This window comes from Ambystoma mexicanum, chromosome 5p (assembly GCF_040938575.1).
Source record: "Ambystoma mexicanum isolate Mex_15411 chromosome 5p, UKY_AmexF1_1, whole genome shotgun sequence".
NCBI classification, from domain to species: Eukaryota; Metazoa; Chordata; class Amphibia; order Caudata; family Ambystomatidae; genus Ambystoma; species Ambystoma mexicanum.
In genome coordinates this window covers 1,036,343,890-1,036,488,068 of record NC_090930.1, presented here as the reverse complement: position 1 = coordinate 1,036,488,068, position 144,179 = coordinate 1,036,343,890, and the positions used below count along the sequence as shown (strand labels likewise).

General features: G+C 46.6%; 1 protein-coding gene across 1 annotated transcript; it reads right to left on the bottom strand.

Annotated features, from left to right (window-relative positions):
• Nucleotides 1-31,461: 31,461 nt before the first annotated feature.
• FOXQ1 (forkhead box Q1) lies at nucleotides 31,462-34,250 on the bottom strand. Its single transcript, XM_069613521.1, has one exon. It carries the CDS (start codon nucleotides 33,596-33,598, stop codon nucleotides 32,543-32,545), a length of 1,056 nt encoding a protein of 351 aa, XP_069469622.1. The 5' UTR covers nucleotides 33,599-34,250; the 3' UTR covers nucleotides 31,462-32,542.
• Between the last annotated feature and the right edge of the window lie 109,929 nt (nucleotides 34,251-144,179).

The window sequence follows — 144,179 nt, the reverse complement described above, 5'->3', positions numbered from 1 at the left end:
GATATACCAGGATTAAGATTGATCTCATCGGTCGACAGTAAACTGGTCAATTTTATCCATCCGACAAGATGTGATTATGTTAGACTTGTCATACCATCCATACTGGTGCGATCCACCTAACTCAATGCAACTGGGAGCCTACAAAAATATGGCTATGATATCACTAGCTTTATTGCCCCTGGTCCACAGCCTAAAGCTTTACATATGCGTGATACCTCTGTACAAAGGGGGTCAAGATACGAAGGAAATGTAGGTGGAGATGAGGATTGTTCAATCGATGAAGTACATAGCTGGCGTTGTCTGGCGCTATCTCTGAAAGACTCCATAGCACAACTAAAAACAATGAGTCAGCCACTTTAGACAGCATGGGATGTCAGTTTTGTCGCATGGAACACCAGAGGGCACTCCAATTTAATATTTAACGCTGAGTCAATTCAGGTTTTTCAGTCTTGTGATTTGCTATTCTTACAAGAAACATGGGCTCTGGGCAATCTAATTAGGGATGGCTATGAGATCACCTGTATGTTGGCCAAAAAAGGTGTTAGGGGTCGTCCAGAAGGTGGTTTGTCTATTGCTTTTAAGGAGGCTCTTAACATAACCAAAACGGGAGAATGGAGGATCTTAGATACCATCTTGCTCATCAAGATTCATGTTCCCCATGCCTCAGGTTTTAGTGACATGTTACTTATAAATGTTTATTGGAATTCTCTGTCTAAGGAAATAAATGATCTGGAAAGTACACTTGAGGGGTTGGATTTTTTGATAGATGAGTGGTGCCTGTCGTGTACCTGGTGGTGTGATCCTTATGGCAGGGGACATGAATGAAAACTGTAAGGAGGTATCTGATAATGTGCAGGAACTTCTGTCTTCTACTACCAAGCCTAACTCTCTACAAGCAAGGACAATTAGTCAGGGAGCCCAGTGGCTCAATTTTGCAGATGGATGGGGGTTGGTTCTGGTTAAGGACGCCCGTCTACATGGGAGGCTAGGGTTTGAGCTCTATCCTCGACTACATGTTCCTATCCAAGGCACTATTTAGTATAATACACAATTTTAAGATATGTCATTCTCAGTTTAGTGACCACACATTGCTAAGTGTAACCCAGCGAGGGATTTTTAAGGTACCTCTCCCTTCGCCAGCATGGACTAATATTGAAGTTAATGTACGAGGGAATTGATTAAAGTGGCCGCTAGTTAAGACTGTGTTGGGTGATTTCAGTTCTTCCACTCTTGATGATAAGGCAATGAATTATTCATTGGTGCACTTTCCATGTTATCTGGAAAAACAAATGTTATCACTCCATTCACAGATTCATCTTACTAGAGTCATAGCAGTAAAGCACAAGCACGCTTATGATCCTGAGGTGAAAGATTGTAAAGCCACTCTTCAAAGAGCAGTTAGAAAGATACAGAAAACAGGGGGGGGTCTACCATGACTCTAAAGTTACAGCTAGCAAAATTCAGACAAAGTTACAAGAACTGGATGAAACAGCATTGTGTTGCCCATTACCAAAGGGACAACGAAGCTATGTTGGCATCTCTTCAGGATAACAGTTCTCATCCATTTTGGGAGCTAGTAAATCGCACAGAAACAAAGCAAGTGCAGTTGACTATTCATCCAATCGATGAAAAAGTATGGCTGAAATATTCAGAGAATATGTACAAGCCCCCTGAGTCTACTGTCGATACCACTACAGTGGACGATTACGAGTGGTTCTTGGCTATTTTTATTGAAAGTATAGCTAGGATTATTGGTAAATTAAAAACATCTAAAGTCACAGGTCCAAATAATCTGACCTATGTGATTCTGAAACAAAATGTTGACCTATGGGCAAAAGTCCTTCACATCTACTATTGGGACATAGTGTTAAGGAGGAGTATCCCCTTATCCTGGCAAGTCTCACATGTCATTCCAATTTTCAACAAAGGTTGCTGGCTGTGCCCCTTGAACTACAGGCACATTGCCTTAATGGATGTGGAATCTAAAGTCTTTGCCTCAATATTACTGAATCATATACAGACCTGGTGTGAATCTAATAATATACTAGACTATAGACAATTGGGATTTTGCAAAAATATGGGAACCAATTTTGGGGGACTCTTGCTTGCCTGTATTCAAAGATGTGCATGGTGTTTACTGTAGCGCCTGTTTCCGTGGCTTCCTTGGACTTGTCCATGGGCTTCGACATGGTAAATAGAGCACTTCTATGGACCAAGCTGTCAAACTTTGGGATGCCCAAGGGTATGTTAAGTATCCTTATTCATCTACACAGAAATTCTCAGAGGAGAGTATGTCTGAATTCAGAGGGATTGATGTGGGCCAATATAACAACACATAAGGGGCTTCAGCATGGTTGTATGCTGGCACCGACATTGTTCAATCTTTATCTGGCATACGCCGGAAAGGTGTTAGACCAAAGCAGTCTGGTATCACCCAAAATTGGGATTCTGAGAGTTCAGTGGGAGGCACACTGTTCTTTCTGTGACCCTTTTGTTCCCACTTCACCCCTTGCTTCCACACTCTCCTCACCTGAGCTGCTTGAGTCGAAGCCTTCGGAGGACAGGTTTCGTCTGGCGAGGTAGTCCTTCTCCTTTATTGGTGGTAATTGCCTGTCACGGAGGGAAGCCACAGTGAACGCTGATGGAACAGAAAGCCTGTGGCTCCCTCCCCGGGAACAAGCCGATACACAAGGGAAAAAGCCCAGCGGCAGAAAAAACCCTTGTCAGGCGCCGAAATGCACTCTGTCCGACTCCAAGTAGGAACTTCTGAAGTGGTGTTGCAGACAGGAATGAAGGATGTAGCTGGAAACACATACACCGATGATTTTGTTATGATGGACTGCACACCCATTGGGCTGCAGAGGCTGATCAATGCCTTTGGTTTACATATGGAGGAGTTAGAGCTGAAAATTAATCCTTCTTAGACGGTAATCATGCGTTTTGGTAAGGGGGCACGCGGTATTACGAATTTCTGCTGGCAATGGGATAAAAGGATACTACTGACTAAAGGTATCATGCAATATTTAGGGTATTCCATTTCTGCAATCCACTCAAAATAATTGTACTGCAATTGCCTGAAAATAAAAGCAGCCGCATTGGCTAAGCAGATAATGTTAATCCATGGGAAATATGGGAAATTCTCCATAGCTCCCTGTAGGGAATATTACAAAATGAAAGTTTTACCAAAATTGTGCTATGGCATAGAATCTTTCCCATCATGGATTCTTCCGTATTTGGAAGTAGTGGAGGGTTATGTGTGGAGAGGGGTCCTTGCACATCTACCAAAATGCGTCCCTATTCAGCAAATAAGATACGAAATGGGATTACAGTCTATAGCAAGTATTATGCAATGGAAAAGACTCTCACTGTTAAGAAAATGTGAACTGTCTCCTAATGAGAGCCTTTATGGTCTGCTGGGGAAACAAGAAACTGGAGGCTTTATTGAAGAGATACGTACTGAAGACACCGCCATTCTATGCAACTTGGGCTCACTCATGCAAACTCTAATAGATAATCCCAGGAAATAGAAAATCTGATCATAGGCAACGATTGGCATATAAACAGTCTGGAAGCTATGGGGTTTAAATTTTACAAATGGCACCCTGATATGGAACAATACTTGAAGAAGTATCTGAACAGAGGCGTGCGCAATAATGTAATGCGCTTTTGTTTCAATGTACTCAGTATAAGGAGATCTTATCCAGTAGGAATATGCTGGTAAATAAGAATGTACTTGTAGATTATGTCAGAATCCAGAAGAAGTGGAATCATTATTTCACCTGCTACTTGTATACCCAACTTTGTTATCGGCCAGATTGCAATATTTCACTACGTTTGTGTGTGATATCGAAAGGGCGTTTCGAGAGCAGCTATGGATGTCCATGTTGTATGGTGATTCTTTGCCATTAAAGATAAGAGTTCTGTCGTTCATTATGAATTAATGTAATCTTGAGTAGGATAGGTGAGCCATAAAAGATTAAGTTCCCTGATTCAATCATGTCAACCTTCTTAAGTATGTCGAGGAGACTTTTTTTTAAATAATTTGATGTTTTGGCAACCTGATTGGTTAGTCATAGACATTTCTGTTTTTTTAATGAATTGGTTGAATGTATATATTATCATCAGCCAAGTGTAAATCTTGCATTTTATATAATGTTATGAATTGAGTTTATTTAGGCCCCTATTAATTTTGATACTATTTTGCTGATGTTGAGTTTTGTTATATTTGTTGTTTTAAATAAACTAAATACATTTGAATAATTCAGAAATAAAAAAATTAAAAAACCTTCTATGTAGTGAACCTATTTCAATAAGGAATTATTTTGACAAAATGGATGCCTCACATGTTGGATTAGGTGCAGTGCTTTCACAAAAGCATGATAGAATAGAACATCCTATCCTCTATATAAGTGGAAAGTTGTTCCCTCGAGAGAAAATGATGCCAATCTTGGGCTTGAAGCTTTCCCATTAAATAGACAGTGACCTACCCTAAGTATTATCTAACTGGTAGGAAGTTTGACTGGTTACCGACCATTACATTTCAGAATGGTTAAGCCTTCGCAAGGACCAAAGCAAGAGTCATGCACTGGTTTCTTGATTTACAGCCTTATTGTTGCTTAGTGGAACATAGGAAAGGAAAATAACAGGGACATTTATATTTCCTTTCCAGGATCCCAATACAGGCTGTGAAAACCAGTGACATTAGGGGAAGTGTATATGATGAATCCTGCAGTCATCACTAACTCCCTGGTGTCGGTCTCCTACTGCATGGCCAGGGAAAGGCAGCCGCTACCTGATCCTGACCCTGGGTTTGATGTTAGGAGGGAGGATCAAGGGGGAGGAGATGAGAACCGAGAGGAGGGCTGACTTCGACAGGGAAGACACTGTATACTCCCCCTTCTTGTAAGGAGGAAACTTTAATACCATAGTTCTTTATGGCATATTGTTGGAAAACATCTGATAATCTTGGTGATTGTATTTTAACAACTGTTCAACAATGTGATCCACAATTATTTGAAACTTATGGGAACTCTAAAGTCCCAGACATCTCATATTACTGTGACGAGGAGGAGTCCCAAGGAGTTGGTGTGGAGGAAATGTTACTGTGAAAACAACATGCAATCTAGTTGTTGTCAGCTCAGTCAATTACGCAGGACATTTAAAAGCCCCAATCAGCTCTGGAAAGAGAGACGACAAGGAGAACGTCAAGACCGGAGAGAGAGAGAGAGAGAGAAGGAAGACTGCAGATTGCTCAAAGCTCGAAGCGTGACTGGTGGCAGTGGAAGACCTACGGAGGACAGTGGGGAAAGAGACACCCAGCAGAAGCTGTTGAGCATCGCCAAGAACCTGGGGAAGTCTGGGAGAGGTGGAGCAGGTGAAGCACAGGGGGACCATAAGAGATACGATCCTGCGAGGCTGCATGGGGATGTGTGGGTCTTGGCAGCGAAAGCCAGGGGAGCTGACGCGGAGACCAGAGGGACTCTGGCTACACGGGGAAGCTTGCACGCATGTCTCAGACATTGCACAGTGAATCAGTGAGTCAAAATGGTAGTGAAGGGGACCATGGAACGTGCACACATGGCAAGAAGCATTGTGAAAGTACTTTTGAAAACCGAGCAAATATAAATGAACAAAGAAGGCAAGAATGGTGCAGTTCTCCTGACATGAGATGTCAGTTGGGGGAAACCAGCGACCAGCATTGTCTAAGCCAGATGACATTGTTTAAAGACCAACTGGGGCAAAGATGGTGCAATTCTGGAGCCAACATTGCCAAGAGCCAGAAGAGAATCAAAGAGAAATAAAGAGGCACAATGTGTGTGATCCTCCTGACATGTGATGTCAGTTGGGGGAAACCTGGCACACGCATTGCTAAGAGTCAAGAGACTGTAAAAGAGAGACTGGCAGAAGGAGCTTGAATACACCCTTGTATAAGGGGTGCCTCTTTGAGGGAGATTGTTGCAAGTACTAATTGAAGTTAAAGAGGGTTGTGCAAGTGGAGAGGTACAACTATAAAGAGGAGAGTGAATGCTGCAGAGAGTCCTGGTAAGGATATCAGGTAGCAAAACCCCTTTTTAAAGGAGATACCTGGCAGGAGTGTACACCAGGGGATCTAAGTGAACCAAAAGGGGGATATTCCTGGCAAGCGAGTAAACCAGGGTAGCAAGAGTTTATTGCAGTGGAAGTTGAAAGGTTTCCTGGGAGAGTGTACTGGGATACATATTTTGAGTTGCTGTTTTAAAGAGAGACATGGTCATCTTACGTTCTTGATTCAATTGAACATTGTGTCTACCAGAAGCCTTGAAATTACATGCCTTTTACCATACCTGAATCACTGCTCTGAGAAGGACATTTGCTTTGCAATTCTGACAAGTAGTAAAGACTTTTCCTTGCTTTATCTGAAGTGGTTTTGTCAGAGTTATATGTTTGAGTTGTTGCACTTTTCTATTAAATTGAACTCTGAAACATTTACCTTGCACTGTTTGCTTGTATATGTTAGTGTGAGGGTCAGATTTAGTTTAGACACTAAGTCATCCTGCTTTAGTTTTATTTGAGAGGAAGGGACATTTACCTAAGGATAGGAAAGGTTAGGCATTCATTCAACCCCTTTTAATGTTAGTAAAATGTCTGAACTTGAGAAGAAGTATCCCTTTGTGCCCGCCTCTCACTGTTGAACCCTCACAGCAGCTAAAGACAACTTTTCTTCTGCTACTAGTAAAGCAGAGTGAGCTGGCTGGGAATACATTCTGGTGAAATGGTGGGTAGGTTTGGCTGTAAGGTTTAAAAGAATAATTCTATATCCTATATAATGCCCTGAAGGAAGCCAAGATAACATGCACAACACATCATTGAGGAAACAATCCAAACATTGCATGCAAAGCTTCAGAAAGGGTACATCCTTGGAAGGAACGACCAATTGCCTTAGTTTCACTTCAATCTCTTTAACACACACACACACTGGTAGGTATTATTTCTACACACTGCTGGGTTTCTCAGTCAATGAGGATTGTATTAAGGAAACGGTCTCCACATGGGTAGAGCCATCTCTTGTGTGTATTTTGAACGATGCAGCACCTTCTTGATAATTGAAGGAAACGAGCTGCTTTTTGAGGGCATCCGTTAGCAAGATAATTTATTTTCAGGATTCAACAGACTTGCAATTTCTTGAAAGACTCAATCTCAACCAAACTCATCCGACTGCTCTTATTCCTAGTGATAGCACGATGGCTTGTGAGTTGAACACTCAGTTATGCCTCCAATCATTACCAAGATTGTCTCCTCTCTAGTCACAGACAACACATTTGAAGTGTTTGTGTGTCATCAGGGTTCGAAATTGAGGAGATCTGGGAGTTATTTAGCTCCTGCTTGTAGCCATGAAGAGCCTGGTTAGCTTGACACCAGCAGCTACAAGGAGCTACTTTTGGCTCCCCAAGGCCAACTGATGTCGAATAAATACACCTTAGTATTCTGCTGGTCAAAATGCATGGTGGTCAGAATGTTTGGTGGAAATATTGCATGGGTGGAATGTTTGGTGTGCCTGGTTCTGGGTGTTCTACTTATTGGTAGTTGGAAGGAGCTGGTTGGGGCTGTTGGATGCCAGTGATATGTTTCCCCATACTACTACTCTTGAGGTCATACCTTGTAAACCAGAATAAAGGTTCTTACCATACTCAGGAATGTCCTGGTACTTACTTGGTGGAAGAACCCTGATACTGCATACACCTATGTAATTGTGACTCTGTGCATTTGGAACAATCGATAAATAAACATTAAGACACATCTATACAACATTTAAAGCATGAGGGACCATAAACAATGCACAAAATAATAGGTTTGCATCTTATGTGCAAGTTAGATTTGAGGACTGCTATGTACTAGCTCGTCTTTCCTCGGGGGTAGCTCCTGGTCCTGGGTAATGCTGAATACCCAGGAGCTGCTTTCAGCTCCTGACTATCCAATCTTAATTTCTACACCCGAAGGACTCTCCTCCCCATAACTAGTCACAAAAGGAAAATGTCATAAATGTTGTACACTCTGTTACAGTCCAAGAATTGCAATCTCCTGCGTCAAACCAACTCTAGGACTGTATTGTTCATTGTTGCCGCTAAAAACAAATGTCTCCTGTGTATGTCACCCCAGGTCAACACTGAGATTCTCTCATCCCTGGTAGTGGTCAGAAAAATGGGACATAGTTACAGCAATGGAATTGTAATCCCCTGCCTTCCTCCAACAAATTCTGGGATTATAAAAATAAAGGAAGGTATCCTATTTCAATGTTTTACCTCGCCCAAAAAACGTCAGCGTTCAACTGTTCCCTCAACTAAATCCCATTTCACTTGTCTACCTCAACTACCCAAACCACTTCCTGCTTCGGCTTACAAGACTGATCACAAGTTCCAACCCTGCATGCCCTATGTAACCCCTGTAAAACATGAGTCTGAACTAAGCCTATCCCCTCAGCTGGACCACCAATCAAATTGTTGAACATTTCATTTGGGTAATTCGGAGTGCATTGGAATACGTTCACTTTCTTTCGGGTGGATTTGCACAACTGTCCAAAAATGGGTGCAGGGGAGCATTTTACTGTGGATAAAATGTGATGGGGCAGTGACCCATTTGTCTTTGATCTATGCAAGGGGTGGGCAAGACTTAAAGTGCAACACTCAAACGCTGGTTTGAACCTTTGTAGAACATGGTTTGAATTGGCTCAAGCCATTTGAACCTTCATAGAGATGGGTCGCGAGTCAAGTCGAGCTCAGTCGATGAATGCGCGTATTCAGCTCGAATCAATTCTACCCAATTCGAGCCACAGGTCCCTATGGCTCAAGATGGGTTAAAAAAAGTTTAAAATTCTTGTGGATTTTAGGAAAGGATGAGTGAGATTCTCCAATGTTTTCCTGGCTCAGGTGATGAGATGCGCTTCGGGATCTGATCATGTTACACCGCTCCCCGCACGAGCTGCGACTCTTCCTACAAAGACACGCCCCCCCACGTCTCTAGCCTCTTCCCATCCAGCACCCAAACACACACGTCCCGACAGGGGTACCTCATTACCTTATCTGGTGTCACGCTATGGGGCACGACGTGGCATGCTTGGCAGGACTGGGGTTTATCGCCCTTCATGTGTGTGGCAAACGAACTGGCGACTCCATCACAGATACGCACGAAGAACTGCGCGACCCAGCGCAGCCCGGAACACGTGACTCGTTGCCTAGCAACTCTCAACGCTTGGGTATACGTGTCACGTGATAATGGTCACGTGTTTCCTTTCCATGGTTAAAAGGAGCCCGGTTACGGAAAACGTTGCTTCACAGCTGTTCTCTCTGGATCACGTGTTGCTTGCGCTTCGTTTTCAAGTCTCCTTGCTTCGCCAGGCCCCTGCTCTGTCTAACGGACTGCTCAGTGCCTAACCCTTGTCTGCTTTGTCTACCTTGGAACTGTGGATTACTGGTTGATGAACTATTTTGCCCAAGGATTGCTCGTGTCTCACCCCTTTCTGCCTTGGAACTTGGAACCATCAACGCCGACCTACGCTTTGCCTACGGACTGCCTCGTGTCTCACCCCTTTCTGCCTTGGAATTTGGATCCATCAACGCCGACCTACGCTTTGCCTACGGACTGCCTTGTGTCTATCCCCTTGGACACACTTCTGCTACTCGCTACCTTTCTTGTTACGAAGACCCCGTCCTGGGTGGTCACCTGCCTGTCTCTGCCGCCACGTCTGTCCCCCCCTGGTAACGCTTGCCTCCGACTCCCTGGGACTACGTTCCAGCATACACAACGCTCCAGCATACACAGGTATATCGTGTCTTGGTTGTATTCACGAGATTTTGCATATTGAACAGTTACATAACCTTATACCTTCCTTTACAGCGCTCCAGGGGTTTTTCCGGTTGTTCCTGAGTCCTGGCTCCACGGACTACCTTCTTTGGTCCTAAGCATCACTCTGGCGGTATTCTTGTGGTTGTCAGTCTGATACTTGGGAACAGAGGGATAGCCCATACTCTGCACGACCAACAGCTGCGTAACAGACTGTGAATCCTTTTGGTCATCCAGAGTATGAATCCCTCCACCGGGGACCCAGTGACCGCTTTGATGCAAGCAGTAGCGGCCCTCAGGACCGACATGGCAGCCGCTACAACAGCCATACATGACCGTCTTGATGCCTTACAGAGCACGCGTTACCCATTACCCCCAGACACCGAATTCGGGGACTCCGGCCCCTCGGAACAGCCAGCACCTATCCCGGCCTCTGCACCCACTCCTTTGTTGTTTCCGACACCCGTTCCTCTTGCTGCCCCAGAACGCTACCAGGGAGACCCCCGGAAATACCGAACCTTCATTAATCAATGTAAACTCCACTTTTTGTGCAGACCCTTGGCTTTCCCTGATTCAGTCACAAAGGCCGCATTCCTTCTTTCACATCTATCTGGGGTGGCGGCCACCTGGGCAAATCCAATGCTGGAAAACGACCATCCCGCTCTGTATGATTTCGACCTCCTCACAACGGAAATGGCCAAGGTCTTTAATACACATCATAAAGCCCAATCACGGGACCTTGAACTCCTAGACCTAACACAGGGTAAGCTATCGTTAATAGAATACATAGCTCGGTATAACCAGCTCGCCGCCGAGACTTCCTGGCCGGAGGAGAAAAAGGCGATTGTGTTCTACCGTGGCTTATGCAACACCATGAAAGATGCGCTTTCAGTGGTTCCTGCCCTGCCCTCGGTATTTCCAGACCTGGTGGATCTCGCTTTACAGATAGATGCAAGGAGGTCCGAGAGAAGGACAGAAACAACATTCGTTAGCCAGTCCGGTCAGGTCTCTACTACCACCCCTTCCGAACCCATGCAAATAGGAGGCATCCGAAGCCCGATAACACCGTCAGAACGCGAACGCCGGAGGGCGGATAACGCCTGCTTTTATTGCGGGTTAAACGGGCACTATGTAAGGGAATGCCCCCGACGCCCTAAGAACAAAAACCCGGGTTTTCAGAAGGCTCGCCCATGATACAGGGGGCACCGGCGAGCCTGTCTTCAAGCACCTCTGAACCCGCCTTCGGCCCTGTCAGACCAGTGATAGTCCAGGCCCTCATGAAGCCCACTAGGGATGTCACACATATGGTCCATATAGTGATTGACTCTGGGGCCACTGGTTGTTTTATCGATATCGCCTTGGCCCATCGTCTCAACCTACCCCTGGTCAGAAAAGAACACCCAGAACCCATACATGCTGTTGACGGCAAGTCCTTATCGTCCGGCCCCATTCAGTTTCAGACCGCACCCTTGGAAGTATTGATCCAGAGCACCCACAGGGAAACCTTGTCGTTTGATCTTATTACCACGCCACAATTCGGTGTCATTTTGGGAATCCCCTGGTTGCGACAACACAACCCGTTGATTAACTGGGGGACAGGACAGGTCACGTTCGAGTCAGAGGTGTGTCAGCAGTTTTGTCTTGTGGAGGGCGATACGCCCTCCTCTCCTGCCAATATTCTGGGCGTCATGACCGCTACTCGCATTACTGACGCAACCTCCGAGACTGGGCCTTCACATACTGTGGGGGCCTTCCTGGCTTACATCCCCATCGAATACCACGAATACCACATGGTATTTGATAAAGCCACGGCGGAGGGTCTCCCTCCACATAGACCATACGACTGCCCGATTGATTTGGTTACGGATGCGCCTATACCCAGGGGGAGGATCTACTCATTGTCCCAATCAGAGGAGCAGGCCCTCAATGAATACATCCAGCAGGCATTGCAATTGGGTCACATTCGTCCATCAAGTTCCCCTGCTGCCAGCCCGATATTTTTTGTGCCGAAAAAGGAAGGCGATTTGCATCCATGTGTGGACTACAGGAAGCTGAATGCCGTTACCATAAAAAACAGGTACCCTCTCCCCCTCATCTCCACACTGCTGGACAGGTTAACCAGGGCTACCATTTTTACCAAATTGGACCTAAGAGGGGCCTACAACCTGATCCGTATGCGACGTGGGGATGAGTGGAAGACGGCCTTCTGCTCTCGGCAAGGGTTATTTGAGTACACCGTAATGCCCTTTGGGCTTTGCAACGCTCCCGCAACTTTCCAGCGGTTTATCAATGACGTGTTCTCCGACGTCTTGGATACCTACGTAGTGGTATACCTGGACGATATATTGGTTTTTTCTCCCTCCTTAGAGGAACACATCGTTCATGTCAGAGAGGTCCTCTCTCGTCTTAAAGCGAACGCTCTGTTCGCCAAACCGGAGAAATGCATTTTTCATTCAAAGGAAGTGGAGTTCCTAGGCTTCCACATCTCCCCCGGAGGCTTGTCCATGAACCAGTCCAAGGTTCGTGCTGTCATGGAATGGCCGACTCCGACTAATGTTAAACAACTTCAATCCTTTCTTGGTTTCGCTAATTTCTACCGGCGGTTCATCGCCGGCTTCTCTTCCATCGTTTCTCCGCTGACCGCTCTGACCAGTCCTCTTGCCCCGTACTCTTGGACTCCCACGCAGCAAAGGGCGTTCGAGGCACTCAAATCCAGGTTTACTTCTGCCCCGGTCCTACAACACCCCGATCCCGACCTCCCCTACGTTCTGGAAGCGGATGCCTCTACGTTTGCACTAGGTGCGGTGTTGTCCCAGCCATGTCCAGCCACGGGCCGGTTACATCCGGTGGCCTACCATTCTCGGAAGTTCTCAACAGCCGAAACTCACTACACGGTAACCGAGAAAGAGCTGCTGGCCATCAAGGACGCCCTCCAGACATGGAGACACCACCTCATGGGGGCAAAACACCAAACGGTGGTCTATACAGACCACAAAAACCTGCAAGACCTGGCCTCCCTGAAGTGTGTAAATAGTCGGCAGGTACGCTGGCACTTGTTTTTTGCTGCCTTCGATTTTGTTGTGAAACACAGACCAGGCCTCACCAATGGCAAGGCTGACGCTTTGTCCCGATCTCCCGGTGGTGAGTCCTTAGTTTCGTTCCCAGACACTTTATTAGGGAAAGGCCATGTTGTCTGCTTATGTACGCCCTCGCCACTCATGCTCACTGACATTAGAGAATGGGTTTCTCAACATCCCCATACGCTCACGGAATGGGACATCACTCTCCAGGATGGGCTCCCTTTCATTCAGGGCAAGCTATTCCTTCCTACATGCGATGCACGCAACCAGGCGCTGGCATGGTCGCATGATGCGGCCATTAACGGCCATCCCGGGCAACAACGCACCCTTGAATTGTTACAATGCTGGTGCTGGTGGCCATCCATGAGGAAGGACATAGAAAGTTATGTAAATACGTGTTCCATATGCGCACAATGTAAAACACGTAGAGGACGACCATTGGGGTTGCTCCTGCCATTACCCATACCTCCCAGGCCGTGGCACACCATTTCGATGGACCTCATTACTGATCTACCTCGCAGACAGGGTTACGATACCATATGGGTTGTCGTTGACTCATACACCAAAATGGCCCGTTTTGTTCCCTGCACAGGCATTCCATCGGCCCCAACACTAGCTCGCCTGTTTTTCAAAACGGTTTTCTGTCTTTTCGGTTTACCACATGTCATCATATCAGACCGGGGATCCCAGTTCACGTCCTGCTTCTGGCGCGCTCTTACCAGGCTTCTGAAGATCGATGCACACTTCTCTTCGGCGTACCACCCTGAAAGCGATGGGCAGACGGAGAGGGTTAACCAAGCCCTAGAACAGTACCTGCGCTGTCTGTCCCTCCAGTACCAGGACTCTTGGTTCAAGCTGCTCTATCTGGCTGAGTTCGCATACAATAATTCCCGTCATTCGGCCACTGGATTCTCCCCTTTCTACTCTCTGTACGGGCAGCATCCTCGCGCCCTACCGCTCCCTGACTTCTCCTCGGCCACTCCCGCTGCTAACGCCTGCGTGCGTGATTTAGCGGGGGTCCATGCACATACTTTGGTCCACCTCCGCGAGGCTCAGGCGGTGATGAAGGCCAAAGCGGACCGTAGGCGGGCTGAGGCGCCGGTGTATCATGTGGGCGATCGGGTATGGTTGTCAACCAGACACCTGCGAATCCCTGGTTGTCGCAAGTTGTTGCCCCGCTTTGTGGGCCCCTATCGGATCGCCGGTATACTTAATCCCGTGGCCCTACGCCTGACTGTACCGCGTGCTTGGCGGATCCACCCGGTTTTCCATATCTCCCTCCTCAAACCGTTCCTTGCTTCCACTCGCATCCTTGTTCCTCCCGCCCCAGTTTCTGTGTCTTCCCAGGACGTTTTTGAGGTCAGTGCCATCCTCGGATCCCGCTTCCATAGAGGCCGTCTACAGTACCTGGTGGACTGGCTGGGTTATGGTCCCGAAGACCGGTCCTGGGTTCCCTCCCATGACGTCCAGGCCCCTCTTCTGGTGGCGCAGTTCCATAAGGATAACCCGGCTTGCCCACGGGGTCGTGGGTCGTTGCGGGGGGAGTCTGTTACACCGCTCCCCGCACGAGCTGCGACTCTTCCTACAAAGACACGCCCCCCCACGTCTCTAGCCTCTTCCCATCCAGCACCCAAACACACACGTCCCGACAGGGGTACCTCATTACCTTATCTGGTGTCACGCTATGGGGCACGACGTGGCATGCTTGGCAGGACTGGGGTTTATCGCCCTTCATGTGTGTGGCAAACGAACTGGCGACTCCATCACAGATACGCACGAAGAACTGCGCGACCCAGCGCAGCCCGGAACACGTGACACGTTGCCTAGCAACTCTCAACGCTTGGGTATACGTGTCACGTGATAATGGTCACGTGTTTCCTTTCCATGGTTAAAAGGAGCCCGGTTACGGAAAACGTTGCTTCACAGCTGTTCTCTCTGGATCACGTGTTGCTTGCGCTTCGTTTTCAAGTCTCCTTGCTTCGCCAGGCCCCTGATCTGTCTAACGGACTGCTCAGTGCCTAACCCTTGTCTGCTTTGTCTACCTTGGAACTGTGGATTACTGGTTGATGAACTATTTTGCCCAAGGATTGCTCGTGTCTCACCCCTTTCTGCCTTGGAACTTGGAACCATCAACGCCGACCTACGCTTTGCCTACGGACTGCCTCGTGTCTCACCCCTTTCTGCCTTGGAATTTGGATCCATCAACGCCGACCTACGGTTTGCCTACGGACTGCCTTGTGTCTATCCCCTTGGACACACTTCTGCTACTCGCTACCTTTCTTGTTACGAAGACCCCGTCCTGGGTGGTCACCTGCCTGTCTCTGCCGCCACGTCTGTCCCCCCCTGGTAACGCTTGCCTCCGACTCCCTGGGACTACGTTCCAGCATACACAACGCTCCAGCATACACAGGTATATCGTGTCTTGGTTGTATTCACGAGATTTTGTATATTGAACAGTTACATAACCTTATACCTTCCTTTTCAGCGCTCCAGGGGTTTTTCCGGTTGTTCCTGAGTCCTGGCTCCACGGACTACCTTCTTTGGTCCTAAGCATCACTCTGGCGGTATTCTTGTGGTTGTCAGTCTGATACTTGGGAACAGAGGGATAGCCCATACTCTGCACGACCAACAGCTGCGTAACAGATCACTTGTGTCAATCTATCATGCATTATATTCTCAAAGGGCATCTGAATGAGCACATTGCAGGTGCTATTTTTCACCCCCCCTTTCAAATTCGCACAAGTCAAGGTGCATTTCTGTGCATTTCAAAGCACATTCCAGACCCACAAGTGGAATCCTATTCGAAAAGTCCCGAAAACACACAATTTCCACTGCACATATTTGAAACACGTGCAAGGGATGCACAATGCACGACATGGTCAGAGCCAACCGAATGATGAATTTTCTTTCAAATGGACCAACAGCGGTATGAACTGCTGCTGTCCCACTTTCATTTCTACCCATCAAACAGAGATAGAAATGCTTTCTCTCAATGTTTAACATTTCACAATGACAAGCTCTTTAAGGGCATACCACTGTGAAATGCACTCTGGCACCAACAGAGGTGCTGGGAGCCTGGCATTCATTAGTGCCAGGAGTGTGCAAGTGATGAAATGCCCCTGAACATCTCATCAGTTGTGCCCAAAAAGAGCACTCTCCCTTTTCTCAAAGGGTCGGTGAATGAGCGCATCACAGATGCGTACATTTCGATGCCCTTTTTCACTCCCTTTGCAATTTTTCACAAATAAGGGCGGGTTTGTGTGCAATTCAAATCCCATCCCGAATCCACAAATGGAATGCTCTTTGAAATGCCCAGAAAATAATCACACCCAGCTGCACTGGTTTGGAAATGGTGCAGGGGGAACCACAATGCAGTAAATGGTCATTTCCAATTCTATCATGTGTTTTAATGGCCCTGCATCTCTACAAACCTCTGCTGTCCCACTTGCATTTCCATCCCTTTGAGGTACTGGGAGCCTGTGTACAAAGGGGCTGGCCAGCACATCATTGCACTGACACACAGCTCCCCTGAAAGGTGCAAGGCCTCCTTTGTGGATAAGGTGACCTGCGCTTTCCTAAAAAGAACACAGAGGAAAAAAGTGCATTCTGTATTTTTTTAGTTTTGGTTATTGCACCCTTTATAAGACAAAACTCTTAAATGAAGTACAGCTAGAAGGAGGGTGACGTGTGAGGAGGAACACATAGCATATGGCTGTTTGGTTATTTATCCCCCCCTTGAAAGCCCATGGTCGTGGTAATCCATATCGCCATTCCAGCCCTCTAAAAACACATCCTCCTGTGATCTCTTTGAGCTAGCGCTAATAAGCAGTAACATCAAACTTTGGTCTGCCAGTTTTATTTCTAAGCAGTCTGCTGAAAGTGAATGGCTTAATTTTAGTCGTTAATACACAACTGGAGTAATGACATATTCTTAACCACGTGTGCCTGACTTTGAACAGTTCCTTGCACTGACGTCATGTTAAAAACAAACATTGACTATGCCAAAATATGTGCCTTGTGTATAAAGACACTGCTATCATATACTCTGGTAATTGCCCATCTTCCAGATGTTGCCATCTTATTGCCCTGTCATGCCATTATGGCAGTGCCCGGAAAATAAATGCCTGTCCCATGCCTACACAAAGCGACAACTGTTCGGTTTGCACTGCTTGTTTTAATCGTGTTCATTTTTATGTCCGTATTTTTGTATTTATTTGTGCAATATAGTAACACATTTTTCCCACACCATATAAAAATATGTCAAAAAAGGTAGCAGGTGCTCCTCTCCAGAAAGAACATGGCATGATAACCTGTTCGGAGACGAGAGTTTGCAGCACACGCTTTTTGCTCACTGTACCTTTCACAGATAGGAAATATCCATTTGCATATCAGTCTTTGTCCCGCCCACATGGGCAGTCCAGCACCGAAATGCTATGGCAATTCCTCTCGGAACAGGAGTACCACCAGCAACTCCATACACGTGTTTCAGCCTTGTTGGGCCTCATCAGTGAGGTGAAGCTGTGCCTCTCTGAGCACAGTGAGCAGGGAGTCCACGTCTGGTTGTCCCCAGGTAACTTATGGTGACCAACCCCAAGTTCCTTGCAAATATGTCAAAGAAGGTAGCAGGCGCTCCTCTCCAGAAAGAACATGGCATGATAACCTGTTCTGAGATGAGAGTTTGCAGCACACGCTTTTTGCTCACTGTACCTTTCACAGATGGGAAATATCCATTTGCATATCAGTCTTTGTCCTGCCCACATGGGCCGTCCAGCACCGAAATGCTATCTATTTTGCCATATAAAAATATAACATTATCACGTGTAATATAATAAAATAAATCAATGCATTATTATCAGCAGTCATATTTCAATTTAATGTATAGATTAAGTTTTAAAAGCTTAATTTGCTGATTAATAAAATGTCATAGTTGATGCTTCTTAAATATGTACCCTCAATTTCTTGTCTTGCCATAGTGTTATCAAGGTGGTAAGAGATATGTTATGACTACTTAGACACTGTATCCAAAGGGAATTTGATGTAATTGGGCCTCATTACGAGTCTGGCGGTAACCGTGCCTGAAATTCCGGCAGGTTCCCACCAGACTCGTATTACCAATCCGCCTCTGTGATTCCTGGAATTACCAGGGCATTACGACCCCGGTGACCCGGGAAATCCGGAGGCGGAATTTGGTAAATCCCCATTCCCATTGAGTCCCATAGGATTCAATGGGAATGGGGAAGTGGAAACACCGGCACCATCTCATGAGCCAGGTCAGATCTGGCGGGAATGACACCTCCCGCCTGCAGAACTTGAGATCACCCGGTCCGGAAACAACGGGGGCGGCGGGTTTACCACCACCATTATTTCCAGACCGGGTGACTCGTAATGATTGTCTCTAGTAATGGCACACACGTAAGAGGTGTCTGCAATACGGGTCTGTCAGAGCATCACGTGATATTAGAAGATGTCTTATGGACTCTGCTGAGGCTCTATCTTTATGTCCCTATTGTGGAATTTCTTTAGCCAATAGTAATACTGAGTTCTAGGATGCTGATCAAGTATCCTAGAGTCCAGCAACAACAAAGAGCTTTAATCGAGCCGAGTTGAACCATCAAATAATCACATCTTTACAAGCAGCTCCAATTCTGGCATAAAAGTTTCAAACCTCCAATTGGTTTCAATCTTTCGAGAAGGATTACATTTGCATTGTCTAGATAAGATTGAATCTTTTTGAGCCACTTCTCCTATCCCTCACCTTATGCCGTTTCACATGATGGAGGTAGATGGAAGATGACAGGCTGGCAAAGTGGAGTATTCACGGGTGACAATCAAGTACTTACTGTTAGTGTCAAAATGATTGATGTAGAGTCGTGCATGTCATTGGGACTGTCAAGCCACATGTTGTGGCCATGGCAGCAGCCAATTTGCACATAGCATGGTCTACAGTCATGTTTAGGGATCCCCCAAGTCACCCACTGTGCCCAAGACGGGTGTTCCCTTGGCACCCTCTGGCTCTGTGGCCATGCCCATACCTTCTGGCTCTGTGGTCATGCCCAATCGCTACTTAGACCAAGAATGGCTTTTGACCATGCCATGGTCATCTTGTTAGTGGTGATGTTTTTTTGGGGGGAGCATAACTAACCGTTGATGTGTGTATTGTGACACTGGACCTACTGTAGATAATTAATAACTTAGTTTTATCTGCAATGTGCATGTTTTGGTGACTTTCCACCTATTGCATATCGTTTTCATCCACAACTCCTGTGTATTGGTGTCGCTGGACGTACTGTTGATTACTTTATAAAATCATTTTTCAAACGCAACGTGTATGCTGTTGACTGAACCTACTGCCCGCGGACAAATAGCTCACTCATTTAGATACGTCATTTGGGGATTGCCAGGGTTCGCAACTGGGCCTCAGTTTCAACCCCTGGGGACTCCCTTGCAATCCCAATTTTCTAAAACAAAAAAACAATGGGTTTCTTTTGGAGAAAAAAACTGAACTTCCTGGTTTAGCGGGTGGTGCAGGGGACACTGCCAAACCAGGTCTGGTGCGTCCCCGGCCTAGCCCTCACCCATCAGGTTGAAGACTGTGCTGGGGAGGTGCTCAGTAGGGGTTGGCTTTGGAGCTCGCCATGACTTGTGGCACCTGTCACATGCCACGTTCAGCTCCAGCCCAGTGGTCGAAGTGAGCGGGAGCGGTTGGGAGTGGTGTGGCACTACTTTTATTAGTTGCTTTTAACTGCTCCATTACATTTTGCAACCATTTTTACCATTCTGGAACTTTGTGAAATGAAAGCACACTTCTCCACTTTACCACCGGATATCAGTTACAGCTAAAGAGAAATCTGTTTCAACTCAATTGGCTGTCAACCGGCATGACTGCAACCCTTGAAAAATGTGTGGCAAGTTCCTTCCTATGCTCTCCCCCACCGGAGTCACAGTTCCACTACTATTCTGGTTCACTTCTATCACTGCTCCAACCCCTTCTCCCTCGGCTTCCTTGCAGCTTACATACAGGAACCAGGAAGCTCTCGCAGCTTCCTGGTTCGTGAGCAGCACGGAGGAGCTGAGGGTGGTCTCGAAGGGCCGAGCGAAGCTGCAAGAAAAAAGTAACAAGGCTTTTTTGTAGGTGAATGAGAAGTAATGTGATGTAATGTGTGTTTTGGAATGTTCTGGGTGGATGGGCGTGTGCCTGTGTACAGAATGCAATGAGTGGATGTAAGAGATGGTGTGAGTGACTGGCGGGTGAATGAGTATGAATGTGATGGTGCGTTTTTGAATGTTCTGAGTGGTTCAGTGTTGCCTGTGTAGAGAATGCAATGAGTGGATATAAGAGACTATGTGAGTGAGTGACCCGTGGATGAATGAGTATGAATATGATAGTGTGTTTTTGAATGTTCTGGATGGGTGGGTTGGTGTGTGCACGTATACAGAATGCAATGGGCGGAGGTAAGAAAAGGTGTGAGTGAGTGACTGGCGGGTGAATGAGTATGAATGTGATGCTGTGTTTTGGGTGGGTGTGTGTGTGGCTGTGTAGAGAATGCAATGGGTGGAGGTAGGAAAAGGTGTGAGTGAGTGACTGGCGGGTGAATGAGTATGAATGTGATGGTGTGTTTTTGAATGTTCTGGATGGGTGTGTGTGTGGCTGTGTAGAGGATGCAATGAGTGGATGTAAGAGAAGGTGTGAGTGACTGGCGGGTGAATGAGTATGAATGTGATAGTGTGTTTTTGAATGTTCTGGATGGGTGGGTTTGTGTGTGCACGTATACAGAATGCAATGGGCAGAGGTAAGAAAAGGTGTGAGTGAGTGACTGGCGGGTGAATGAGTATGAATGTGATGCTGTGTTTTTTAATGTTCTGGATGGGTGGGTGTGTGTGTGGCTGTGTAGAGAATGCAATGAGTGGATGTAAGAGAAGGTGTGAGTCACTGGCGGGTGAATGAGTATGACTGTGATGGTGTGTTTTTGAATGTTCTGGATGGGTGTGTGTGTGGCTGTGTAGAGAATGCAATGAGTGGATGTAAGAGAAGGTGTGAGTGAGTGACTGGTGGATGAATGAGTATGAATGTGATAGTGTGTTTTTGAATGTTCTGGATGGGTGGATTGGTGTGTGCACGTATACAGAATGCAATGGGTGGAGGTAGGAAAAGGTGTGAGTGAGTGACTGGCGGGTGAATGAGTATGAATGTGATGCTGTGTTTTTGAATGTTCTGGATGGGTGTGTGTGTGGCTGTGTAGAGAATGCAATGAGTGGATGTAAGAGAAGGTGCGAGTGACTGGCGGGTGAATGAGTATGAATGTGATGCTGTGTTTTTGAAGGTTCTGGGTGGGGGGTGGGTGTGTGCCAGTGTGGTGAATGCAGTGTGAATGAATGTGAGAGGGAATGTATGGGTGAGGGACAGTTGGGTGAAAGGGGGTGCGTATGTGCATGCGAGTGTAAGGCCCTGTGAGACAGGGGATCACTGGAGCGGTTTTGCCACATCCTTTATTGGCTTTGCATGTTTTACTGGCATTTTCGAGCAGAGCCAAGTTCTTGTGTGCCATTACCCGGCTAGGGTGGCATTTTGGTGCAGTCATTTTGACCATTGCTTACTGTGGCATGACATTTATTACTCAGCATATTTTTTTAAATGCACGATAAGGAGTGCAACCTCGCTAGACTGATATTTTGGTGTAGTGGCCTGTATATTCTTCACTGTTGCATGACTTTTTATTAACTGAGCATCTATGATGAATCAAGCAAGATAAGTGTTCTTATGGGTCTAGACTGGCTTACATTGGAACCAGTTTGGGCATTCATATTGGGACATGTCACTTTTAATGGCCAAACCAACAGGAGTATGTTCTTACATAGGAATACTGGCAAATATCGGCAGAGCCAGTTGTGGGCTCAGTGCCAGTAATGATACTATAAAAAACATCTTAAAGTGAACATGAGCTTGGTGGTGCCAAGCATGGAAATGTATGGGCACAGCCAGCATGAAAATGTTTTTATACTGGCATATATTGCAGGGACCGACATGATAATGCATTGGGAAATGCCCTGTGCACTTTGGTGCCTTGCCTCTATGGTACATTTTTCATGATTTACCCTACACCCTACAAAAATGATTGTTAGCCGTGTACCCAAATTGTTGGCCTGTTGGCCTTTTACCCACATTTTCACAGTATGTGTTCTGTGTAATGCACCATTTTAACTCGTGATTCAAAACATTTTCTCAGGGTAGGGAGAAGAATCTTCCCTGAGCCCGCCGCAACCCATTTTTGTTAGTTCAGGCGTTGGTTTGATTAAAAATCCTATTTACTTCTTTCACTTGCAGTAGTTCACACCCCTTCTGCAGCATAATCATCATGGACATTGCGCACACGTGGTGGTCCGGCCTGGCCTTGGGTGCGGCGTGCCCTGTGCTTTGTTAAGGAGCGTTGGGGGGGGGGTCCCACAGCAGGGCTCTCAGGGGGGCTGCCAAATGTTGTGCTAAGCCATTGGGCACCACTGGGTCTGACAAAGGGGTAGTGTGCAGTGCGCGCCTTGAAGTCTGCCAGCGAGTCCCCGGGAGAGAAGCAACTTGTGGGTGGTTTCAATTTAAAATAACGCTGTTGTGCCACGGATTTATGTGTGCATCCAAGGATATTACATGAAATGGTGGGAGCTTTTTAAGTCCTCTGGCACCCAGTTTTACGCTTAGATAATAAAATCTATGGTGGGTCTTGGGTATATTGAAAGAACTTTTTCCAGGTACTATACTCCAGCAAAGATAACATTATAAGGTGCACTCCCCTGTGTGCACACAGACCAGTCTAATAGGTTTTTTCTATCATAGTGGTAGCTGACTCAGAGATACATTTATAACCAGGGAATTTTTGTTAATCCAAAATCCTGATCAATTATTTTACTTTCAGGCCTTGCTCGTGCAGCATTTTACTCCTGGGTATCCAGCAGCGCACACCTTCCCAGGTCACTGCTCTTTTGGCTTGCTTAACAAAGCAACTCCACAGATAATGAGTACTTCTGTGTCCATTGATTTATATATGTTTCATACACTAGCTGTAGCCTGCGTTAGAGATTTTGGTTACCCTGGTACAAGTAATGCCTTCTGTATGTTTTACATATTAACCCTACGTCGAATCTGGAAAATCCCATTCCCCAAATGTGTGATCATGGAAAAATCACGCCTCCCTCTGTGCCTCAGTTCTTATATCTGGCTGAAATGAGAGCGCCTGGAAACGAGGGTGCTAGATGCATCTGAAAAATCTGAAGGTCGTTTGCCATAATTTCCTGCGATGTCACTTGGGGGTGGTGTCGAATGGTATCACTTCCTGAGATGTCATTAGGGGGTTAAGAGTCGTGTGATGTTACTTCCGCTACCCCAGGCATTTTGGTGAAATGACGTCCCTTTACTCTAAAGTGCCTTTCTGGAAATATGAATATCATGTGGGTGTGGAATGGGTGTAAATGCATTCATTCTACTTGAGCCCTGCTTACATATCGTTGACTGCAGTATTCTGCACATATGGTTAGATCCACAGAGCGTGTTATTGGTTAAAGCGTCTATTTCTGTGGATATGCCCCATCCCCCCAGGCTCATATTGATGACCAGTGGCACACTGCGTACATACAAACATATTCATACATTGTTTTCTTAAAAATGTATTATCTCGAGTTTAGCTGAACCAATTTTCTGAATTCAGCTGTGTGCACTGGTTCTTTGTGTGTGCTGAAACCTCACCCATTTGAAGTGGACAGTTCTGAGATACGAGTCACAAAAGCGTGGTTTATGCCCCTCTCAGCATTATTTTTCTACATGAAATTGTTCATGAAACTTCACCAAGTTGACATTAAGTGATTGGACATGGCCAGATCAGTTACTTGTCAGAGATGATGAATACTTTAATGACGATGTTCTCAAAGTTACAGGGAAAACTATTTCCGATTTTACCATTTTAAATTATTATTATTCTTTTTTTTATTTTCTTTATTTGAAGCGCCCCATAGCCCGCAGGCATCGGGGCACGAGTTGTGCAGAGGACACTTACAATACAACAACAGGGCGAGGGTCCAAACACTTAGTTAAACAACACTGTTTTAAGCTTCCTTCTAAATTGGACATTTTCTTCCTTGCGGTGGGGCTTGGGCAGGGCGTTCCACGCCATGGGTGCTTCAACAGAGAAGGAGATACCTCTACTTCTTGCTCTTTCTACCCGTGGGACCGCGAGCAGATTTACTGTACGCAGTGCTCTAGTCAGCACATGTCTGGTTAGCATTTGTGTAAGGTATGCAGGCGCCTTACCAAACAGGCATTTATGAGCTAAAGCAAGGATCTGGAACCGGATCCTCTCTGCAACCGGCAGTCAGTGGAGAGCTCTCCTCTAGCACGAGATATGCTCCTTCCTGAGCACATCACAGACTATTCTCACCGCATTCTTTTGAATGATCTGGAGTCTGGGTATACTCTCCTTGCTTGCACCTCCAAGGAGGGCATTGCAGTAATCCAGCCATGGCATGATGATTGCTTGGACAGGGGTTTCGCAAATTTTGCAGGAAAGTAGTGGGTTTATTTGTCGCAGGATTCTTAGGTGGTACTGGGCATTTTTACCGTTATTTACATGCGCATCAGCACTCATAGAAGAATGTACCACTGTACCTAGGGTTTTCACTTTTTTTACTACTGGGATATGGGTGCCATCAATCAGAAACTCATTATATGCTTTTCGTTTCTTGCTAGGTTTGTACCAAAGATCATAAGTTCAGTTTTTGAAACGTTTAGGAACATCCCATTTTTTACCATCCACTGCTGGATAGATGAGTAGATGGCCGCTAGATTCACTGAGTCAGGCTCGTAGTCCCCGCTAGGATCCCCAAGAACCTGAAAATCATCTACATAAGTAGCCAATTGCAAGCCCCTAGATTCAAGCTGGTCACACAAAGGCTCAATGTAAAGACTGAAAAGAGCTGGGGAGATACATGTGCCCTGTGGAACTCCAAATTTGATCGGGACTGTCTTGGAGCACGCAGTACCCCAACAGATTTTAGACTGTCTCTCACTAAGGAACAAGCTGATCCATGTGACAGCGTCACTGGAGCAATTCCCTACAGTACAATTCCTTGAGGAAGGAAGAGTGATCCAGCAGATCGATCGTTTGTTTATTTTATTTTATATGGCGCGCCTGACCCAGGGGAAAGATCAGCAAACCAGTTTTGCTCCCCTATAATATCTCCAGCATTTGTGCTTGTAGATTTAGCTGGGCACTTTCAGTCCGGTAATGACTCCTAAAGTCTGATTGACTGGGATATAGGATGGCAGAAGCTTCCAGATGGGTCTGAAGTTGATTGGTAGCAATCTTATCCAAGATTTTTAGTGGGAATGGTGTGTTGCCGATGGGTCTCAGATTGATGAGGTCTTTAGGGTGTAAACCAGGTTTCTTAACTAGGGGGGTGACAACTCCATTATGGAGTTAGGTACTTTCTTGCGTTTAATGGAGGCATTGAAAAATCTTGTCAGCAAAGGGCCGAACAGCGTATAATTCACTAGTATACCTTTTGATGGTAATAATTCTCCAGGGCATGACATGGGTCTCATTTTGTTAAGGGTGTTTTCCATTTCAAGAGTGGGTATATTTTTGAAAGAGAAACCTAGGTCTAAGCTTTCTTTCCTGGGCCCTAATTCTGATGTCTGATCCGAAGGTATGTTGAGTGATCGCGGCAGGCGTGGATTTTATTTTGTGCCAATAGGACTTTGGCTTCCAATGCTTTCTGGACCTGTTCACAGTCAGTAGCGTTGGGGGAGAAAGATAGGCACTAGGGCTGCTGGTATGTCCCAGTTCCTATACAATTCAAATGGTGTGTGAGTACCATTTCCTGCATTCTTAATTTGCTTGTCACAGAAAAGTCTTTTTGTTTCCAGGATTTTAATTTTATAGCCTCTTTCTGGGTATTTCCATTTCTCTCTATTTTCCAGTGATCTATCTTTGGCCCACGTTCGCTCTGCCTGCCCTTTTTCCTTCCTTGGGAGATTGAGTTCAGGGGAGAACCAGTTCTAAAGAAGCAAGTCACCTTAATTAAAGTGTCAGTAGTGAAAAACTGCACTATATCCTACAGGATTTTAGTCGTTTTGGATAATGTGGACTCCTTGTAGGAGGATCTTTTTTTGGGTAGCTCAAAAGTTTGGCAAAGTTTGATGAATCTTTGTGAAACTTTCCAAACAAATAGGAACCTAAGTTGACTGATAGGAAGGCTCCCAAAATGTACGATGTCCCATTTGTCCTCTGGGGGTGATTTTTTTTTTTAACTCTCTCGTACAGCCTGAACTGCTGGACCGTGCTGTTCCAGACCTTCACGAGGACCTTGGTGTAGTCTGGTTCAGATCAATGCAGAGGTTTAATTTAATATTTGTAAAATTGGCTCAACATGTATTAGTGATATCTGGATTCACCTGGTACAACAGACTGACCCATACACTACTTTTTGGTCACTTTACTAGCTACTTAGGTGTGAGTTTTCCAGGCCTTCTTCGGGGAACACCGGACCTGGGTCTGTAGGCCCAGTATGGACAACATCTGGTTGGTGGCCAGGGGGGAAAAAGTTCTGATGGCTTTCATTGTAGCCCTCATGCATTTAGTGGCTCCAGCTGCGACCCGGAGTGCAAATATCTTTGAAATTGACATATTGCAAAGCAGCCCTCTCTGGGTTGCCGCCACCCGAGTGAAGTTCCCCTCCCCCCTTTGCAATGAGGGGCAGGAAGTCAGGCACTGGGCACATGTCCCATGCAGAGACTGTGAGCAGCATCCCTTTGTGAGGCCGTCCGTTCTCATACTCTCTTGTCACCTGAAGTCTGGGCTGCAGGAGGACTGTTCCACCGGAGGCCGTCCTGGTTTCATGTGTGTTTGTGCTTTCTTTTGGTATCTAATGTGCTATAGTTGCCCGGGCACACCAAAGAGTAGGGTTTCTCTATTTAGTGTGGGGAGACTGGGTGCCTCAATCCCAGAGTTTCTTATCTGGAGCCAATTTGAGTGTTTTATGAATCTTTCCCCTAGCATGCTGTGCATGCCAAAATACTCCACACTGTGATGTTACTGTGGCCTACATTCCCCCTATCCAGTTATACTAGTTGACATTATACCTCATTTTTATGTATAGCGCCTCATGCCTGATGCCTCCCACTTCTAAGTGCTGTAAAAGGTGATAATACTACTGAACGTAATGGCTCTTAATGTACTAACCTAGGAAGGATGAAAGGCTGGAATTTGCACTTGTCAGAGGCGAGTGTTTAACTCACTGCACTACCCGCCCAGACTACGGTAGGTCACTCGATCATTAGAAAGAAACAATTATTTACAACATCTACCCACTAAAACATCCCTTGTCTCATGCAGCCCTTTTCAACACAAAATGTAATATTAATGTTAGTGAGTTTATAAAACGTGTGATGACCTGCTCCGGTTTCTCAGCACCGTAATAATTAATAAGAACCGTAACCCCCAGAGTCAAGTCATTGCTAAAAGCTGCTGGATGCACATAACTGAGAGCATGCGTAAGTCTTTGGAAGGGCGCAAAGGCTCAAAATGTCCTTGGCCCTCATTACGGGTGAGCCGGTCCGGAACCAAATGGCAGGAATGATGACATTTTTCCAGACCGGCTCACTCCGAGTCTGCCGGTAGGGGCAGTGAACTACCGGCAGGCCTGAGCTGCCAGGAGTTCAGGCCTCTACCGGCAGAGAATTACCCGATCACTGGCAAGGGTGCTAGCGGTGCCGGTAATAGGGCTAACCCATTCCATGGAGTTCTTTTGGGACTCCATGGAATGGGAACATACCGCTGTTGCCGGGACCTGTCATTTCCCTGTAACACCGGATTATCGAGCGCTAGTAACGGTAAGGCGAGTTTACAGGGTTACCAGCAAACTCGTTGCTTTAAGTTTGACTGCTGCAAATAGTATTCAATTCCAGATACCGCTTCATAAAAATCGGATCCCAGCCAGTTTCTTTGCTTCCATTATTTGTTTATGAATCTTATTTTCTTCTGCCCTGGCTGAAGTAAATAGCATTCCTAGAAATGCCACTGCTATGTCGGTGAAGCAGGCGGTTTTAGGTTTGGTGGGGATGAGGGGGGCTGAGAGAGGTTGGGGCATTTGACTGGGTTGTGCACATGGTAAAAGTCTACACCTCTGGGGATATTTACTACAGGTACAAAAATGGTCCAATGTGTTTAGAGAGGATGGGGTTTAGATAGGTGTGGATTGCGGCATATCAACATTGCCAGATTTAACAAGGTCACATAAACTGGACCTGGGAGTGGAGGCGCCGGGAGTGCCCACAGTAAGGGAAGCCCTGCAATAATGATCAGTGGTCTCACAAGTCACGCATGGGTGCGGGATGCTATGCGTGAGGTGGCATAACACCCATAAAATACACTGGATTTAAATTAATAAAAAAACCTAAGGTTAAACATTCCATTCCACAGTATACTCACAACACCTTCAGGAATCGTGTCACAACAATCAGCATTAAGCCTTCAAAAATGCCCTTTCTAAAGGAATGTGCAACAGTCTCAAATGTTGCTCAACATCTTTCAGGGCGAGTGTGTCATCTTCGAGTGCCTGTGGCTTCAGCATCGCTCTTCATCACAACAGGACTGCAGTGATCCCAGGTTGCCCGGGATCACACGTGTTGTTGAGAGTGGAGGGCTGGCCGTGGAACTGAGGTGTCATTGAGCCACATCCTCTAGTCTAAGGTAAACTAGAGCGCATCTCCACACAATTGCTATAAAGATGCCCCCCCCCCATCTTTTTATGAACAGAAATTCTGGGCTGCTCCTTTACAGGTTTGAGTGCAAGTGCCGGAGAGCCAGCAGTGTTGGTGGGTGAGCTGTGCATTTTAGAAGCACAGCCTCTAGGTTTTTATGTATTCAGAAAACATCATGCATTCATCCCTATAACTATGTGTTATGGCACTGGATGGGTAGGTGGGAGCACATGGTCAGTTTGCAGAGGCCGGAGCTTGGGCTTTGGGGGACAGCGGTTTGGCACAATCAGGACTTGCATGGGGCCCTGTTTGTAGCTGACAAGAAGGTTCTGGGGGCTATGGGGCTAATCAGACCCAGGTTGCCCAACACGGGTGGGTAAACCACAGTGTGTGTGGGTGGCACTAGGCCAACAATATTGAGAGGAAATCTTGGCCCTGTGGATAACCTGCTCAATCTGTGCGAGTACAAACAGGTGAACTCGAAATCAGTCGTTTTCCCCTTTCCAAATTGGATCTCCCTCCAATTTAAAAATGTTAGCAGAAAGTTATTGAGGCCAATTTGAAACCCAAGATATGAAGTGGTATCCCCCTTTTTTTCAATGTCCAGCTTATTGTGCATACCAGGTTTCTGTGTGGGCATGCTTTGTGTGGCTTCCAACAGGTAACTGAGCTGGGCAGGTCCGGCATGGGCACGGCTGACTTTTCAGACTACAATAAACCAGGGGAGCAGGCACCTGGCCCATGAGACCTTTGTGAAGTAAAGAAAGGGGGGCAGGCTGTTTCAGTCCACCCCCACAGCTGGTAGGCACAATGCTATCAAGGGGCATTGCGTGTTGATATGATTCATTGCACTGCGCCATATACGGGACACTCTACTTGGTGGTCAGGCTTTATTGTGGTGCGGTGGGAAGGCCAAACCTCCCATGCCCACCGCCACACAGGCCTCTTTAAGCATGAATGATGATATGCAGTGGCTTTTCTTTCTTGGCACCAGGGTGAGCGGGAGGCAGTACGAGTTGAGGGTCACCAGGTATCACCAACAAAACTGGCATTCTGAGTGGGGCCTAGTGTACTGCCTTTGACAAGAGGAGACCGGAGTCACCACAGTCCAACCTACACTAGGGGGCAGATGGGGCATGAAGGTGCAGGTCCGCTGATGGTAGGTGGTGCACCAGTGATCAAAGTGAGCCGCAGCGGTGTTCCGGTGCTTTTATTTGTATCGGTTTACCATTCCTCTACTTTTTACGACCATATTCACCATTCTATACAGAGGATTTGTCCATTCATGTCCCTGTGCAAGTGTAATAGGAGTCTTAGGGCCCGATTCATGGATTATTTGCCCGGTTCAAAGTAAATTTGCACTGCTGAAAAGTGACTTTGCACTGCCAACACAAACCCTGATTCATGGAACTGTGCAAGGTCTATTTTTGTCGATTAAAGTCAGGGCAAAGTTATTTTGTAATGCAAAAATGACTATGCGCCGACTTTGACTGGACTTTGCACTGCAGAAATACACTCTGCACGGTTCCATTAATCAGGGTTTGTGTGGACAGTGTAAAGTCACTTTTCAGCAGTGCAAATTCACTTTGAATCAGGCAAATATTCCATGAATCGGGGTCAAAGGCTATTGCAATGACTGGGCTGCAATACTTTTGTTGCACTATGCTTCCGCCTACCCTCTCCTGCCAAGACCACAGTTCCACTACTTTGTTCGTTACACTTCTACCACTGCTTGTTACTCGCCAGTAACTATCACTGGCGTTTTCTGGCCTTTCTCGCACCTTTGCCTAGTCGTATTGTACATCTATGCCGCCATCATGCGCAATGGTTTTCTGCATCATTTCGTGTTGCGAGATAGGTTAAACTTTGCAACAGCAGCCTATTTTTATTCTTTCTCAAAGTCTACACTGCCTTCACACGCGTTATCCAACTCTCTGTTCTACACAGGTCATTATGCCCCAAGTCCTGTCACAGCAGAGGTTTTTCGATGCTACGTACACACGCGCGCGCACGTTGAGGGAGGACGAGACCGCCGTCTCTAATGACAGTCGAGTGAAGTAAAAGACTGCATTGCAATGGACATCTGACTGGGTGTGATGTCGACCCAAGAGTACAAATCACCTGCTTTATCTGGAGACGGGGGCCTCGTTGAGTGGGTAAATGGGGAGAGGTTGTCTGCTGGCACTGGGCGTCTGAGAGCAGTGGTTCGGGCTATGTGGGGGCTTCGCAGGAGAGTTCCCAAAGAAGCCCGATTTATTCTACAGCAGTGAGACCCCCTAACCCCCTCCCCCGCCTGTCGCGCCTTGAAACACTTGTGTATAGGCGCGTTATAAATGCCATATCATATCAATAGTGAGGCGTACGTTTTTTAATACGCTTACATGGATGATAAGAAGAGTAATTTTATGACTAGAATGGTTACGGTTTTATAGCGTGACTTTTACAGTATGAAGGCATTGGTGTTAATCTGTCTGTGAAATGGAAATAATGGGTTAAAAAAAGTTCATGGAATGCAGTTGTATACCATAAATAAATAAATAAGTGCGAGGCGTTGCTAGCTCATGTTCTCCAGGGGAGAGGGCTTGTGGAGTGACAGGAGCTGAACCCCGCCACCCCGCCCCCAGCGGGCCGCCAGGGAGCGTGCCCCGCCTGGCGCAGGTGAGCGGGGATCGCCCTCCAGTGGCTGTAACCCGATCCCCTCCTCCCTGCGCCGCCTTTGTGATTTCGCACGCAAATCGCATACCTGCCCTGCCCCCGACACCTCCCGCCGTCACAACAACACAGGCAGGCAAAGAGCTGAGTCACCACACGCACAAGGAGCCGGCATTCCTTCGAGGCACTTGATTTGCTTTTATTTCGAGAACCAGTCGCGTCTCACGCCTGAGCGGAGCCGCCGCCTGTACATTAGGGCACAGCAGCGTCCGCCGCGGGCTGTGCAGTGGCAGTAGTGTGCTGTGCAGTAACAGCGTGGCCTCGAGATACGTCAACGTACAAATATATAGCCAGTCGCTGCCTCACGCATTTGGTCATAAACATATTTAACATTTGTCAAAAATATACATATTTATAAATAGGATAAGTAGAAAACAAAATGGCACGTGTCGAGCTCTGCAGTAGTTTGGCACAGTGGTTGTTTCATGTTGCTTGACAGTAGTAGAACTCCCTCCCAGAAACAGCCCTTTGCATTCAATTCATCGGAAACATCCCTGAAAACGTGGGTCTACCAGGACCCCTCCCCCCACCCCCCAGAAATAGAAAGACACAGAGGAAATGGTGAACGAACATTGAAGGTTTGCAGAGATTTCGCGATACCCCCCATCTCCCCTGTAAGGAGACCACGATCTGCTACTTCTCTTTACATGTGTTTGGCTCTTGTACTCTTGGGTGTCACGGTGTAAACGCAGGACTACAAGTCCCAGCATGCAGTGGCAATGCAGGCGCGCTTGTGGTTTTCGCACTGACACAGAGTCAACATGAGCTCTCCTCGTTTTAAGGCACGTCCCCCTCACATGTTTAAAGAAAGTCAAACAATCACAATGACAGCTCCAGAAACTGTCCGAGTCTACTCTGCAACAGGGACCACAAATTGCCATACATCATCTCCCAATTTGCATTCTGGGTATTGTAGTTGCGAATTATACACGAGTGTCTACAAGTCCTAAGATACAAATGAATAGAGACTGGCTGGGTATGGGGCAACTTGGGATGCGCGTTATAACAGAGCAGACAGCCCAATTGGACCAAAAACTAAACACCCATGGTTGAGGCCTCCCCATCCCCGTCGCCTTTGAGAAATGCAAATCACAACATTCAGAAGGCACAGTAAACACGTTTTCAGTCACGCCCCCGTGTTCAGAAAGTGCAGAATGGCACCAAGTGTCCCAGCAGTCCCTGGAAGCCCCTCGGGTCACTGGGCCAGCAGGTGCTCTACCCTAAAGGACGAGGAGTGCTGCTCCTGCCGCTGGTAAGTGCAGAGGCCCCGGTAGGGCTCGGGACTAGCCCGGGGCTGCTGGAGGCTCTTAGGGCAGAGATAGTGCTGCTGCTGAGGTCCGTAGTGCTGTCCCAGGGGCGGCCTGAAGCAGTCCTGCCCGCCACGGGGCTCCAGTAGGAGAGTTCTCTCGGGCCCGCAGTACCGGTACAGCTCCCCGAAGGAGGCCGGGTAGAGCCCCGGGGGGTACGCGGGCAGCAGTGGGTAGTGTGAGGCCTGCGGAGGCAGGAGGGCCGCGGGGCCCCACAGAGCGGCGGGCTCCGCGCTCTGGCGCCGTTCCCGGCTCCGGAAGGGCCGGCTCAGGATGCTCTCGATGGCGAAGGAGCTGGAGAACTTGGCCGGCTCCTGCTTGGTGGTGGGCGGCGTTGGCGGCTGCGCGGGGCTGCGTGTGGGCGCCGCCGGTAGCGGCGCAGGCAGCTCCCCCTCGGGCGGCGGCCCTCGGCCCCCGCGGCTCAGGCGCTTGCGGCGTCGCCGGAAGACGCCGTCGGCGAAGGTGTACTCGCTGTTGGGGTTCAGCATCCAGTAGTTGTCCTTGCCCCAGGGCCGCGACGGGTCGCGCAGCACCTTCACGAAGCAGTCGTTGAGGGACAGGTTGTGGCGCACCGAGTTGCGCCAGCCGGTGTAGCCGCCGCGGAAGAAGGGGAACTTGCGCATCAGGTAGTCGTTGATCTCGGCCAGGGTGAGGCGGCCGCCCCCAGAGTCCCGGATGGCCATGGCGATGAGAGCGATATAAGAATAGGGTGGCTTCGGGCGCCGGGTGTAGGGCTTGCCTTTGCTCGCCTCTCCTGCCCCGGGGGCGCCCTCTCCGGTAGCCGCCCCCTCCTCCTCCGCCGGTCCAGTGGGGCTGTTGGCTGCGCAGTCACCGTCCGAGCACAGCTCGTCCTCCCCGGAGAGCGGGGACGGGAGGCTGCTGCCATCGTCGCTGGGCGCCTTCTCTTCGTAGATACCCGGCCTGGGGAACCCCTGCAGCTCCATCACCGCCGGGCCAGCCCTGGCACAGCTGTCTGCGTTAAGTGGCCGCAGGTGTCTCTTAGAGAAGAGTTGGCACAGCCCTGCCACTGTGCTGGAAAGGGCACACCCCTGCCAATGGATAGATGTGTCTCCCAGTGACGAATGGGCACTCTTCTGCCACCAGTTTCCTGACGGGTGCTGCCTTGACTCTGGATGGTAGACTGGCACAGCTCTGCCACTGTACCCAGGCTGTCCGTGTCTGGTAAATGCAGCTCTCACTGTGCGCGATGTGTGATGGGTGGGCACAACTTTGCCAGTCTCGTTTCCTCTTCCGTACCCAAGCACATCACACCGGTGGATGCAGACAGCCGAGCAGCAGCTGTCTTGCTCTGCGCTCGTCCGTGTGTAAGTAACAATTTTACTGCCCACGTGCAAAGAAAGTCACTGCACGCCGGGCATAGGTGCCCGGCAGGTATTTCCTTGGATGCTCCTTACCACCTGCATGAGGGGGGCCCTGGATTACCCGAATCGGGGCGAGGTGGAAGTGGACAGTCCTGGTTGCAGCCCCTTCCAGTGGAGGTTTGTGAGGTGGGCACCCTGTCTCCCTCGGTCCCGGTCGCTGTTAGAGTTACTTGACCGGCTCTGCGCCGCTCGCAACGACTCACCTTCCACGGGCTCCTTTTAAGGGACGGTCGTAGGGGGTGGAGCCGGGAGCCGCTCACCTACTGATCTGCAGCGAATCACCGGTGCCCGGGGAAACCGGGGGCGGGGACGGGGCCAGGTGGGCGCGGGTAGTCACAGTGACACCTGCCGGAGGAGGGATGTCCTGCCGCCTGCAGGAAGGACATTCCACCGGGGCAGGTGAGACACGCCCTGCGTACCAGCCACACGCGAGTGCCCGGAATGCTCTCCAGGGACCTGGAGTTAGGGCCTGAATTCCGAGTGAGCTCGGCGAGGTCCCTTCTATCCGCAGGAGTGGGAGCAATACACGCCCAAGAGGGCGTGTGGAAAAAGGTGCGCACACTGTGGAAGTCAAGTGTTAGTGCCGTGCAAAGGGGCTTCTGCTGCCGAAGGGGTCACACTCAGAGTGAACGCGTTCAAACTATGCGCACGAGTGATGAATTGGTGTACACAAAACTAAGGCCACAAAGGAACACTCTTCCCTGAGTGACCACAGCATAAAAGCGCGTTCAAACTGCACGCAGAAACCTTCAATGTATGCGCAATCGTGTTCAGCGGCGCCCAACGATATGCCCACTGCGACAAAAAGCTATGGCGGGATCCCAATATGTCGTGGGTTTTTCAAATTTGCGCAAGAAAGCCAAAGAACCGCTGAGGCCGTGCGCAAATACCATGCAACAAACTAATCAGATCTGCCAACAAATTACCACATGATGAAACGTCGCAAACACGTACACAAGTGTATGCACGTCTCCAGAACCGCACGCACTACAGGAAGCGGTGCACGAAATAATCAAACATTTCGAAAATGCTAAATCGCGTTCAAATGATTGAAATGATCAAAGAAAGGAGACCGCCCCCATCTTCGCACACAACGTATTCTCTGCTCGCCAAAAGTGTTCAAACTATAACAGAAGGTTTTAAAACACTCCACGAGTGTGCACTCGTTCCCGGGACATTATAATTGTGTACCACCTGTGCCATATGGACATTGGTATGGTATTGTATTGTTTATTAATATAGCCCCTATACACGGGCAAGTGTTTCAAAGCGCTCAAGAACATCGTGCTTAAACTGCCCCAACAAGGGGCAGGTTACAGAAACTTTGCACCAGTGAAGTGTAAAGGTGCACAGTATAAGCACTAGAGCAAAGTTTTCCCTTTTTCTAAAAACACTGAGGCATATTAGAAAACCATTGCACCCTGACAAGTGCAGTTTGGCGCGGTATGAGCACCGGGCCAAAAATTGCCCTTGTGCAAAAAGGGTGCAACTTCAGTGCATTTTTTCACCAGGGAAAGTTCTCCCTATTGCTGATGGGGAGCGGTATTCGCACTAGAGCAATCTGGCCCTTATATAATAATTTTTCCAAAATGCATCTCTTTCTGCACTAGGGCAATGTTTGCCTTGGTGCGTACACCATGTCAAACTGCACTTCTCACAGTGCAACGTGTTTCTAATATGTCAGTGTTTTTTTTTAGAAATGGGGCAAACTTTGCCCTAGTGCTAATACCGTGCAATGCAATCGGGTCCCAAGGACCAGATTACAGAAACTTTGCACCGGTGCAAATGCAAGGTTTGCATGCTATTAACACTAGGGCAATGTTTGCACTATTTTTAAAAACACTGGGACACATTAAAAAACCATTGCACCCCGACAAGTGCAGTTTGGCAAAATGAAAGCACCAGGGCTAAAATTGACATAGTGCTAAAAAGATATATTTTTGATGCATTTTTGCACCAGGGCAAAACGTTGACCTAGTGCTAATACCATTCGTGCAAAAATGTAGTGAAATTGCATCTTTTTTGCACTTGGGACATTTTTGCCTAGGTGCTTTTAATATGCCAAACTGCACTTGTCGGGGTGCAATGGTTTTTTAATGTGTCCCAGTGTTTTTTTTATAAATAGGGCAAACTTTGCCCTAGTGATAATACCGTGCAAACTTTGCACTTGCAAAGTTTCTGTAATCTGGCCCCTGGTGTTCAAACTATGCCAAACGTCTTTACATCACTCCAGGAATAGTGCCTAGCCGACAACCATACACCATGCACACCATGCACCTTGCGTTAAAAAGCGTGCGCCCCCCACACTGCCTTGGGTCCTCGTTCCCAAACTCCCCCCCGCCGACCCCTCCTCCGCCCGGTGACAGGTTTATCCAATGTACCCATCAAGGCGGTGCTAATGATGTTGATTAGTGGCTGAGCTGACATTATTCGCAGCGGGATTTCCTTAAGGCGCACAGGTGACTGGAGAGCCTGGCCGGCGAGAGTGTGACATTAAACACGCCTAAAAGGCTCGCGCTGGGGGGTGGAGGGGAGGTAGGAGGGAGATAAAGACCCCCCCCCCTGCCCCTCACACTGATTGTGGTTTGCAATATCTTACAAGGGACAGCTGCGCACCTGGAAAGCTTCACCACGCCGCCCGCCTGTCAGTGCACACACGCGGCCGGCGGTGCGAGCTCAGCTCCCGGGCCGCGGTGTCTCCTGCACTCCTGGGTCTGCTTTGGCGACAGGTGCGGTGCACGGCCCACTTCCGGGGGTGTGCAGCCCCCCCCCCCAAGAACCCTGAAGAACAGCAGCTCTTGTTTCACCTGTTTCAAGAGACGCCACCGTTTCACTGGTGCAACGCTTTCAAGCAAACGGCCCACGTCACCTGCCAATTTCTATTTGCCAAGCTTTAGGTGGTTCTGGTGTTTGTAATGGTGTTTTCCTGTTTCAAAATGCTTACTTCCTAATAAATAATAAAATCCCCCCCGTGACGTGGCCTACTCGGCAATGCTGCTGATGCTTCAATATTAGCACTTTAACAGTCTGTAATATTTCTTAATGTTTAATAAAAAAAATACAAATAATTCATGATCAGTTAATTATATAATATTTCATTCACATCTTTATTTTCTAAACGAATCTCCGAGCGCGGCACAGGCCTGACATTGCGAAGAGTAAAAAAAAAAAAGCCCCAGAATATCCAAGAGTGGAAACATGGGGGAAGCAGCCAAACAATATGCGGAATCTATAGCGCCGAAGAGGCTTCGAGGAGCTGCAGAGCTCAATTCACATCAACGGCAGGATGTGTGTGGAGGTGCTGCCCGGTTACATGGGTAGTAAATTGATTACATCGATATTATGTTACACTCTACCCAGTTGGTTGTTGCATTTTGGGGGACAGCTTGATTCCCAAAGCTAGTGCAGGCATGCGACATACACCCGCTGCTGTAAGGTGCAAAGCGGACTATTATAATACACACATACAAAATAACGTTGTTGGGAGTTGAATGAACAGGTCCGAAATAGCCGCTGTTGATATGAAGAATATCGGGCTGGGGGTGAAGCGGCTCCATGTCAGATCACGGCGGGCCGCTTTGTTTGGGGCCGTGTCTGCACCACACGCCTTTTCTTTGAAAGCCGAGGGCTCTGATTGTTCGCTGATGGTTATTTGGGTTACGGCCCTGGGAAACGTGTGCTGTTCCCTGCTCTCGTGTCAGTGCCCCCTGTGAGGCCTGAGCCCGGGGGTAGGTTTCCTCCGCTTCCTGCCTTTGTTGCGCGGGGCCACTGATCGGCCGCTTGATCCACCTTTGATGTTTATTTTATTACCTTTCCAGCGTTTGTGCAGAAACGGCGCGCTTTGTCTCTTATCTCCACTCCGGACGCATTCAAGTGACTGACGTAAACATGCCAGAGGTTTAAAGAAAACCCTCTTCAGAGGCCGGGCAGGGCTACAAGTGACAGGTCTGTGTCAAGGGGGAGGGGCTGAAGGGGGTACTCTTGTACAAGCCATTACACCAAGGCAGCCTTGGGGAAGGAGGAGGGTAAACCACCATCCAACAAAGGCCCAAGCTACATAGGCTGAGTAGTGTGGGTTCCCCTTCGCTCAGATTCCCTAACCCTGGACCCCAAACAGAGTTTTTTGCTGATGGAAAAATGATGGCCGTAGGCTTATTTTATTTTTTACAAAACAATATTACCAATAATATCATGACATGTAATAAATGACACCACTCGCTTTTGGGCCCATCGTGTCCCGGATGTGTAGATGCCCCTCCCACTTCTTGGCTGGTTTTATTTACCCGGGGCATCCGCTCCTGGACACGTGCCGCCACACCTGAGTGGGTGAAGCCACGGCCGCTCAGGTCCCCCCAAAAAGCGTCCCTACCTACAGCCTCGTTCCGCTAAAGCTCTAAAAATGTTATCCGTAAAAATTCCCATCCCTTTGTTAGATAAATGAATCCCATCCTGGTGGAACAGGTCTGGATTGTTCTGAGACAAACCATGCTTTATAAACTGTAGCCCCATGCTTTTGCAGTACTTTTCTACAGCTTTGTTGAGCTTTTTCCTTGCAACTTCGATTGCGTGTCTCCTGTGCGCGCCGTACCAAATTCTGCGTGTGATGATCTCTGACATGAAAATTTCAGTTTTCCATCAGCAATGCGCTATCGCCCTTAGGGACTCGCACATGTTGTGCAGGAGTTCCCCTTTATTTGTTTTGACTAGATCATTTCCGCCCAGGTGGATTACCAAGTACTCGGGTGGATCCCTGAAACCGATCAAATCTGACAACCGGTCGTGGATGTCCTCCCAATGCATCCCAGGAAGGCCCCACCAGGAAGTTATCGTCTTTTTAAACTGTAGACCCTCTCTGAAATCTTCGATCCACCTGCCTGCCCGGGATACGAATGAATGGCCGACTATCCATGCCGACTTGTATGGGCTCGTATCTGCATGGGGTGGATAGGAAAGAAATCATATCAAATGTTCTCTTACATATCTTTTAAAGCATTGAGACCTCAACCCCCCAATTTTTTTCACTCCTTTCTCTCCCAAACCTCCTGCCCATGCTGATGTGGCTGCCCCTATTCTAAAGGAATGGGTCCCAAATTCCGCCGCATCCCATCCTGCTGCGGCTATGGTTTTCTTTAGCACTGCCTGGAATTGATATCTGCTGAGGGCCCTGCCGTCCCTATGGATTAGTAGTTGGCCCCCTACGTCGGGCCGTACCTTGATGAATTCTTGTGTAATGCACCTGGGGCAGTGCCCCCTATCCTTAATACAATTCAGCTCTATTGTTCTTCCTTTTCCCATTTGGTCTGTCTTTGATTTCCTAAGTAGAATTGACATGCCCTTGGACCCCACACTGATGTCTCCTCTTGCCAAGCCGTCCCCTGCCACCGTGTTGCGTGCTACTAGTTCCCCAATCCTGAACGCCCCGTAATATGCTAGCGCAAATGCCGCCCTGAACAGCTTTGTCTCATAACTATCGCTGCACGTGCTTTCCAACAACTGCAAGAGTTTGATAATTTTGCAAAAATTAAGGGGTCTCCTCCCATCCGGCTTCTTCCCTTCCAATTTTGCCCATCCCTTCATTGCATATTTTATCCAAGGGCTGCAAGTTGGGTCTGCAACCCCCGCCACCTTAGCTGTGTATGCGACGGCGGCCAAATGTGCTGCCGCCCAGCTTTTTCTTTTCCCTTGCGCAAATGCTTTCTCCAGAAATGTACACATTTTGGAGATTGTGATCTCCCCCACATTTTGTAAACCAGTTTCTTTTAACACATTTTTTACATTCTTCTTGTATTGCTTACCGGTCTTGTATGTTATGGCGTTCCTGGCCAATCTTTCTATCACCTGGCCCTGTACCTCCTCTTCTGAGTCAACCTGGTAGCTGACCGTTTTTTCTCCATTGCTTCTAATGGGACCCATGCCTTTAGCGGCGTGGGCGTTTTTTTCCTGTTTGCGTCCGGCCGTAGTTCCCGAAATTTGTCCCACTGGAAACGAGACAATGCGTCAGCGACCACATTTGCTTCCCCGGCGATATGCCTCGCTTTTAGTGCTACATTATTATTCAGACACTCCAATGTAATTGCCCTCATCAATTCCAATACCAGCGGGCATGATGCGCTTCCATTGTTTACCACATGTACTACCGCCATATTGTCTGACCACACATTCAGTTCCTTGCTATTCAGCTCTGCCTCCCAAGCACATAGGGCTACCCAGATAGGGAACAACTCCAATAATGTGATATCATTCATCCAAGATGCCTCCCGCCATGCATTTGGCCACTCTTCTGCGCACCAGTTTGTCCCCAAGATTGCCCCAAAACAAAAACCCCCGGCTGCGTCTCTAAATAGTACCCTATTGCTTTCTTCGTTTAGTGGTGAGCGCCAGATTACCGCTCCGTTGAATGCTTTCAGGAATACCTCCCACATTTCCAAATCCTTCTTGATACCTCCACCAATTCTGACTCTGTGGTGACCCTCTTTTGCCCCTCTTGTTCGCTGTTCGATCGTTCTCTGAAATATCCTGCCTTGCGGTATAACCCGTCCAGCAAAATTTAGTTTTCCCGCCAGTGATTGGAGTTCCTTAACCTTGGCCTTGTTTTTTCCCCTTAGGCTTTTGATTGTACTCAAAAGGTCTGTTACTTTTTCCTCCGGGATCCTGCACGCTCCTTTTCATGAGTCTATTGCTATACCCAGAGATTGTATTCTCTGAGTAGGACCCATTGTTTTTTCTTCTGCCAGCGGAAAACCCCACTCCTCCGTTAATGACATGAATTTATTTAAGGTTGCCCCAAATAACTCGGAACCCTGCAGCCCCACGAATAAAAAATCTAAAAAATCGTCTAAGTAGTGGACAACTTGTGCCTCCTCTAGCTCTTTTCTGAGTGACCATTGTAAGAACGAACTCACTTTCACAAAATATGCACATGAGATAGCGCAACCCATTGGCAGGCATTTGTCAACATAATATTCATCCTCCCAGTGCATGCATAGCCACCTTTGAGATTCCCAGTTGACTGGTAGTAAGCGAAAAGCTGATGTTATATCTACCTTCGCCATCCATGCCCCTTTCCCTGCTTTCCTGACCACCTGCACTGCATCCTGAAAATCTGCATATGTCACTGATGCTGCCTCTTGTGATATGCCGTCGTTTACTGATGCCCCAGGGGGGTATGACAAGTGATGTATCAGTCTGAACTCGCCCGGTTCCTTCTTTGGGGCCAGTCCCAATGGTGAGCATATATATTCATCAAATGGGGGAGACCTGTATGGTCCCCCTATCCTTCCCAGTTCTACTTCTTTCCTGATCTTCTGGCCCACTAACACTCTGTTTTCTAAGGCATATTTCACGTTTTTTGGGATATTCTGGGAACCCTGACCCTCAAAAGGTATCGTGAAGCCCTCCTGGAAGCCTCTTCTGATTGTTTTTGCGATTTCTTTGTCCGGGAAAACCTGTAGCCACTTTTCCATTCTTTCAACTTTAACTGGTGTGGCCCCCTTTTCCATGTTTTTTTCAACTCCGTTTCTCCAGAGCCCTGTGTGTGCTGGACGTTGTTCTGGTACATTTTGCTGTGCTATGCTTGTAACGCTCACCTGATTCCCGCAGAGGCGCCGGTCTTGACTGGGTGAATGCCGTATCTTCAAAGGTGATGTGTAACACACGGTTGGCTCTTTGGGCTGGACCTCTGTGCACTGTATGTCTGACTCGAAGAGTAAGATGTCTGCAGATAGAAAATATGGGATTAATGAACTGGGTTTATTGGGTGCCTCTCTCCTCTTCCCTTTCTCTTCTCCTGTAGAACCCCAAAGGTTAACGCCCTCACCTTAGGTAAGTGAACGCCAAGCTCTCCATCTGCCTCGGGGCAGGGTGCCGTAACCAGTTTCTTCACTGGATAAGGGTGCAGGCCTCTTGACCTCAGAGGACTGCTGTCCGTCGTTAACTGCACGAACGGTAAGTTCTGGGCACTTCAAATGTCTTAAAAGTCTTTTGTAATGATATCTCTTGTTTTGCAGGGTTCCGGCGATGGCGGATGGCGGGCTGATGAGAGTTGAGGATCGAACCCGCGTGAGGAATAGAAGCGCCTGGAAGCACGTAAGTAAGCGCTTGTAGCCTGCTTCACGATGCGCACTAACTGTCCCTTTTATCTTGCAGGTACAAGTTCGGAGCTTTAGAGAAGCTGAAGGGTGCTGGAATACCCACTGGATTCGGCGTGGGAAGGAGTAATGGCACGTGAGTAATAAAGTTGCCCAATGTCTTTAAACGCACCTTCTTTTGTCTTTCAGATGCGGGATGCAGCGCCGAAGACCTCCGGAGCGTGCGAAGAGCTGGTAAGCTTTTGTCTTTCAGATGCCGGAATGCAGTGCGAAGACCTCCGGAGCATGCGAAGAGTAGGTAAGCCTTTGTCTTTCAGATGCCGGAATGCAGCGCAAGGCGTTGGTGACAGCCGATGGACCAGGTAAGAGATGCGCTGCCACTGAAGACCGTAGTGCTAACCTGTTCTTTCTTTGTCTTTACAGGTGCTGCTGAAGACTGGATTCCAGGATGGTAAGCCTTTGTTCCCTTAGGCCCAGGATCAGAAGCAGAAGACACGATGAGCGTTCTGCTGCAGAGAATGCAGAATAACGCAAAGCAAGATTCATCCATCGGGGGTGGTTTAAATAGCCTCCTGTAGTGCTTAGGTGTCTCCTTCCACAGCCACGCCTAGGTAAGAAAAGAGTTCCTGCTTTCCAAAAGAGTTCCAGTGTTCTGAACCTAGGGAGTGGCTCCTGCCCCACCCAACAGGAAAAGTAGTCCCAAACAGAAGAGGATCAGGGGTTCAACTGGCAGGTAAGTAAGCAGCATGGTCTGCTGCAGGTAAGTCCACCCAAGCATTATGAGCCCGGCGCTTCCAGCGCTGGGACTGGGCTTCTTTATGAGCCTGGTGCCAATGGCGCCAGGACAGGGTCCAAAAGGTCCCAATTGGGACTGGCTGGCACTCGGAACCGGGGTTATGGGTCTGCTTCCAAGGGAGTCGGGCAAGTCCTGATCTTTTGGAAGCAGGGATCATGACAATGCTCGCCCCTACAATTTTCGCATCTGTGGCTGAATTTGCATTTCTTGCCCCAGCTGCATGGTACCCCGTTTTCAAAATTTCTACATTGTGCAGCCTCTGTCCTACTCAGCCCATTGTTAGTTCTCCCACCCCCTTGTGCTGTTGGCAATATATTGCTCTGCCAACTTCTCTGCGTGTTGTATTGCCTGCTCCGAAAACTCTGCTCTCTCGGTCTGTCATAATTGCTCTCATATCTTCTGTTCCCATATCTATAATCGTTTCTGGAATCGTACTGCCAATATTGCCTCCTTTGATAGCCCCCCGAACTGCTCTGCTCCCTAGCGTCCCATTTTTCTTTTAGCACATTAAATATGTATAGATTGAAATTCTCTTCATCCCAACCTATGTCTGGGAAGCAATCCATTTCTTTTCTAAATTCATGGTCGTATTCTTTCCATGCATCCCCCCCCAAACGCTTTGTAAACTTTTAACACCCTCTGCTGGTATGTTACCAGTGACAGCCCATCCTCTGGATATTTCTGCAGGATAATGGTGGACATAATTTGGAAAGCCGCTGTCCAATTATCAAAATTCCTAGCTACTGGTGCCCTCTTCAGTAATCCTTTCTCATCTTCTTTTATATCCTCCAGTGCTACATTCTGGCCTCTCTTCTGTACATCTAGCAATGAGAAGATATCTATAAATTCTTTCCTCCATATCTTCTCCTTCACTTTCTCGTTAATGTACCATGCTTGGGCCTTCATTGAACGCCCCTGTGCATCTTTCCCAACCGTGGCCCTGCCATATTTCGTCATTACTGTGGCAGGTTCTTGTACTGTTATGCTAGTGAGCCCGGTTGGTGCCACCGGTATGCCGGGGTGTGCCCCATGAGGGGTAGCTCTTGGTAGCACCCCCTGTCCATCCCCCTGCGTGATGGGTACCCCGCTGCCTGTCGTGCGTGATCCATCAGCTCCCTGACCACCTCCAGCCCCTTCTGCCCTGGTCTTCTGCTTATCTTTGAGTATTACCCCCTTCCATCTCACCCAAGCCTTTAAATGTTCTCTTTCCTCATCTTCACTACTCTCCTCCTCGTCGGATGTTACTGCCGTTTGCTCGGCCCTGTGGTTTTTGCGTCTTTTCTCTTTACCCTCTTGAGCTCTGGGCGACTTACCCTGAACCGTTATGCATTCTTTTAACATTTTGACAATTTTTTCCCCAATATTATTATCAATTTTTTCTTTACCTTTTTTGTTGTTCTTCTTTTGCTTTTTCTTGGGCTCCTCCGGCTGTTCCTGCGGCCCCACCACCACTTCTCTCGCCCGTTTCTGGCCTTGTGGTATTATTGCCTCATCTTCGCTGCTGCTGGACTCCTCTAGTAGCAAAGGCGACATTGCCCTTGCCTTCTCCTCCTTCTGCATTAGCTCCAGTACCCATTGTGCTCCATATTCCTTTTCTGCTTTTTTAGCCCATGCGCTAAATTCCTGCGCTCTTCTTGCCCTAGCTTCAGCCATTGCTTCCCACGCTTTTTCTCCGGGATCTTCCTCTCTATGTTGCTCTTCTTTTGAATGCTCTTCTGTGTGGAGGGCTGTTCCAACTGAGCTTTTTCGAGTCCTTGTGCCTCGCACACAGTAATCCTGTTTTTTGTAACTTTAAAGCTGATGAGTGTCAATTCAGCATCAATCTCCTGCTTCTGCCGAAATATTACCCAAAGTGCGAAAAAGTGGCCAAAACTAAAACGACACACCTATCGTGGGACCAGAACTCGGGTCTCCTGTGTTGCGAGTTCACAGACTTATTGCCTGCGCCACCGGTCTCTTACTGCCTGCGCCACTGAGACCGGCGCCTGACTTCCTGCACACACGTCAGAGCAGAACTCGGGTCGCCTGTAATGCACTGACGCGGCGCCTGACTTCCTTCCCTCCGACGCCTGACTTCCTTCAGACGCGGGATTAGAACTCAGGTCCCCGGCGTCCTAAGACAACGCACTTAGCAGTTGAGCCACCGGTTAGTGCTAGCAGCAGTTGAGCAAAAATGCTGCTGGCACTTATTTGCTTCGCTTCCTGTGACTGAACCTCCTTCCTTCCGACGCGGCTCGCTCCCGCTGGCTGCTGCTTCCGCTGGGGGAATCTCGACGTCTTCACGTCGCTGCTCCCGTTCTTCCGTCAGCGATTTCCGCCCTCTCAGTCCAGCCCGCGGCTCCTTGACACACCCGCGGCTCCCGATGCCTTCCCAGGGCTCGAAAAGGACTCACAGCTGGGCTCCGGTCCCGACGTCAGTCTTCTCCCATGGCACCTCTCCCGACAACAATCTTCTCAACGCGGCTCCAGCGTTGCGCTGCTGCCCGCTCGTGGTCCTCTTCTCCACTCGGCTCCAGCTCCCGCTACAATTCTTCTCAGTATCGCTGCAGAGGGGGAGAAAAACGAAGGCAACGAAATCCCGAAAAGCCCGTAGAGGCAAAACGAAAAAACTTTCTTATCTCCCCCTGATCCAGGCCCTGGGAGCCTACCCGTATTAGGTGAGCTCCTTACCTGAATGTAGCTCTCCTTCTTTCTCTGGGGTATTTATACCCCCTTGGCCCATTGTTGCTGGCTGGGGGCAGGACTTCCTCCTGCCCCCATGTTGCTAAATCTCACACCTTTCCCCTAAGAACATGGGTTGCCTAGGCTACGCTGCGGGCGGGGGCGCCGCCTGGCTGCCCCTCCCTTTATCATTCGCGCCGTTTGGGTTCCCCCCACCCTGCGCCTAACTCCCCAGGCCCTCCATCGTGCCGCTCTTTTTGCCGCACGGGGCCTGGGGCACACGTCCACGAGCACTGCTCAAGAAGGCAATCAGACAAGAAAGTCATAGCCAGAAACGACACTCTCCTGAGAGATGCTAAGTATTGTGACCTTGCACCTGGCAGGATGAGCTGTGTGTGTGTGAGTGGAGCTTGGAATGTGGTGAGTGGATTTGAGCCTACGTGACAGCTAGGTCCCAGGAATGAGGGTTGTGAGAAAGAGATAGCCAAAGGGAGTAGAAGCTTGTTACTTGCTCTCCTTACTTACCTTCCTCCCTGCAACTGGAACAATAAAGCAAGATTACCTTTTATACATATCTGGCTCTGGAATAGCTCTTGTGCTCTGCCTGATGATTCATGCCACCCAAGATACACTAAGCTACTTATCCGGGTGCGCAAAGGAAAAACGCACCTTCTTCCTCAGGAGTGCCATGGAGCCGCTCTCGGCTTCATATAAAGGATCTCTGTAAATAAACTTTGCATCCAAGATGTGCGTTAATCGCCAGCAAATATTAATCATCATTACGTGCTGCCTCCTGAAAACCAAGTGCCTCAATCGGCGCAGCTGGCTCAAAACCCACTCTGCTTGCTTCTCTCAAGGAAACCTTCCTTGCAATCACTACTTTTCTGTACTCGGGCTCAGCCAAGTCCAACTGCTTCCCTAACCTCATCTCTTACCCCCGCATAGCACCGAAACCCACACCTGCCTGCCGCATCTTAGTACAGTGGAAGCAAAGATGGCCACCCTCAACCCCTGGCCAGCCCACAACCTACCTTGGCCGACGCCCCCAACTAACCTCCCCATGCCCTTCAAGCCTGGTTGCCTTGAAATACGGTGACAGCGACAACGTGGTGTGTGGCAGGAAAATGCCAGTGGTATACTTTTTTAGGCAGGGGGTATCGCAGGTGCTCTGTCAAATTACATCTCTGTCTCAGGGTTGTACTCTGGACTGGTGTCCTGGCTTTACCCGGGAGGAAAATCTATCAATCCACCCGAGGCCACCTGGGTGCAGAGGTGTAGCCAGGATTGTCTAACAAGTGGGGCCTGAAGCTAATGTAGTTGGGCCCACCGCAGTGACATTAACATCTGTAAATGCCCACACAGTGCTGCTCAGTGCATATTTACATATTTTGGGTTGGCCTTGCTCGTTCAGGCCATATCCTATCTACGCCTCTTCCTGGATGTAGCCATAGGTACGGCTGAACGAGCACTCCATTCTTAGGAGGGAAGTTCCCCAAGTGTGCCACTGACTGCACTCATCCTTGACTAAAATCTCTCTCTAGTCAACCTTTCAGTCCTGCCACAAGCCCTTCATTCCTTTCCCAAGTTTCTTACTTGTATTTTGGTTTCTTTTTTGGCCTTGCGGCCGGTCTTGTTACTTTCTTTTTCCCTTCCTTTCAATCTTTGTGTCTCTTTGACCCCAACCCTCTACCCACACTCATGTACTCATGGCCTCCCGAAGGTCGCAGTGCTTTGGATCCTGGCTGGGCAATACCCCTGAGGTCCCTGCCAGTACTTTTTATGTAGATGTACCCTGCAACTCTGTTGCAGGATTCTGGGTGAAAGCCAACACACATTAGTGACACAAGAATTAGAAAACACAAAGCACAATTCACCTTAGAGGGAGGGTGCGTGGTCTTGAAGTCTGAAAGAGCACCTAAAGGAGTCTAACTTGCAGCTCACAGTTAGAAACATGAAGAGGCCTCGACCCCTCCCTCTCCAACCACAACCCACCCACACAAGCCTCCCTTCAAGCCCCCACCCAGCTGCCAAGGCCATCCATAGTGATACTCCCCTTTCCCCCTTTTTTATCCTACCTGCCCTAAACCGCTTTCCAAGCCTACCTCAATCCCTTATCTGTCCTTGGAGTAATGTCACAAGTAAATGCTGACACAGTTGGATGTCACCACTAAGGGCAGTGACCACCAATGCACCCTGGATAGTCTGCGTGGGTACCGGCATGTTATCCATGCCTGCCACCCAACTCTGCTCTTTCCTGTCCTCCGTCTCAGCGGATGGCCTTTCAAGCTATTGCTCCAAATTCATTCAGTGTTTCCCTCTAACTCTTTCCTTCTCTCCAGTGGTGGCTGATGATTATTTTAATTGGAGGGGTGTCAATATTTCCCACTCATGAAAAAATCGAACAGATGCAAGTTACCAACAGTGCACAGGAGCATTTCCCAACACATTTTCATGATATGTTTGCACCCAATAAATACCAGTTTTAAATCATTTTTGCATCAATATATGCAAATATTCCCATGTAAGAAATTACTTCTGTTAGCTTTGTGCATAATGCCAGGAATGATACTGCAAGAAAACGGGTCCAAGCTGGCCCTGCCAATCTATGTCAGTATCCCCATGTAAGAACATATTCCTCTTGGATTTGCCATTAAAAATGTCATACCACAATAAGAAAACATGCTCGAACTGGCTGCACATATATAGGGCTGTCTAGACATGTAGTAACACTTGTCATGTTTACTTTACTCGTGATGCCCAATAAAAATGCCATGCCATAGTAAGAAATTACAGCTATACTAGCTGCACAAAAATATGCAAGTCTACCCACATCATTTATCCCCAGTAAAAAATGCAATGCCACACTAAGAAATTAAAGGTAGACTAACAGGAACAACATATTCCCATCTAGCAATGTAATAACCCTTATCATGTTTGCTTTATCATAGATGCCCAGTAACAAAATGCCAAGTCACAGTAACCAAGTATAGCTAGATTGACTGCTCCAACATTTTCCAGCCAGCAACTTAATAACAGTTATCATGCTTGTTTTATCATATAAATCCAGTATAAAACATCCAGAACACTGTAAGAAATTCTAGCCAAACTAACTGCACCAGAACATGCCAAACCAGCAACAAAATAACACTAATCATGTTTGTTTTATTATAGACGCCCAGTAAAAAGTGCTGTGCTTCAGTAAAAATCATAGCTAGACTGGCTTCTCCAAAATAGGCCAGTTTAGCAACTTAATAACAGTTATCATACTTGCTTTATTGTAGAAGCCCAGTAAAAAATGCCATTTCAAAAGAAAACAAAACTCTCAATTAGCCACTTATCAAAAAAGTATGTAAAGGGTATTAGTGTAGATTATGTAAAGTTTTATTATGCAGAAACCTAAAAGTGTATCACATGTAATGGGACAAAACAGATTGACCAGTCATACAAAAATCATCATGACTACACCATTGTCAATACATTGTTGAGCCCTAAATCCATTATGATGGCATTTGACACCTAAATATTTAAATGAAACAAACATGAATGCTTGTCACGTGAAACCTAAATAACATAACCGGTATCTGCAAAGAGGATATCCTTGATGCTCTTCATCACCTGTAAGCAGACGGGTGTTTCAACGTTTATGGGAGTAAGTGAAACCACACTAGTTGATTCGAGTGGTCTTGCCAAGCATTAGTAACAAATGTGTCACACCCTCCCACGTCTTCATCAGTGCTTCGATGTCAATGAATAGGTGTGTATGTCGTGGAGACGGGAAACCAAAACTTTACCCGTCTTCAGATGTTTGTGATTCTGTACGATCACGTCCATGTTCAGGTATTTATTTCTGCGTGATTAAATCAAAGTAATGGGCTTCTCAACACAGCAACCAGTCTATTGATCCTGAATTTTCAGTTCTCCAACCACCGCTCAACCAGTGTAAATCCATACTCTGGGAGCCACTGCCTGCTTCACTGCCACTAAAAAATGTCCGGCACATTAAGACATTGAGCTAGACTGGCTGCACTAAACTATGCTGGACTAGCCATGTAATAATGCTTATCATGTTTGCTTTATCAAAGATGCCCAGTTGAAAATGCCATGCCACAGTAAGACAATAAAGCTAGACTGCTTACATCAAAATATGCAATTTTCGGAATTTAATAATGCTTATCATGCTTGATTTAGCAAAGAGGTGACATGCCACAGAGTAGTATTCCCCCCCCCCCCCCATCCCTGCCAGAATGAAAGCCTCAGGCCGGCACAAGTGCTCATTTACACAACATTCACTCACTCATTCACATGCGCACCCATACACCATTTCATTCACACATGAACATACCATACATTAAAACTATAACCTTCATCCCCGGACTCTGCTCCTCACAGCTGGCACCTCCCACACAATCCCTCTAGCTCCCACACAGAATGAACAGGAACCAGGAACCAAAGAGAGTTTCCTGGTTCCTGTACATGCTTGTCTGAATGTGTGAGGAGGTGCATGAGTGCCCCCTACACAAATACAGAGGTGTGGATCCCCAGCCTGCATCCTCAATGGGCCATGCATGGCTTGGGAAGCAAAATGCTCCCAGCCTTGCATGGTGCATTATACATGCATGCTGGGGAGCAGAATCTGTCAAATGGAAGAGAGTTTAAGCCAGCCTAGGAGTGATCCCTCAGCTGCACAAAGCAGCTGAGGGAGCACTCAGTGCTTATGCTGGGCTAGCACGGTTCCTTCATAATGGGTGGCATAACTGGTGGGTCGGCAACCCATCATCCATTATGTCGAGCTGCACGGCTTCTCTCCACCACCCACCTTCATCCTCTTCTCATTATTGTATTTCCCACCAAGCTCCTGAAGTGAGCTGGCTCATATTATATGTTCAGTTTCTGCTGACACATTCACATTACAAGCAGTTGAGATGACCTGCTCCTACCTCACGCCTCCCTTCAACCTTTCACCTTTTCTCAGATCTTCTTGACTGGTTTTAAAAGGACCACCAATAAAACCATCTTAAACAAACACACTGCTGTCTCCTAACACCACTGGCAAATTTGGACAACTCTCCATCCTTCATTACTATTACTGATTTCTTGAATATGTAGTCTTCAAATGCTTCACTGTCTCCTTGGAGGTCAACGTACACAGTGACCGTCTCGGAATCCCTCAAAAGAGCTCATCGCTGCCCTATTGTTATCCACCCTCATTGATTTTGCTTCTCTCTTCAACATTGTTGATCGTCCAACCTACCTTAAGACTCTTTCTCATTCTGGTATACAGGGTATTGTCCTTGCTTGGGTTGTCTCCTACCTGGCAGATGGCTCCATTCCAGTTCCCTGGCAGACAGGAACATCTTCCACCCCCCACACCTCCTTTCCAGTATGGGTGTCCTTGGGCCCGTTCTCTTCACACTCCACCCATCCTCTCTCAGCAAATTCATCTTTTCATTTGGATTCATGTACCATCTATTTAGAGATGATACCCCAACCTTCATCTCCTCCCCCCTTCACCACTGAGCTTTCCTCTTGCATTCCTAAGTGCCTATCTGCTATCCATTACTGGATGGTGCTGCATTCCCTGATGCTCAACTCCTGTTAAACTGAAATGATCTTTCTCCCGGCATCCAATACTACAGATCCATTATCCTCTCTCTCATATCCTTTATCCCGGACCGCCTTATCCCATTCCACAAAGCTTGCAGTCCGGCAATTCTATTTTATAATTACCTGAAACTTTATCTCTTCATCCCCTCCATTGCTTCAGCTGCCAGCTTAAATTAACCAAAGAGCATTCAAATCTCCTCTTTCACTCCACCAAACATTCGCCACCAAGCTGACCCTGTGCAGGCTGCATTGCCATGCTAGCCTCTGCATGATACCCCCTTCAGCTACTTTGCTCATCCCAACAAGTCACCGCACTTTGCTACCTGCACTTTTTACAACCACAGTCAATCCTCGCCCACCTCCTCACATCTCCACCCCTCTTGGTGGCTCTCCATGCAAAATGACTCGCTTTTCAAAATCCTTGTTTCTGTGTTTAAATTCACACACGCGTTAGCCCCCTTCACTCTGGTTAAATCTATCTCCTGAAACTCACCCCCTTGCTCTCTATGTTCTCACACTCCCATCAACCTAACAATTCCCTGTCCATACTGTGCGCCTTACAGTGCTATTACCCCCAAAATAATTTATTTCAAAAGGCAGATGCCAGCACCAATAGTAATGAAAACAGGCTTCCTGATGAACCGCATAAACTCCTTCATAGATGAATGTGGCAGATCTCTCCAAAACATAATAGCGAGCCAAAGGACATCTGCGCCTCTGCTGAAGGAGTTTATGTGGTCCATCAGTAGACCTGTATTCATTACTTTTGGTGCTGGCATTTGCCTTTTGGGGTCCATTATGCACGTTAGGGGATCTAACACATGTTAATGTGCAGTTTTGCCACTGAACTGGTTTTGTGCGCAGGAATTGATTGTAGAAAATGCAGACTGACACAAGTCATCACCACTATACTATGATATGAGTCAATTCTATACTTATGATTCAGCCTTGATAAAGCCCACGGGGCGAAACTCGTGGCAATGGAGTCGGCTGTGCAATTATGCCCATGTAGGCTCAACATTGTGTAATATGCTCTGGACACCATGGGCTGTGCAATTCTGCCTATGTAGGCTATAATCTGTGTAATATGCTATAGGCACCTTGAATTCAAGTCAATGTACTGTGATATTTGATTAATGGCCATGTCTTATTAGATATTGTGCATATAGCACTATATTATTAGTTCACCAAAAAATGTGACTTCTCTTTCGTTTGAGTCTTGTGCACTCTACTAACATCATCAACGCATACGTAAATGCCCATGATATTACTGTGTTCATATCATTGTTGATTTCATTAAAATGAGACACCCATCTAATGATCCGAGGCAGCGCCTCAGCTCCTACACCGCTCTTATAATTACAGTTAGTTCTTACCTGCCTCGTCCTATTTTCATGATCAGTTGGTCTCAATGCTGGAATACCACAGAGAGCACTACCAAGGGTTCAGGCTCATTGCATCATGATACCTCCGAGGCATTGCTTGAGCCCCGGAAGAAAAAAAAACTAGCACTGTGTAATAAGCCCCATTTATGAAATGAAATCTTGTTTGTTTGAGCAGCACTCCGATTCCATCTTCACTCCTCTCTCCTGGAGTGATCACTTTCTCCTTTCTTCCCACCTCACCCTCCCCACCCCTCAGGCGAAGCCACCTCCATCACTGCCACCCGCCTTCTCGATCATCTGACCCATGAAGCTCGTGTCAGTTGAGGCTTTCGCTGCCACTTTCTCTCCCCCTCCTCCACCTTTGGCTGGCTCTCACCCTGACATATCCCTCTGCACGCTCCACTCTGCTATATCTGATACCCTTGATAAACTTGCCCTTGTCATGAGAATCCGCCTGAAGCCCAAGGCCAAGTGCAACTCCTGGTACGACTCAGACCTTGTCACCCTAAAACGCAAGTGCAAGGTGGCCGAGAGGAAATGGCTCACTTCATGTACACCCTCTGACAAACTGGCCTGCCGCCTGCTCCAAAGGCAACACCGGCTCTCTGGCCTAACCAAGAAGAGAGACCATATCCAAGCCCGGATCTCTGCGGCATCCAACAACTCGACTGAGCTCTTTAAAATCTGCAAGGAACTGGCCAATCCTGCCGCAGTCTCTACCTCTCATGTCCCTTCCCAGGCCCTCTGCACGGGACTGCCTTCTCAGTTCATTTCTAAAACTCAGGACATCCTGTCCTCACTCTCAACCTTTCGCCCCCCTCCCTCCATTACCTGCTCTTCCTCTGGCCCTTCTGCCGCCACCCCTGCCCCTCCTTCTCTGCCTTTCCCCATTTCCCTGCAGATGAGGTTTCTAGACAAGTCCGATCTATGAAAGTCTCGTCGAAACAGGTTCACCCCTGTTCCTCCAAAACTATCAAGGACCACATCGACTCGCTGGCGCCTGCCCTGGCTGATTTCTGCAATCACTCCTTCACTACTGGAGTCTTCCCATCCCCCTGAAGCACTCCCTTGTGCACCCTCTTCTTAAGAAACCCTCTGCCGACCCCTCCTGCCCTGCTAACTATCACCCAATCTCCATCACTCCCTTCCAGGGTAAGCTCCTGGAGAAACTTGCGATCTCCCAGCTTAATCTCCACACTGAATCTGTTGGCTGTCTTCAAGACCATCAATATGGCTTCAGAGCTGCCAGAAGCATGGAAACTGCTCTCCTGAACATCCGTGAAGACCTGCTCTCCAACCTTGATTACAACACCCCTTGCGTTCTCATCTTGCTTGATCTCTCTTCTGCCTTTGACACTGTCAAGCATGCCATCCTGCTCAACAGTCTCTGTGATAACCTGGGTATCACTGGTCAGGCTCTGGTGTGGCTGACTTCTTTCCTCTCCGACCGACCCTCCCAGGTCCAACTTGGATCCTTCCTCTCCGATATCTTTTTCTCTACCTGTGGTGTCCCCCCAGGGGTCTAACCTCTCTCCCTGGCTGTTCAACCAATACCTGGCACTCCTTTCCCACCACATCGCCGCTCTCTGCCCGAACTTTCAGTGCTATGCGGATGATACCCAGCTAATTTTCAAGCTGCCCTCAGCCTCCTCCTCTCCTCCCCTCATCTCTGACTGTCTGTCTGCCATCCAGGAGTGGTGTGCCGACAATGACCTCTGCCTTAATGCCAGAAAGACTGAGATTCTACTTATCGGCACACCTACTCCCTCCTTCCCTGCAGCTCTATGGCCGGCCTCTCTTGGCCCTCTTCCTGCTCCCACCTGCAAGGCCAAAAACCTTGGGGTCATCTTCGACTCCACACTCTCCTTCTCTCCTCAGATCTCTGACGTCTCTAAGAAGCCACACTACCAGCTGCATCTCCTCAAAGGTATTCTTCCTTTCCTCTCCTTCCCCCAGAAGCTCACTGTCTCCAGAGCCCTGGTTCTCTCTAGGCTAGACTATTGTAACAGCCTCTATCTAAATCTGCCTGCCTCTACTCTCAGCCCTCTGCAACCTATCCAGAACAGGTTTGCAAGACTTGTCCTTGTCCTTAAGCCCAGGGATCGTATCTCTCCAGGACTGAAATCTCTGCACGGGCTCCCAGTGGCTGCTAGGATTAAGTTCAAAACCCTCTGCATTGTCCACAAGGCCTTCTGGGGCCGCAATAACTTCAACTCTCTCTTCCTAAATATCTTCCCTCTCAAGCTCTTTGCTCATCCGCCTCCAACTCCCTCAGGGTCAGTCGCTTCTCCAAGCAACGAGTTGGTGATAGATCTCTCGCTTCGGCAGGGGCCTCCCTCTGGAACAGCCTTCCTGCCTCCCTGAAACTTGAGGAGAACCATCTCTGGTTCCGGAAGCACCTCACCTCAAAACCTTCCTCTGCTTTCTCTCCCCCGCTCTCCTTCTGAATTCCTGACAGAACCTGGCAACCCCTGCACTTGGGGACTGTTTTTCTGTATCCCTGCAGTCCTCCTACCTGCACCTATGTCTGCACTTACCTTGCACTTGCCACCTGCTGGCCGTTTTCTTATTTATCCTACGTTCCCATGTACTGCACTTTCCCCTCGCCCTTTCCCCTCGCACTTTTCCCTTTCCCCCCTCCCATGCACTTGCACGATCTGAATGACAACTGGCCTAGTAGGATCGTTGTCTGTTTTCCCTTGTTCCCCCTCCCTTGCCTCATTGTGCCTTGAAACACTTGTGTATAGGTGCGTTATAAATGCCATATCATATCATATCATTTATATAACTTCTCCAGTGGTCAAGGGTATGCTGATAGAGGCAGCAGAAAACCTACTAATGCTGGGCTTTGACCATACACAGGTAAAGTTGCCAACAGAGGCGGAAGCGCTGCCTGCAGTGCTGCCGCAAAATCTGGGATCCAGTAGAGAGACAGGACCATCAGGAATACATAAATTGCCAACCCGCTCAAGGAAATCATGAGCTAAGATCTAGACCAAACTACCAGGATCTTCTATAGATGGGCCGAGTTCCAGAGGGACTAGCCTGAGTGTCCTTTAAACCGAATTTGCACTTGCGAAAAAGTTAGGAACGTCAGAACCACTACCCAGGCCCTGCTAGAGAGCGGAAGTCCATCAGACTGGTCTTGGCTTCCATCTGCTTTAGCTCTACATGAACAACCGTAGCCATCCAAGAAGCCTCAGAACCCCTCACGACTCAAAATGGCCTCACTGAACACCAGTGACTTTTCACATCTTACCAAAAGCAGTGATGTAAACTTGGGAGACTATGACCTAATGTGCTTCCAAGAAACCTGTCTATGCCAAAAAACAGTACTTGATGGATACAAACTTGCTTTGAGCCCGGCATTTAAAAGCAAAAAAGGTAGACCAACATCCAGCTTATCAACAGCCGTTAAATCAGGGAGCACACTCAATCTTATTCAAACCATCTCAATAAGTCCTTTTGCTCAAGAACTCCTTATTGGGTGGCAGGCACCTGCAACATCTCAAGTCCTAAACAATCCAACTAAATTGGTTATAATTAACCTATATTGGAATCCACAATCCACTATGTGCGAGTCCATTATAAAAATGACAGCAAATTTGATCAATGATGCATACATCAACCAGCAGACTCCCTACATCATTTTATGTGGCAACCTAAATGCTAAATGCATAAAAGACGGAAATCCGTCGACAGGATTAACCCCTGGGAACACACAAGCCTCAAGAGACATTTCGTGGACATCACTAATGAGCTCAAAAGATATGCATTTTCTAAATGGCTGCATTAACGAAGAGATACATGGGAGAGAGAAGACCGATCTTCAATAATAGATTATATCATCACATCAAGAAAACTTCCCCCTTTTGTTTCAACATTTAGGGTGGTAAAGACGACGAATAGCGACCACCATTTGTATGCATGGACTTGACAGTCCCATCCCTTGGTGACAGACAGATCATGCTGGTGATTGTGTGTGAATGGAATGTAGGAAAGAGACTAAAATTGGTAATTGGTAAAGTGCAAAATCAAACATTTTACAACTGATTTTGTACGTGAAGACACAAAGGTGGAGTATACCCCCCTTCTTGAACAATATTGCACAAAAAACAGAGTCGCCAGCAATTACCCCCAAACAACCTAAACACCTTCAATGCCAAACTCATGGAAAAAAGAAAAATGATGAAAAAGGCCACACCACTGGCAAATAATTATAAGGCCAAGGCAACGAGGTCACGCAATATCCGCAGAAAGGAAGTACAGACAATGCTACGCTCTCAAACCATGTACCAACATGATGCTGAGATCATGCTCAGAGTTGTTTGCGGATGAAAGACCAGTGACATCTGGGCCCTAGTCAAATCTGCAAGATCTACTCTCACCATCTCACAGGTGAATCCCATAAGTGAACAACAGTGGACTTAACACTTTGCACAACTTTACCTGGCAAAGGAGGGCCCTGTTGCAACACAAGACTATATTAACAGGACAGGAACTTGGAATATTCCACAGGAAGTTCAAGACATTAAAGATTTAATCACAAAGTTAGACAGTTCATGTTAAAACAACATCAAGAGGAATGGGTGTTACTTCTACACAAACATTTTGCCCAGATTGACAAAACACAAAAGATACCAAGCTCCTGGAAGAAGGCGATAGTGGTTCCTATCTTTAAAAACGCAGTCCTAGAAAACCCTAAAAACTATCAGCCTATCGCCCTCCTGGACATAATCGGGAAAATCGTTAATTCTACAGCAATTTCAAAACTGGTGCCTGACGTCAGGTTATAACAATCCCTTTCAAATGGGTTTCGTTAAAGACATCGGTACTGCTTTGAACTTCTCAATATGCTTAAAGGACGTGTTCGGGAAGGTAAACCGAAAATCTTCATGGCTTTTGTGGACCTGACCCAGGCTTTCGACCAAGTAAACCATCACAGGCTGTGGGGAAAGCTAGCTGTACAATACTGTCCATATACATTAATGGGTCCTCTTATCACCCTACACCCTGTTACATCCATGAGAGTCTGCCTGAACCAAGCTGGTCTCCTATCAGGGGAAATCCCCACAAGAAAAGGAGTGAAACAAGGCTGCCCAACGGCACTGGCTTTGTTTAACATCTACTTGGCCGATAAAAAGAAACCTCAGACCCCAATCAGGTGTTTTCCACCAACAGTAGGAGGGGTCCAGCTGCTGCGCTTACTCTAGGCTTATGACATGGTCTTGACAGACTAAAACCCAGTAGGGCTGAAATGGCACTTGGACACTCTCCAAGGTTAAATCATGACAAATGGGTTAGAAATACATATGGAAAAAACTAAGATCCTAAGTTTTGGAACTCTAACAGAGGGAGAAACTGATACTGGACAACACAATAATTGAACAAGTCTCATGGATTAAATATCTAGGTGTGTGGCTTAGCGATACCCAAAATGGACCATCTAATAGGAAAATCTAAATCCCTGACCAGTCAAGCCTTAGCCTTAAATAAGAAATGTGGTAGTTTTACCATACTACCAGTGTTAAACTATTACAATTCCAAGGTGATGCCATCTTATGAAGCCAAAGAAATGTTTAACATCCCGTAGACAGTATGGCCTCAGCTAGAAGGCTTGTCTTGGAAAAGGGTACTTGGTCTTCCATTGTCCACAACAATCTAGATAATTTGCCGGGAGCTAGGTCTTCCATCCTTAAAAGCTAAAACAGAGTGGAACAGTTAGGCACTGTATAGGAAATGTATTATATCTCCTCGCCCCTTGATCCTGGATATAATCAACAAGGAACTAACATCTCAGAGAAGCTCAATGTTAAACAATTGGGTGAGAAACAACATTGAGAAATTTAAAGAAATTGAATGTACAATGGAAGTTTTATTGTCTAACCCGACAAGGGCAGGGTAAAGAAAAAATGAAAAGAGCTCGACTGGATAGTAACAGGTTACCACTCCATAGCTCATCTGGGGAGGGAAACGTGGACTAAACGCTCTACCCACTTATTTGTAAAAGTTTCCAAAGAGAAGGTTTTGAGATCAATTCCTCAGAGCTCGATTAAACCTCCTCCACACACACAAAGTTCTGGCTACATGATCTAAATCTTTGCAGAATAACTATTGTTTCTGCAAAAAGGACTCAACCATGGACCCATTGAAACGTCTCCTGCTAGTTTGTCCTGCCCTAAAAGATGAGAGAAGGAAGCAACTTGGACACTTGATGTCTAAGTACCTTGCACGTGAGATAGAAGAGTGGTGGACTATTTTGATGAACGGTGGCCAGACTTCATACGTGATAGCAGTCATCACTTTTGTAAACACAGTTTTTAAGGACATCTAGTTGAGATTTTAAACATAACATGGGGTGAAATAAAACTGATTTTTCTTTCTCTTTGCTAAAAAAGTGTACTCAATTAAAGCAAATAAAAATAATTAAAAAAAATGTTGTATGGCCCCAATTCCATGGCCTCTCCCAACCAAACAGATGCAGAGCTATTCTACAGTAGGCTTTCAAGCACTATTAGCGGCCACCTCAGGCAAACAACAACATAGCAGGATTGTCTCCATCACCTCAGGATCACTGGATGGTGGTGAAAGGGGCTCCTTTCACCACGATTAGGAACTTCCAAAGACGGAGACCTAAAATTTTGTTTGAACTCAGTTAGGATTAAGGTACGCATACTGCCACAAAGGTGCATTCTGGGACATGTGGGCCTCAGTTGAGATTGGAACTGAGTTTAGAAAGCAGGTATATTATAGGATGTGGGATCCAGTACTGAAACTGCTAATGCTTGGGGCACTGTAAGGACCACAGAGGGTAAAACCAAGAGTACAGTGTCTAGATAATAATTAATGAAAAAAGATTGATTGTGGATACCATATGCCCTGTGCCCTATTGGTCTGGGCAATATTGTACACCTCAAAAACGAGAAATGAGTGAAGCAGCCACACTCCCTAACCCCAGAAATCAACCAAAGGCTCGCAACAAATTGTAATTCCCTTAATGGACCACCTACGCTCTCTTAATCAATAAGATGTCAATGGCCTCTGGCGTTTCAACTCATGTAATTAATTCAATTGTGATTCCCAGGGAACATAGGCAAGAACCTGGCCAACCAATCCCAGCCTTGTTTATCATCAATTAAATGCTGGTTAGTTGTCTCGTTCTGTTTACAGAGCTTTGAATGCTTTTTGATGACCCTCAGATCAGTAGTAAATTTTCTTTGATCAATCGGCTCATATTGATCATTGGTCACCTCAAACCCTATTTTTAGAAAACCAGGAGTATGAACCTTTATTAGATCAGCCACCACAGCATTAATACAGTGCACCCGAGTCATATTAGTGCCCCTGCCCCCAATGATCTCAACAAACTCCAAATCAGTTTAGCTAAAAACTCTAAAAGCTGGAAATTGTTGCATCAAATTAAGAAATACAGTGCAGTCAATCAGCTAGTCCCTGCTATTCGAATACAAACTGGTTATGGTTAGGAGTTTAGGGTCCGTCTGAGGTCTCCTTTTAAAGTGTTGCTTGGCCAATGTTAGCTTCACCTCCCCTCCCCTGCAGGCCAAGCCCTGGGATTCAGCAGGGAGGTCAGAGGTTGAACATCTGTCGGCTCTCGATCCCTCGCTAGAGTCCATATCATAGTCTGCAGAACAGGATTCCTCAACTGGCTCAGGGATCCTACGAATAACCTTATCTTGATCCTTAACCAACCAGCTAGTGAGTGTTCCAGCCTTTTTCACTGCTCTCAGATTCCTTCTATTAGCTTTTTTCCTAACCCACTTACTGGGGGGCTACACCACAACACTCGTCTCATCGTTGATCACTTCAATATTACAGTCCATCAAGTTTAGCTTGACTTGGTTACCCTAAATCATCTGTCATGTTTCTGTTTATGACTGGGGTTAGAGGAAGTAGATTCATTTATTTCTACCTCCAATGCTTCTTCCAGCACTTTACCATCCCCCTTGACAGGATTGTTCCCTGTCACCCCTGCCAAAAGGCCAGGGACCACCAGGTCAGCCAAGCCTCCATTAATAAAAGGGCCCAGAGTATTATCTTTGGGAGGCATTAGTCATTCCTCTATGCACCTTAACAGTGTGCCATGTGCACGAAGTTCCCCATTCATCCTCCCACTAAATATCAGCAGAATTTTGCTGGCAAACTGCAGCGTGGAGATTGTCATCTCCAAATCAAAGTAGTTAGTACTGTAAGTGACTTCAATCAAGCACTCCAACTAAGTCAATGCCTAGTCTGGGATGCCCAATGGAAGCCCTTATTCATATATTTTTATGTCAAGTTCTTAAATCTGGATGATGAACCCTTATATAACGCCCCTCTCTTTGAATCCCCCTGACCTCACTGAGCCAAGAAGTAGGTTTGTTTTGCTAATTAAAAGGTTTATAGGAAAAATTAAACAATATATATATATCGCACTTTTATGAATAAATTAATATTTGATAGCACACTTATGAGTATGAACAGTAATCAACAATGGATAATATTACAGTAGCACAATTCTTTAATTACTTAGGAGTTGGTATAGAAAGGATAAGGTAGCAGAGAATACTTTGTGTGGTTTCAAGGAAAAGCAATGATGGAAAGAATGCAGCACAGAAATAAACTGGATATGGTTTCAACAAGAGATAATCTGATCACTTTTTCCTTTATGACAACTCACTCCCCCCTATGCAATATGAAGAGATGGAAATGAGGGCACACAGGGTTTCAGGAATACAATCAGAAGCAGTTCAGTTCCCGTTCCCCCAGAAAGCTTAGAGAAACAGGGATGATTTTAAAACACAGGCCAAATACTTTTAAATGTGGTTTCAATGAAGTGAAAAATATGCTAAAAATGATTTTAATTCCCTATAGGAGATTCAGGGTAGGTGATAGCTACTTTGAATTAGTTCAGGTCAACACTAGCAAGGATTCAGAAATGATTATCAGAGTGAAAACGAATTTCAGCAGTGGAAAGCAAGAAGCAGCTATACTTACAAGTGGTGAAATTGAGTCAAATTGCAATTCGCAGCACTTTTTCCGAGTGTGTCGATTGCGATTACGGAAAAACTATAAGGACAGTTAAATCTCGCTTCTAAGACATACGGTTCAAAAGATACAGACGTTTTTGTGGAGGTAGATTTTCAGAAATGAAGTCAAGATTTCAGAATGACAGATGACACTTTTGCAGCTTTGAAATCACAGAATGGACACACGATTTCTATGTAGTTCTGGACAGGTTGAAATGGGTTGAATAAGATTACTTTAAACTAAGAGATGGGTTCTGTACAGTTCTGACTCGATACTCACTCCTAGTTTTGGAAGGGAATGGACCTGGGACTGCACTCCCGCCACCGGACGGTCTCTGGCACTGGTTCTGCTCACAGTGGGGCCTCTGGTCTGCTATCGGCACTGCACAGCAGTCTGGTCTGGTTCTGGCACAGGGTTCTAGCCAGAATCAAACAGCTCGCCCGGCTGTTGAATAGTTTGGTTAGGTTGCTGGATTCTGAGGCCTGCTGAGAAGGATTCAGCTTTTGGTTCAGGCCTCTCTGCTTCAGGTTCTGGAGGTGGGTTCTAGCGTCTGGACTCTGGATCTATCTTGAATCTGGAGTCTAAGTTAAGGAGCCTGTGGTCCTTCTGGATATTGTCTGATCCGACAAAGTGCTGCGCAAGAAAGTGGAAAGATCAGTCCTTATCTGGGTTTCAGTGGTTCTGTTTATGTCTTTTGAAAGTGGGTGGGAAGGCTGACTTTCTATGCCCAACCCACTAAGGATTTGATAGGTTAAAGGATTTTCTGTGCCCTGACTGGAGAAAGGGTAGTGAGTCAGAGTGAGGCTACTATTTTACAAACTAATGAAGAAACGCCCCTTTGCTTTTACTTAGAACCCAATTTCTCATAATCAAACATGTTTCCAAGGTACACAAGTTGTTGAGAATACATGTACACATCCCAAATTAATTTAATACAGTTCTCTGTTCAACCCTGACCTTTCTAAGAGCTTGTGTTCAGAAATGACCACTTACTCACAATTTCCGTGGGTTTCGCAATATTGGTTTTGCATCAAATCTTACACGGATGTACCCACCCTCCCTGGGCACATTACAGTAAGTTTTCATTTTTCTGATATAAACACAATGTCTGCAATAATAATAAATCGCGGGGTTTGGCCTCAGAGCATCACACAAAGTCCAGCTTAGTCTCAAATTGTGAGTGAAATTGTCATTTTAAGAATCTCCAAATTGTACATTTTTGTCCGCTTGGTATGATTAGTTATCAGTATTCTCACAAAACATATATTTGCTGGACTCTCTGAATCCACAGTCGTTTGTCTCCGCCCCTAGAAACTTGGCTTGACTCAGAGATCAGATGTCTTGTCTTCCCCCAGAGCAGTGTTGACAGTTCACACCCAAAATCAGCATACCCTATTCAGCTGAAGGAATCCTTTGTCTGGTTTTTCCTGCTAGCAGAGCATCAGTCCAGGGTGCCACTCTCCATTTGATTAACAGAAACATGTGATTTCCTGCCTTCTTGCTGAGAAGACTAGGTGTAAAGACTTCCCGGGGACAGCCAGCCTTTTGAAGTCTCAGCTAACTCTAGCTTCAGAAATACAGGTCTCCTGTCAGAGTTTAGATCGCTAGCGCCGGTCAGTGTCAAGCACCGGTACTGCACCCATTATTGGCAGCTGTCTTGAATTAATACATTTCAAAAAGGGGATTTTACTTGATAGCATATGATCCTTGCTAACATTGTATTGATGTGGATTCTGCTGTAGAGTAATGTAGAACACCCAACCAGAAGTTGGATTTTTTTGTTTGGTGGTTTTGTGCCCATGATTTTAGCAATTTGTGACATTAATTAAAATGGATTTTGAACAGCACCATATTCCGTTGCACTGATTTCGCTCTGTTTGCAGCCAAAGGATAGGGTCTGGCAATGGTCTCCTGGATTAACACTGACAGAGGGAAAAGAAGATGGTGGCCTATCTGTCAGGTTTTCACTGTGCATTTTTGGATGATTTCTAGCAAGCAGCATGCTTTCCGGTGGCCATTATGAGGTTTCCACTGTCAGTAATGCACAATGATATTGTAGGGCTTGGATGCATGGTTTGAAACATCCCACAGTACTGCTAGGAGCCAAAACATCTCCTGCCGAACTGTCCACATAGAGCACAGGTGTAGTGCCCAACCTTGCTCCAGAGGCAGGAATGGCGACTGTTTCAGGGGGGCACAAGCACCGGCGCTGCCACAAGCACAACCCTAGTCACTTCCAGCGATGCAAACCTTACTGGGATTGTTTCACGTTCCAGTCAACCCACCTGGGACACAATCTCAGCTGTGTTGCTCCATGTCATCTTGATTCCAAGGTGAGCACTTTGCCCCTGCGCTATCCTCACTCGCGAAGGGACGTGCCCTAGGCTGGAGGCTTTAACCTTCATTCCAGTCAACCTTCCATCTCCTCCTCCAAGGATTTCAGTGCCATGTGCCACTTCTTCTCTCTCAGTATTCTCCAACCTGTCCCTTCTCACACTAAATGATCTTGACTTGATACTGTGCTCACCCATGACATCTCCAGCAGTCCTAATGCCATCCTGCCCACTAATAATTCTGATCTGGCCATGGGCCTTGTGTCATCTCCCTGCCTCCTGTTATTCAGATGACTCCCTCTTCAAAGGAATCCTTCCACTTCAACACAAAATAATGTCTTCAGCTGTTTTCAAAGACCAGCTTTCTCTAAGCTTCAAACTCCTGTTCCTGAAATCACCTCTCAACGGATGCCCTCCTCAGTCCCTTTTCCCTCTATCGTTGCTGTGGTGGGTACACTCAGTGTTCCCTTCAAAGAAGCAATGCCAGACCTTCCAACAAAATCCTGTCTACCAATGCTCACAATACCACAAAAAACACTTTCAAAATGGAATCAGTCTGGGACAAATCCAAAAGCCCTTCTGCCTAAACTGATTTAAAACGAGCGTGTACATGGTAAAACTAAGCTATCTTCACTACACAAAAGGAGTACTGTTCTTTTCATCAGATTCATAAATGCCGTGGCAATGCCTTCAAAATAGTGCATCCATTCCTCTTTTCAAATTGCGCTACAGCCATCAATGTGCAGCCACAACAGTTCTGCACTGCCCTCTCCACCTTCTCCATCAATGAAGTTGCGCAAAAGAGATTAGACCAATACGTTTCATCTACCCCCTCGACCATCCATCCAGATCATCTACTTTTAAGAAGATCTATAAAGCCCTGTTACCTTTCAATGTGACGTCCCCAGAGCAGAAGCAGGAACCATGTTCCTGTTGATTCATTGCCTTAAACCATCCAAAGATGCTGGCAACTCTTGCACACTGCCTTCAACCAAATCCCTTGCTGTCACCCATGCCATCCCATGACGTCCATCATCAAAAGCTCACTGGGAGGAGGCGGAGTCCCAGCTCTGCTTAAAGATTATATTATGATGTCCTTCCTAAGAAAGCCAAACTTGAACCTTGGCTAGCCCAGCAATTACCATCCGATTCCATAATTTCAACACCACATTGAAAGCCATGTCATCCTTGATCAATATCAATCTATGTTCTGTCCTCTTCACGGTGGAGAATCAATCTGTGTTATTGTATTAGAAAGACTTGCTTAAAGTTAATGAGAAGGGTTCCCTATCCTGGCGCATAATGCTTGACTTCTCCACTGCACTTGACTCAGTGGACCACAGTATTTTGCTTCACTGCCTGCAATTTGTTGTGGGTGTTTCTGACTATGCCTAAACATGGTTTTCATTGCTCTCAGACCACCCAAAGTGTTGGATATAGAGATTTGACTTCACCTCTATCTCCTTTTCTGCTGATGCTCAACATCTACACGAAACCACGGATGATCCACTTTTTCACCAATATGTGGAGAGCATGCAGATCTACCTGTGCATTAAAAGAGCGGGTGCTCAATTCACTGTAGTGTCCCATGCACTCAATGAAAACGAAGCCACATCACCACCAGGATAAAAGCAAAGAACCGCAAGAGGGGAACACACAGGAAACAGGACTTGTCCACCCAGTCTTTGAGTTCTAAGGACTAGTACAGTGAAATAGTAAAAGAAGAAAAGCAATTCTGTCCCTGTCTGGGGGATAGAAGTGCTAGTGGAACATCGACAGTTCCTGCTGGTGCTGTTTCACTTACAAAACAATGCACGACAGGGTCAGAAATGATCCTGCCATACAATCTGCACCGCCTGAGACTTCAAACAGGCATAGGGGAATGTCTTTAATTTCTGCACATTTCAAAGAGAATCCCATTTACTAATTTGTGATGTGCAATGAAATGCACAGAAACACTTCCTTACTTGCACAAATGCATAAAGGATATGAGAAAGGACATCTGAATATATACATGTCTGTGATGCGCACATTCAGATGACCATTTAGAGTAGGACACAACTTTTTTTTTTGCATCTCACACTAGCGCCAAAATAATTAGTGTGAATGTGCCCCATAATCTCTTCTATAGGAATTCTTCTAAGTCTGCTAACATTCTGTGCTTTCTATCTCCAGTCCTGTTAAACTGCGTACTGATGTACCGTAGACTTGAACTCTGTGGACTTCTCCCCACCACATTTCAGCTGATATTCAAAATGTCATTTACCAACTAGGAGAGACTAAGCGTCTCCCACCCCCATTTGGAAGAAGGGAAGGAACAAGCACCTCTTTATCATGCTCCTGGATGCCATTTTCCCACGATATCATTCTCTTGTATTCTGTACAAATGAACAAAAAAAAATGTATTCTTGAAAAAGTCTTCCTTGCTTTCATCAGATCCCCCCATGACAACATTTCTCGACCACCCTGTCCCAGTTCAAATAACTGCAAGGGATTGTTCAGAGGTGCAACAGACCTGATGCGCAGTGCCAGGGATGGGACACAATATGGGTGGAGTGCATCACCTAAGGGGAATTGTGGTGAGCGGCTTATTATGAGCAATAGGGGTGAACTTGACGAGAGACAGGTACTGGGAAGGGGGTCATGGCAGGCAAGTGACAGCCTATGCTATAATAAGGTGGATGCAAGTTGGCGAAGCACAACCCGAAGCCAGAAAAATAATGACAATTATGTGTCCGTGTTTGTGCAACAGTGCCGTCTTTTCTGCCTAGTCCTTCTCTGTGAGTGAAACAGCAAGCCTACCTCTCTTTCTGGTTGTCTCAGAAGCACTGCTTATCTCTTAATTACCACAGATTTACCACCTCGTCTTTAGTGAGTACAGCTCTATCTGCTCCCTCTCTGAAGTAACCCCCAATGACATCTCTTCAATATTAAGAATCAAAGTGCTACCGCCTGGTGCTTGATGTAGTGTCCAGAGCCTTTGTCCACAACTTGTGCTGTACTAAGTAGAATTTGTAATTCTATTCTCTTGACACCAAACCTGCTCCCTAACCAACACACGCTAAACTAAACTCTACAATGACACCCCAACCAACCCCCATCTCAAAACAACAAGCGTCACACAAATGATGCACTTGTTCAACTTTCCAACCCGAGCACCACCCCTTGCAGCCTGGCATACCTAGAACAACCCAAACAAAGGCATGGGGCCTTGTCAGTCTTGCTGAACACCTACACCCAACACAATACAAACACATGCAGCACACAAATGAAGCACTTGTTCAACTTTCCAACCCGAGCACCACCCCTTGCAGCCTGGCATACCTAGAACAACCCAAACAAAGGCATGGGGCCTTGTCAGTCTTGCTGAACACCTACACCCAACACAATACAAACACATGCAGCACACAAATGAAGCACTTGTTCAACTTTCCAACCCGAGCACCACCCCTTGCAGCCTGGCATACCTAGAACAACCCAAACAAAGGCATGGGGCCTTGTCAGTCTTGCTGAACACCTACACCCAACACTATACAAACACATGCAGCACACAAATGAAGCACTTGTTCAACTTTCCAACCCGAGCACCACCCCTTGCAGCCTGGCATACCTAGAACAACCCAAACAAAGGCATGGGGCCTTGTCAGTCTTGCTGAACACCTACACCCAACACAATACAAACACATGCAGCACACAAATGAAGCACTTGTTCAACTTTCCAACCCGAGCACCACCCCTTGCAGCCTGGCATACCTAGAACAACCCAAACAAAGGCATGGGGCCTTCTCAGTCTTGCTGAACACCTACACCCAACACAATACAAACACATGCAGCACACAAATGAAGCACTTGTTCAACTTTCCAACCCGAGCACCACCCCTTGCAGCCTGGCATACCTTGAACAACCCAAACAAAGGCATGGGGCCTTGTCAGTCTTGCTGAACACCTACACCCAACACAATACAAACACATGCAGCACACAAATAAAGCACTTGTTCAACTTTCCAACCCGAGCACCACCCCTTGCAGCCTGGCATACCTAGAACAACCCAAACAAAGGCATGGGGCCTTGTCAGTCTTGCTGAACACCTACACCCAACACAATACAAACACATGCAGCACACAAATGAAGCACTTGTTCAACTTTCCAACCCAAGCACCACCCCTTGCAGCCTGGCATACCTAGAACAACCCAAACAAAGGCATGGGGCCTTGTCAGTCTTGCTGAACACCTACACCCAACACAATACAAACACATGCAGCACACAAATGAAGCACTTGTTCAACTTTCCAACCCGAGCACCACCCCTTGCAGCCTGGCATACCTAGAACAACCCAAACAAAGGCATGGGGCCTTGTCAATCTTGCTGAACACCTACACCCAACACAATACAAACACATGCAGCACACAAATGAAGCACTTGTTCAACTTTCCAACCCGAGCACCATTCTAGGTAGGCGAGGCCGCAAGGCCTTGTCTGTCTTGCTGATCACCTACACCCAACACAATACAAACACATGCAGCACACAAATGTAGCACTTGTTCAACTTTCCAACCCGAGCACCATTCTAGGTAGGCGAGGCCGCAAGGCCTTGTCTGTCTTGCTGATCACCTACACCCAACACAATACAAAAACATGCAGCACACAAATGAAGCACTTGTTCAACTTTCCAACCCGAGCACCATTCTAGGTAGGCGAGGCCGCAAGGCCTTGTCTGTCTTGCTGATCACCTACACCCAACACAATACAAATGCATGCAGCACACAAATGTAGCACTTGTTCAACTTTCCAACCCGAGCACCATTCTAGGTAGGCGAGGCTGCAAGGCCTTGTCTGTCTTGCTGATCACCTACACCCAACACAATACAAACACATGCAGCAGACACTGATAATACATGACCAGCCTCAGGCAGATGTCATGGGATCTTAAATATTTCATATGCCACCAAATCACCACCCCAGTGGTTTAATAGCACTGAGGTTTGTCCGTGTGTTGGTGAGCTGGGTTCATGCCAGGGCTGGTCTGACTGTGGTATGTGGAGAAAAGGGAAAAGGGAAGGGGAGTGTAAACTTGGAGCAGGATTTTAGCACCGAAGAGAGCTGACTAGAAATTAAAGCAGTGAAAGGGGGAAGGGGAGTGTAAACTTGGAGCAAGATTTTAACACTGAAGAGACCTGACTAAAAATTAAAACAGGGAAAAGGGGAAGGGGGTGTAAACATTGAGCAGGATTTTAGCACAGAAGAGAGCCGACTAGACATTAAAGCAGGGAATAGGTGAGGGGTAGTGTAAACCGGGAGCAGGATTTTAGCACAGAAGAGAGCTGACTAGACATTAAAGCAGGGAAAAGGGGAAGGGGAGTGTAAACACCGAGCAGGATTTTAGCACAGAAGAGAGCTGACTAGACATTAAAGCAGGGAATAGGTGAGGGGTAGTGTAAACTGGGAGCAGGATTTTAGCACCGAAGAGAGCTGACTAGAAATTAAAACAGGGATGAAACCTGTGTACTGTATCAAACGCTGTGATATATTTGGTAAAATGTAAAACATAAAAGAAATAAAGGTGAAATGTTTGGAACGTTGCACGCATGTTGATCCAATAGGAAGATAAAAGGATTGAGTGCCGAATTAGGAACGTACATTACATTTTGTCTGCACTAGGGATTTTTCTTGAAGGGAGTTTCCGAGTGATAATTAGGTCACCTAGAATATTTTGTGCACTGTTGTTGGCAAGTAGTACCTTGCCACAACATGTCAAGATATCACTCAAAGAATATGGTGTGAAACATTTTTTGCACACAGGTGGGCAGCAGCCTACCCCATCCTTTCTCTATCTTTAATGTTTCTTCCACATCCTCATTTTACACAGTCTACTCTTGACTCTGCTTCAATTTGCAGCCAATCTGGACAGTCCTTGAAACACTATTCTAGTATGGCTGGGGTCAGTAATTGCAAATCCAAGCAGATTAGCCTCCATGATAAAAGTGGCTGCTTGAGCACACCTTAGCCTCTCACACAACCACACCATACCGACTAAATGCCCCCTCCGCTCCAAAATGTACCCCCCCTCCCCCAGGTCAGCCTATTACTGCTAAACCGGCTGCACCTGCAGTAGGTGTCCAGCCAGATACTATCAGGTGAAGCCCAGTTGCTGATATAATTCTGAAGAGAGATGTGAACCATGGGACGAGGAAAGAGGCAAAATCAAATTCAAATATGTCCATCGATAGTAAGCACATAGGAGGTTAGACATGTGAAGAGGGGCATAATCAGGAGCTGTCAGTCAATAGTGTGTATAATATGGGAGAACACGTTTGCCCAACATTTGGAGCTTAACTGGAGTAGGGCCTCTGACCTTAATATGATAGCAGACAGGAGTATGGTCAGGCAAGTAAAAATGTATCGGTACATTTAGGACCTCTGACCTGATGACGGGTTGAGAGAGAGCATTTAAGAGAAGAGGACACAACTACTCCATTATTTAACCCCCTGAAGAGGACTGCAGAATACAGTGGTGTGGGCTGGGTGTGGCCTGAGTGCCAATGACCTCTCTCACCGCTCCAGGGCTCAACGTGCCACTCTGGCCACAGCTCAGCTCTATCCACTCCTGACAGCAAATGAGGGTACACTTCCAAAGCACAACACATCTTTTCAAACCCACTTGGGTACTGCAATTGTTATACAAGTTATTCACAACAAAAACTGAAAGAAAAGGGGCACAAGCAGGAACCTCCATCCCACAAGCTCGCCTGTACTCTTTCCAAGTCCTGAAAGCTGTGCAATGCATAAGGTAGGATCCCAAGCTCTTTAACGAAAGGTGTGAAACAGTCAGAACAGTCCCTGCCCCTAGGCTCACACCACTGCATTCTGGTACCATCAGTACTACACCCATAATCTGAACAGGAATGGAAAATGGCACGCACGTATGAGTAAAGAAATAAAGAAAATGCCCCGAGAGATCCATTTCAGCATATCTCTTAGTGGTTAGTGAAAGTCCCCTGCCTAGCCTTGGAGCCCAACTGGGAGGTAGTCAAAGGGGCTGGGAAGAGCCCAAGCTAGAGGATACTGGACCTAGGGGAGGTCTATGGAAGATCCCCAGAGCATCCCATCGAGGCCCCTGCACTAAGGAATGGGACAGTCACCAGAGCACTCAAGCCCAGCCACTTGACAAACAACCATGATTTTATTTTATTTTAATTGTATTTATAGTTCTTATATAGCACCCATGACCCTGGGGTATCAAGGCGCTTTTGCTTAAGGATATGGTTACAGACAGTGTAAAGTTACAAGGCAAGCAGACATAATACCTGGAGTAGTGCATCACATACATACTTAGGAAAGTTTGCCTCTTGTTACGGGGAACTGCATCAAAGTACATATAAGGATATTTCGAGTGGATGTGGTACATACTTAGGAAAGCTCGCCTCTTGTTATGGGGAGCTGCATCAGAGTACATATGATGACATTTCGAATGGATGTGGTACATATTTAGGAAAGCTCGCCTCTTGTTGTGGGGAGCTGCATCAGAGTACATATGATGACATTTCGAGTGGATGTGGTACATACATAGGAAAGTTCACCTCTTGTTAGGGGTAGCTGCATCAGAGTACATATGAAGACATTTCAAGTGCAAGGAATACATACATAGGAGAGCTTGCCTAGAGTTATGGGGAGCTGCTTCAGAGTACATAGAGGACATTTCGAGTAGATGTGGTACATACTTAGGAAAGCTCACCTCTTGTTGTGGGGAGCTGCATCAGAGTACATATGATGACATTTCGAATGGATGTGGTACATATTTAGGAAAGCTCGCCTCTTGTTGTGGGGAGCTGCATCAGAGTACATATGATGACATTTCGAGTGGATGTGGTACATACATAGGAAAGTTCACCTCTTGTTAGGGGTAGCTGCATCAGAGTACATATGAAGACATTTCAAGTGCAAGGAATACATACATAGGAGAGCTTGCCGAGAGTTATGGGGAGCTGCATCAGAGTACCTTTAATGACATTTCGACTGGATGTGGTACATACTTAGGAAAGCGCTCCTCTTGTTATGGGGAGCTGCATCAGAGTACAAAAGAAAGACATTTCAAGTCCAAGGAATACATACACAGGAGAGCTCGCCTCTAGTTATGTGGAGCTGCTTCAGAGTACATATAAAGACATTTCGAGTGGTTGTGGTACATACTGGCAGGGGTTATGAGAATGATGATCTATGCCTAGTAGGGCAGGCAGAAAGCAATCTAGTTTACAGGTAGTCAGAGGCAGTAGACTAAATACTTTAATACTGTATAGCATGCAGAGATAGGCAAATGAAGAAACAAGGGAAAATATGACATAGGCATTGAAAGATCGAATGGCAACGCATTGTGAGTGGCAAAGCAGGATAAGAGTGGGGGCATTATGGTAAGTCGAAGTTTGGCCAAGGGTCCACAACTAGGTTAACTGGGGTGTGCAGCTACCCTTGGTAGACCCAGTACGGATGGAGATAGCAGGTGGTACAGGTCCGACAGTAGCGGGGTACTGCAAGCATCTGGATAGACATGGTAGCTGTGTTAAACCAGAAAGGCAGAATAAGTCAAATAACATCATGTCGGACGGTGATGTTTGAAAGAGTGAGCAGTGGTCTGTGCTCCTGAAGTTACCGAAGTGGTCCGGAGGGACTGTAGGGTGAGGAGATAGCAGGTGGCTCTGTAGTCGCGTAATGGTACACAGGGCAATCAGTGTAGTCAGGAATCATATAGAGTGATCACTTTCACAGATAGGCAGATAGTGAGTAAAGAAAGAAACGTAAGGTTCAGGGTGTAGAGCTGGCTGAGAGGGTGCGCAGCTCTTATCATAGGAGGCAGCATGTGCGTCAGGCGGGGTACGCAGGATGTGGATTGCGGCTGTCAGCGGGTTGGATGACACAAGACCATGCAAGCCCAGGTAAGGACAGGGAAAGACAGGGCCCTTACTCACGGCCCTTAGCCAGAGGCCTGGCTTTGCCTCCCGGCTCCGTCGGGGAAGGGGATTCGTCCAGATGACTAGCCAATCAGCAGACTGTGTAGCAGAGGGTGCCTTTCCAGGAAATTTGGTGGGGACAGGCGAGGTCGCAACCCAGGTGGCCATGTTTAGCATGGTGATAATGCCATTAGAGCCTATGGTGGCAATGACTGCAGCGGTGTCTGTACCCCGATGGTGGGGGGCACAACCTCCCGCCTCGAGCTGCAGTAGGGAAATATTACCAAGGAGACAGGAGCACCGACTTGCTGGCCCTCCCAACAAAAGTCCCTTGGAACATATAGGGACTCTTACACAGGTGACCTTTCCCAGTTGGCAGATGGCCTTTCTTGAGGGAGGTGGGGGCCCCGGAGTACCTGCTCACTTGGCCCCCCTGCAATGAGAAAGGGTGAGTCAGAACCCCTTAAAGAGGCTCCTTATCATAAAGCTAATCCCCTGCGAGAACCATAATAGCTCCTTTGCCAGTTCAAAAAATCTTGTATAGGAGATAAAGCCTTGCCCTTTAAAGAAACCAAGTTACAACATTTCAAAGTCACCGGCGAGCATGGAAATAGATTTCTTTCTTCAGCACCAGTAACAAGGGAAATATTTCAGATTATGAGTTTTAATCATGCAGCACGGAGACGTTCCATATAAAGATGTGCATGAAAAATGGCAAATTGACTCAAGTTGACTGCATGAGTAAGACTATAAACACATGCTATTCTCATGCTCCTGCTAGTGATACAAGGGTTACAAAGTTGCATGTTCTCCCTGAACGAGGGAATTATGAGTACCATGATCATGATTACCAGTGGGTTTTCAGATTTGCACACTGAGAGAGCGGAGCAACCCACGTTGAAGCAGACAATGGCAGAAGCGGATCAAGGGGGAGGGAAGAAGACCTCACACATGTTTTGGACCGCTCTGAGATCCAAGATAGTGGCAGGCCAAACACCAACCACACTATTCATGTGCAATCTGTGTCTCTTACCAAAGGGGAGATGAGAATGTAATAGTCTACCAGCTCAGTCTGGCCGTGCGGCCATATAAAAAGGAGTGTAGGAAAATGTTTGAGGAGGTTGGCAAGGCAGAGGTCTTTTGAGAGGAGAGAGCTGGAAGTTTGGAAGCATATCAAGGATCATTAGGGAGAAGATATGATATGATATTATGTATAGCACACGTAATACCCTGAGGTTTCTAAGCGCATTTCTAAGATATACCTTCTTGAGGGGGGAGTTGGATATTAGAGGGTGAGAACTGAGAAGGTTGGAGGAGGAGTTGATAACATCTGGAAAGAGCAACATTGAGGATGTTGGAGTAGAAGGATCATCTGGTGTAAAGGAAGTGGGACAAAAGATACAGGGAGAAATTATCCAGCACGACCCTAGAAGGTGGGTGAAGAACCCGTTTCTCCCATAGCTATTAGGAGCAGATAGGTTCTGGTGGACTAGGTCGGTCCAGGACAGATGTCAGAGATGGTGGGAGGTATACTAAGCTGCATTGTCACCCAGGATCTGCAGGGTTATTTTAAGCAAAATTAGAAGGGCTTTATCCTGGGCACTAGAAGCCTAGAGCGGGGTTGTGGTGAGCTGAAAGCAGTGTCCCTAATCATGTTCCTCAGGCGCTGGGAGAGTGAACCACTGAGGAAGAAGTTCCAACAGTACCTCGAAATTGTGGTGAAGACCTTCAGACTGTCACTAGTCAGAGCTGCCCAGCCATGGGTGGCTTGTAGCGCAGGTACAGAGGAAGAGGTTTCAGGAACCCAGAAACCTGAAATCTGAAAAAGAAAAACATAAACTACGGGAGTTTGGTAAAGCAGCACGATTTTGTAAGATTATTAAGATTTTTTATAAGATTTTTTAGGATTCATTATTCAATAATTATCTTGACCTACTTTTGTTGTGTAAATAGAATCTTGTTGTTTTCAAAGTAACATCCTTCTGTTGGCCTCTTTGTGCTCCCACTAATGCTGCTTGGGACTGAAGGAAAAGTATGAGTGAGGTAATATGCCCAGAAAGGTGGGAAATGACCAACCCACGCTACTAGTTCATGAGCACTCATACTCAGCAGCCAGTTTCCATGCAGATTGTTGCTCACTGACCAAAGATACAGCATTTACCTCTGCCTAATGCCATAAAGTATACTGATAAGAGAGGCATATAAGGAGAGAATATTCATTTCAAGTGTTACCCTGGGGTCAGGGGAGCCAAATGCATCCATGTAGGGAGTGTGAGGGGTCAGAAATATGAGGTGGAGAACTTTGTGAAGGTTTTTCAAACAATGCTATTTTATTAACTGAAAAGGCTGGACAAATGTGTCATGATTCCTACCCTGATGAGGCTTGCCCTGCCTGCCTAAAATACACTAAAAGAAACACTCTAGCAAAAAGGTTTCTGTTCCTCACACTTGCACATACACCAACTCAACAAGGTAATATATGGCAGTTCAAAAGCAACACATCTAACAGTTAAGCTCACATCATAACAACTGTTTGTCTTATAATCTGAGTGAAACCCCCTCCTCAGATTGAAGCGGGATACTGTTCAACAGTTCCAAAAAGATAAGGAAATCCTGTCTTGTAATAAAGTTCCAACACATTTCATTTGGTTCCAACTTGACAACAACATGTTCCAATACAGGTCTGTTTGTTTCAACTTGACAATAAATGTTACAGCACAGTTCTGTTTGGTTCAACTATACTTTAACAAATAGTTCAACAGTGTTCTTCCTCCTTTCACTTGTGACAAAGAGCTAAGAGTAACCTCTTCAACCTTGAATACTCTAACAGCTCATTAGGATCAACAGAAATGATCTTTGTGAGGATATTTCTGCAACAGTTCATAAAACATTTGTTTGTTCGATTGTATATGATTCTGCAGCAATTCACACAACACTTGCTTCAGTAATGTCAAGATGATTCCTCAGCAACTCACAAGACATCATTATGGTTCTGCTACTTCGTCTTACTTCAGTAATATAATTTTGTCAGGATGATTCATCAACAACTCATAAAACATTGTTATGGTTCTGCTACTTCTTCCTTCACATTATTAACCACACCACAGTACTTTAATGACTTTGACCTGGTCCACTCTCCTGCCAGGCCTAATATCACAAAGTCCACTGCTCTGGTCTCCTCTTCTGCCAGAACAGAGTAAGCTACTAAAAAGTCTTCTGAGCTGGTGTACTCTTCTGCCAGCCAAAATAAACGACTAACTGCAAGTACTTCCATGGTAAAGGTTAACTTCCAACACATTTGCAATGCCTCTTGCTTCACAACATCAAGGTCAAGAATCTCTTCAGGGTAAACAAAAACCACACTGGTGCTGTTTGTTAGACTTTTGTGATTGCCATATGCAATGCAGGTTTTGCTCCACTCTTTCCGAAAGCCTTCTATCAGAATGGCAGCCTTCCTACCACTCTTGTTTCCCCACATCTTCTTTGACCAAGTGCTGTCAATGATTCTCCCTCTCTCTTACACCCCTTTGGCTTTGGGAATGTGGATTTAAACCAATTACTCTTCTGAGCTTCTTTATATACGGGCAATAGGAGTCAGAAACATTGAGGTTCTCATTTGCCCCTCCTTGACTTTGGCAATGGTTGCTCTCTTAAACTGGCCTTGCTATAGTTGGCTTGGGCAATAGTTGTTTGAAGTGGTTTCTCGCCTTACTGACCTCGCTTGTTTTTGTTTTGGCCTCTAATCCAACCCACATACTTACAATTATACTCTTCAGGTCTAGTGATGATGTTCTTGTCATTCCACTTGCTTTTGTTAAGGTCAGCTTGGTTTACAAATAATGGCTTGCCTGCTTTAGGTCAGTTTGGTATTCAAAAACATGTTTTCTTTTGAATTTCACTTTGCTTGTATTACTTCTAAGGTTTAGGCACCTGGTCTTGGCAAGCGAGCGATTACAGAGGGCTCTCGGGTCACAATCCCTTAGTGAACTCACCCGGTCTGTCATGAGCGTCTGTTCACCTCGCTGCCTCCTCTGATGCTACTTTCCTTTGTGGATTGGAATCCTCTGCTGCCCGGCTTTCTGAACCCGCGCCAGTCAATAGCAGAGCTCTCATTGTTTCCATAGCTCACCAGTGCTCGCCTGCCACTGGAGCAAGACTGACATTGGGGACAGCATTTAAATGTGGCGCGTCTAGCTGTGCGGCCTCTGCAGCTACGGTCCTCAGGGGGAAAGTTGTCAATTCCAATGCTTCCCACTGCGTTACCTCTGCATTCACGACCAGCGTCTCTGCTCTGCTTCTGCTGTTACGTGGAGGTATTACAGCTACTCCACCTTCTACTACTGCTCTTCTGTGTCGCCTTCACCTGTGGGGGTCTTTTTAGCCTGCCAGTCTCCCTCAGGGGTGGGTCATTACACCAAATAGGCTGCACTTTGCAGTCTTGTGAAAATGAATGATGGGAGAACAACCTCCAAAAATGTGTGAGGCCATTCCGTTCACATTTTCTCTGCTCACTGCATGAAACACATAGGGGGTCATTACGACCCAGGCGCTAATTGCGCCAACTTTACCACCATGGTGTAAACTACGTTTACACCATGGTGGATGGCGGATTTACCGCCCCATTCCAAGGTGAGTGGGGCGGTAAATCCCCATTTCCCATTTTCCCTTCCCCATTCCCATTTTTGCCCCATAGGGCATAATGGGAGTGGGGAAGGCGCTAATTACGCCACCGTAAATTACGGTGGCGTAATTAGCATCATGGCAGGTTAGCGCCATGGATTTTAACGGCTGCTAAGAGCAGCCGTTAAAATCAGAATAGGCGTTAAGGGTTAACAACGGCGTTAAGCCTGAACGCCTGGGTCGTAATGAGGCCCATAGTCACGTGTACTCCAGGAGGACACAGCCTACAGGTCTAAGTAACTTGCTGTAACAGCGCCACGATGCCTCCGGGCTGGTGGGCGCTTTATAAATTCAAATAAAATAAAAATAAAAAAAGGTCCCATCTTCTCTTTCTTCAGCTGGAATGTCACAGACACGGCATTTCAAGAAGGGGGAAGGCACACCTTCCTCCAGCCATGGGCAGCCACATTAAAATATCAAAGGCTCCATGGATCTGCTTTCCTATTGTTTAGTCCGGCTGGTGGCAGTGCATAGTAATGAGAGATAATTGAGGTAAGCCTGGAAGGGGCTTGGTTGTCGAAAGACAACAGGAAAGCAGGGCTAACACCGCTTTGGTGTATAATGTGTCAACTTGAAGCTAGTTTCCACCTCTCTGTATGAAAGGCAGTGAAATGCATGTCTTGGTCCATCAGTTACCGTAGGTAACCCTGCAGAGCGGAACCCTTTCAGAGGGGAGAAATATGTGATTTGAGTATGACATGAAGTCTGCTCTCAGCACAAACTTCAAAGGAGACCTGCGCTTTAATCAAGAATCACAGGGGGCTGAGTTAACCAGAGAGACACTTTGATCTACAACAGACAGGAAGATGGGTGGGACTTAGGTATATGTTGTCACGCCTTACCTTTCCTGTTGCAGAGCACTCTGGTCCTGACCTCATGAATAACAGAATATTGTTGGTGGGGACCCAGGATTGGTTCATTAAAGTAGGCTTAGCCTGCACTAATCACTGGGGCCCATTTGGCTTTAAGAGAGGGCCGAACCCCTTACTTAGCAGATCATCCGACGACTTCAAAAGGAGTACGAAGAAGGACTCATTTGGACCTGGGCTGAAGGTACAGTCTACCTTACATCTTCTGCCAGCGAAGGAAGGTCAGGAGTTACAAGAAGGAAGCAAGATCCCTCCCCTAAACATCTCCCAGGGAACAGAGGGAGATGCCAGTATCCGTCCAGCAGCTCCAGAACCAGTACCCAGCCAGCACAAAGCATGCTCTGCTAGGGTGTGCTAGCAAGCTTCCTAGGTGGGAAGTGCCGGAGAGTATCTGAACTAAGGACAAGGCCATTGACTGCCAACACTCTCCTAAGCTTTGGGCCGTCTGCCTTGAAAGGATGACACAAGCCCTGCGACGAAGCTAGGAGGAGTGTCATACAAGCATCAACCAGCGTCCATCTTTTAAGGACATTTTCGAGACAGTCGAGTCCTCGAATGGCAACCGGCTGCACTGCTGACTGTCATCACACCGCAGTGTCCAGAGCCGCCTGTGACACCTCGACCAGCATTCCCGATCCACCAACCAGCACAGAGACAACGATTCTTGGCTCTAAGCCACCATGTAGGCCAGCCTGCAGCCATCCGTCCAGCTCGCTTGCCAAAGTGCCTGCTGCCTAATACCCACAGCTGTCTCCCCCCTCGAACTCTATCTCAGGAGCTGCAAATTGTGCAAATTGCCCTGGAACTGCCTCGATGCTGCCGAGCACCAAGAACTTCTTAAGCACCAGGTACATTGTGGTTCCGCCCCTCGTTCCTTCTCCAAAGGCCCCTAGAGACAGTTAAGACTCTTTGCCCCTTGGTGCTGGAACCATATAACCTTAAACAGTAAGGCTGATTACTTTACCAACTACCCTCCTGTCAGTTTACAGAGTGCATCCTTTTCCTTTGTGAAACCGTCTGTCCTCTCTGTTCCTTTACAGCAAGGTTGTCCAACATATGGCCCGTGGGCCACAATGCGGCCCTCCACGCCATTTCATGTGGCCTGCGAGGCTGTACAGAAAACATTGAACTAATAAAGAAATAAACCGGTTCTGACCAACATCGCAGAAATAAATAAATTAAGCGGGTCCACGGACCCGGCAAACATTGAACAAATAAATACATCGGGCCGTGGCCTGTAACTGACTCTGGTGCCCCTGGCACTAGAGGCAGTTACAGGCCACGGCCCGGTTTCAGGAGCCTCGAGTACACAGTGCTCCGGGTCCCCCTCCTGACCACCCCCAAGCCGGAGAGAAGAGACGCAGTAGTGATGGCCCTTTGTTCCATCCATACTGTGTCTCTCTCTGGCGGCCCGGGTAAAAGCCGGGGAAAAACGATGTTTAGAAATTGTGGGACAGATGCAAAGCAAGAGGCTCTTGTTTTCCATCCGTCCCTCAATTTCTAAAAATCGTTTTGGTTTGGGTATACATCTACATCTGTGTGCACGGATGTAGAAGTACACCCAACCCAAAACAATTTTTAGAAATGGAGGTACAGATGCAAAGCAAGTCTGTCCCTCAATTTCTAAAAATCTTTTTGGGTTGGATGTATTTGTACAACTGTGCACCCATCTTGGCAAGAGGGGAGCACAGATGTAGAAGTACACCCAACCCAAAATGAATTTTAGAAATCGAGGCACAGATGCAAAGCAAGTCTGTCCCCCAATTTGTAAAAATCGTTTTGGGTTGGATGTATTTGTACATCTGTGCACCCCTCTTGCATTGCATCTGCAGGGGGGGGGCAGGGCGAGGGCAAATGAGACTGTTTGCATGTTTCTGAGTGTGTACGTGGTGAGGGTGAATGCTATGCTATGGGCAGGGAACGGAGGCGTTGAGGGAGGTAACTCCCCTGAATTCTAAGGAAGGTAGCAGCGTGGGAGTGTGGGGTGAGGTGGGATCACCTTCTTGGGGGGTTTAAGCGGTGTGGGTGGGCAGTAGAATGTGATAATTCGTCCTTTTGACCACACAAATCGGCCGAAATGAATCAGTCTTTTTTTAATTTGTTCTTCAAAATGCAGAATTATCACATAGAACCCAGTATGGACCTTGCCATACTGTAGACCTTGTTCAGTGTAATAGCATTCAATGGGACAGTACTTGCATGGCCTAATGGTGCAGAGCTAATGGGCTTCTATATTTCTTATTGACAAGGCCCTAGCACTTCTCAGCGGATTTATTTATTTTTATTGGTTATTTATAATGCGCATAATATACCCAGAGGGATCGAACCTGTGTTGCTCCATGTCGTCTTGCTTCCAAGGCGAGCACGTTGCCCCTGAGCTATCCTCCCGGGACTCCGAAGATCCGAAGTACATTTAATGATACAGAACCAGAACTATTGAGCAAGTCTAACATCATCATCATCATCATCATCATCAGAATAAATCAACACTGTTGTGGTTATACAAGAGCTAATATATTTAAAGGGATGGAATTACTCAGAATGTAGCAGCACTATTCAATAACCCAAAGTGCTTAAGCATAGTTAATGGAAAATACGACACTTCTCACCATTGGGACAGTACTGCCTTGGCCAGAGTTTCACACTGAAGAAGTGAGCAAGTGATCAGGGGTATGCAGCCCACACACACGCATGGGATTCCCATGCACCCACTTGCGAGATTTGCACCAAATTAGTGAGAATGTGCTCCAAGGTAGGAAGCACACGCACAGTCTTTGCTCTGAGGTTTGACACTTACAGGATGGGATGGCATTTTGTTCTCCCATCCTAGTTGTGTTGCTCTGCCTTTTGAGGTCTACTACAACCTGGATGATTATAGAGGGGTGGAGTAGGGGCAGTATTGGCCTACTGGAATGCAACTGGAAGGCTTACACCTCCTTCTTACTTGACTTTAGTATATGCAGTACATGCTAGCCAATGTTTCCACTGTTCTGCACCCCGCCCCTCACCCCCCTTGCACCAAGTTGGTGACTACAAATGCGGTCATATAACTGCCTATATTTGGGCACCCCCCCGGGAAATTCATAAGTCGGTTCCCCTGCCCGATTTATCTATTTGTTAAGTGCTTGTCGGGCACACTGCACATACTGAGGCAGCATCAATCATGCTTTGTAGAGGATATGATATGGCATTTATAACGCGCCTATACACAAGTGTTTCGAGGCGCGACGAGGCAAGGGAGGGGGGAACAACGGGAAAACAGACAACGATCTTACTAGGCCAGGTGTCATTCAGATCGCGCAAGTACATGATAAGGGGGAAAAGGAAAAGTGTGTGGGGGAAGGGAGAGGGGAAAGTGCAGTACAAGGGGTAGCAGAAAAAGATAATAAACAGCCAGAGGTGGCAAGTGCAAGGTAAGTGCAGACATAAGTGCTGGTATGGGGACTGAAGGGATCCAGAAAACAGTCCCCAGGTGCAGGGGTTGCCAGGGAGGCAGTGCAGGTCTGCAGCTGGCGGTGCCTTGGCCCAAGACCAGGCAAGGTGGCCAGGTAACCAGTGCAGTTTCAACCAGGAATTCAGCAGCGGAGAGGGGGAGAGAAAGCAGTAGCAAAGAGGAAGGTTTTGAGGAGCTTCCGGAACCAGAGATGGTTCTCCTCAAGTTTCAGAGAGGTAGGAAGGCTGTTCCAGAGGGAGGCCCCTGCCAGAGAGAGAGAGATCTACCACCAACTCGTTGCTTGGAGAAGCGACTGACCCTGGGGGAGTTGGAGGCAGATGAGCGAAGGGCTCGGGAAGGAAGGTATTTAGGAAGAGAGAGTTGAAGGTATTGCAGCCCCAGGCCCCAGAAGGCCTTGTGGAAAATGCAGAGGGTTTTGAACTTAATCCTTGCAGCCACTGGGAGCCAGTGCAGAGATTTCAGTCCTGGAGGGATACAATCCCTGGGCTTGAGGCCAAGGACAAGTCTCGCAGTCCTGTTCTGGATATGTTGCAGAGGGCGGAAAGTAGAGGCAGGCAGCCTAGAGAGAACCAGGGCTCTGGAGACAGTGAGCTTCTGGGGGAAGGAGAGGAAAGGAACAATACCTCTGAGGAGGCGCAGCTGGTAATGTGACTTCTTAGGGATGTCAGAGTTGTGAGGAGAGAAGGAGAGTGTGGAGTCGAAGATGACCCGAGGTTATTAGCCTCAAAGGTGGGAGCAGGAGGAGGGCCAAGAGAGGCTGGCCAGAGAGCTACAGGGAGGAGGGATCCGGTGTGCCGATGAGGAGAATCTCAGTCTTGCTGGCATTAAGGCAGAGGAGAAAGGTTAGACCTCTGGGGGACACCAGAGGTAGAGTAGAAGACAGAGGCGAGGAAGGACCCAAGTTGGACCTGGAAGGGTCGGTCAGAGTGGAAAGAGGTCAGCCAAGTCAGAGCCTGACCAGTGATACCCAGGTTATCATGGAGACGGTTGAGCAGGATGCAATGGTTGACAGTATCTAAGGCAGAAGAGAGATCAAGCAGGATGAGGACGCAAGGGGTGTTAGAAATCAAGGTTGGAGAGCAGGTCTTCACGGATGTTCAGCAGAGCAGTTTCCGTGCTTCTGGCAGCTCTGAAGCCAGACTGATGGTCATGAAGACAACCAACAGATTCAGTATGGAGATTCAGCTGGGTGATGGCCAGTTTCTCCAGGAGCTTGCCCAGGAAGGGAGTGATAGAGATTGGGCGATAATTAGCTGGGCAAGTGGGGTCAGCAGAGGGTTTCTTAAGAAGGGGGTGCACAAGGGATTGCTTCAGGGAGGGATGGGAAGACTCCAGTGGCAAAGGATTGGTTGCAGAAATCAGCAAGGGCAGGAGCAAGGGAGTCGATGTGGTCCTTGATAGTTTTTGAAGAACTGGGGTAAACCTGTTTCGACAAGACTTTCATAGACGAGACTTGTCTAGAAACCTGTCTGCGGAGAAAAGGGGAAAGGAAGAGAAGGAGGGAGGAGGGGGGCTGCAGAAGGGCCAGAGGAGAAGCAGGGAGTAGGGGGAGGGAAGAGGACAGGAGGAGAGTGCGGACAGGATGTCCTGAGTTTTTGAGACAAAATGAGGCCAGTGCCGCACAGAGGGCCTGGGAAGGAACAGGAGAGGTAGAGACTGCGGCAGGATTGGCCAGTTCCTTGCAGATTAGGACAATGCTGGCCTAAATCGGGAACAGCCAGCATAGACATGTTGCTACAGAGGCATATTTTGAGCAAAACCAGCATGCCACTGTGTTACATCAGTGACAGTGCTGTCTGACACTGTGGACACATTGATCATTAAAATGTGTTGTGTTCCACAATGTTCTTGTCTGCTGTTGGGTGACATGGAATGTACATGTTCCCCTTTAGAACTGATTGTAAACTCATGGCATTTGGTCACTTTTCCTGCTGTAAAATGCACAATTTCAGCCCCATATTTGGAAAATAAATCTTGGGGGGCCCCCCCAAACCCTACCTATATCGTTATAGCTCCCTCACTACGCTCGGTCGCCCCCACTATTTCAGAGAAATATCAACACATACACACTGGAAGAAATCACAAGAAACTAACCTTTGATCACTGCCCCCGACACCAAAAGCTATCTTTGGGACTGCATGGCTATGCCTGTGATGCTATTGTGTCAAAGGTCACACACCATCAGTTTTGAATATACTGCTTTGGGTGAGGGTGTTCATTTTTGGCTCGCCGGCCCACCGGGTGACAAAATGTTAATGCTTAGGCCCCCACATTCAAAAAGGTTGGACAGGCCTGCTTTACAGGGTGGGTTCTATTTTGTAGTATGCCAGAACTGTCTGTTGTAGTAATAATAAAGTAGATATTTGTATACAACCTTGACTGAACAGTCCCTTTTATAATTGGGTAATACGTGTATTTTAGCTGTGTTGCAACTAACCAACGATCCACGACTTTGCACAAATAAGTCTGCCATTCCATCCACGTTACCAAAATTGGACAAGGAGGTTTATAATTTACTTGTGTTTCCAAACTGTTTGGATCCCTTCTGGTGTAGTAGAGGTGTGGGCTGACTGATGGTTTAGAAACCGATATTCATCCCTGGACCCCTGGTGCCCCGTAAGTTGATTCGTCATAGTATTATTGTGCAGAGAGAGTATACCAATACAGAAAAACTATTGTACAGCAGTGCTTTCCAAGCTCTCACCAAAAATGTGTGAACTGTTAAACATTAAAGTGTTCAGTGGTAACTTTTAAAAGCACATTTTGACAAGCACCCACGGGGAAAAGCTGTTGTTTTTCCCTTATTTTCTCCAATCCGCCATACAAGTCCATCAGCACCCCCTGCTTCCTAAGAAGGAAGAAGTGACTCCCCCACACTTTAAATACCTCACATTCAAAAGCAGCCTTAGATAAGAAAAATTGCACCTAATAATTATCTTTGTTCTGTCACATTCTACAAATAACTGCTTGCGATATTATTCTATGGTGTTATTTCTGGAGATCTAATCTGCCATCCATTTTGGTGGCCTTTTGGCAGTGCTAACATTTTTAGCACATATGGCCGCATGGGGGCTCATTATAAGTTTGGTGGTGCAGTAAAAATAGTGATAGCTTTGTTATCGCCGGTATTTTGGCGGGTAACAGAGTTTCCCACCATTTTTTCACCACCACCAAACGACATGTATGCCCCTAAGGTGGAAGAGTTACTGTGGGTGGAATTACAACCCCCCCTAGTTTCTCCAGAATCACCATGTCGTCCAATGGGCTCCAGGAGTGGGGACTAACTGCGCCATACTGCCACTCGCAATCTGGCAGGAATCGTGCGGGAACAGGTGATGGCATCAGCGCCCAGGTTTCGATGTATTTCTTATGGGGTTACTACCAAACTCAGGTGGAGGCATTGTTAGTGTCTCTTGTGTGTTCGGGCACAGCAGCCAGTGCACATTCAGCTGTTTGGGTCAGTGACTACTGTTTACGAGGGAGTGGCGTGTCACATGCAAAGAAAGATAACGAGGCTGACATTTGATGCCACGACCTGTTTGCTTGTCGGAAGTTGCCTTACTACCTCTGTAATCAAGTTGTTGACTTGGCAAATGACCCCAATTCGCACTGTCACTTAAACTTTCAGCAGGTCAGAGGTCAATGAAGAATGAGCTTCAGGGCAATGGGGCTGGAATCAGAGGGAAGCAGCACATTAAGCAAATTTGGCATTAGGCTTTCTGAAAATATGTTTGTATTTGGCTAACCAACTACTTCACTTTACTTAAATCTAGCGATCATACTTTGGTAAAGTTGGAAAAACTTTCTTAGCTCAAAAATGTTTTTTTTACCGCTTAATTCAAACGTTTGTTATTTTTATCGCTTGGTTACTTTAGGTTACTTTAAGTTGTGCTTGCGAGAATGGAAACTATACAAGTAGCAACGCAGCACAAATCTGAAAACATTTTGTTTTCAATTTTAGTTTTTTGTTGTTGAAGTTTTGTCTTTCTTTTTCTGAACAACACCTCTTCAGATCCATATTCACATTAAACCCAATACCCGACGTATACAACTGGTTTCTGTGATATACTTAAGACAGTGCTTTACGTGGTCTGAAAAATTGTGGCGGAAAAGGGGCATGGCATGGCAGGGGGTTGGCACCGCAATTAAGAGGCAACACGTGCCTAACCTGAATGCCACTGTTAAGCCACACCCCGTATGTACCCGTGCTCGATTTTGCCAAAGAGCAGTGGTCAAACAGGCAGCATTCAAGTGTGGAGGGTGTTGCCTCTTAATTGCGGCGCTGACCCACTGCCAGGCAAACTTTGCATCGATCACCACCCTCGCACCAGGGATGCAAGGTGATAATCCCTGCGTTTCTAATAAAAGGGGTGTCTGGCAAGGGGATGCCGGTGGTGGGGTCGGTAACCCAATGAAAAGGTAGGCAAGGTTTTTTTTCTAAAGCCTGAAGCTCTCGCTTATACACGAGAGCTTCAGGCTTTAGAAAAAAAGCCTTGGCTTCTAGTGGGCTATGGACAGCAGGGGACATTAGGGAGCCCCGGCAGGGCCCCATCTCAGACACAATGTTCGAGCCTGCTGGTGTTTTCCCTCAGCTAGTCCCGTCCCACTTAAAGCCCTGACTACAGTATGTAATTGGGACCATTCTTCAGTCTTCTTATCTGAAGACAAATGCCACCTGTACTGCCTCGACCACCAACTAGAGATGGATGAATTAAACAATGATTTCCTGGGAGGTTAACGCCATGGAAACAACTGAACAGGACACTGAAAAATAAGCCCCTTTTATCTTTCTATTGTGGGAAGGAGTTCATTGCCAGTGTGCTGGAAATAAGCAAGTAGGTTGTTTTTTTTGTTTTTTCGAGGTGGCTTAAGGAGATGAGCAGCAGGGGCGGGGAGTAATGAGGGATCTGAGTGGGCTCAAGTTGGGAACACAAGCATTGAACGAGCAAAGGTTGAATTCCAAGCTTACTGATTGAGACAGCGAAAAGAAAAATAAAGGGGTAAACCTGCGTTATAGTCCCTGATCCTTCAGGTATAATGCAGCACAAAACTATATATTGGATCAGTAGAACGGGTTGACTCTGGCACAGTAAGAATATATCACATTTTATTTCAAATACTTCATTACAAAAAACATATATATTTAGATTCTTAAGTACTTTTAAAAATTGAACAGTTCATCTCCTCATTCATATCCCACACACACTCCACACTCACCAATCTATCTAAAAAAACATGTTATACCCCACACTCAATTTTTTGCAGAGCATCCACTCTATTATTGTATTTCATTAATATGTTCAACAATGACCCAGTCCATAATATCAGGTGTCATTATATGGCTGATATGATGTTTAACCAGATGTCTTGCTCGTAGACAAACGTCGACACGTGTTTCGGTCAGAGACCTTCTTCAGGACGTCGGGCAAGAAAACAGTGTTCCGCCCTATTTTAAGCTTGTATGGGCCAAAATTCGATCTAAAAACAATGCAAAGCCAGAATGTCAACCCTATTTCTTTTAGAAGGTGACACATTATTGTCACATACAAGTCAAAATTAAATAGAGACAACCATCTTACTCACCCCCAAGATGCAATTCTTAGGATCGTGACAAGAACCAAAAGGATTAATCCTCCACTGGCCTCGGTATCAATATCGAGCCTGTGGAACCAACACACCACAAAACAAAACACTTAGTACTTAATATATTGGCCAAAACAAGGCTTTTAACTGTATATATATCTCAACAATACAAATGATACAAAAACTTACATGTATCCAATGGTAAAGAACACTTTACGCAGGACCTGCACGTATTGTAAAAGCAGGACGTACACTAATGTACTGGAATCATTGGATCCTCGATGGACCCCCAGCAACTGTAACAAAATCACATAAATCCACATTATTACCCTTAAATCACAAGTATTCACTCCGTTCTCTCATACAGAACACCAAAGTGCTAACCCCATCTCTTCCCAACACTATACTACGGGTGCCGTCACCTTAAACATCATAGCCTGCTCGTGATATTCTCACACGTGCAGACACGACATGAGTTCCGCATTCTTAACAATGCGTATACCGTGCCACAGTCACCGCGATCGTACCTATTAAAGTTTCTCATATGCATTCATCTCTTACCTCGGTCCAATCGATCAAAAACCATGACCAAACAATCCACTACTCCGGACGGCGTTCAACTCGCACGTGACCACCAACTATAACGAAAGCGATGGACATAAACAGGGGACAATCCACAACCCTCAATAGTAGACACAAACAAGGGACTGGATCCACCAAAACGCTGTCTAACCCCTTCATGAGTGGAAAAACGGACACGATCAAACGTGTATCTATGCTAGCAAACACGTCTCCCCTCAATAAGTCACTAGAATGCGCGCATCCGCCAAATGCAAGCAGAGAACCACACCATGGTTCCCCATAACAAATACTGTTCACGGTTCCACCTTAATGTTTAGACAAAACTAAACCAACAAAACCAATGAACAAAAATAATTTGAACAATACACCAAAAAATCTTAGTAAAAAAATCCTAAAGTGATACCTAGGGGGTCTGGCGTACCATGCCTAATTCCCTGGTGCATCTTAGCCTGATTTTAGGAACTGGGTGCTTTGTTGGAGTCATCTACCAACTGACACCTATTACATGAATATATCTATATCCAGGTCCTACAGTGGACCTCTCCACCAATTGAAATATACCCATACCATTGACATAAATGTACAAATTTCTTCAGAGCCCATCTTATTTTATCTATAGAAGTGTATATAACATTCTGTGGGCTTTATATTTTAAGCAACATACAAACGGTTTTGAAAAGCAAGTTAGAAAAACGAGTTAGAAAAAACAAATTTCAAAAGACCACAATGGAAAAACCAAAGTGGAAAAACCAAAGTGGGGGCATACACTGGGGCCACAAGGTAGTTACTTCTCAATCCTCTTTCAGTGTATGCCAACAGGCACCAAATTAGTTTGTTTCTTTCTGCTTTCTAACATCCAGCACCATTGTTTTGCAGCAACTATAACGAAATGTAATTTGTGCGGCAAAAATTAGACTCAGTATTATTCATATGGTACCTGGACATATATTAACTGTTTTGAACATACACTATTCATTGTAAACAATATATATATAAGTTGGGAACAGCATATTAGTTTCTAGTAACAAGAGTGTTCCACTCAACTGAGACATTCAATCCTTCCTGAACAGTATTCTGAATACTGTATGTTCAAAACAGTATGTTGGCATACACTGAAAGAGGATTTGTAGATGACTCCAACAAAGCACCCAGTTCCTAAAATCAGGCTAAGATGCACCAGGGAATTAGGCATGGTACGCCAGACCCCCTAGGTATCACTTTAGGATTTTTTTACTAAGATTTTTTGGTGTATTGTTCAAATTATTTTTGTTCATTGTTTTTGTTGGTTTAGTTTTGTCTAAACATTAAGGTGGAACCGTGAACAGTATTTGTTATGGGGAACCATGGTGTGGTTCTCTGCTTGCATTTGGAGGATGCGCGCATTCTAGTGACTTATTGAGGGGAGACGTGTTTGCTAGCATAGACACACGTTTGATCGTGTCCGTTTTTCCACTCATGAAGGGGTTAGACAGCGTTTTGGTGGATCCAGTCCCTTGTTTGTGTCTACTATTGAGGGTTGTGGATTGTCCCCTGTTTATGTCCATCGCTTTCGTTATAGTCGGTGGTCATGTGCGAGTTGAACGCCGTCTGGAGTAGTGGATTGTTTGGTCGTGGTTTTTGATCGATTGGACCGAGGTAAGAGATGAATGCATATGAGAAACTTTAATAGGTACGATCGCGGTGACTGTGGAACGGTATACGCATTGTTAAGAATGCGGAACTCATGTCGTGTCTGCACGTGTGAGAATATCACGAGCAGGCTATGATGTTTAAGGTGACGGCACCCATAGTATAGTGTTGGGAAGAGATGGGGTTAGCACTTTGGTGTTCTGTATGAGAGAACGGAGTGAATACTTGTGATTTAAGGGTAATAATGTGGATTTATGTGATTTTGTTACAGTTGCTGGGGGTCCATCGAGGATCCAATGATTCCAGTACATTAGTGTACGTCCTGCTTTTACAATACGTGCAGGTCCTGCGTAAAGTGTTCTTTACCATTGGATACATGTAAGTTTTTGTATCATTTGTATTGTTGAGATATATATACAGTTAAAAGCCTTGTTTTGGCCAATATATTAAGTACTAAGTGTTTTGTTTTGTGGTGTGTTGGTTCCACAGGCTCGATATTGATACCGAGGCCAGTGGAGGATTAATCCTTTTGGTTCTTGTCACGATCCTAAGAATTGCATCTTGGGGGTGAGTAAGACGGTTGTCTCTATTTAATTTTGACTTCTATGTGACAATAATGTGTCACCTTCTAAAAGAAATAGGGTTGACATTCTGGCTTTGCATTGTTTTTAGATCGAATTTTGGCCCATAAAAGCTTAAAATAGGGCGGAACACTGTTTTCTTGCCCGACGTCCTGAAGAAGGTCTCTGACCGAAACACGTGTCGACGTTTGTCTACGAGCAAGACATCTGGTTAAACATCATATCAGCCATATAATGACACCTGATATTATGGACTGGGTCATTGTTGAACATATTAATGAAATACAATAATAGAGTGGATGCTCTGCAAAAAATTGAGTGTGGGGTATAACATGTTTTTTTAGATAGATTGGTGAGTGTGTGTGGGATATGAATGAGGAGATGAACTGTTCAATTTTTAAAAGTACTTAAGAATCTAAATATATATGTTTTTTGTAATGAAGTATTTGAAATAAAATGTGATATATTCTTACTGTGCCAGAGTCAACCCGTTCTACTGATCCAATATATAGTTTTGTGCTGATTGAGACAGCGGCCATGGGTGAAATTGTGTAAAAGTGGCATTTCATTTTTCTGCTGCAGGTTGTGGGTAATGTTTGCCATGTTTGGGCAGTGTTTTGTCCAAACCAAAAGGTGCTTGGGAATTGGTTGGTATACTGCCTTTCACCTTATACCGCAGGCCAGGAATTGGGCTGGAACAAGGTGTGGCTACGGCCAGAGGCTAGCAGAGGAAGCTCACAGATCTGCTGTGAAGCTGAATTCTCGTACGCGCCAACTCGCAGACTGTTTTCAGAAGACTCATAAGCCTAAAAGTGGCATAGTGCGGGGGAATGAGTGAGATCTGTACATGACCATCATAACTCCCATAATTTATACTCAAGAAAATCATTCACGTGGCCTTCATTCATGGCTTTGATGTTCTGTCTTTGATTATTTTTCGCCATGTTAATTTCGAATTTTAACAGAATTCACCCCGTAGTGTTCTGACAAATGGGGAATTAATTAAATTAATATTTTTGGTTACATAGGCTAAGGATCTACACAGTTATGCCCTCCCCCACCCGCACCCACTATAAAGGGAAAGGATTCAAGGCAAGCAGACTTACATAGCAAGCCACTGTTTAAGGTTCAGGAAAGTCAGCTGCATCTCAGGACACTCTGGAAGGATAGAACAGAGGTCAGGGGTCTGGTCAATCCAATCTCAAAGATGGCCTCCCGCTCTCCACCATAGCACCCAGTCAGCTTTGAGGCCTTCCAGAAATAGACAGCTCCACCCAGATGCACTCTCAGCAATCTCCTCTGGTGTCTCCTTACAGCTTTCAGATGGTAAGTTTCAGCAACCTTCCTGATGGTCTGTCTCTTTTCTGTCTGTTCCTGTCTTTCTCCTTTTTCTGTGTGTCTGTCCTAGTACAGTCCCCCTTATATAGCAGCGATGACACCACCAATTCTAGAATCTTGGGGAAGTACGCTGCAATAATCCCTGCCACTAGGATTGGACCATTACCCTTCTCTCTCCTCCCAAACACAGCCTCCAAGTCAGGATTGGTTTAGGGGTATGGAGCAACATATGGCAATTCCCATTTGTCATAATCGTTTGTTCTCCTTTCAACTTTTTGGCAAAAACTAGTTATGCATCACATTTTACTAGCAACTGCCATACTAAACATATTTTCTGTCTCTGCTAATCATTGGGATTTAAATAAGCCAACCACCAAATCTGTATCATGTAGCACGGCCAAGTGGCGCCTTTCTGCTGTTTCCATAAAAAACACAACTGTTATGAATATGTAAGATATTAAGCATGTCCCCAATTTCAATATTCACCCGCTCACCAACTCTCACATTTGGAACTTGTTCAGATCAGCTAGAATCCTAGTTTAACTGGCCATTACAGTTCCCGGAGTCAAAGGTAGATACATTTTATATCCCCCTGGAAATTACCTTAAAAATGCTATATAGATGAAATCCATCCTCCTTATGATGGCTGAGAAAAAGGCCTAAATGATAATAGTCATTTTAAATAAATTGTGCATCTTCATGTGGGACAAATGGTCGTGCTCCTGCTTCCGGCCATTTGTTTTCACTGGGTCAGCCTGTACCTTTATCAGTCTCCTTTGTGTTGGAAGCTTGCTCTTTGAAGTGGGTGCCCCATTTTCTCACATATTAGTCATGCTCAGCCAAGGGAACCGCTTCTTGAAGTCCATGCTTTCAGAACCAGCAGGTCTGGATAACACTGAATTTCGACGCCTTTATTAGAACATTTCTTTTTGCGGTAAGTCATTAGATGTGGCATCCAGGCTGGGAGTGGGAGTTTTCCTTGTGAAGTTTTGCCCACAGTCAGCTAAAGGGTCTACCTTGGGCTGAATTTTTTTCATGAAGACAAAGTGGCTCTTCAAATGTCACTGGAGTTTTGTGGGTGAAACATAATATACATTGCTCTTTGTCAACCCACACAACATGTTTTGTTTTCCTGACATTTTTCTGTGTGCAGTGATATTTTTTTCACTTTTACTTTTTAAAACCGTTTTTATTTTCAAACACAGGTGCAGGCTCTTTTTGTTTTCAATGTTTAAAAATCCTGTTTTCCATGTGGCAGGGATCTTTGATTCCTCCTTCTTTTGTAAATTAAAATGCTGCTCCTCCATTGGTAATGACAGGCATGCCCCTTTCCGCATGGCTCTTTAATTTTACTTGAAAAACAACAAAGGCCAGGCCGTTTTTTTTTCAATGTTTAAAACGCTGCCATTCATGTACAAGGGACTTTTGTGTGGGGCGTTTAAATGCCCCCCAAAGTGGCAGAACGAGGTAGACACATGTGCGAACATATCATAATGTTTCAATTAAGATTTGGCCTCAAATTAATGGTATATGGTGCTCAATTGGGAAAACATGCTTTATGATTAAAGTTTGAACAAATTGTAAAAACCAAAAGTGGGAAAACTTTTGAAAAAAGAACAAACCATTAAAATAATCATTTGGTGGTTGCATTGTTCTCTTGTATAAATGCTAAAAGCAGAAACCTTTAAATTGACCCAAATTGACACATTTGCTCCAGGAAAGAATGAGGAAGGGTCAGTGGGGTGGAACGGGAGTAAGCGATTGCATCCCTCATTATAATATTAGGAAAAAGGTATGACTATAGGTTTGGGAAAGTAAGACGGATTACCAGAGGTGGAAGAAGGCAGAGGAGTGTCAGGAGGTCAGAGGGTAAAGCAATAAAAACATACCATTAGCAATTGAAACACAACACAAACAAAATCAAATGTACGTTTTCCAAGTTAAAAGCAGTACAATTTATGCAAATGTTGGTGTTTTTGCGTGTTAATTTTGATTTTCAAAGCCCCTTAATGTGATGGCAAGCGGCACCAGCATGACTGCGTGGCGCTGGCCACACAATTTGGTGAATTTTAATCTGGCTGTTGGAATCTGCCTTCAATTTTCAGGTCACAGATCTGAGTCTCAGCAGCGATGACTCCACATTTCTTCCTGGTAAAGCAATACATTGAGTACCATTCATTTGGGAAAGGGCACCTACAGCACAATGGAAAATGGAACTCTGCGATATAAAACAAGTTATTAAAATGAGTAAAATGGATCATTGAGTTAAGCACTTTCCGCTGACAGCTGCTTCTTAATTGCAAGTAACAATAGTTGCATATTAAAATGTCCAGCATATAAGCACCACATACATAATTAATCGCTACTGTTGGTAAAGCGTTCGAAAAATAAAACAAAAGCAACGTCCGGAGTCCATTTTCCCATCCCTTCTACGTACAAGTCTTGTCTAGACAGACACCTGCACCGCAGGAGGCCGGTAGAGACTTGTTTATGTAGCTGGGACCTTTGTTTTGCAGTCGGGTTGTCTCACTCTTGTTTGCTTGTTTCAAGCGAAGGGGTTTCAGTGACTGGCCTAGGGCTGCTGTGCAGGGTGGGAGCAGCACTGCACACAAACACACATACACCCGCCCACCCTTGGGCAGGATGCACACGCCGTGCTCCGCAGCAACACACCTGGCTCGCTGACAGGCAGCAATAACAACGCCTACAATTGCCTGGAAGTCAGTGCATGTTTACTTTTAGGCAACTGCCCCGAGGATGGGGAGCGAGGATCCCGCACATAAAATCACTCATCCTCCCAGCTCACTAGTAACTGGCGTCTAGTCCTAAAGTTTCGAAATGTTTACATGTCTGACAGTTGTGCTTTATGAGGCAGTTGAATAGATAACAGGTTTAGTGGAGTACTGCACTGTGCTTGTGTGGATGAAGGCTAATCCCAAAACTATGTGGAATATGAGCCGCTAAAACCTGGATTATTTACGGTAATCTTCATTACTAATAGTCCTGCTCTTCTTCGTCTCAGAACCTGTGAAGCTGGGTCCACTCAAAGTATATTACTGGGACAAGGAAAGGGTAATTGAAAATGAACATCTATGGCTCCTTTTCCAGTCTCTCTTATTAAAAAAAAACCTAAAGGCATGCATTGCACATTAACGCCTCTCTTAACACCTTTTCCTCCGATCTGGAGATTTTAATTTTGTTGTGGAAAAGAAAGTTGTTGAGTCAATTGTTCCTGTTGTAACACCTTATTTTAGCACTGCATGTTATACATGTGTAAAATTGCACAAATTGGACCTTTTGTGTGGAATTGCAAACCCTCCATTCAATGTACTCCTCAAATTTAAATGACCCCTCTATGCTTTTTACCATCATGTAGTGGAAAACAAAGACTTAGACGACATTATACCTGTTTTAACGCTTTTATTTCCCACTCAGTTTTAGAAATGTTGAAAATTGTACAGAGGTCCCCTCCATGAAATCTACCCTTCCAATAAAAATGACCCCCCAGTACATCCAATGTTCAACTTTTACAAAACAGACAGCAAAAGTGGGTCATTTTCTAAGCCCACATTAAATGTAAGGAAAGGGGGGGCATCTCCATCTGCACCTTTAAGCAAAAGGTTGCATCCATGCAATTGTTCTAATTTCCCCACTGTGTGGAATTCGACCATCCGCATGGTGGGTGTGCGCTCGCCTGGGTATTTTGAAATTTTAAAAGAAATTGAATGATAGTAGATGAACCTCTGGAAAATGTGTGGGCCTAATCAGCACACATTTTCCTATGCTCACCGCATGACATAAACATAGACCTGTGTACTCTTGTGTGGGCACAGCCTACAGGCGCCGTCCCCCCTGTCATATTTAGTTGGAATATAACAGCCAAGAGTACACCAAGGCATCTCAGAAGGGTGAGGGCAAAACCTTCCTCCTGGCATGGCCTGCCTAATTAACTAACAAAGGCTTCATGGATCCGCCCTGTCCTTTGTTAGCTCTGCTAGTGGAAGCTTTGCATACTAATCAGAGTCCCAGGACTAACAAAAGAGACAGGAAACCCAAACAACCTTTGATTTGCACTGTGGGAACCTGAAGCCAGCTCCCACACCCCAGTATCAAGGGCCGTGAACTATCATGTCTCGGACTGCATGTTTTCAGTAGTCATCCCCGGAGGGGGACCCCATTCAGAAGGTCTTTCTCGCTGCAGCTTCAAGGGAGACCTGCTGCTTTAACCAGGAACCACATAGAGCTCCATTAACTAGAAAGACCCTTCAATCCACAACAAACAGGAAGGTGGGTGGGACTTAGTATTACATATTTTCACCCCTTTACCTTTTCTGTTGCAAAGCACTCTGGTTATGACCTCATGCATACAGGAGATTGTTGGTGGGGTTCCAGGATTGGCTCATTAAGGTAGACTTAGCCTACGCCAATCACTGTGGCTCATTTGGCCTTAAAAGATGGTTGAGCCCCTCTTTTGGTCAGATCATCTGAAGACTTTGCAAGGAGTAACAAGAAGAACTCGGCACTGGACCCTGGCTGAAGGTACAGTCTGCCTTATATCTTCCACCAGTGAAGGAAGGCCAGGACTTCCAAAGAGGGAAGCAAGATCCCTCTCATAAACATCTCCCAGGGAACAGAGGGAGATATTGAATCCAGAGGACCCCCAGCAGCTCCAGAACTAGTACCCAGCCAGCACACAGCCTGCCCTGTTAGGCTCTGCAAGAAAACATCCTAGGTGGGAAGTGCCAGAGAGTCTCTGAACCAAACCAAGGACACAGCCATTGCCTGAAACACTCTCCTCAGCTTTGGGATGTCTGCCTTAAAGGACGAAACAAGCCCATTGAAGAACCTAAGAGTGCACCGACGAGCATCAACCAGCGTCCTTAAAGGACATTTTCGAGGCAGTCAATCCCCCTGAGCTACAACCGACTGCACCGCTGACTGTTGTCACGCCGCAGTTGCTCATGCCATCCGAGACACCTCGACCAGTGCTTCATACCGACCAACCAGCACTGAGACAATGATTCCTGATGCAACTGTCCATCCAGCCTCGCTCCCAAACTGCCTGCCGCCTGATACCCGCAGCTGTCTCCCATCTTGAACTCTATCAGAGAAGCTGCAAAGCGCCCTGAAACGGACTCGACACTGCCGAGTTCCAAGAACTTCTACAAAAGGAAAGGTAAAGGGGTGAAAACATGTACTACTAATTCCCACCCATCTTCCTGTCTATTGTGGATCAAAGGGTCTCTCTGGTTAATAGAGCTCTCTGTGGCATGTCTCCCTTGAAGTTGTGTGGCGAGAACATACTTTCTGTCTCCATCAAATCACATACTCTTACCCTCTGAATGGGGACCTCCTGCAGGGTTTGCCTACTGTAAATATATGTACCAGACATGACAGTTTACTGTTATTGATACTAAGAGGCGGGAGCTGGCTTCAGGTTGACACTGATGCATTTCAAGAGTGTTGGGGTTTCCTGTCTTTTGTTAGCCCTACGATCAGGGCTCTCATGGGCCTGCTTAAATTAACTCTCATCAGTATGCGCTGCTGCCACCAGCAGGGCCAACAAAGGATAGGGCAGATCCATGGGGCCATTGTTATTTAATGAGGGTGGCCATGGCATGAGGAAGGTTTTTCCCTCCCCCTTTTGAGATACCTTGATGTACTGCTGGGTGTTGCATTCCAACTAAATGTGACAGGGAGGACTGTGCCTGTCGGCTGTGTCCACCCAGAGTACACAGGTATAGGTGTATGTTGTGTGGTGAGCATAGGAACATGTGTGCAGATTAGCCCCACACATTTTCCAGAGGTTGATCTACCATCATTCAATTTCATATAAAATTTCAAAAAGCCCAGCTGAGCGCACGCCCACCATGCGGATGGTCGGATTCCTCACAACAATAACGAATAAGGGATTAAAATAAAGATTGTTTGCATATTTTCATCATTCTGAAAGACTGGCTGGATGGTAGTGTTCTGTGGCCCCCGAGCTGCCCAGTTCTCACAAAAATAAAACAGGCTACTAACGCTAAGAGAATAGAGTGCAGCCAGTAGTATCAATAGTCCCCTCAAGTGAGTTGATGCTCCGGCACCAAGGGGGAGATGGAGGAGCAGCAGCATCATGGTCTGTCCTTCATGCCATACAATCATTTCCACGCTCCTCACAAGAGGGGAGATAGCTCAGTGTGCAGAAGTTCCCCTGTGAAGGCATGGGTGCAAGTGGGTCCCAGTTGTGCACCATCTATGTCACTCTAAAGGTCAGAGGTTGAAACATTGGCACACGATACAATTTGTTCATGACTTTATTCTGCAGCGTTCCTTAAATTTCCTTTCCATTCTCTTGAAAACGATGCTTTTCTCAAGCCGGTCCTAGACCCAGGTGCATTTTCTTTCCTACGAGCATCTGGGGCGCATTTCAGCTCTTTGGAGGAGCAAGGGGAGGAGACGTTCGTTGTACCACCGTGACTGGCTGACAGGCTGTTGCTGCAAAGTGATCCACAATAGTGAAGAGGGGCCTTTCAGCTTGCAGGAGTGAAGCCTGCCAATAATTGTCCAGCTTTTCCAGAACCTTCTTTATGGAATGCTTTGTCGAAGCATTTACATACAGCGAATATTGGTTATAAATGCTGAATAAAGACACCTTGATGCAAAGATGTATTCATTCATAAGGTTCCATAATATGTTGCACAACGACTGCTTTGAGTCAAGGCCCCTCTGTGCTCTACCAGTGATGATGTCCAGCGTTTCACGGAGTGTAGATCAAAAACCTTCCTGCCCTCCCCTTGAGTGGTATTATGCTGCTGGAGTCTGATGTTTGCGTTGACACGCCGTCTTTTCAACTACTCAGAGAGCACTCACACAGGAGGTCTGCAGCGATATCGCTGCCAGAGTCAGAGAGCCCTCACACAGGTCTGCAGTGATATCGCTGCCAGAGTCAGAGAGCTCTCACCCAGGAGGACTGCAGCGATATCGCTGCCAGAGTCAGAGAGCTCTCACACAGGTCTGCAGTGATATCGCTGCCAGAATCAGAGAGCCCTCACACAGGAGGTCTGCAGCAATATCGCTGCCAGAGTCAGAGAGCCCTCACACAGGAGATGTGCAGTGATATCGCTGCCAGAGTCAGAGAGCCCTCACACAGGTCTGCAGTGATATCGCTGCCAGAGTCAGAGAGCCCTCACACAGGAGGTCTGCAGTTATATCGCTGCCAGAGTCAGAGAGCCCTCACACAGAAGATCTGCAGTTATATCGCTGCCAGAGTCAGAGAGCTCTTACACACGAAGTCTGCAGTGATATTGCTGCCAGAGTCAGAGAGCCCTCGCACAGAAGGTCTGCAGTGATATTGATGCCAGCATCAGAGAGCCCTCGCACAGGAGGTCTGCAGTGATATCGCTGCCAGAGACATACCCCCTCACACAGGAGGTCTGCAGTGACATCGCTGCCAGAGTCAGAGAGCCCTTACACAGGAGGTCTGCAGTGCTCTCTCTCCCTCACACGGGAGGTCTGCAGTGATGTTGCTGCCAGAGTCAGAGAGCCCTCACAAAGGAAGTCTGCAGTGATATTGCTGCGAGAGACCTACCACCCTAACACAGGAGGTCTGCAGTGATATTGCTGCCAGAGTCAGAGAGCCCTCACACAGGAGATCTGCAATGATATCGGTGCCAGAGTCAGAGAACCCTCACACAGGAGGTCTGCAGTGATATTGCTGCCAGAGTTAGAGAACCCTCACACAGGAGATCTGCAGTGATATCGCTGCCAGAGTCAGAGACCCCTTACACAGGAGGTCTGCAGTGATATCTCTCCCTCACTCAGGAGGTCTGCAGTGATATCGCTGCCAGAGTCAGACCGCCCTCATACAGGAGATCTGCATTGATATCGCTGCCAGAGTCAGAGAGCTCTTACACACGAAGTCTGCAGTGATATTGCTGCCAGAGTCAGAGAGCCCTCGCACAGAAGGTCTGCAGTGATATTGATGCCAGCATCAGAGAGCCCTCGCACAGGAGGTCTGCAGTGATATCGCTGCCAGAGACATACCCCCTCACACAGGAGGTCTGCAGTGACATCGCTGCCAGAGTCAGAGAGCCCTTACACAGGAGGTCTGCAGTGACATCGCTGCCAGAGACATACCCCCTCACACAGGAGGTCTGCAGTGACATCGCTGCCAGAGTCAGAGAGCCCTTACACAGGAGGTCTGCAGTGCTCTCTCTCCCTCACACGGGAGGTCTGCAGTGATGTTGCTGCCAGAGTCAGAGAGCCCTCACAAAGGAAGTCTGCAGTGATATTGCTGCGAGAGACCTACCACCCTAACACAGGAGGTCTGCAGTGATATTGCTGCCAGAGTCAGAGAGCCCTCACACAGGAGATCTGCAATGATATCGGTGCCAGAGTCAGAGAACCCTCACACAGGAGGTCTGCAGTGATATCGCTGCCAGAGTTAGAGAACCCTCACACAGGAGATCTGCAGTGATATCGCTGCCAGAGTCAGAGACCCCTTACACAGGAGGTCTGCAGTGATATCTCTCCCTCACTCAGGAGGTCTGCAGTGATATCGCTGCCAGAGTCAGACCGCCCTCATACAGGAGATCTGCATTGATATCGCTGCCAGTCAGAGAACCCTCACACAGGAGGTCTGCAGTGATATCCCCGCCAGAGTCAGAGAGCCCCCACACAGGAAGACAAGATCCATCTGTGCTGGTCAGTTCCCGTATCTGGCCAGTATTTCAGTATACGTTGCTTTAAGGCAGTAGTTTAACATATTAGAAATATGAAACGTTAAAAGGAGTGTGTGTGATGTTCAAGATTTTCACACAGGATATGTACTCTTGTGCCACAAAAAAACAAGTCATTGTGGTTGCATTTTTTTGCATTGCATTGCATTGTTTTGCTATAAGTTTTGAACTACTTCCTTCGTCGCCCTTCTTTGTTGTATTTGTCTTTTTAGGGGGTTATTATTTTCAGGACTGACTTGTGAACAAGGCCACATGAAAGCATAGATTCACACAAATTAATTTCGGCCAATGATGATTGCCAATATAAGCCCTGTCCCTTGCCGAGCTCCGGTTATTGTAGCCATACTTCGTTGTTTGCAGTTCAAGCATTGGTGAAGATGGACATTGGAGTGCACTTTGACCCCAGGGGACTCCTCGCTTCCCCTCCGCCCTCTTCCTGTAATCTCAGACAGCCTTTACGCTGGTTTCCAGCGACTTCTGCTTTCCTATCAGGCGTGGCTGCCGGCTTATCTCTGGGCGGAGAGATCAGGACAGGCTCCGATTAGCTTCTGTTTGCCTGTCCGACACCACACCGTCTCTTTATCACAGGTTATCTCCTGCTTTCCATCAGCCAGTCAGCAAACGCTCTCCCGCTTCCCTTGGATGTCCTCCACCGTTTTACAGGCATTCAGCAAAGATCCTGTCCCACCAATGTGTCTTTGCCCCGGAAAGGAATGGTTGCTTCTGCCTCATTTCCGTTTGGTCAAATTGTAAGGAAGTGATGAGTAGAAATGGGAAACACTTTCACTGTAATGCACGGCAGCGAAGACACATTCCAGCAAAATCCCTAAAGCAGCAGAACATTACAGGAAGAATGTAACAAAGATTCGTGGCACAAACGGAAGTTGTGGGTGTGCTTTTATTGGGCATTACTTGGGGCAGCATCTGCTACCTCAGCGCTGCAGCACAAGTGGGCTGCTTTGCATCATTAACTAGTGCAAGTAAACATGTGCACAGTGCATCCTACACTGAACCCAATTCCGCTTTGCCTCAGCACATGTTAATGTTAATGTTAAAGGACATTTGTACCGCACACTATCACCACCGGAGTTGTCCCCTGGTGCTCTGGCGGCTCTGAAAGAGGGGGGGAGGTTGGGTTAGTGGGAGGAAGCAGGAAAAGTGCAAGAGAGCAGTGATGTGCTGTTGGTGGCCTCAGCCCTGTGGGTCCGTTGGCTGGGCCTGGGGTGTTTGCGGCCGCTAGTCATCGTGTACTGTTGTGCGAGTCTATGTGTCTTTTTTTTTGTTTTTATGTTTTTGTTGTTGCAGTGTAGTGAAGTTTGTGCGGTTTGTTTTGCTGTAGGTTTTGGTTGTGTTGGTTTGGAATGTGAGAGGTGTATGCAGAGGTGACATTGTTAGTGGAGTTGGTTAGTTAGCATCTCTATCCTGAATTGAGGCGCTGGGCTTGTGTAGTTTCCCCTGATGCGCCTGTCCTGAATTTGGGTCCCTCTGAGATTCAAGGTTCCTTACTCCTCTGGTCCCCGCCTCTATCAGGCTCTCTCATAGCCCCACCTGTCCTCCCTTCATACTCCTGTGGCCAGTACAACCAGGTAACTTTGAACAATGGGGTGGGACATAGCAAAGTGGTCATCGGGTGTGGGGGGGTTTGACAAGAAGTTAATTGTAGTAACTAATCAGAAAGCTGATCAAGACAATCAAACAAACATTATGCCTGAAATCAAAATCAAGAAAAACGTAGCCCTCAACCAACAAACAATCACACATCGGAATTATGAAAATCACACCTGAATATAACTGCTGGAATCTGTTACCAGCCAGGAGTATCCAGGTGTAGGGAAGGAGGGGTAGTTAGCAGGGTCGGGCTGGGGCGTACAATTGTCTCGGGCACCAATGAAAAAGTGGCCCACAGTAGCAAATGGCAATTCATTCCTTTTGTGACCCTTTGAGCAGTACCCAAGGGGGACGTTTTTGATGAAAAGTGATGCAAATTGTGCATTTTAAAGAATATTTGTCAAGTAACAATTGCCAAAACTACTAGCCACATGGTGAATTAACTCATCAAACTGGCCCACTTCAACCAAAAAAACTGGCCCACACCATTATTTTGTGTTTTTGGTTCGGGCATTGCCCTGTTGCCCTATAGGTCAGTCCGAGCCTTGTAATGAAAGCTATACAGGAATCCGAATAATTGCGCTGTGAGGGGTCAGGTGAGGGTTGAAGAGAAAAGATGGTAACAGCATAGTAAAAAGGAGAACGTGGAAGAAGAAAGTAATAAGGGGAGGTGAACACCTGCAGATGTAACATGAACTCAACAGTATAACTGCACTGATCTGTACAAAACACACCCTTGTCATTCACTAAGCAGCAACGCCTGTACACGCTACAAGAGGGAAATAGGCGAGCTATACCATGGACACAGGAATCAGTGGCCAGGAAGAGTTAAAGGAACACATGGAAGTTACAGGGAAATGACTTTCCACAGGGAAACACCGGCCATCTGATTTTGGAGCTCTGTGCTCCATCACTTGTTTGTTTTATTTATTTGTATAGCGCTCCAAACCCAGAGGTAGAAAGGCGCTTTAAGAAGATGGTTACATAATTGTGAAATATCTTTGTGTTACATACTTAATACATATATACATACTTATACTATATACATATATTGTATAAAATAATACAATTTACAGTTACATGTTTAAACAATATACCGTTAGCAATATACAATTTCAATATACAGTAATTTACAATACATGCAGCAGTTTACCGAGCAGGCGATGTGAGGTCAGGAGTCACTAGTGCTGCTCTTTGTTCAGGAGCCAGTTTATAACCTGCTTCCTAAAGATCTGGAAGGACTCTATAGTTTTGATGTTGAGAGGTAGGGTGTTCCAGAGTTGGGAGGCAAGTACTGTGAAGCTGGTTCCTCCAGCTCTTTTTAAGTGGAATCTGGGCACTGTCAAGCATAGAGTGTTGGAGGATCTAGTGGTTCTGGTGGCAGGTTTCATGGTGAATTTGTTAGATAGATATGGTGGTGCTAGTTGATTAAGGGACTTGTACGTGAGGCAGATGGTTTTCAAGTCAATTTTCTGGCATATGGAATGCCATTTGCAGGATTTCCTAGCAGTGGAGATATGCTCTCGCCTGGGAATGTTGAGGGCTGCGCGCAGAGCGTTATTTTATGGTACCTGTAGTTTGTTAATTACAGATTGGTTAAAACCTAGGTACAGGCTGTTGCAGTAGTCCAGTTTGGATTGTATGAGGGCTTTGGCGAGAGTGAGGCAGCTATTGGATGATAAGAAAGGTCTGCCTGCCCTGATGAGCTTGCCGGTATAGGCCGAGGCTGAGACGATCATATTGGTTTGTTTGGAGAGGTTAGTGTTGGCATCCAGGTAGAAGCCGAGGGTTTTCACGCTTTTGGCAATAGGGATGGTGTGACCATCGATCGTGATGTTATTGTAACTGGGACTAAGTTTAGTTAGGTTGTTGGGGAGCCGACGATGAGGAGTTCTGTCTTCTCATCATTCAGGCAGAGGCCATCAGAGGCCATCCATGCCTGAATGATTGAGAATATTTAGTTGATCCGGGTGACGTCTGCTTGGTAATTGCCTGTGATGGTGAAGCGTATCTGGGTGTCATCTGCGTAATTCATGTAGGTGACACCCAGATGGTCAAGTTGGTTAAAAAGAGGCTTTGTAAATCTGGTTGTACAAAGTGGGGGATACACAGGAGCCCGGTGGGAACCCGCATGAGATGGGGATGGGGTCTGCTGCAGCTGCTGTTGAGAAGACCCGCATGGTTCTATTTGCCAGGAAAGATTGTATCCAGGTGATGGCAGAAGAGGAGAAGTGAGCTGCGGTGGCTAGGTGACTACAAAGGATTTTGCGGCTGACCAAATCAAAGGCCGCTGAGAGGTCTAGGAGGAGTAGAACCGCGGCATTGTCTTTGTCTTTAATTTCATCAATCTGGCTTTTGAGATCAACAAGGGCAGTTTGGTCTGAAGCCAGATTGACGTATTCCTAGCAGTTTGTTGGATTCCAGGTATTCCTGAATTTGGATGTAGGCAACTCTGTCTGGGATTTTTAGTAGGAATGGGACTGTGCTGATAGGCCTGTAGTTGGTGGGTATGGCTGAGTCTAGGGATTGTTTTCTCAAGAGTGGGAGAACCCATGATATTTTTAGGTTACTGGGGACTGAGTTACTGATGAAGGATAGGTTAATAAGTTTGGTGATGAAGGGGGAAAACTCTCTAGCTGTGTCTTTTATGATCTGGGCGGGACAGCTGTCCCCTTTGCAGTTCGATGACCTCAAGAGGGATCAGGTGATGATCTGTCCATGCCAGAGGTTTGGGGTCCTTACAGGTTGTGTTGCAATTGTAAATTGCTACCTAGTCAAGGATTCTGCCCTTTTGGTCGGTGGGGAGTACATTGAGTTGTGTGAAGTCATGTTCTGTTAGGACATTGGCTAGGGATGCAGCATGTGCATCGTTCGGGTCCTGGTAACCAAGGTTGAAGTCCCTGAGGATCATAATTTGTGCTGAGGGTTTGGAGTTTTCAGCAATGAGAGATGTAAAGTCTTCTTCAAAGACCTCAGTCCGCTGGGGGGCTCCCGCCTGGGGGTCTGTATATGAGGTGGAGGGTGATCATACTTGTGGGGGAAGTTTGCAATTTGGCAGTGAGTATCTCGCAGGATGTGAGTGACACTGAAGAGGCTGATCTGAAGTCTAGGGAGGATTTGGAGATGATCGCTACGCCTCCTCCTCTAGTGTTAGGTGTACCAGCTCTGAGGATAGAGTATTTGTCCGGTATGGCTAGCGATAAGTGTGGGCCGGTCGCCTCATGAAGCCAGGTTTCTGTTAGGGCTAGGAAATCGAGATAATTGGTAAGAATGATGTCCACGATTTCTGTAGGGTGGGCAGCCAAGGATCTGACATTGAGTAGGGCTCCTTTTAGTGGGGGTGGTATGGGCTTATTAGGCGCATTGTGCTTTGTATTGGTTTTGGTATTGGTTTGGCATTGGGCCTAGTAGTTATAGTGGGGAGCCTGGTGCCTACTCTGTCGTTGCGGGCTGTGAGGTTAGGAATGAAGGAGGAGGGGTTTGTGCCAGGAGGCTTGGATAGGGCAGGATGTTTGGCGTTCAGTTTGGTGTGGTGAGGCTTAGCGTTCGGTCTAAGGTGGCTGTGTGTTGTGTTGGCTGGGAGGCCCAGGTTAACGGGGGAAGTATGAGGCTGGTGGAGGCCCAGGTTAACGGGGGAAGTGTGAGGCTGGTGGAGGCCCAGGTTAACGGGGGAATTATGAGGCTGGTGGTGAGTGGGTGGGAAGGGGGACACGGATGGTAGGAAGGGTGTGGGGCAGGGGATGGGGTGGCGTCTTGGGCATCCGAGTTTGGCCAGGCCGTCCTGGTAGGTTATGTAGCTGTTACCGCTGCAGGGTACGTTGTACAACGTGATGCAGAAAGGGAACATGATAAGGGAGAGCTAGGAGGTCATGGTCTGGCAACAAAGGTGCGTAGTGTTGGAGGCTAGAGTAGTAGCTCTAGCTGGAAGAGCAGCCCAATCTATGATTAAAGGGTAGCTAGGTTCAAAGTTCACAGTGATAGTAGAATGCAATGTGCAGGTGGGTAGGTGCAAATGCAGGAGGAGGGTTCACCTAGATTCAAGATACATCGTGGAGGCTGAAGATGGCTTGTGCAAGAGATAGTTGAGCAATAGGGGGGGTTCACCTAAATTCACAATTCACAGTAAAGCTAAAAATGCAGTGTGCAAGCAGTGGGTACAACTGCAGCAAGCGGGTTCACCTAGATTCAAAAGGCTAAAAAAATGGCAAGTGCAGACAGGTGCAGTCTAGAGACTTGTTTGCACAGTATTCCTAGGTGCACCTTGCACGAGGCTTCCCAGTGTAATAGCATGGGTGAAGTTCTGATCTATCATGAAGTCAAACAGGAAGCTTCCCCAGGGTGTCCTCGCCCAGTACCAATCAGAGACACATCACGGAATCCCATACCCAGGGTGTCCTTGTCCAGTACGAATCAGAGACACCTCAAACGTTGGGCCAAAGAAGCACCACGACAGATGATAGGGATCCCTTTTCTACATCACAGGATCAATAAAGATCATTCTCTTTCAGATGCCACTTTAATGATTGGAATTCTATCCAGGACAAAATATAGCCACTGAACGGCACTGCCCAGCTGTGGGCTATAATATCCCTTTGCCATATACGTTTCCACAGATCCTCCCCTGGGACAACCCAAACATTCATCTTGCATGCCTGCTAAATATAATGGCGGCTTTGCTTGAGCGCCTGTTCGACTGCTATGCAATAGAATTGAGGCGCCTTGTGGCTACTGCTATCAACACACGTTTGAAGTCACTGCGAGAAGCTCTGCATTCAATCACTGATATTGGTTGCTTCTCCAAATGGAGCTCTATATGCCCCCATTTGCCTGGGCCACATTTGTGGCTTCTTTACAAATGTGTTGCACGTTTGTCTCTCTGTGAAGTTTGAGACTCTCTCAAGGCATTCACACTCATAGCTAAATGTAATCCATGATCTTTGCTTTCTTGTGACCAACATACATTTTGATTCTTGCCTGGCTGATGAAAAATGGGCTTCTTCCCATTGCTCCAGCCTGTGTTTTGTCTGATAATTCCTATTTTATACAGGGATGTTCCCGATTCTATAATCTAAGACAACCCATTAGCTTATTATATCTCCTTTAGAAACCACCCTACTTTTTTGTTCTCCTAGATGCAAAGAAGGCGTTGCATTCTATTGATTGGCTATTTCTTTTCTCTGTAATTTGTAGAATGGGGTTTGGTGCACAATGTATTACTTTGGTAACCTTGCTGTATATTGCCACTACGATTAGGATTTGTGTGACTTGTCGGGTATCAGATACGTTCCTACTACTTAGGGGTTTTCGACAGGGATGCCCGCTTTCTCCCTTACTTTTCTCTTTGGTGGTGGAATCTTTGCACAACCCATCAGCGAGAAGAACATTCATAAAGTGTCTATATTCTAAAAAGATGATAATTTCACTGTAAACAAGTGCCCATCGTGGCCGATGTTCCTATTTTTGTTCAATACTCTAGTTTGAAGATAAAAATCATAAGCACATGAAATACAGATAAAAGTCAGAAGACAAAGGGCCTCCATACCGGGCTCCAATACCGGGTTCCTTCAATGGGGAATTACTGGGTCATTCCAACATTGGAGGACCCGGTAATTCCTCCTTGAAGCAACCATTCCCCATTCCCATTTGAGCCCCCATAGGGATCAATGGGAATGGGGAGGGAGGTAATAACGGGCACATTACAAATGGCCCGTTATTAGCTCCCTCTTCCCCTCGCGGGACCCGGAAAGGATGTCTGGTTTTACCAGACGTCTGTTCCACATCCCCCAAAGGGAACCTCGTAATGGGCGCTCCCGTAATGAAGGGTTCCGGTCCCGTACCGGCACCCTTCATTACGGGAGCGCCAGGGTCGTAATGAGGCCCAAACAGTGTTACATTTCTTATGCACAGTTTTCTCCGTAAGCTTTTTGAAGTTACTATATTGCCTACCAGGTGCAAAACATACATGCACAGAAGTTAATTAAAATATTAAGAAGCTATAGTAGTGAGAAGACCAGGGGGTTTAATCCAAGTATAGCAGTGTGGGAAAAAATTGGCGGTAAAGAAATTACTGCCACATTTCCTGTATCGCCACTCTCCGAGTATGGCCCTGAAGTGGGGGATTTACCTCCAGCATAAATCCTCCCACTTTCTGCCAAACATTGGCAAAATCACAGGAATTACTGCAGCGGTAATTTCTGAAAAAATATTAACCATAGAGTGCAATGGACTCTCGAAAAAATGGGGATTAACTCCTCCACCGCCACTTGTAAACCAGCGATAATTCCGCTGAACCAAGTGGCAGTAACTGTAATTTCACTGGGCAGAATTCCAGCAGATTTACCACTGGAATACCGCCCACTCGTAATGAGCCCCCAAATGATTTGCAAAAAGCCGTAGACAAGTGATTAAATGGTTTGTTTGTTGGGCAACATTTTCTCTTGTTTTTTTCAGGTTGTGTTCGTAGTTGTCACCTTTCCATCACTAACCATGATCTATGAATGTATTTGGCTACACAAAGTTGAATATTGATAGCATTTCTTGACGTACATAGTGTTAATGCGGCAGCTAGGTTCCGTACACCACTTTCTCTTATAATCGATTTGAGAATCAATAGTCGTAGATTTCGATACAGAGGATAGAACAACAGGAAATGTGGGAGTGTTTCTTCCGTGTTGCTACAGTACTGGCACAAGTCAAAGTTAATATCTCTCTAAGAGTTTACTAAATGTGTAAGTGGGAATGAGCCAAAACGAAACCTAAGAAAAAGTGAGTGAGCAAAGGCTAGCTCAATCACATCTAAATACATTTCATAGCCATTTTGGGATTTACAGACCATGTCCCTGCCTTCATTCATATATAATAATGAGGAATGATTTAGACATAATGCTCCTTACAGAGACTTGGATCTGAAACACCAGTCTACACTCTCTCCAGCTGGCTACCCCAACAGGATATAAAGTCTTACATGCAGATCGTGAGGGACAGAGGGGCAAGGGGGTTGCTATCATCATTCAGGACAGCCTTAACTTTTATGTTTCAAGTATTCCCTCTCTCAACACCTTCAAAGGTATTTTTGTTAAACTTAATTTTAGCCCTACCTCCACCCTTCGTCCCCTCGTACTTTATCATCCTCCTTCGGCCCTACCTGATTTTCGTGAACAACCTTTGGCCTTTTTGGGCCCCCACATTAAGCCCAAATCCCATTTCTTGTTGTTGGAGACCTTAACCTCTGGGCCAATAATTTGCCAGATAAGGAGGCTTGTGCTGTATCTAGTCTTTTTGAAAGCCTGGGTTTTAAACAATGTGTCACAGTTCCCACCCATCAGGGAGGTAACGCCCTTGATTGGATCCTAACCAGAATGCAAGCTATTTCAGTCATAGAAGGTTGAATCTTGCAGTTGGTCTGATCATAACACTATTTCTTTTCGGATTATGTTATCAGGCAATAAACACAAAAAAGAACGCGCACTGGCACTGCCCACATTGCACAGATGCATTCATAACGTATCCTTGGAAGCATTTTCAGCAATCACCTCGCCCTTATTCTTGGCAATTGCGGATACCAGATTCGTACACTGCTGAACTGCGTAACATTCAAAATGGTGCATTTGATCAACTGGCAGCACTTAAAAGTGTCCAAGGTAAAAAGGGCACCCAGGGTCCTGCAAACCAGTGGATTTCTTTGAGGTTCTTGCAGCCAGACAACTTAAAAGAGCTGCCGAAAGAGGCTGGAGGAAACCTCTGACAGCTGCCTCTATGGCCCTTTACAAGGAATCAGTAAAGTACTTCAAAGCCACCATCATTGCAGCAAAAAGAGCAAAGTTAGAGGAGCATATCCTGGAGGATGAATCCAGCATCCAGCACCAGAGAATTATTTCACATTCTCTGAGAACTGAAGGGCAAACCTCAGGAATCTCACTTAGCTGTTAATGATGATTGGTGTCAGAATATCCATAATAGTTTTCTGCAAAAAGTTAAACAACATCAAGAGAATAGTCAGACAAAAACCCATAGACTCCCTGAAGTGCCCTAGAAACCAGTATCACAGAAAGGGAGGTGAATAATAACAGGGACACCTTCTCGTTTAGGCAAGTTACAGTGAACGAAAAATCCACCATTGTGGAAAATCTTAAACCCACTTTCCTGTACGCCTTTTTAAAAAATGATTGTCCAATATTGCCGCCCCAGTCACATCGTTCATAAATCTTTCCTTTCAACAGAGGATAGTTCCAGAGTGTATCAGGGAAACCTGGATTTCCCCCGGCTGAAAAAGGACGGTATTGATCCACATGAACCATTGAACTACCGCCCTGTTACTATTGTTTTCTTTCTCCTCAAGTTCATCGACAAAGTTGCCTGCATTCAATACGATGCTTTCGTTGAGGAGAGAGTTTTATTGTCTGCCAAATAATCGGGACTCAGAAAACATTATGGCAAAGAAACAGCCATGGTTGATGTCAAATACCTGTTAACCGGAATAGTTGACAAAGGGAAAGTGGCCATGTTGATGGTGTTAGACTTGTCTGCTGCTTTTGATCTTGTCAATCATGATAGGATGGCAGACAGGCTAATGGAGGTGGGAGGATGCTCAAGATCAGCGGCTATCTGGTTACGATGATTCCTGGGCCCGAGGAGAACAAGGGTTGTCCAGGGGGATTTCATGTCAGATGAATCAGTCCTTAATTGTGGAGTCCCTCAGGGCTCCAGTGTATCTCCCTTGCTTTATAACCTTTATTCAAAGTTATGTTTTGATGTGCTGGACGGTCTGGGTGTCAAATTTACAAATTACGTGGATGACACCCAGATCGTCCTGAACTAGCAGGTTCTCACGAGGCGGATTCACTTTTGGTCACTAAGGTGTGTGATGGGATAAAAACGTGCATGCAGGATTGTTCATAGTACAGCCAAACTGAAGGCTCTTGAACCACAACATGAAACATTCCTTGTGGGGGGGGAGCCATCATCCAGGTCTCCAGTTCTGCCAAACCCTGGGCGTGCTTTTTGATAGCAACTTAAACTTTAAAAAAAAAAATTGCTAATATTATTGCCTGTTGTACCTATCCTACCCACCTTCTCTGGCAAATTCGACCCTATCTCTCAGAAGAAAATAGAGCTATGATAGCGACAGCTACTATCAACTCAAAAATTGACTATTGTAATAGCCTACTGGTTGGCACTACAACAGCCAATATAAAAATACTTCAGACAATACAAAATGGAGCCATGCAGGGAGGAAGTTGCATTGGCTGCCAGTCCATGAGGGATTCACTTTAAGGCTTCTTGTCTGGTCTACAAGTGCCTGAACATACCTTTGGTCACGGATCATGAAGCAACCTCTTAGATGCACCTTAAATTCTAACGATAAGGATCTTCTATTACAACTCTGCTTTAGGATGGAGACATATGGGGACTTGAGCTTTGATGCCGGGGGGAGGAGAATCTGGAACAGCCTCCCTGTTCTTATCAGATAATTGCCATCATTGGCTCAATTTAGGAAAGCACTTAAAACTCTCCTATTCGATAGGTATGTAAGTTAATGCTACTCCGACTACCCTCTGATCAAAGCTAAAACTGCGTTCCTGCTGCTTTCTTCTCCCTTCTTTGCCTGTTTTATGTTTGTATTGTTTGTCTGAGTGCTCTGAGGTCTGTGGTTTAGTTGGCGCTGTACAAAAACACATTAGAATAGAATAGAATAGAATTCATTAATAACTCACACTGCTGCTTCAACCTATTTCCAGATAATGACTGCTGTAACCTTTTTATCCTGTTCTTAGTCAGAGAGTTGGTAAGATAGCTCACCGGCTTGAGCGCTTGCTGCTGTGATCGATGTGTGATCTGCAGGTTTCAGGATCAAATCCCAGCAAGGCTATCCTGCTCTCTTCACTAAATCTGGTAGGAAAAAGTTTAAAAAGAACATCCTGGTCTCCAACCCAGGCCTCCCTATCGCTGACACATACACCAGTGCCTCATCTAAGGAAACTCTCACTGACATCCTCTTTTTCGTGCCTTCACCTGACTTATGGACCCTTCATATGGTGTCTGTTCTCTCTCCTTTCTCCTCTTCTCCCATTAATGGTGGCACCCGTTGGGATGTCCTCTTGGCCTCCTTCCACTCCTCTAAGGCCATCATTAATGTCTACGCTAATGGGACCGTCTTGGTCCAAGGCCCTCAGGCCAACCTTTACCTCTTTGATAGACGCTTCCCGCGCCTCATCAACTTCCTTTCCTCTCCTGCTGTCCCCCCTCCTCTTTCCCCGGCTACCTTGCCTCTACCCTCCCTCCCTGCCCCCTCCCTTGTTCCTTCTTCACCTCCGCAGGGCGTACCTCTGATCTGTACCCCTCCCCGGAAGTCCTTTAACGATGGCAAGCTTCTCCACATTGCCACTCTTAACTCTAGCTCTGCCGTCAAACATTCCTCTGATATCTGCCGCCTTCTTGAGGAACTGGACCTTGACGTACTCGGTCTCACTGAGACATGGTTCACGGCCAGCTCTGTCACCAGCTTTGACACACTCCTACCTGACGGCTACAAGATCCTCTCCGTGCCCAGGCCCAGCCGTGCTGGGGGGGTGTGGCCCTTATCTTCCCTGAGTGGATTCCTGCCACGGCTATTCCCTCGCAGACCTACTCCTCTTTTGAATGTCTGGTCTGCCGACTCTCTCTCTCTCCTAGGCATTCCCTCACCGTGGCTACTATCTATCGGCCACCTGGTCAAATTTCCCCCTTCCTCTCCGAGTGGGCGGACCTCTCCTCCTCACTCCTGTCCTCAACCACTCAACTCCTCATTATTGGAGACTTCAACATCCACCTGGATGCCTCCTGTCCGCCCTCTGGACACTTTCGCGAACTCTGCAACTCTCTCTCACTCTCTATTCTCCCGTCTGGGCCGACCCATTCTGCAGGGCACACTCTAGATGCCCTGATCTCTTCTGATCTTCCCCTCTCTGTCCCTCTCTCCACTCCTCTCTCCTGGAGTGATCACTTTCTCCTTTCTTCCCACCTCACCCTCCCTACCCCACAGACAAAGCCACCCTCATCACTGCCACCTTCCTTCTCGGTCATCCGACCCATGAAGCGTGTGTCAGTTGAGGCTTTCGCTGCCACATTCTCGCCCCTTCTTCCCCCCTCAGCTGACTCCCATCCTGACACAGCCCTCTCCTCTCTCCACTCTGCTATATCTGTTACTCTGGATATCCTTGCCCCTGTCACGAGAATCCGCCTGAAGCCCAAAGCCAAATGCAACTCCTGGTATGACTCAGATCTTGTCACCCTTAAACGCAAGTGCAGGGTGCCAGAGAGGAAATGGCGTGCTTCATGTTCATCCTCTGACAAACTGGCATGCCGCCTGCTCCAAAGGCAATACCGGCTCTCCGTTCTCACCAAGAAGAGAGCCCTTATCCAAGCCCGCATCACTGCGGCATCTAACAATTCGGCCGAACTCTTTAAAATCTGCAAGGAGCTGGCCAATCCTGCTGCAGTATCTACCTCTCCTGTCCCCTCACAGGCCCTCTGTACGGCACTGGCCTCCCACTTCATTTAAAAAACTCAGGACATCCTGTCCTCACTCTCCTCCTATCACCTCCCCCCCTCCATTCCCTGCCCGTCCTCTGGCCCTTCTGCAGCCACCCCTCCTCTCTCCTTCTCTGCCTTTCCTCTTTTTTCTGCTGATGAGGTTTCGAGACAAGTCCGATCTATGAAAGTCTCGTCAAAACAGGTCCACCCTTGTTCCTCCAAAACTATCAAGGACCACATCGACTCCTTGGCTCCTGCCCTTGCTGACTTCTGCAACCACCCCTTCGCCTCTGGAGTCTTCCCATCCCCTCTCAAGCACTCCCTTGTGCACCCCCTTCTTAAGAATCCAATCTCTATCACTCCCTTCCTGGGCAAGCTCCTGGAGACACTGGCCATCTCCCAGCTTAATCTCCATGCTGAATCTGTTGGTAGCCTTCATGACCATCAGTCTGGCTTCAGAGCCGCCAGAAGCACGGAAACTGCTCTCCTGAACATCCGTGAGGATCTACTCTCGAACCTTGACTCTAACATTCCATGTGTTCTAATTTTGCTTGATCTCTCTTCTGCCTTTGACACTGTCAACCATACCATCCTGCTCAACCGTCTCCGTGATAACCTGGGTATCACTGGTCAGGCTCTGGCTTGGCAGACCTCTTTCCTCTCAAATCGACCCTCCCAGGTCCAACTGGGGTCTTTCCTCTCTGACATCTTTTTCTCTACCTGTGGTGTCCCCCAGGGTTCTAACCTCTCTCCCTGGCTGTTCAACCAGTATCTGGCACTTCTTGCCCACCGCATCGCTGCTCTCTGCTCCAACTTTCAGTGCTATGCGGACGATACCCAGCTCATTTTCAGGCTACCCTCGGCCTCCTCTTCTCCTTCCCTCATCTCTGACTGTCTTTCTGCTATCCAGGAATGGTGTGCCGCCAACGACCTCTGCCTTAATGCCAGTAAGACTGAGATTCTACTCATCGGCACACCCACTCCCTCCTTCCCTGCAGCTCTCTGGCCGGCCTCTCTTGGCCCTCTTCCTGCTCCTACCTGCAAGGCGAAAAACCTCGGGGTCATCTTCGAATCCACACTCTCCTATTCTCCTCACATTTCTGACGTTTCTAAGAAGTCACACTACCAGCTGCACCTCCTCAGAGGTATCCTTACTTTCCTCTCCTTCCCCCAGAAGCTCACTGTCTCCAGAGCCCTGGTTCTCTCGAAGCTGGACTACTGCAACAGCCTCTATCTAAACCTGCCTCTCTCTACTCTCCGCCCTCTGCAACTCATCCAGAACAGGACTGCGAGACTTGTCCTTGGCCTCAAGCCCAGGGACCGTATCTCTCCAGGACTGAAATCGCTACACTGGCTCCCTGTGGCTGCGAAGATTAAGTTCAAAACCCTCTGCATTGTCCACAAGGCCTTCTGGGGCCTTGGGCCGAAATACCTTCAACTCTCTCTTCCTAAATATCTTCCTTCTCGAGCTCTTCGCTCTTCCTCCTCCAACTCCCTTAGGGTCAGCCGCTTCTCCAAGCAACGAGTTGGGGGGAGATCTCTCTCCGCAGCAGGGACCTCCCTCTGGAACAGCCTTCCTGCCCCCCTGAAACTTTAGGTGAACCATCTATGGTTCCGGAAGTACCTCAAAACCTTCCTCTTTGCTTCTGCTTTCTCTCCCCCTCTCCCCTGGTAAATTACTGTAACTGTACTGAATCAATAACTGGGCCACTCACCAATTTCGGTCCTTGGCCCAGCCACTCTCCCCTGCACTGCCTCCCTGGCAACCCCTGCACCGCGGGACTGTCTCTGTATCCCTACAGCCCCCTTTCCCATCACTTGTCTCCACTTAACCTGCACTTGCCACCAGCTGGCCCTCATTATTTATCTTGTATTTTACTAATCACTTTGTACTGCACTTCCCCTCTCCCTTTCCCCCCTGCACTTTTCCCGTCCCCTTACCCCTGCACTTGCGCGATCTGAATGACACCTGGCCTAGTAGGATCGTTTGTCTGTCTCCCCTGTTCCCCCCTCCCTGCCTCGTCGCACCTTGAAACACTTGTGTATAGGCGCGTTACAAATGCCATATCACATCATATCATATCATAACTATGCAATTAGGCTACCCAAAACCTAATATATATATATATATATATATATATATATATATATATATACTGATTCCAACTCTTATTGCTGCATTTTTCAAAAGAATTGCTGAAGGAACCAGGCAACTGCCCTATATGGGATTATTTTAAGTAGAGCAATCTCGGGCGACCCTGCATACATTTATGTGACTCCAATACATTTGTCAATACATGACTGGGGGTTAACATGCTTGATCTAACTCTAAATATTGGCTACGAAACAATATGCAATGCATCTCAGTCCCTGCACTGCCTGGGGAAAGGGGAAATAGATTAGATTCCACACTTAGGGTTTGCCATACAGGTTTGCCATATCTTTAATCTTATGGCGACTATGATTAGTCTAAACGTAGACAACCAGCCCTTCAGTTCTAATATCCATGCCGAATTTTGTTTTGTTTGAACAAATGTATTGTTAGTTAAGTTAGCAAGATTCTGTTTTTTGCTTGCAATTGATTAATTTCAAGATACTTTTCCCTAATCACATTCAAGTTCAGGTTTTTATCTATCAAAATCATAAAACCACAGGCAATACACACAATACATACAAAGTGTGTCTTCCCTAAAATAACAAAGATTTAAGTAAGCACTAAATCTCCTCAATCTAATTTAACAATGGGACACATTTATAATGAATTCATCATTCTGGCCTCTATCTAATCAGATGACTCCTGCATAGCCTAGCAAATCTGAGAAAAGGAGTCACAGTGCAGATAACATCAGCATACATTTTACTTTTACCTCATTCTATTGCCTTTACCACAGTTCAAACTCGATGGCCATTAAGACAGTTTTTCAATTTTAGGTGACGAAGATCCTTGTAAAATGGACACAAAAAGTAAAATGGACTAACAATAATATATCTAAACTACATGCTGGGTCCCTATCCGAATTAATTGAATTCTTCGATTTTAGCACTGCTGCAATAGGTAAGGATCCCAACCGGAATTTAATAAAAATAGTGTGTGTGTATATGAAGGACATAGATTATCAAGGTAGATCTCATAGCCTGGGCCTACTCTTGTCTTGGTGCTGTCTCTCATAAAATGACTTCCAGACTCATTGGTCAAGTATTGTGCATTCACCCAATCATGACACGCTCTTTCTACCTGTCAGTGAGTTTCCTTCGTAATGGTTACTGTTTTTCGCCAGACTTTCTATTAGTCTATCTTATGTAATGATTTTCTCATGTCTTTGAACCATTGCAGCTTAGTACTCCCTTCACTCCCCTGGACATGGAGCATCCTTATATTTGAATAGCTTTGGTTGAGAAGCTAATTTTTTCCAATAGAGTTTTGGTTTCATGTTTATCAATTCGTCCAACTCGGTCTATCCTAATTCAAGAAGTAATGCTCTTGTACTAGTTGATCTGGGTAAATCTAGTAAACATTTTAGGAACTTATTTGCCAATGTTGATACTGTTAAGCTATTAGTATTCCATTGTCCCCACAATTCCGCTCTACAAAGAGAAGCCTGCATTGCCTTCATCTTCAAGACTTTTTTCCCTAATCAATATTGACATCTTTTGGCAATCACCTTTCACTGCTTCAGTTGGTATATGAAAGAGGAACGTTCAGAACCACTTTGAGCACTGTGGACACATAGCTGAGGCCAGAGATTCTTTTATGTGAGGTTGTATGCCAGATCGTCACTGAGGATAGCATATAAGGACTGAATATGCATTATACCATACTGATTGCAAAAACAATAATGGCCTCATTTTGGTATCTATTGAGATAAAATGTTGGTTGATTTTTCTGTGTATTACAAAGTTGTCTGTGTCCTTTGGGACCACTTAATAACTGCTTCAAAAAATATCTTCCATCTTTGCACTCATAATTAGCATGGAAACCCCCAGACCTAAGAACTATCGGGTCTAAGGCTTTCAGAAGTATGCAGGTCTATGGCTTTAGTTTGACACGACATGGTAGATACACAAAATCACTGACATTGGTTGCTTCCCACAATGGAGCTCATTATGTCCCCATTTGCCTGGGCCACATTTGTGGCTTCTTTACAAATTTGATGCATGCTTGTCCATCTCTCTGTGAAGTTTGAGACTCCCTCAAGGCATTCACACTCATAGCTAAATGCACTCCTTGATCTTTGCTTCCTGCTGACCACCATACATTTTGATTCTTTCCTGGCTGATGAAAAATTGACTTCTGCCAATGGTTCCAGCCTGTGTTTTGTCCGATCTTTCGTATTTTATACAGGGATGTTCCCCACTCTATAATCTAAGACAACCCATTAGCTTATTATATCTCCTTTAGAAACCACCCTACTTTTTTCTTCTCCCAGATAAAGAGAAGGCATTGTATTCTATTGAATGGCTATTTCTTTTCTCTGTAATACATAGAATGGGGGTTGGTGCACAATTTATTGCCTTAGTAACCTTGCTGGATATTGCCACTAGGATTAGGATTTGTGTGACTGGTCGGGTATCAGATACGTTCCTACTATGTAGGGGTTCTCGACAGGGATGCTTGCTTTCTCCCTTACTTTTCTCATTGGTGGTGGAAACCCTTGCGCAACCCATCAGGGAGAAAAGCATTCATAGAGTGTCTATATTCTCACAAATTGATAATTTCACTCTATGCAGATGACTTTATGGTATTTTTGTTGAATAGTCTAGTTTGAAGATAAAAAACATAAGCACCTGAAATACAGATAAAATAAAGAAGTTACATTTCCTATATGTCATTTTCTCCGTAAGCTTTTTGAAGTTACTATATAGCTTACCAGGTGCAAGGCATAAATGCGCAAAAGTGAATTAAAATATTAAGAAGCCATAGTAGTGAGATGACCAGGGGATTTATTCCAAGTATATCGGTGTGGGAAAAAATTGGCGGCAATGGAATTACTGCCACATTTACCGCACTGCCCTACTCCGAGTATGGCCCTGAAGTGGGGGATTTACCTCCAGCATAAATCCTCCCACTTTCTGCTGAAAATCAGCAAATTCACTGGCATTATTGCAGTTGCAGTTTCTGCCAAAAATGACTCATACAGTCCAATGGACTCTCAAAAAATATGGGGATTAACTCCGCCATGGCCACTGGTAAATCAGGGACAATTCTGCCGGACCAAGTGGCGGTAACAGTAATTCTGCGGGGCACTATTCCGGCAGATTTACCACCGGAATACCACTCAACACATAATGAGGCCCTTGCAAAAAGGCATAGACAATTGCTCAAATGGCACACGGCAACCTTGAACTGTGTCTATTTCAGCATCTCCTGCTATGTTTTGTGCTGCGCTGCACCCTTTTCATCGTCGCTGCAGTTGCTCTGAAATGACATTAAGGCTTGATTTCATGCAGTTCAGGTATTCCTGCAGCTTGGTTCACAGGACCTCTCGGGTTGACTGGGCATCACATCTAGCTCTATTTCAGGGGATAAGGGGGGGTGTTCATTCTCCTTCTCGTGACTGTCTCGTGTGGCGTAAAATGATGGTCGGAGCCTGGTTGGTTCAGAAGGGCATACAATGACAGTGGTAGACAGTGCAGCCATCCCCTCTTTAGAGTAAGCTTCAACTTGGCTATCCTTTCCTTTAGCAAGCCGTTGAGCCCTCACAAATACCATTACCTTCCGGATGATACGCCGACGAGAACTTGTGCTTTATACCAAGCAGCAAGCTGATCTGCTCAAAGACTGCATTAACAAAATGAGCCCCATTATCTGACCTCATCACCTCACACACCCCCATCTAGGGAACACTTCCCTCACCAGGAATTTGGCAGCACAGGTTGATTCTGGGTGTGTACAGGGACCTGGTTCTATCCATCTAGCGAATGGACACACCACTACAATTAAGTACCTGTACCCATTACACACTTGAATCATTTCGACATAATCGATATGTAAGTGCTGAAAAGGCCCATTAGGCCAGGGGATGATTCCTCTCACTACTTTTAATGTGTGCCCAGTGGTTAATTGCTGGCAGATTATGCAGTTCACCATAAATAATGCAACATGCTCGCTAAATTCGGTATAAACCAGTCTTCTGCAAGCGTTGCAGCAAGATTTTCTTTTGACATGTGAAATGGGCAATGCAACTGTTCCAATGCTATTTCTAATAGGGCAATAGGCATTACTGGTTTACCAGTGCTGTCTTGCCACCACAATCCGTCAGAGGGGTTTAAAGAACACCCTCGATGCCTCCACAGGTTCTTTTCGTCCTGAGGTGCCTCCTCTTGAAGCTCCATCAGTTGTGTCTGCCCCTTATTACTATAGGCCTCTGGTGTGGCTCGAGCTACCATCATTCGTTCATGGGTGCGTGCCACTTCTACTTCCATGATCGTTTAACTTTTAGACGCCATACGCTTGGCCTCCGTGTCTGCTGCATGGTTTCCACGTGACACGAAATCTGTCCCTTTTGTGTGGGCGGCGCATTTCACGACCGCTATGCCCACTGGGAGCTGTAGTGCCTCTATAAGCCTCTCCAATAAGACTGCATGTTGCACTGGTGTGCCGTCTGCTCGGAGGTAGCCCCTCCTTTTCCATCGCGCTAAGCCTGCGTGCACTCTGGATGTCACATAGGCAGAGTCACTGTACACTGTTACTTCCTGGTCTGCGTGATTCTCAATGGCGAGTATCAACGCCAATAGTTCTGCAGCCTGTGCTGAATAATGAGATGGTATTCGTGCACTGACGAGTACTTGAAATTCTCAGTTTGCTATGTGTTTTATTACAGCCACGCCTGTATATCTTTGTCCGTCTTCCTGGTCAATTCTCGAAGACCCGTCAATAAAGACGATCTCCTCTCCCGCCAGGGCATTTTCTTTCACCTTGGGGATTTCATCATAGAATTCTTCATAGTTTGCACAGTCATGTATCGGCTTGCCTTCAGTGACTGGCTCAGCTGTGAACGTAGTTGGGTTTACTGTTTTACATTGAACTATTTTGATCGATAGATTAGATATGATCACTTCATATGCAGAAGCTCTCTGAGATGTCAATGTGCCTTTTGGTTTCTCTAAGATGGCAAATAATGAGTGCTTGTCGTATAACGTCATGGAGCATCCCATTACAATGGTTGTTGCCTTCTCTATGGTGAACGCTGCGGCAGCTGAGCTTTGTTCGCATGGGAACTGGCCTCTCATTACTGGGTCCAGATTCCCACTGTAATACACCAGGGGCTTGTACCCCAACAAGGTTCTTTGGGCAAGCACTGCCGTCATAACGCTGCCATTCGTGTGTGAGAATAGGTAGAATTCCTCTGCATAATTAGGAATCCCGAGAACTGGAGCCATGCAAATCGCTCTCTTGAGTTTTGTAAACCCTTTTTCCATTGCCTCAGTCCATCCCATTTTTTTCCTGTGTCGCCTGGGCCTTCTTTAGGGCCTGGAGCAAGGGCTTGGTGTACGAGCTGTAATCGAAGACCCATGCTCTAACATAATTGCACAGGCCTAGGAAGCTATGCATTTGCTTTATCATGAGCGGCTTAGCCGTGTTCATGATAGCTTCAGCCCTTTCTGGGGTGACCTTTGTCCGCTCATGCGAAATTAACTGGCCTATGCACAGCACCTCTTGTTGACAGCATTGTAGCTTTTCCTTGTCAACCTTATATCCTTTCTCAGCCAGTATAGTCAGTAGCTGGATAGAATCGCGCCTGCATTGCTCTTCAGTGGTGCTGCAGATCAGAATGTTATTCACACACTGCAAAACAACACTGTCTACTGCAATATGGCTTAGGTCCATTTGCAGGACTCTGTTGAAGATGGATGGGGACTCACAATATCCCTGTGGCAAGCTTGTGCTTTTCAGACGCCTTTGTCTGAAAGTAAATGACGTCAGATCTTGTGAGTCATGGTGCAGCGGGATTGATAAAAAAGCATTTTTCAAGTCAATCACCGTGAAATATTTTGCCTCGATCGGTATTTTACACGGGATCATAGATGGATTAGGGACTAGAGGAAACTCGGCTTCAACAATATCGTTTAATGCTTTTAAATCTCGGATTAAACGCCAAGACCCTCCTTTTGATTTCTTGACTGGGTAAATCACTGTAATACAGGGTGATTCTGACGTCACTAGGATGCCCTGATCCATCATGGCGGAAATTGTCTTTGCAATCACTTCATCTGCTTCTCTGGACATAGGATATTGTTGCGCTCTTGGTAAAATTGTTCCTGGTTTCAGTTTAATTTTCACTTCTCCTACCCCTTTCAGGAGGCCTACGTCATAGTGTCCTGTAGTCCATACTGAGACAGGCACCTGGGCCATGTCGTCATCAAAGTATGCGGGACGGATCAGCGCCAACATCATTCTCTGTGGCACTTCTCCTTTGATAATTTTGACCCAGAATATGAGACTTACTTCCACCCTCGTCTCTTCTAAGTCAGGGTGTTCTTCGAACAGATCATCATCAGTTACATCAGTCACTCGATACCCTTCTTCAATGGCGATAATCGCACACCATTGTCTGCCTTCATCATCGTACCCTTCGACCAATGCTACTTTCCCTCGTACTGCTGCAATATGTATCATCAAGGGAAATATTTGTCCCCCTTCTTCATGCATAGGTATTCTTGGTCTGAATAGAAACTCGTCAGGGGTTCTCATGGTCCTATCTGCAAGGCCTGGCAATCCCACCATAAGCACACGCATGCCATTTTCGAAAACTTCTGGTTCTAATGGTATAGCTCTCATGGCTATGCGTCCGGAGTATGCTCTGATCATTTTGTATACCGTTGAATAATGTATTCTTGGAGTGGAGCATACTATGCCCTCCTCCGTGAACGAGATTGTCATATTCAATTTTGTCATTAAGTCTCGACCCAAAATGTTCACTGGGCTCTGACGTGAATATAATAAGGGTACATTCATCTCTCATTCTCCTATGGAGACGGGGATATTGTCCATAAAGGGAACTCTGCTGTGAGCTCCTGTAAAACTCTGAGTATCTATGGCCTGGCCGGACAAGGAAAACTTGCCTTCTCGTATGCACGAGCGAGTTGCACCCGTGTCAACTAAGAAGGAATATTCTTTCCCCCTATGACGACATTCCCCGTTGGTTCCCTGTTAGGGTCTGGTGTTACTGATAGGATAGAGCACATCAGGGTTCCCAGTGAGCTGTCCTAGTTCATATATAAGTTCGGTCCACTGTATACTTGTGGATTCTCTCCATTCCCAGTGTTGCCGCCTCTTCTGGAGTTTGTGCCCTGAGACATTTGTGGTGGAGACTGTTGGGATTGCCCTTGTGGCAAGTTCCCCATGCTCGGGGGTTGAACCCCTTGTTGCGCACCTTGCTGCAAACCTGGTGCTTGCTGCTGCACTGTGTGATTCTGTGCAACGCCCTGTTGTGGGATAGCAGGCAGATTCACCATGCCTGCTCCCATTCCTTGAACATTTTGCCACGCGCCTTGGCTTCTGCACGAGCGCACCATGTGCCCTGTCATTCCACACAGCCAACACACTGGCGGTGGTTGGGCTATTTGTCCATTTGACATATCTGGATTGCCCATTTGCATGTTTTGTTAGCCTCCTTGATTACTCTGAAAGCCTCCCTGATTACTCTGCCAACCTCTTCCTCTAAATCCCCTTCCTCTCGGGTAAAATCCCACATTACCCTGGTTCTGTTGCAGCTTAGCCATCTGTTGTACATTCGGTTCAGCTGGACTTGTCAGCATGGCTCCTTCGAGAGCATACTTTGATAGCTTCTTTTGCACCAGCTTCGCTTCCTCACCCTTACGAGTTGCCTCCTTTTTTCGATTCTTTTCTTGCAACAATCTACAATAATGTGCAATAGTCAACTGTATTTCAGCCCAAGGTTTAGCCTCTACTCCTACCAATTTCTTGAGCTGTTTCTGCACTGATTCTGGCAACCCTTGGCACAATATGTGGTAGAATACAGGTATAGATTTCGTCCAAGATTCATGCGTTTCGAGGACCCACGTGTCTTGGAAATTCTGGATATAAATCAACTGATCTTCTGACTCCTTCATTTTCCGAGTCATTATAGCTCCCATATCGGAAGTGTTTGGGTACAGAACTCGTAGCGCTTTCCACACTGTTGCTCTACAGTTATTAAATGGCACTCCGTCGTGGGTAGTGTTAATTATGGTTACACCAGGGTACCCTGCCCGTTTCCACTCATTGTCTGCTCTCTCACCAAGTATGGTGATCAGGAGGCCCTTAATGTCCCCTATAGCTAACGTGACACCCCCTGTCATTTTTTTCTAACTCGTGTATCCACTTCCCGGCTCCCGATGTCAGCATGGAAGCTTGTTTTTCAGGTTCTCTCAATCCATGTGTGGCCATGGAATATATTGTGGTCTTATTCCCCCTTTTTCTAGCAGTGGGAATTGGAATACACAGTCTTCCTTCTCTTTCCCCATGGCTCTCCTGTGTATTGCTGGGGTAATATTCCTTCATCGCCGTCTACCTGGAAATGTCCTCAATCTGTCTACATTGGCCGGTGCTGACACCCCCCTCTGACCGTGGGGTGTTCCTTCATGTCAGTCAGGCTGCGCAGCACACTCTGATGTCCTGGTTGCGGACTTGCTAGAGTCTGACCATCGTACCCCTTTGTCCCTTGGGAGCCACTTTTCGCGCCGTCTCCCTTCTTCAATTGTCTCGTCCTCTGTCTCCTCTCCAGAGTCGGACATTGATAGTTCCGAATTCACGCACCTCCTTTTATCTTCATCTTTCTTACTCATTTCCAGCCTCATTTCGAGCCTGTCCCCTGCTCCCACTGCTTCGGGTGACATCCTCTGTGTCATACAGCTGAGTGCTTTCCAAGCGCTCGTCTTCCCTTCCCCCGTGCGATGTTGGCTCCAACCCCCTTTCATCATATATTTTATCGATCGTTTCTCCGATGCTTCTGGTGTTGAAGTCATCTTTGATATTCACTCCACTCGTGCCTGGTACTGATTCGTATGCAGGAATTCTTCAATGTCTTCCCATTCTACAACAGGTTTGGGTTTTTTAACTTCCGGCTCCAAATATTCGAGATCCCGTGCCCTCTGTCTACACTTACGTTCTATATCATCATCGACTTTCTTGCGCTTCCTCGCATCTTCTCTAGTCTTATTTTCTTCCTTTCTCCTTTCATTTCTACGTTCATTTGCCCTTCTAACTTCCTCATCTTCCCATCTCTTTATTCTCTTTTCACGTACTCTTTGCTCTTCTTCCAACCTTTGCAGGTTCATTCTGTACTGGTCATAGGCTGTTATCTGCTTGCGACTGAGCGGTTTTCCTTGCTCTTCGCAATATAGCTGTTCTCGCCTCAGCCTATCCTTCTTTTTTACTCTCTGGTCCCTCATTTCCTTATCCTTTTCTTTCTCCCTTCTTTGTGTCTCATCAGACTTCTCTCTCCGTCTCATGTCATCAATTCCTTTTCCATTGAGTTTCTCCTTATCCCTCGGGACTGCAGAGGTGAGATTCTTCTCCTGCTCTTTTCCTTTATTGTTGTCGCTACTATACGTAGGCGGCTCATATGCGGGGTTGCTGTACCCTGTGGCTGCCTTAACCTCTCGTAATGGGCAGAGTCCCTCTGGCTTAGTTCCTTCTGATTCTGGTTCAGGCAGGGCTGGTGGCGCGGTCGACATCTCACCCCCCTCTGTGCATATGTTTAATATCCAATCAGCAGGTGGCTCTTCCTCCTTCGTCTGTTCGAACATTTTCCAAAGTTCTAGAACAGCGAGGCGTTTCTCTAGTTTTTTGCCTGTATATGTGGCATGCAGATAAGTCGTCATATGTTGTAAGATGGCTTTAGATAAGGACCCGTTCTGTGGCCATGGCATAAACATCTTGTGGGCGGTACCCTTCACCCACTCGGTGCTATATTTCTTAAGCTTGGGTGCATGTTTAGGCAGTTGCTTACATAAGTGGGCAAGTGGTGTAATATCCTCCATGCTTGAATTCTATTTCCAACAATATTTTCATGCAATTTCAATAATCCCAACAATATGGGCGAGCACCAAATACCGCAAGCTCCAATCCAATCTTTCCCGCCAAAATTTTATATCATTAATTTACTCAAGAACATCAATCCATGTGCGATTCCCTCTCAATTACAGAATTGCGTAAAACCCAAACTTAATTTCAAACAATCAATGGTACACAGTTCTTTACATGTGACATATAACAGAACACGTACGACAGACACTTGACAGACTAGACAGACACCAGCTAGACACAAATATCTCTGCCTTCTAATCAATACCCTGACATGGAGTTTAAACGAACCCCCTTAACAACGTCTTTAAACATGGTTGTATCCTAATCGTCCCCTATTATGTGGGCTCTGAGTTCACGTTTCTTCTGACCGCTTTATTAAAGCACAGGAACAAGGCGAATCCTCTCTCTTTTATCTCAGGTGTCCTCCCTGGTATCCTCTGTTTTCTCTCAGGTGTCTATCCCTGTACCCTCTGTTTTCTCTTGGGTGTCTATCCCGGTAACCACTGTTTTCTCTCGGGTGTCTATCCCGGTAACCACTGTTTTCTCAATTATGCTCGAGTCATTATCCCCTTTTATATATACAGTCTTCTCTACTTCTAACTATTTTGTTTTTCTCCGCCTCCCTCCGTTACCTTTCCCTTACTTGTTCTAATGCCTAATAAGACAGTTGCCAAAGTATTGAGTTTTTGGTTTTACTCACCACTCGCATGGTTCCTCTCTGGATCTTTGGGATCACCGCCCCTCCTTTACCGCCTCCTTCGGTCTTTTCGTCCGATGGGCTGCCCGTAGGAATGAGAAGGGTTATGCTCTGTAAGGCAGGTTCCTTCAGATCCACTGCAGTTTTTGATGGACTTACACTATCATTGTCCACGGGAAGCTTCTCAGTCTACTCAGCTGAATGGCGAAGGACTTGTGATATTGCCGAAGACCTAGAGTTACTTCGTGTCGACGGTCAGTAGGTGTCTTAACAATAATCGATATTCACTAGTTGATGGTCAAAACCATCCTCACTGCTACCAAGTGTACAAGAGGGCGGAGCGACCTCTGACAGACCCATGGGATCAGAGCTCACCCTCGAGTACTTTTAAGACGAGATAGCTGCACCGTATGGAGGATGGGGTGCAGGATTCTCTTACACAAATCAATAAAGACGACTCAGTAGTTTGGCAAAGGGAAGTCTGTTTAATGACAAGTACAAAAAACGGGGAAACAAATAGAAATCAACAGTGTTGCGATCGCCTGTCTCGCTTCAACTCCCAAATTCTTCATTCAGACAGCAATAGTTATAGTACATTCTCATCATCACTGACGTGTAACACTTAAAGTTTGTCATGTACTTCTATTGGTCGGAAAGGTAACTTGAGTATAGGTGTTATATCTGTATATGGTAACAGAGTGTGAGGACTGGATAACTCTTATCGGGTGGGCGTCTACACCCAACCCTCTACATCACTCGTGATAGACGTCCCTACAAGCATGCCGTTTTATTGGTTCTTCTAGCTATAGGACCCTAGATTATTTGGTCCATTGTGATTGGGTGGGTTACACCCCTTGACATAAATCTCCACTTTCATTAGCAGCATGCAGAATGGACACCCAGGTGACTTGTGCCCCAAGATTCACCCTGCCTCCCTTCCATCAATCAGTACTTTAGGGCTATGTGTCAATTAGTTGGCTGAGGATGGCCTCGAAACTGTAGCTTCTTATCAGGAAAAGTTATGGCATCCTCGGGTTCTGGGTGACAGCAGACGTTGGTAACTCTTCACGCTTGGCTGGTCACGTGCTTGTCCACTGTGAATCTGCTTCATTTTCCTTCTTTTCATGTATTTGATTCTTCCTTAGCCTCGCCTCCTGCCTGGGGCCTCCTTATCTCAACCTTCACTGGCTGGCTGCTATGCTCTGAAGGGTCGATTCTTCGAGGTTGCTGCTCTCCTCCCTTCCTTAGGTTGACCTCGAATTCCCAGGCATGAGCTGCTTCTTACTGAGTTTCGATTCCGCTCTTCCCTTCTGGCTTTAGCTGGAATATGAATCTCGGTCTGTTTTACCCCTTGCAGCCTGGGCTTAATTCTGCTTTCACAAAATGGAGTCGCACTTGTATAATGTGCTTCATTGAGGTAGATATATAATTGGCGCTTGCCGCTCTATCCTTCTACTAAGCATTGCAAGCAGTATCATTTCCTTAGCTTCTTGCGTTCCAAGCCTATTTACAGGCATTTGTTAGTTGCATATTTTCATCTCACTTCATGGTTACGTTTCTTTATATGTCAACATCGTTTTTTCTTACAAGTCTATTACATCTATATTCATAGCCGTTCGTCCTGGCGTGTCATCTTTTAGTTGTCACTTTCGTTAATCCGTGAGTCTGTCCGGGCTCTTATGTCGTCAGTAATTGCCTTCCATTAAGGTTCTTTGGGTTTCTTCGTGGACAGTCTGTAGGTACTCTTCATTTCGTGTCAGCTGCTGGTACGGTTGTCTAAGTGGGTACCAAGCTGCCCATGGTTGTCTGGTTATAGGCACTTCAACAGATATGGCTCTTCTGATGGGCACTGGGCAGAGGCCTAGTGCTGCTCTCTGTTGGTTCATTTGTTCCTAATACGTCACATACCTTTGCGAGTATGTTCCTGGTACCTCAAAATGGGGAGCAGGGGTGCAGACCATGTCTGGGACCTCCTCTACACCTCCCCGGGAGCAACAGAAAGTGTAGAATTTCATACTTGTGCCCCTATCATGTTGTTACAGTCTGTGTAGTGTTCACTAAACAATGCAAAATAACTCATTCCAATTGCTGGTTATGTCGCATAAGTCCTATTTTTGGAAGTTTAAATGCGCATTGTCAGTGTGGTGGAATGTTCATCCATTGTATGGACCATTTGGAGTAGGATCAGGATGATGTCAGGGATATATGTCTGCTGTCATCAATGTCAATGTAATGACAAGTGGCAAATTAATGTGTGACTTTTCCAGGTGCTAGTGTGCAGGTGCCATCTCGAGGTGACACTGTTTCACGGCCAGGAACATAGTCTTCAGCCTGAAACAGCCGGTGTGCCTGACAGGGCAGACCCTGCTGGGTGCCGTAGACTTAGTAGGCATGGCTGACACGGGTAAGGAAGTTAATCTGCATTGATATGTGCTTCTAAATTTATTTGAAATCTGTACATGCCTGAAGGTATACTTGCATTCTGAGGTACATGACATGCTGCATGGGAGTGGTTGAACAATGTCACTGATCAATGCAAAATGATGGATGTTGACATATTCACAGAGAGATGCCATACACGGAATTGGATGGATGGAGAAGACAATGACAGCCTAACGATTGACATGACGCAAATATGCCTTGTCAATATGTGTGGCGGGTGTGTGGTGTGCAGTTGCTTTGACATGACCCATTCACAGGCACCATGACCTCTGACCCTTTCACTGCAACACACACAACTGAGACTGGTGTGTGTTATTGTGTTCAAATTCAATATTCCCATCATGGGCATGTGTCACAATCATAAATATGTGTGGGTAATAATTTCAACTTCAAGTCACATGCATATGTGTATGTGCACTTCAAACAGGCAGGGGACCTGGATACTTGTTGTGCGGGACACTAGTGGTATGTAGGTGGGGTGTTCTGATGCACAGGTATTATCAGTCTGTGCAGCAGGTGGTGTGGGTTTTGCTGATTGTGTTTGTGCTTGATTTTGGGACTTTGATGTGATGCATTCTGGTACATGCAGTGCTTTTGATGTTACTGTACGGATTTGATGTTGGTATGCATGCACATGATCAGTTTGGTCAATTGAGACACGCCTGTAAAGGCATTGTACTCAGGCATGGTATTGCTGTGTTGTGCATTGCAGTGCAAACATCCAATGCTGACAGGTGTTGTACATACCCCCATTAAACAGTGCACATGCTCTAGAAGTTACACTCACCCAACAGCCAGGTATGCTATGGTTTTCTGCCCCACCCCTCCACCCCCAATTCAACAGTGCAAATGCTCTGGTAGTTACACTCACCCAACAGCCAGGTACTCTATGGTGTTTTCTGGCCCCCCCCACACCCCATTTCAACAGTGCACATGCTCTGGTAGTTAAAATCTCCCAACAGCCAGATGCGTTCTCCACTGTGCCATGCCATGTACCCTGGCAGTGTGGAGTTCTGCAGCACCATGGAGCCGTGGGTTGAACCGGGGAATCTGGCACAGCAGTGGGTGATGAAGTGGCGGGCATCACACACCATCTGCACATTGAGTGAGTGGTAGAGGTTTCTGTTACGGTACACTGCCTCTACGGCATGCCTGGCCACCAGCTCCACATGTGTGCAATCCAATGCACCTATCACATTGGGCATGCTTGCAAGGGCAAGAAAGGCAATTTTAGTGGCATTGACCTGGTCAGCTGTCCTGGGTAGGCTAATGTGATCTCCAACATGATGCAGGAGTATATCGATGACCTGAAACAGAACATGCAAGAAACAGGGTTGTGAGAGCCCATGCAGTTAACCTAGTGTGTTGGTAGGCGCCTGTGTCTAGGAAGTGTAGCACAGACACTACCTTGAGCAAGGGGCGGGTGGCTGTATGGATCTGTATGAGGCTGACCAGGTCGTCATGGATCAGGTCCACTATGGACGTGATGGACTCCCTGTCTAGCTGGTACAGGGTGTGGATCTGGCTTTGGCTCCGGTTCAAGGGTGTGACCCTGATGCGTGGTATTGGTGGCTGCCTGCTGGTTGCAACCTGCTGACCATTGTTATTTTGCTGGGCCATGATGGCCATCCTTCTCAAGCAACCCTGCTGCATCCTCTGCCTCCCTACCTCCTCATGTAGAAGGCCTGCATGCAGAGCCTCCAGCTCCAGTACTGCTTCTGCTAGACTGTTGGTGTGGGAAGGGGTGTGGCCCTTTTGTGCTTTTATTGTGCTCATTGGGGTCACCTGGCCTGAATTTGGGCACCTGTGGGCTGTTCCTGCACACCTGACTTTAGAAAACACCTGGTCCGTGATGCCGGTGTTTCGGGCACAGTGTTCACGGTGCTACCGGCATGTCCATGCCGGGGTTTCCGTGTGCGTGGAGCTCAGAATGTGCACTTATCTAACGTCATGTCGGTGTCTCAGGCACGGGCGATGCGTTTTGCCGCAGATTCCCGCCATGGTGTTGCTGGATACAGTAGGTCACTTGCGGTGACAGTGTTTGGGGCATCACGACTCAGAGTATGCCGGACCGGAAAAAGGTGCCGGTACGGTGCGACCGGCACTGTTATTTCTGGACCGGCATACTTGTAATGAGGCCCATAAACTCTTTTTTAGCATTTCAAAAACATCAACAATACAAACAGATGTGTTTATTAGCAATAAAAGGAGGACAATTAATACTAGGTTAATAAATGAATGCAAAATGTGTAAAGGCACACATAGATACTGTGGCTCTGCCTGCCTACAGGCCTTGTCAGGGAAGGGAGGGAGTCCACCCCAACCATTCCCTGGTGCATGTGCCAGTGTGTGCAGACCCCCTCCCAGCCCCAATTCACCTATGATGTTTGCAAACACTGATTGGGGAAAACCACAGCGGGAGGCAGCAGAGGGAAGCCACCATGCAGCAGCTTGCACTTTTTCACAGCACACAGCCAGCAGCCTAACACTGGCAAAGTGAGAAAGCGGTGTAGCAAAGTCTCCAGAAATCTACACACTAGTCAGGAAAAGAGGTCTTATTAATGAGGCTCTCACCAGCTCACCAGATATAGTAAGATTGGAAAGGCCCATTGGAAGGCCTTATGGAACAGGTCCTCCAGTTCCTCAGAGACCTTCCCCTTCCCTTGCCAGAGATGATTCCAGAAAAAGGGTGGGGCATACACACCCTTTTTGAAGCCCCCTTACCACTCCCCCTTGAGCCAGGTAAGTGATTGGAAAGGTGAGTGGCAATCCTGGGATGAGGTGGGGTATTTAAGGAGGTGTGTGTAAGTGTGTAGGTGTGGGTTAGTTGGGTGAGGACCGGAGACAGAGAACTTCAAATAGACCAGAGGAGGCGAGAGTGACTGGACTGCGGAGGCTATGTTAAGAAGGAGGTCTGGGGAGTCTTTGTGTGAGAGAGAGGTGAGTGTGAGTATTAGAGATAGAGTAGTAATAGTGGTGGACTCGGATAGTCGTAGGTGCAAATGTAGCAGTAGTAGTTGCTGGGAATAAAGGTATTGTGTGGCAGGAATAGCGAGGGAAGAATACAAGTGGTAGAGAGTTAGTCAGTAGTACAGTGCTGAGCAGGCCACCATATCCCTGCGTTCTGTAGCATCGAGAAGGGTGTAGAGGGTACACAATCCCTGAGAGACCCGGTGGGTCGAACATGGGTTAGTAGAGTGTGCACAGGACCCCATATCCCCGGGTTCTGTAACAGTGAGAGTGGTTTGTAGGGTACCATCTCCTCTAACTGAGTGTCTGTAGTAGCGAGGTAGTGGTAGTAGGGAAATAGGAACAGTAGTAGCATGGGAAGAGCAACAGTGAGTGGGAGAGTAGGATGAGCTATTGGCATTAAGTGAGATAGAAATTGTAACGAGGGGAATAGCAAGAGCTGGGGAAGTAGAGTGAGAAGAAGGAGAACAAAGGAACCAAGTTGGAGGGATCATTGGAAGTATAAGCGGTAGTAACGTATAGGAGTGGGAAAGAAAGTAAGATAGAAGGATTGAGGTGGACAGACGGAGTGAGAGATTGGAGGGACAGTAACGTGGTGGCAGGTAAATAGATTAAGGGATCGGTACAGGAAAGGGTCAAGTGTGAGAGTTTGTGAAACGTGTGTGCGTGATGCTGGGTGAAAGTAGGCACCATTCCCTATTCCAGGAGAGGCTAACCAATGATATAAGAGGAAAAGCTAGAAGTTCCCCAGGTAGCCAGAATCTTAGGGAAAACACCTATAGTGATAGTTATAAGAACAGATGGGTGTTACCGATCGATAGTGACTAACAACCCGGTAGGGACGTCTGATGCTGGGAGATGGGTCCCAGGACCGGGGAAGGTGATAGAGGAAAGGGACAGCCCTAGCACCAATCATTCCCAGTCCCTTAGAATAAAAAAAAACAAGAACAGAATCAGCCATTCTGATAACTAAGTTTGATGAACACCCTTGGACTTGTCATAAGAGTCAGCAACGTTATTGTGGCGGGCCGCCCTGTCACAATACATAACAAAAAAGGCTTTTAAAATATAGACAAAGCATTTGCAATTTAAAATAAGCTATTTAAACACTGTTGATGCTCAAAAAGATTGAACTATTTTTCTTCAAAAGCGTAAACCAAACCTTACAACTGTTGGCCATATACATTTAGAAGAATTTAACGACAATATCGTAGGTCAATGTATTTATACTTCCTCTTCAGAATGTTACTTTGCTGAGAAACATACTCAGTTAACAATAATATAATATATTGTTTTACTATAAAAGGTAATGCATTTGAAAGTATAAATATAAATATTCATGATTTTATTGAAATTGAAAACAATACAACAAATAATACAAAATCAAATGAAATTGCTAAATTAAAACAGAGACCACCCACACAAACTAGGTGGTGGCATTGCCATTATATATAAAGATTCACTCACCTCCCTTAATAGCCCCACCCCCTCATGCACATTCTTTGAAGAACTCTCTCTCATCTGCGCCCCTCCATCACACCCACACCCCACCTTTCTCCACCTCATTTACTGTGCTCCAAAACATGATCCCAACTTCCACACCATATGGACTGACTTCACAACTAACAACCACAGCTCACTCTGCATCATTATCTATCTTGGCCACTTGAACCCTTGTAGTTCTCATCTAGACAACAATCCTGTACTAAAGAGTATCCTCAATGCACTCAAACTTTATGATATCACACAGCTAATCACCTACTCCACGCACAGAGCTAGCTTTACCCTGGACCTTTTGATTTCAAGCAAAAAACATTTCTCTGTGGAATATTTAATCCGGATCACATGGTAAAACAGCTTTGCTATCCCCTTCACACTTACAATTACCACTCAAGATCCTCCCACCTGGCACATATCTCCCTCGCCCCCAGCCAGACAAACCAAACACATCACAGACACAGCCTACACACCACTTGTACCACCCACCTCCCCCCCACATGCAAATCCCTCCACTCTCCTTTACAATTACAACACCATCATCACACAGGCAATCAAATAACTGACAATATGCTGTGGCGGTCCCAGCAATATAAATTAAAAACTAAAGAAGGATGAGCTGTGATCAGGAGCAGAAAGAGCAGCAAAGGAAGCTGGTGTCCATCCTGCTCGGCCTGGGAAATTCAGACCTGCTCTGCCCAAAGCATCGAGAGACAGCTGGTCTCAGAAAAAGAAACCTAAAGGAATCAACTGGAGTAAACCCAACCTGCTGCAAAAGCAGGAGGGATCCAGTGGTGGTTTGGCCTCTGCGAGGTGGACCACGTGGTCCTAAAAGTCTGTGGATCTGCACAGACCAAAGAGGAGAAAAACAGGAATATATGCTGAACGCGTGCAGAACCAACAGCGACCTGAGACCCCTGGAACAACCGGTAGACCCTCCCCCCCAGTAAAAATACAGGTAACAGGAGTAGCAGGAAAGCCGGGTGGGGTTCAAGGAGACCAAAGAGTCAAGTATTCTTCGTGAGAAATCTCCCTCGCCAAAGTATTGATACCCAGAGAACTAAAAGTCAAGTATTCATCAGGAGTGATCGCCCTCATCACAGTAATGATACCCAGAGAACCAAGAGTCAGCTATTCCTTGGGAGTGGTCTCCCTCATCACAGTGGTGATACAAAAACCATACATCTCAAGAGTGCCTCAAGAGTGCCTCGGGAGTGAACACCCTTGTCACAGTGGGAAACCCAACACATGTGAACAATACCAAAATGACCAAGAACTGTCAGGGAGAAATCTCCCCATAGTCAAGATATAAAAAGTCCCGACAACATGCCAACACTAAGAAGAAGAGTGATAAAGCTTCTGTCGTTTGCAAATCCCTGGGAGAAAGTAAAGAGACCGCTAAAGAATTTTACAAAGGCTATCCAGGAACAGTCTTCGAAACCCTTACAGTTAGACCCAGAGAAGGGAGTTCTTCTCTTGGTCTATGTGTCTTTGGTAAATAAGACACTATTTGAAGAGGCTGCTGTTTAATCGGCCTAAGATAAGAAGTCCATTGACTACTTTTTGTTTTATTTCTTAGTGGTAAGGATAGAATAGTTGGTTTGGACAGAGGACGGTATATTGGTTTTGACCTACATCCTAATGAGCACCCGAATTACTCAGTGTTGAGTTAGGGAAGACCCCTCTAGAATAGGAAGAGGCAGGTTCTTTTATTATTTGAATACAAGTCTATAGCCAAAATCATACCACCTCGCCTTCCTCCTTATTCCATTGTGCCACACTACTGTCTTACAATTTTAAATATGTAAAATGCAGACATAGATATTCAGTCTATAGTAGATAATTCAATGGCAGTAAGTAGATATGTAACATCATACATAACAAAAGCAGAACATTGTCAACTTCAAGATCTTTGGGAAGAAATCAAAAATGAAAAGTAACTATCAGCATATTAGTTAGTTTAGGACAGAGGTCTGCAACCTGTGGCTCTCCTGATGTTTTGGACTACAAATCTCATCAGCTGTAGCCAGCATAGTCAATGCTGAGGAATCATGGGAGTTGTAGTCCAAAACACCTGGAGAGCCGCAGGTTGCAGATCCCTGGTTTAGGAGAACAAACTCTCTCACAAACTGAATGTGGTTCATATTGTTGGGAAGGAGCCAGTGCCTTCCTTCACCCCCAAGCGCTTTAGAATTAGGCAAGACTTCTTTTGACTGCTTCTACGCACTATGAGAGACCAAGGGGGAGGAGAGGCACTGAGAAAGCTTTTTCATGCAAATATAATCATATACACAGACATGGGCAGGCACTAAAAGAAGGCAGTTATTATTTAAATGTAAGGTACAAATAACTCTTAGCTGAATACGTTTGTAAATGTTAAATCTGATTTAGTTCTAAAATCTCAAAGCACGATAGAAGCAGGCTCTCTGCCAAAAGGAATGTGGTCTGCATTAAAAATTAATTGCAGTGCGCATGCAGTGTTGCGTCACTGAGGCTAGCTCTGGCATAGCAGCATGAAGTAACTCAGCAGCTGTCTGCTGTCTGTCAAAAGCCCATGCATGCTAAAAGAGGATTTTTACATACTCATGCACAACATACAGAATTATGAAAACCAGGTTTAAAAGAAATTACAGGAACAGATAAAAATATGAGTCGAATGAGTGAGGTATGGAGAGAATGACTGGAACATAGTTTTGTACATTAAATGTTCATAGGTAGAAAAATTAAGTATTTTTGCATAGGCTAGCAATGTGTAAGTAGCATGTCCTAAACAGAAATCGCCAACCACGAAGACAGAAAGACTGGTACATCCCTTGTATGGAAGCAGGACGAGTTGGGATAACGCCATGTCCATATCCAGAGATGCCACTACAGCAAGTTATGAGTATAAAAGTGCCTGGCACCAGTTTGCAGGAGAAAGAAACGGTTGATGGACAGAAGAGACCATTTAGGCAGCAGAGTTTTTTGCTCCTATCCTCATTTCTGTAAAGAATAAATGTGTTATTGTTGCAAGATAGACTCTTGGCCTTACTTCCCTAGAGGGGTGCATTTATTCTGGTGTGAGCGTGATTAGGGGTACACTTATAATTAGGGATACCCCTGTAAGTTGGGCTACCCTTACAGTGGTGACAACCCGACGTGTTCTTAGTTTTTTTCCCCCGTACCTTGTGAAGACCCAGGCCAGTCACCAAGAAAGAGCCACACCCATCTATAGTGACCGGTCCCCTAAATCAAAAAATGCATGCATCCTGAACAATTTTAGTAGGAGCTATTTTAAAAGAAATCCTCTCCGCTCACTGAAGCAGGGCGTGGCTCCAGAGAGAAAGACAGGCCAGCAAAAACTCAAGAGAACACACACACATGAGAGTATACTCTTGCAAGTGATAACAACAAGGCGATATGTATGTACGAATGTATAATAGTATGGTGATGTGTGTAGGGTTTTGCGCGGGCCCCGTAAACCGCGTAGGACAAGTATCACGCGGGAGCCGGGCTACGTGCGACTATTTTTATTTAGTGCACAACAGGAACTGCCCCAACATCCACTTGCCCCCTCCCTAGCCCAACGTCACTTCCCTTTGTCAGGGAGAATAAGACCGCAACGGCGGTCTGCCCACACAGCGATGTGGGCGGGCTGCAGAGCCCTCATTAACAACCTGACATCTCCCCCCTTTTTAGCAAACGAGGTGCTTTCTCCTCCTCACTCCATTTCTTCTATGAGTCTGTGGGGTTTGATGCGGCTTCTCTGGGGTCGACCACTGTGACCAGGCGTCCGCTCGGCCAGGCCCTGTGGTGACGAAATGTCCTCACCTTCTGAGGCCTCGCTCTCCTCCATGTAATAGCTGTCCTGAATGTGGTCGTCCTCACTGTGTACTTCTCTGTCCTGTACGTCCTCGATGTAATACCTCTTGGGTTTGAAGTACGACACATTTCGAGTGACGGAGGATTGGTCGGTTCTCTGGGCCGTGATCATCGTCCCTTTCTTGTGCGTGACCATCAGCGGTTCCGGTGCGAACGTGGCATCCTACTTGCGTTGCTTGGGTTGCCGCAACCACACTTGGTTTCCCAGTTCCATGTTAGACTCCTGTGCCTTTCTTTTGTGATCAGCGTTGTCCTTCATTTTGGCTTTAGCTGTGTCACCCTTGTTTCTGGCCTCCTGTTCCAGGGGCGTGGCCACTGCCGAGTGTGTGTCTTCCGGCAACCGTGTCTGGATTGGTCTGCGGAACATCAAGTCGGCTGGGCATATGCCCGTCGTGCTATGAGGGGTGTGACGATAGTCCCTGAGGAACTGATAGAGTGCTTGTTCGAATGGTTTATGGAGGATGGTCGCTATTTGCAGGGTTCTTTTGATATTGGCCATGAACCTCTCGACCATCCTATTGGCCTGTGGCCATCTCGGAGTTATCTTCCGATGGCAGAACCCCATATATCTCGCGAAGTTCTCGAATTCCGTGCTCATGAACGGCGCTCCGTTGTCGGCTTTTATGATCCTGGGTATTCCGTATGTGGACAACATGCGGTCCAGTACAGGGATGACACTGGAGGCTGCGGTGCTGTCCACAATTTGTGCGTCAGGGAATCTGGAGTGTTCATCTATTAGCACTAACACATAGGTGCCATTTCTGAGGGGTCCAAAGAAGTCCACCGCCAGTTCTTCCCATACGTGTTTCGGTAGTGGTGACATGTGGAGTGGGTTTGGGTGTGGAGGCGGTGCTACCTGCGCACACGTCGTGCATTGTCCTATCATTTCCTCCACCATCGTGTCCAGCCTGGGGAACCACACTTTTTCCCTTAGTAGTCTCTTGTTGGCAACCACCCCTCGGTGGCTTTCATGTGCTACTTGGATTGTTCTGGTGCGCAGCGACTTCGGGAGGAGTACTTTGCACCCTTTTAGTATTACGTGATCGTCGACAATGGAGAGTTTGTCCCAGACATGGTCTATTTGCTTGATATCTTCTTGGATCTCTTCCGATTCGTGCTGCGCCTGTTGACGCATGTGTGCCCTTCTGTCCTCCTGTATGCAGTGTTGCACGATTCGTAGAGCCAGGTCTTGTTCTGAATGTGCTATGATGTCTGCCCACCCCACTGGTAAGGGTTGCAAGTGGTGGACAATGTAATTGAGATATTCATCGGCCATGGATGGTTGAGGGTTGGCAGGGCCAGTCGGGTGGCGAGACAAATAGTCCGCTGGGTTGTCTTCTTTTCCCGGTCGATGTTTGATGATGAACTTATAATCCTGCAAGCGTAGACCCCATCGGGCTATCCTTGGTGGCATTCTTGACTTGGGGTCTCCGTAGATTGTAAGCAGTGCCTGGTGGTCCGTTATGATTGTGAACTCCTTGCCATACACGAACAGGTGGAAGTACTTGCATGCCCATACCACCGCTAGGCTCTCCTTTTCGGCCTGGGAGTAGGCTTGTTCTGTCGGGGTTAAGCTCCTGCTGGCGTATGCGACTATGTATACTTTTGCGGGTTCATGTGGGTCAATTTGTGTTAATATGGCGCCCAGACCGACGGGACTGGCGTCCACGATTACCTCGGTGCGTCTTTTGGCGTCATAGTAGGCCATGTCCTCCGCCCTCGAAATGGCATCTCGTATCGCCTCAAAAGCTTTCTGGCAGTCTGTGGACCATGTGTAGGGTTGGTCTTTGCACGTTAGAAGGCGCAACGGGTTGCTGATAGTTGCGTAGTCCTTTAGGTATCTGGAGCAATAACTGGCCTGCCCTAGGAAGGATCGAAGCTCCGTCGTGTTCGTCGGGGGTGCAGCTGAGTTGAGCGCCGCGACTTTCTCCGGGTCTGGTCGCATCCCTTTGTCGGAGAATATGTGGCCGAAGAACCTCATTGAGCCTTTCCCGAACTCGCATTTGGCCTTGTTAAGTGTTAGTCCGGCCTCTTGCAGTGCAGCACACACTCTGTGGAGAGCTGTGTCGTGCTCTTCTTTAGTCTTTCCAAACACGAGGACATCGTCCGAGTAGTTCAGGCAGTTGGGCACGTGCCTGATGACTCGGTGTATTTCCTCTTGGAAGATTTCGGCTGCGGAGGATATCCCGAAGCTGAGCCTTTTATACTGGAATAAACCCAGGTGTGTGACGAATGTCGTGATGTATCTGGATTCGGGAGCGATCTCAATTTGATGATAACCTTTCGTGAGGTCCAATTTGGAGAAAACCTGTGCCCCGTGGAGGAGGTGTATCATGTCAGTGATCCTGGGCGCCTGATGCCTTTCCCTTTCAATGGCCACGTTGGCTCTCCTCATGTCGACGCACAGGCGTATCGATCCGTCCGGTGACTTTTTGGGGACGGGAACAATGGGGGACACCCATGGGGTGGGCCCTGAGACTGGTTCAATGACGTTGAGCTTAATTAGCTTGTCTAGCTCCTCTTCGACCTGGTGTTGTATGTTTACCGGAATGCCCCGATAGTGCTGGGCGACAGGCGGTACCCTCGGGTTTATATGCAGCTGTACCTTTCGGGGTTTCAGTTTTCCTAGGCCTTTGAACAGATTGGGGAATGTCTGTTCAATGGCGTCTGGTCTGGCGAAGTATTTATGGGCCATGAGCTGATATAATATGTGCACCAGACCCATCTCGACGGCGGTCTTAAAGCTGAGGATGCACCCGCTGTTGTCTTACGTCTTCAGGATGTGTAGCGGGATCTTTGCCGCGTGCGATTTGTGCACGCACCATACGGATATTGTCCCTTTGCAGGGTAGCGGGGTTGTAGCTCCGTAAGGGTATATGTCCACTGACGCTTTTCGGATCTTTGGGGGGTTGGTGAGTGAGTTGTACGCCTGTTCACTTATTATGTTGACTGTCGCCCCCGTATCAATGAGGAATTCCAGAGGCGTGTTGTTGACTTGTAAGATGAGCGTCAGACTGTGTTGGGTGGCTGTGGCGTTGTTGAGTCCCACACGTACCCTTTTTTCCGTTGGTCGTCCTCTGATGACTGAGATTCACTGCCTGATGGGGATCTCATCTCAATGTACCGCACGAACCATCTTCTTTGTGATCGCCTTGATCCGTCGATTGGCCTTCTGTCGTCTCTGACGTAGGAGCCCCTTCGAGGTTTTTCTTCTCTCCGGGGTCCCGTCTGTTCTTCTTCTCCTCTCCCTGCTGGTGGGCTGTGTCGCGAGCTTCTCCTTCTCTCCTGTTGTCTCGGTCTGCTGGGTCCTGGTCCCGGAGGATTCTTGCAGACTGCTCTGTAATGGTCCATTCCGCCACAGGCGGCGCACTTTGTCCTACTGCTGGGCAGTCACCCACGTGTGGATACTCAAACAAGCATCTGTAGCACGTGGCGTCTGTGCCTTTCCCTCCCAGAGAGGGCGCAGCATATAGTCTGTTAATCGCGTCTGCATTCGGTGTCGGGTGTTGAATGGTGACCTTGCCTAGGCTGTCAAGCTGCGACTCAACTGCGGCTTCCATCCTGGCAAGTGCGAGGATTTCCTCAAGGGACCTTTGCTTCTGGAGCAGCTGCTTCCTGAAGGGCTGCAGAATGCAGCCGGCTATGACTTGGGATCGTAGAGCCTCGTCAGTTGAGTACTTATGGAATTCACAGTACTTTAACTTGATGCGTAGGCGCATCACAAAGTTGTCGAGTGACTCTCCTTTTTCCTGTCTAGTAGTATGAAAGACATGGCGCTCGTAGTCAATGTTTGCATGGGGCGGGAAGTATTTTGATAGTTTCCCATGCAGTTCTCCATAGGTGACCGTGTCTACGTTCATCAGTTCGCCTGCGATGTCCCTGACAGCGGGGCCTACTGTCATGAATAAGGTGTTTTTAAGCATTGCGTCATCGGTTAAGCCGATTTCCCCCGTGTAGAATTTAAAATCCCTGAGCCATATGACCCATCTGGGTCCTAGATTGGAGGTGTCCCTGACATCGAATGGGCCCAGTAAGGGTAGGTTCTGTGAGGCGGTACCTAATGCTGGTGCCTGTTGGGGGCCATCAGCCATGGCTCCAGATCCGTCAGATGAGGAAGCTACTGGGCTCGCTGGGGCCGACATGTCCGCTGTGGCTGTAGTGCTCCGGTGGATGCCTGGTGCGCCTTTGCAGTCCCTTGTCGTGCTGTGCCGTAGCCCTCAGCACGTGCGGCTCCCTTGCGGCGCACGTGTTGTGTGTTGGTGGTATGCAGCACCTTCGCGGGCTGTCGTGTGCCCGTTTATGCTGTCCCCTGGGTTCCTGGGTCTTCATGGGGCCTCCCGCTGCCTGCGGGTTGATGTGAGAGAGGGGGGGGGGCGGGACCAGCGCCCGCACCTGCCTGCGGGTCAGCCACGTTCGCCTCTTGGAGCGCGAACGCGCCCACGTGGTGCATGCGAAGGGCAGCTCCCTTCCTCGGCACTCCGTGCCTGCGGCTGGTCCGGCGGGTCCCCGTTCACATGAGGAGCGCCGACGCACCACGCCGCTCGACCGCGGACCTCAGTGAATCTCCCGGGCCCCCGGGGCGGAGGTGCGCCGACGCGCTGCACCCGCTCGCCTGCGGGCCTCCTATTGACACAAGCTGGTACGATGTACCCCTCGTCGTCAGTTGTAGGGTTTTGCGCGGGCCTCATAAACCGCGCAGGACAAGTATCACACGGGAGCCGGGCTACATGCGACTATCTTTATTTAGTGCACAACAGGAACTGCCCCAACATCCCCTTGCCCCCTCCCTAGCCCAACGTCACTTCCCTTTGTCAGGGAGAATAAGACCGCAACGGCGGTCTGCCCACACAACGATGTGGGCAGGCTGCAGAGCCCTCATTAACAACCTGACAATGTGGATGAAGTACAAGGTCATTGGAATTGATGGAATAGGATTTCAGGTGATCTGTTAAGGAATAGATTACATAGGATTTCAGGTGATGTGTTAAGGATTAGATTGGATAGGAGGAGGGTTATTTATTGAAATGATTGCGTATTTCTGTTTTTCTACTTTTTATAATGGAAAAAGGGAGCCTCCGTGTATAAAAGACAGAGAGGAAAGGGAGCCTCATTTTATAAGGACTGGGAAGTAAGGGATCCTCAGCCATAATTGGTTGAGAAGGTAGTACCACGCATTATTATTTTATGATGATAAAAGCAATGGGATCTCAGCATATTAAAAAAACTGGGAAGGTGATATTACAATGATATAAGGAAAAAAAGTAGTGGTTTGGTATAAGTAATGGGCCTGGATGTTAGTCAATTATTTTCACATATTTTCTCTTGCTGTCTTTTGTGGTAAAAAAGGAAGGAAGGTAGATGAGTCGCAGTGCGTGTGTGTGTGTGTGAAATCAAAGGGAAAAGAATAAGGGGTGTGGGTTGATCTGTATTTTTGTGTCACAAGCAGCGGTGTGTGCAGCATAGCAGTAGGGTCTAAGTGAAGCATTGGGGTCATGCGCAACATTATGGAGGAAGAAACTTCAACAAAACACATACATACGGTCCTGCCACTGTATTGTGACAGAAAAATAAGTATCACAAACAATGTATAGTAGAAACAAAGGACGGGGGATGTCCTGCTCCTTGCCAGAGCAGGGCTCCCATAACAGAAACATGCTATCTTTTTAGCAGCAAAATATAAAGGGAAAATAACCAAAAATGAAAGGAGATTTTAGATCTCTGGTGATTATTCGAGGATACGGAAGATCAGGAAGATGAAAAAGAGATCCAATGTAAGGGCATATACCCCATAACGCCTAAACCTGCAGTAGGGTATACACAACTAGTGTATAAGCCTCTAGTGGTAGAGAGAGTGTAAACAACAGGATTATCAGGATTAGCAATTAGGGGGGACTCAGAGCTTTTGTACCTCCACCTTCATATAACCCATCCACAAGCGGTGACATGCCCATAGCATCAGTGTACCTACAGGGTCCACAAGTAGATATAGACAATGAATTAAGAGTGCTGCAGGAAAGGTTAGTCTGGTTGCAAGAACCTGAAGAAGTATCACCAGGAATAAGGGTACCGGTGCAGGAAATATGGGATTGGAAGTCAGGAGATTTTTTCTTTAGGTTAAACCCTGGAGCAATAAGAAATGTTTGTGTTGAAAAAGATGACGGGCAGAGGGTATGGATGGTCCTGGGACAACAAGTAGAACAAGCAATGGAAAATGAAGGGGAAGATCAAGGTGGTAGAAATCATGAAGAGGCAGGGCAAGAAAGAGATCAAGGAGAAGTGGCGGCGAGAAACCCGTCCTCGCCACAAGAGGCAGTGAGGAGGGATAGACTAAGAAATAGAGCAGATTTAATGGTGGTAGTACAAGATCAGAAGAATACTAAAAAAGGGGTAGAAGACAAAATAGATATGCAAATGCCTCTTATACATAAAGGAGTAGGGATAACACAGTATGTGGCATGGCCACAAATTGACCAAAAAATGGATTAAAGCTCTCCCCCACTTTACAGCAGACACCAGTAAATGGATATATGAATTTGAAAAACAAACAGCAGCGGTAACTTTAGCACTACGAGACCTTAAGAGTTTACTGGTCACCATAGGGGACCAGGCTTGGGACATATGGGCAAGGGCTGGGTACTTTGGTGTAAGTCTTGCAATAATGAACATGATGAAGCAGCCTTTAATGAGGTAATGGGAAGTGTATGGGATGCCCTACGAAGGATTTACTCAGATACCCCTGACCTACATTCTTTAATGCAGTGTACAATGGGTGATGATGAGGTCCCAGTTAGGTTTATTCTTAAGTTACAGGAAATGTGGAGAGTTGAGACAGGAGGGCAATGGGACCATTCAGTACCATTTTTCTATTTTATCGTAACAAGGGGATTACCAAAGGAGGTCCAGAATGCACTAGATAAAATTGTGGGAATTGAAGCCAAAAGGTGGGTAGAGATACAAAGCATAATAGTACACCATTGTAAGAGAATCAAGGGTCGCGACGGGGAGACAGCACAGAAGTGGCAAACGACGAGGCAAAACTAGTGGAAAATACACTAAATAAGGTTGTCGTTCACGCACCAGTGGCAGCACCAGTTCAGGGGGAAAGGACAGGAGACACTCAAAAAATTGTGAATGCCTCAATCACTGCACTATAGGATGGAGGAGGACAGTGCCAATCACTGCACTATGGGATGGAGGAGGACAGTGCCAATGGGGTGGGGAGGGACAGTACCCCAACCCAAAGTGGTAGC

What these genes read in the sequence shown, in the direction of transcription:
- FOXQ1 (XM_069613521.1), bottom strand. Translation starts at nt 33,598, where the DNA reads ATGGAGCTGCAGGGGTTCCCCAGGCCGGGTATCTACGAAGAGAAGGCG.